Raw genomic sequence first — 144,179 nt, forward strand, 5'->3', positions numbered from 1 at the left:
AGTAACATCTTTGTCCCTTTTGTTCCATTTATTGACAATTGGCTTTAGAGCATCATCACTTCTTTTCATCTCATATGTTTATTATTTTTTCTAATTTCTCATATAATTTTGGCCAACCAATTTTAACAACCAAATATATGATTTCTTTCCTTAACCTATCCTCATATTGAATATCTCATTCTACATGTAATGCCCACAGTTTATTTTTTCTTCTTGAAAATCCTTTGTAGTATAATACTAAGGTCTTTGTGGTGTGTCTAGAATTTCAATTAGAGGAGTGGAATTAAAAAGCTCCACTAGTGAATGAGAATAAGTAATTTTGGGCCTACTAGACTGTCCTTGGTGCCCTATTAACTTATTCTCAAGTTCTATCCTCTTCTAGACTTCTTTATTATAAGTAGCCAAAACTTTTTCATATTTTTCTTGTAGTTCTAATTTTTCCTTCTACTCTCTCAAAGTAGTGGCTAGGGTGAGGTTGGTTGTTCCAACATTTATCTCTATGGCCTCTTCACTCAGAGTATACTCTATCCTTTTTACAATCAAATTTCCTATCAACTTAGTATCATCAGGCTTAGAGGAGCTAGCTCTAGATCCTTTTATCATAGACCAAATAACCAATGTAGCATGATCTTCACTAAATTTGGCACCTCTTAGCTCTTTTTTCACCTTTTCATTTGCATTAATTTCTTAGTAACAAAATTTTAAAACCATTGCATCGAAAATGTCCCAATTTGGTAGAAGCAAGACCCCATATGATTTTATCATTTTTCTTCCCTCTTCAGGATTTAGACTCTTAAACTCTTGCATCATCTCATCTTTTATTTGGTTTGTATGGAAGCCTCTTCCATCTTAGGATGTTCTACCTTTTTCTTATTGCATTTTCTTCAAATAATCCAATATTGGTCCTCCATGAAAATTTATAAAAAACTCTTGATTTAATAAAGTTGTCATCAAAAATAAATTCATGACTTGCTTATTTCACAACAAGGTCCAACTTCCTTCCTCTATAATCAAAAACAGTTAACTCAAGGCTTGGCATGGGAGATTCTTGAGGATTCCCCTCTTCTAATTTTGTAGTAGTAATAAAGACTCCCCCTTGGGATCTCAATTGCTCCATTTTCTCATTAATGAGTTGGTCATCTCCTATATGCAGTGGGGACTAAGTGGGTGAGTACTCTTCTATTTGGGGCATTTTTTTCTCTTCTATATTTTACCTCTTGGGCATGGGTTCATTAGGCCGCTCCTCCATAACAACACTAGTTTATCCAACTATCTATTTACCTTTATCATTTATAGACCTTTTATTTTGAATGATATTTTAGCTAGGTGTCCTCTGAATAACCAGTTTCCCTGATCCTACTATAGGGGGAAAGATAACCTTTTCATGACCTCTTGGGCCTTATCAGGATAAGAATTAATAAAGAATTTTTTCTTCTCATTCATAGCCTTTGTGATCTCTAGAAAAATGATCATTAATTTATTTATTTTATCTTCCTTTGTCTTGGCATCCTTTAAAGTCTTGTAATCTTTATCAAAACAATTAATGAATTCTAGCACCCTATAATAAACTCTCCACTTCTCCTTCTTGAGTTCATACTCCTGAAGAGGGAATTCATTTCTTATTATTTCTTCAAGGAAGTAGGGTTGATGATCCTTAGCACCATCCTAGCTATTGGGTCATAATTTAGGGTCATTATTGTAAGAAGGTCTGAATCCATGAAAACCCCAGGGACTACTAGCTTTCCTAAATCAATGTTCTAAATATTTCCATTGGGAGCAAACAATTTCCTTTCTAAGAACCATTTCTTGAACAATTCGAGCTCTACTTTAGAGGTTATGGCATCCCTAGTCCAATTCCCCTTATTATACAAACCATCTGCAATCTAGAGCCTAGGGTTTACAGGGACTATCTTTTTAATTTGGGCTGAGTTATTTGTGGATTCACTTAATTGTTCGAGAAAATCATCATAGATATTCCTAGTGGCACATTCTAATTTCCCTAATAAACCCTTCTTTGGAGGCATGTTTGGTATTAATACAGAAAAACTAGAATTCTTTGAACTATATTTGGACTGAGGTACTTACTTGGTTTTCCTATTTCTTCTTTCTAAATTCTCTAGTGAATCACTGATATAGAAATCTCTTCATAGTTCAACCAGGAAGGAAAATAGCTCTTTAAAAAGTTCTAACTCTCAAAAAATTAGAAATATGTTTGCATGAAGAAAATCTCAACTATCTACAATATATCCCTGGCTTTATGTCATACAAGGAGCTTTAACTCTCATAAATGGATCGCAGACAACAAAATGTCATCACCTTTCAACTTTGAAAACAAGTCGTCAATTTTTGGAAAATTTGACAATTTAGGAATAAAACATTTTATGACTCATCTTCAACCCTCCAAGTTGGTAGTTAATCCAATTGAATCATCCTACATAAGCCTCTTTGTTCATTTCTAGTGACTTACATTGGACCCAATTACTCCTCTAGACACATGTCATGTTCTCACTATGTCGCCATTGGTAAAAGTCAAGCAACTCCTGTTGGTGACATAGAAACCATTGTTGATTATCCTTGCATCAGATGGTAAAACTCATATGATAATTTTGTTATAAACAAAGTGGGCCCATAGTAGTTTCCCCGTGCTCGCTATGTTGCCAAGGTTAAAGTTCTTGCAACTCCCACTAGAGACAAAGAAACCATCATTGATCTCAGGAATATTTGATGGTGCTTATCAACATTCCACTTCCTTCAATGTGAATCCTTTGTGGCATCTAACATCTTAACAACCTGACATCTAGTTAATGGCATTTAAGTTACAATGCCATCTTAAAAGGTTGGTCTCTCCCTCTCTCTCTCCCTCTCCCTCTCTCTCCCTCTCTCTTTATCTCTCTCTCTCCCACCCTCTCTCTCTCTCTATCCCACCCTCTCTCATCCCCTACTCTCTCTCTCTCCCCCTGTCCCACCCTCTCCCATGCCCTACTCTCTCTCTCTCTCTCTCTCTCTCTCTCTCTCTCTCTCTCTCTCTCTCTCTCTCTCTCTCTCTCTCTCTCTCTCTCTCTCCTTCCTTCCCTCCCTCCCTCTCTGTCCCCTCCAATCCCACCCTTTCTCACTCTATCTATCCCACTCTCTCCTATCCCCTACTCCCTCTGTCTCTCCATTTCTCTAGCTAAGTCTCTCTCCCACTCCTCTCTTTTACTATATATTTCTCACACACATCTCTCTCTCCCTCTATCACACCCTCTCTCATCCCCTACTCTCCCTCTCTCTCAGTCTCTCCCTCTCCCATCCCCTACTCTCTCTCTCTCTCTCTCTCTCTCTCTCTCTCTCTCTCTCTCTCTCTCTCTCTCTCTCTCTCTCTCTCTCTCCCCTTATCCTACCTTCTCCCATCCCCTACTCTCTATCTCTCTATTTCTCCCTCCCTCTCTCCCTATCCCACCCTCTCCCATCTCCTACTCTCTCCATGTCCTCTACTCTCTCTCACTCTCTACCCTCTCTCCTTCCCTCTCTATTGAAATTTAGGCTTACATAGTGTATGGGCACTAAAGCATGTATGTGCTATGTAAGCCTAAATTTAAAAATGCTTTACATAGCATGCATGCTCTATAGCATGCACATTCTATGGAATGCATGCACTATTTAAAGCGTTGGATTCTACCAAGCCTAAGGCTTGGATTTTTCTTGGGGATCTAAACCAAAGGTTTGGAGTCTCTAAACTAGTCTGAGACATGTTTTGTAGCAAATTTTCTTGTGTGCTCTCCTTCAATTTTCCTCATGGTTGACCATCGATAAAATTAGGTTACATGTGTATATGTGTAAATGTGGCCTCTGCTTAACACAAACACTTCAACACAGTCCTTGTATGCGAATTCATCTTGGAATGAACATGAGATTTTTCACCCAAGAGGAGTCCTGCAAGACCTTGTTGCCTTCTATCTAGAAGGATTTGCCTACTTATGCTCTCAGATTTTAGTATGGGCAATCAGACCATTCTAGAATGAAGGGTTTTAGAGTGCAATAAAATCTAAATGATATGCAATTAGTCTATATGAAAGATGCAAGTAATCTAATAACACATAAAACAAATTAAACTATATGTACGCATATTAAATCTATATGATATTAAATCTGAATAATGAAAGCTTCTAAGAATAGTAAGCTAGTGAGTGTGAGATTTAGCAAAGATTCATTACAAAATCAATTTAACCTCTTTAATGAGGAATTAGGAGCCTCTTAAATAGAATCCATCAATAGTTGAGATCAACTCAGATTGACGGTCAAGATTGAAGCAAAGACTCAGTCAAAGTGGAAGATTCCTGATTTAGATGCAATTAACTACCTCAGATCCTAAGTGCCAGAAATAGTTAACTCAAGTTTACTTTTAGTCTGAGAGTGAGTGATTTTAGTCACTTCTAATTTGAGAAGTAGTTAACTAAGAACATCCATTTTGAATTGAGGAATAGGGTTTATTTAAATTAATAAGTGAGATATGAGCTCATCAATGCCTTTTTCATTTAATTTAATAATCACATTCAATTAATTAAAGTGGGCATAATTATTAAATTAAACATTTTAATTCCCTAGTACATTAGTCTTAGGATGTAATTTAATTTAATTAAAGTATAAATACTTCAAATTAAATTAAATCTTAATCAATAGGTTTAATGTGACTAATATGAGTCAATACTTTAGGAATTAAATAAATAGCACGATTACTGTAGATTAAGGTTTTCTACATTTGACACCTAGGTCAAGTAGCGAGTAGCAGAATAAGAATTGCCTAATGAGATAGGACTTTAGGGTTGATCAGAATAAACAAGAATTGGTGATCATGGCAATGAGCCAATTTTGGAGTATTACAACATGACATTGTAAATCTTTGTGTTAGTTATTTAACCATATAATTTATATTTCGAATTTTAACTATTTTAAGCCTTTCAACTATAATTTCTTTTGAATATATGTCCATTTTCTATCAAAAACCAACATGTACTAATTGGGTTGTAGATTTTAGCTCATTCATTGAATTTCTCAACAACTTAGTTTTTTAGAAACTAGACTCCATTCGACACACTTTGAAAAAAAAAAGTTTTGCTTTTAGATTAGTTTTCAATCATTTCTAGGGGGAGCACACAAATATTTTATGTTTTTGGGATGCATCCAATTGCAAAATTCATTAAAACAATACATAGTATAAAGTTACCTGAAAAATCTGGGATAAACTACACATTTTTAGGTAACTTTTGACCAAAGCGATTAAAGAATTTCAAAAAAAAGTTCAAATTTTAGGAGGGCCACACTTTGCACTATGTTATGTTTTTTTCTGAAAAAATAGTACCACTTTCTATGGTCCCATTTTTTGAGGACCTAAAACTAAACCATTTTGGAAAAAAAAAAAAAGATTAGTAATTTAGAAACTAGATTCAAAGGACTACTACTTTTGTTTTTGTCATGTCTTAAGATTTTGAGCATAACTATCTTTAAATTCTTTTTGAAGTTCAGAAATTGTTGATTTAAGAAAAAGAAAAAAAAAAAGTGGCCAATTATACCCCCCTTTTGGCACCAAAACTTGGTGTACTTACCCAAACAATAGAGCAAAACTTTTACACCAAAATACAAGTCATAGCAAGTGGTGTGAAAAAGTATATAGATTATAGTGAAAAAAGGTACATCAACAACACCAATAGAAAAAGTACCACTGAACAACACCAGTTTGAGGGGAAAATTTTAATATCTTTTAACTACTAGATTGAAATTTGTGTTACTAGATTTACTCCTTGGACCCTCAAATCAAGTTAGGGTGCAAACCAAGTTCAAATTTATGGATAGGTCCATGTTGGATTGAGCCAAGGTTTGTGTTTGGACTTATAAGTTTATCTAGAACCGCACCATCCAATCAGACCCATAGGTCCAAACATAGTCCCTGAGTGAATCCAACATGGACCTAAGGGGATCGCATGTAGACCCAAGGGAATCTCACATAGACTTGAGGGACCCACAACTGAAGGAGAAACAATTTACATTATTCTTCATTTCTTAATGTAGTAAATGGAGTATGGGAAAAAGTGCCCTGTTGAACAATCTATTAATACTTGTTGAGGAAAAGAGAATTTAACTAGAAAGATAGAAATTCTTCTTTCATTTTTTGTCATTATTTTTGGATGTTTCATCATATATATTGCTCTTATATATTTTAGAATACTCACATTTTTTCCTATTTAAATCATCAACATAATTTCCTTTTATGTATTTCAAGTTGAAGCACAAGCAAAATTGTTTTCTTCAAAATGCAATTTGAATAGTCTGTTAATACTTGTTCAAGAAAATAGAATTTAATGGGAAAGATAAAGATTCTTCTTCCATTTTTTTGTGAATATAAATGAATGTTTCATCACTCACACACACACGCACGCATGCACGCGTGCGCGCGCGCGCACATTGCTTTTATTTTGTTTAAGTTGAAGCACAAACATAATTTTTTGTCTTCAAATTGCAATTTGGACTATTTATTTTTTCCTTTTTCTAACCATTGATTTTCAAGATGTTGATATTGCTTTGAAATTTTGTTTGCACCTTCACTTAGTAAAAAAATAATCTATTTGATGATTGATCAATGATGAACACTTTCATGATTGGTGAACATTGTATAATGTTTCAAACTTAAATTAGATATATTTTAAAATTTTATTTTTCCATTCAATAATTCAATGTGTTGATTTTCTTTAGAATTATAAGCATAGATGAATGATTTAAATTTTTCATATTTATTTTTGAGTCTTGACATTTGGCATTGATCAAAGATCAAGCATCATAGATTCATTCTATAAAATAATTTACTTTAACAATTTTATATATATATATATATATATATATATATATATATATATATATATATATATATATATATATATATATATATATATATATATATATATATATATATATATATATATATATATATATATATATATATATATATATATATATATATATATATATATATATATATATATATATATATATATATATATATATATCTTAATTTTTGTATATATAATGCATACACACACAAACCCATATGAATCATAATGGGAAAAATTCACAAATCTACAAATTGGGTTCTTGTTTTCGAGTTCGTCCCCAAACCTAAACCAGAAGTCACATTGAAATATTTGAAAATAGAAAAATATGGGCAGAATAGAAATAAAACATTTGAAAGCAACTCTTACATTTTACATTTAGTGCACGAATAATTCCAATAAACAAAATTGATGCCAATTTACTATTAATGAACTACTTGAAAATTGAGGAATAGAATTAAAACACTCAAGGAACTCCTATTTCTACTACAAGAATAGTTCCAATAACCTTGTGGGCTTGGCTTCTCAATTTGTTTCTTCATCACAGTCCAAGTTGGAGAGCTTTCCAAAGGCTAGGGGAAAAGTTTACAAGAAAGTTAAGAAGCTTCCACATTTATTTTTTGTAGTGATATTAATATTGTTTATAAATCTAATTATATTTTTTAAGGAAAATCATTTTTTTAACTTGTTCTAATCAATAAGAAAGAAAAACATCAATATTTTAAAATTATTGAAAATTAAAATTATATCATCAACTTTAATGTTCTTGTTTGATAAAATTTAATTATTTATTTTGATTGGTTAAATGAATAGTCAATTTTTTTTTTTTTAAATGCACTCAATTGATACATAATAACCTCTTTTCATAGGTGAGAGCAAAAGATTAAGCCTCAAAAATCATTGACTTTTAACATTTGTAGTTCAATGAAGCATTTCTCCATGGCACTAATATTTTCCAAATTGCTCCAACTTCAAATGCACCAAAAATTAAAGAATTGTTTTATGTTAATTAAAATTGCAAATATAAAACAAGAGACGCATATTCCAATTGTTTTTTGAAGTGTGCATTAGTATTAGAATATTTGCATTGACCAACTTTGTTATTGTGTGCACATAGATTTTAAATGTAAAAATGATGAATGTGAAACTTAGTTGAAATTTGAAATAATAAATTAAAAAATTCAATTTAGAAAAGATCAACAAGAAAGTAATTTTTTGTTTTTAAAAGTTAGTTATGAAAGTTATTTTAAATTTATTTTTTAACACTTAATATATGATAAACAAATATATGTTTAGGAAGAATTCATTTTTTCGTAATCAAGTTGTAAGGGTAGAGTACTAGTAGGCAAGTGGTTCCAATTCTTCTACATGCAACCCTCAATCATCGTCATTGGTTGTAGATATGCCATAAACAATCAGTTGTAGATAGGATAAAAATTTATTGAGGAAAATTATAAAATATTAATGCAAAGTAATGAGCTCAAATCTACTACTTTTAAATTATGACGTTTTAAATTTATATGGACTTTAATTTTAGAATCTATAAGTTTTGAATGTATCTTGATTTTTAAACTTATAAGAAGGTTATTTTAAAACTAACATTTATAATTTAAAAGTTATTTAGAATTTAAAAAATCTTATCAACTTTATTAAATTAAATTCCAATTTTAAAGTTATCTTTTATAGAAGATTGCATCTTATTCTAAACAAGTACTTTAGTAAAGGGGGATAATTAAACATTGAATAGCTTAACGTCAAGCTAACAAGTGTATCGTTTAATAAACAAAGTTATAAAAATGCTTAAGTTAACAAAATGACTAGTTTTTAACATTAATATGATGTACGTAGATATGAGGAGTCAAATACATCTTTTCAATATTGTGATAAATATGCAACTAAACAATTCAATTCCCTTGGAAATGGAAATCACCATCCCATGAGGGAATTGGTAGAAAAATGTAACAAATTTGGGGCCAAAACTTTTCAAACCATCTAAAGCACTCTAGTAAACTCTAGGTGGGGTGTTTGTTTGCTAGTGCTCTTCCACCTAATGCAACTCTGATGCAAGAGCATCCTGGTGTAAGAGCAATCTTGCATCACCCAAAAAAAAAATTCATTTCAGTATTTTCTATTTTAATAAGGACTACTAGACAGGGTGGTTACTATTTACAGGAACTTACTATTTATAGTAAGTTTCTTGTACGAACTTTTAATGTTCTCATTTTTTATATGAAGGTTCATTATAGAGTTATAAGCCTACCATTGAAATCTCAGTGCTCCAACATAAGTATCAAAGAAGTTATTGCAGATTTTCAGTGGAAAAATTTGTAGAAAAATCTTCAAGCTCACTATTGGAGGCCTTAGAGTGCTCGGATTAGGTCCAAAAACTTAATGGAGGGACACTAGCACCATTTTGAGCCTCTAGATCAGGAGTTGGTGTTTCTAAAAAGTGGTTATTATAGCCATTCGGAGGAATGATTTGTGAGTTATGGCCTTTCAAAGTTGGGCTACCCGAAATTCCTAAAATAAATGTCAAAAATGTATTTGGCCAACTCTATATGTATTGTTAGGGTCTATTGGCCCTAGATTTTAAGTTTCAATATCTAGAACCTTCCCGAGATACATAAAATTGTCTATTTAAGAAAGGCCTGGAACATTGTCTAGGGGAGCTTTGGGTGATAGTTTACAGCACTATCTTGCAAATTACTATATGGGTTAGCATATTGTAATTGAGAATTCTATAATTCCTTATTTTCAGCGATAATAAAAAGTCCATATTTTATTTCTCACATTTGTTATTATTTCTTTGTTTTTGTTATGAGTTTATGGTATTAAGGGGAGTCCCCTGCATCAAGTGGTATCAGAGCTAGAGTTCTTGAGTGTGTGGATAGTTCACCAATTATGAGGTAGTTTGCACTAGGATCGTGGTTTGGGCTGAGCGTGTAGATAGATCACCAGTTGTGAGGTAGTTTGCACTAGGATTTTAGCGAAAGTACAAAAATGCCTCCATAAAGAGAGCATGACGAAAGAGTTTTCGGTGTTACACCTGAGGGTTTTCAAGCCCTCCAAAGCCAAATGCAAGCATTGGAAGAACAAATGCGAAGAGGAATAAATCTTCCTATAAGAGATGAAAGTGAGGATGAGGATGAAGTAGAAGAAAATGCCAAAGCAGAGGCAATTCTAAATCTAGAGGAAGAGAGAGTTTTTAGGGCCATCTCCAAGATTGGAAAAAGACCTAAGTTTGAGGTTCTCACATTTTTAGGAAATCTTAACCCAAAAGAGCTAATCAATTGGATCAATTAGCTAGAGGAGTACTTTGAGTATGAAGATATTAAGGATTTGATAGGGTCAAGTTTGCGAAGGAAAAAATGAAGGGACATGCAAAGATCTAGTGGCAAGAGGTTCAATTCGAGTGAAATAGAAAGGGAAAGGAGATAATCACCAGATGGGATCAGATGATAGCTAAAATGAACTGACAATTCATTCCTATGGATTATGAGCTTGATCTGTTAAAGAAGATGCAAGGAATGAAGTAAGTAGGAAAGTTTGTTTAAGAATATACTGAAGAGTTCTACTGAGTTCACATTAGAACTAACCATGTAGAAGTTAATAAGGAGAAAGTTCCCGTTATCTTAATGGGTTAAGCCCAAGCATTTAGGATGAGCTAAGTCTGGTTCAAATGAGCAATATTGAGGAGGCATACTAGTTTTCCCTAAGAGTTGAGGAGAAATTGAGCAAGAAGTTTGACAATAAGAATAGTGGAAGAGATCATGGTGGAAGATCTGGTAGACAATCTTATGGAGGCTATGATGATGATCAGAAGAACAAGGATGAGGTTGGAAGTGGCAACCAAAACCAAAGGGGAAACAATTCCAATCGTTTCCATGATCAGAACAATAGAGATCAGAGAGGAAGAGGCAAATGACAAGGATCTAGAAGAGGAGGCTTCCATGGAAAATGTTTTCACTACAGCAAAGAAGGGCATAGAGCATTTGAATGTACCCAGTGCCATGGAAGAATACATCAAAGAAAAAAAGGTCATGCGAGAGTTGCACATGTTGATGAAGATGTTAGATCCTCACATTTTGAAGATGCTAAAAGAGAAGTCCTAATTAATAGAAGAGTCCTACTAAGTGGTGAGAATGAACCTGATCAAAGAAGGAGTTTGTTTTGAACTAGGTGTAGATGTGAAGATAAGTGTTGTGATGTGATCATTGAGGGTGGAAGTACTGACAATCTGGTGTTAGAAATTATGGTCACCAAGTTTAAACTAAAGGGATAGAAACACCCACGTCCATACTATATTTCTTGGGTGCAAGATGACCACAAGGTTATGGTCAATGAGTAGTGGTCAATGAAGTTCAAAATTAGGAGCTACCAAGATGAGGTACTATGTGATATCATACCTATGGACATATGTCATATGTTTTTGGGTAGTTTGTGGTAGTTTGACAGGCATGTTGTACATGATGGGTGAGCAAATACCTACACTCTAACTAAGGATGGAGTGAAACATAAGTTGAAGTCATTGAAGGATAACGAAGAAAAGGTATGTAGTGCTACTAGAATATGTTTTGTTGAGGGAAAAGAGTTTCTTAAACGTATGAAACATGAGCGTATGTATTTTTCTATAATTCCTAAAGATAGTAAAGAAGAAGTAGAGGAGGTACTTGCAAAAGTTATAGATATGTTGGAAGAGTTTGATGATATTGTATCAGATAATGTACCTGATGGGTTGCCCCTAATGAGGAAGATCAGTCACCAGATGAATTTGGTTCCAAAAGCCAATTTTCCAAACAAGGCAGCACACAAAATGACACCAGTAGAAAGTGAAGAGTTGAATAGGAAAGTTCATGAGTTGTTGCAGAAGGGGTTGATTCGAGAGAGTCTGAGTCCATGTGTTGTACTAGTTGTGTTAGCACCAAAGAAGAATGGAGAATGGAGGATGTGCATAAATTCTCATGCTATCAACAAGATCACCATCAAGTATAGATTTCATTTGCCAAGGATGGATGATATTATGGACTATTTGAGTGGAGCTCAGTATTTCACAAAGATAGATCTAAAAGGTGGGTACCATCATATTTGTATCAAAGAAGGTGATGAGTGGAAGACTACTTTCAAGACAAGGGAAGGAGTGTATGAGTGGTTAGTCATGCCTTTTGGGCTAACCAATGCACCGAGCACTTTCATGAGGCTCATGAATGAGGTACTAAAGGAGTTTCTAGGTAAGTTTTTCATTGTTTACCTCGATGATATATTGATCTTTAGTAAGATATTGGAGGAGCATTTGATCCATATTTGCAAGGTGTTTGAAAAGTTGAGGGAAAAAAATTTGTTGATAAAGCTAAAGAAGTGAAATTTTGTAAAGGAGTTGTTGTACATGGGATTTGTAGTCTCAAGAGAAGGTTTGAAAATGAACCCAGAGAAAGTGAAGGCTATCCTTGAATGGCCTACTACAAGGAGTGTGACAAAGGTAAGATCTTTTCATGGACTGGCTACATTTTATAGCAAGTTCATCAGAAGTTTTAGCAGTATTTGTGGACCTTTGACTGAAACAATGAGAGGAGATAGGAAAGAGTTTAAGTGGACCATAGGAGCAGATAAAAGTATCAATCTATTGAAATAGAAAGTTACTGAGTAGCCTATTTTAGCTCTTCCCAATTTTAACAAGGTGTTTCAAGTAGACTATGATGCTAATGGTACTGTAATAGGAGTTGCTTTGAGCTAGGAAGGTAGACTAGTTTCTTATTTCAGTGAGAAGTTGAATGATGCAAAAAGAAAATCTTATGTTTATGATTAGGAATTTTATGCTATAGTTCAAGCATTGAAGAAGTGGAGATTTTATCTTCTTCCCAAGGATTTTGTTTTGTATATTGATCATCAAGGTTTGCAATCATTAAATAGTCAAGGAAAATTGAACCAAAGGCATTTAAAGTGGGTTATGTTTTTGTAAAGTTATACATTTGTCTTGAAACACAGAAGTGGGAAGTCTAACAAAGTTGCAGATGCTCTTAGTAGAAGACAACTTTTGCTAACAGAAATGCAAATAGAGGTGTTTGGGTTCAAGGAACTTGGTATATTGTATCCAGATGATCTTGATTTTGGTGAAGCATTGAAGGCTTGTACAGAACTTGTTACACTTGATAGGACAAAATGGTTGGATTTTATGATCCAAGATAATATGTTGTTCAAAGGAAGCTAGTTGTGCATTCCAAGAAGTTCAATGAGAGAGAACCTCATCAAGGAGAAGCATAGTGGAGGATTGGTTGGACATTTTGGTAGAGATAAAATTATAGCTTTGGTTGCTGAAAATTATTACTGGCCACAGTTATAGCAAGATGTGAAAAAGTTTGTACAAAGTTGTTGAGTATGTCAAATGGAAAAAGGAGTGAAGAAGAATACAGGGTTGTATCAGTCATTACCTATACCAGAGAAGTCGTGGGAGGATTTTAGCATGTGTTTTGTTCTTGGATTACTGAGGACACAACGTGGGCATGATTCTATTTTTGTGGTGGTTGATAGGTTTTCAAAGATGGCACATTTTATTCCTTGCAAGAAGACTAGTGATGATGTTCATGTAACAGAGTTGCTTTTCAAAGAAGTGGTGAGATTACATGGTCTGCCAAAGAGTGTAGTTTCATATTGAAATACAAAATTTGTTGGGTGTTTCTGATGTACATTGTGGAAGAAGTTGAAGATAGATTTGAAGTTTAGCTCATCACATCATCCATAGACTAATGGACAGACAAAAGGAGTGAATCACAGTTTGAAAAACTTGTTGAGATGCTTGGTTGGAGATAAATCAAAAGGATGGGATATGATTTTACCATAGGCAGAATTTGCATATAATAATTCTGTCAATAGGAGTACTGGTAAATCACCATTTCAGATTGTATATGGGAGTAGTCCCAAAAATGTTTCTGAATTGAGGAAGTTGGATAAGGGAGAGATAAGTAGTGTTGAAGTAGAAGATGAAAGAATTTCAAATATAAGGCTAAGGCAGATGTGAAAAAGAGATATAAGGAATTTCAGATTGAAGATGAAGTCATGGTTCATTTGAGAAAGGAATGTTTTCTAGTAGGTACATATAATAAGTTGAAGATGAAGAAGTTTGGACCATGCAAGATAGTGAAGAGGCATGATTCTATAAATGTATATGAAGTGGAGTTTCCTGTTGAATTGAATATTTCACTAGTATTTAATATTTTATATTTGACAAAGTATTATGAAGGAGGTGATGGAAATGAAGTTGTAGAAGTGCAGTAGAGCATTCCAGCAGCTATTTTGACTACCAAGGAGATTGAGGAGATACTAGATGGTCATATTGGAAAAAGTACCAGAAATAAAACTTATGAGGAATATCCGATCAAATGGAAAGGGAGACCAATTGAAGATTCATCATGGCTAGCAAAAAAAGAGGTCAACCATCTTGGTTTTCCTCTAAACACCTAAGACGTGACGAGGTGACTTCTCAAATTACCCCAAGTGTCTAATGCAAGAGCATCCTGGGTGTAAGAGCAATCTTGCATCACCCAAAAATATTTTTTTCATTTCAGTCTTTTCTATTTTAATAAGGACTAGTAGACAGGGTGGTTACTATTTATAGTAAGTTTGTCATACAAACTCAAAATGTTCTCATGTTTTATATGAAGGTTCATTATAGAGTTATAAGCCTACCATAAAAATCTTAGTGCTCTAGCATAAGTATCAGAGAAGTTATTACAGATTTTCGGTGGAAAATTTTGCAAAAAAATATTCATGCTCACCATTGGAGGCCTTAGAGTGCTTGGATGAGGTTTGAAAACTCAATGGAAGGGCGCTAGCACCATTCCAAGCCTATAGATTGGGAGTTGGCATTTCCAAAAAGTGGTTAGAATAGCCAATCGGAGCAACGGTTTGTGAGTTATGGCCTTTCAAATTTGGGCTACTTGAAATTCCTAAAATAAATGTCAAAAATGTATTTGGCCAACTCTATATGTATTGTTAGGGTCTGTCGGCCCTAGGTTTTAAGTTCCAATATCTAGAACCTTCCCAGGCAGCATAAAATTACCTATTTAAGAAAGGCCCAAAACATTGTCTAGGGAGCTCTAGGTGATAGTTCACAGCACTGTCTTGTAGATTACTATAATGAAGGCACCCATTTGGGCTAGCATATTGTAATTGAGAATTCAGTAATTTCACATTTGCAGCAATAATTAGAAGTCCATATTTTGTTTCTCGCATTTGATGTTGTTTCTTCGTTTTTGTTGTGAGTTTATGGTATTAAGGGGAGTCCTCTGCATCAAACTCAATTATCAAGATATATGAATAATTTATTTTACACAGTAAGACTTGGATCTTTTTGTGAACTACTTAAACATTATACATTAAGATTAAAATCCTAAACAAAAAGTGTTAAATAGTCAAATTAGAATATTCTAAAGCCTTCCATTCCACATTGAATGACAGAAGTAGTGAAAGATGAACGCAAATGAAGAGATGTAGAATGGTATAAACTATTGAAATTTTTGTGCAAAAAAATTGAAGAAATGATGGATTTAGACATGTAACTTTGCTATAAGGAGCCTCATGTTTTGTCTTTTTAGTTTGTTAGCACTACATTTCAATATGTCTCATTTATTTGTGCTCAATTCGTGTTTCTATATTTGATCCCATCTTACCTACTATTGATATCTAATTTGAGAAATCTCCAATTTGGTCCACCATTCTTCTGAATTCACTTAAAGGGAATTCACTCAAAATAGTGTTATTAAAAATTCTTTAGGGTCTGTTTGGTTGCTAGAATAGCAATAGAAAATTTGGAATACATTTTCTATTTTTTGTTTGGTTTGGCAATTGGAAAATGAAATAGGAATACATATTCCCATTTTGCCTCTAAAATGAGCTTATAATCATTCCAAAAAATAGTTGTTATTGGAATAGTCATTCTTATTCCCAATATTGCATTCCTATTCTCCATTCCAATGCCCAATAATTTTGCCCTTCGTTGGAGAAATTATGCTTTTGGGGTTTTCAAAGTATTAAGGACATAGAACTTGTCATAGGTTCCCTGGCTACTTCAGGTTCCTGCATTCCCATACAAGTGAAATTATACAATGTCTAAGGTTTTTGGTCATTGGGAGACTATAAGATAACTTATTTTTTAGAATATTCATCTTTAAAATCCAACATAGTGCTAAATTTGGCTTTCTTTGTAGGGTTTTAGAATCCCAATAGGACCAAAGTTCCAATGTTCCAAGCCTCTAAAAACACTTGAAACCCTCAACTATCAAGTCCCCTTGGGATCCTCAAACCACTAGTGCTTTTCAAGGCAGTTCCCTAGGTCCCAAGTTGCCTTGAACCCTCAAGCTCTATCATGTTTCAATGGTTCTCCTAGGCTTGGAGTCTTTCTAGTTGCTTGTTTGTCCAAAACTCCTGCCAAAGTTGAACATGCTCCTCTCACTTCCTCTTGCCTTTCTTGGACTCCATCAATGGTCTAGAATTGTTGTAGATCCTTTTTTCCTAATACACAAATTGTAGATGGTGTTTTTGTGAATTTTCTATTTTTAATCTTATAATTGTTCAAGAGTTGAAAGCATCATTTTTTTAGCATAAATATGCATGCATGCATGGAAATTGAATAAATTGATCATTTCAGTTGATAATATATTGTACATACAAGAAGATGACATTGTAATTTACCATATGCATAGCACTATGAGAGATCGGACACATAGTTCTATTGATCATAAACTATAAAATTTATATGCTATCAACCTTAAAATTTGATTAAGTAATGCAGCTATCCACTATCAATCATTTCTAAGAGTATAACTCACTTTCATAACAGAATCACACAAGGTATTTTTAATCCACTACATATAGGAAAGAACTATCAACTAAATTGATTTTACAAGGATAAGAAATCATAATTAAAATAGTGACTATATCCATTTCATATGAAAGAATAACCGATTTCTATAAATACCTTTTGAAATAAACTAATAATTAAATGATATATATAATTATACATTTCAAAGTAACATGTAAAGTATTTACAATCAAAAGATTAAGAATTCATAAATGTATCAAAATAATTGTTGATGTGTTGTGCAAGCCTCGGCATTTGGTGAAGAGGAGAAGCATTGACATAGGCTTAACCTCCCAACCATGGACCTTAACATATCCCCACACAATATCTTAAAAGAAAGGCCCTCCCTACCCCAAGTTTAGGCTTGGGGCACCCTACAACTTCCATCTGAGCATTCTGGTGTTAGAGTGTTAGCTAAGCAGCAAACAAGGCTAAGGAATTCCTCCATCAACCTCCCCTCTGTCAACTAGCACTTTAACCTCTAGTGATCAATTATGGCAAGCATGCCTCTAATCTACCTTGGTCAATGATTTAGATGGGCAAATGAACAATCCAATCACCATCACTCAACTTGACAACTAAATATACTTGGGACAACCATGAGCTGACTTGGACTAAGAATTTTTCTTTTTAGATGTTCATGTACTTTAGTTACTGATTATCAGTATATTCTTGCAAGGATACCTCTCCTCTTCACCCATTTATACTTGACCCTATTGATCTTGGGTGCATCTTGGGAGATTTGTTGGTATTTATGTCCTCTTTTATCGATCAAAATTTATTTTTACCAATCTGATTCATATCTCAATTGGTATATGGATAATACCACTATATAAGTTAAATGTATGCCTTTTAAAAAATGAAGAAACCATCCTTATGCAAAATGTTCAATATTATGCAATATACAAGTATTTGATCAACCGTCATAATGGAGTCACTTTGGGTCTGACTTTGCAAGTCTATACTAGCACCCAATATGCATGGATAAAAGAACTATTATTTATAATGGAAAATAGTGTTTGATGTTTTATTAGAACTCTTAATACTCTTAAGCCTTGGTTATGGCTAAGATACTTAACCAAGATCAGTTCATCTAAAAAGAATGTATCATAAAAGACATAGCATATAAAATATGAAATAAGACTTGCAAAATGATTTCATGACCTGAAATACAAACTTAGAATTGATTGTCGTGGTCTAACAACATAGCTCCAACATGAAAATATTGTCAAAATTATGGTTGATACTATAGTTGAGGTATTGTAATATGGTCCTAGAATAATGCTTGTCTCAGGAAAGAGTTATGGAAAGAGGAAGAGCTTCAACTTAGAGCAATCGCATGAGGAAGAAAAATAATTTACCATCAGCTTGTCCTTAGCTGTGAGGAGTGTAAATAATGCCTCTTGTGGCTTCATTAGTTACAAAAAAAAAGTCTCAATCAAGGCCAAACATTGGTTACAAGAAACTTCTCATATCTTTCAAAATTTAAAGGAATAATGTCGATATGAAGGTGGTAAATGCTCATCAATATGAAGCCAAAATATAGACATAAAGACTATACTTTCTCATCGTTTATATATCAAATATATTTATATATATTGTCATTGTGCTATCGAATTTTACCTATAATTGCATGTATACATACATATATGTAGATGTTTATGTGTATATATGTATACATATACATATATATTATATGTGTGTGTGTGTGTGTGTGTGTGTATGTATATGTATATGTATATGTATGTACATATATATGTAAATACATATATGTATATATATACACACACACATGCATATATATACAGACATATATGTGTGTGTGCATATGTGTGTTTGTGTGTGTGTGTGTGTGTGTGTGTGTGTGTGTGTGTGTGTGTGTGTGATTTTGAGAGCATGTATCATTTCTTTTATCATTATATTGCTCATGCACATATGCATATACATATATATACATCTTGGTGCAAATTATAGATGTTAGCAAAATAATATGGTGTCATTATATATACAATGACAATTGTTGGCCACTTCCACAATCTCAAAAATAAAATAAAAGTAATAGTTTCTCTTATGATATTAAATGTTTAATGTTTTCTCTTGTTTTAAGAATCAACCAAGTAGCCCATGATTGTCCAAGGTATACTATGTTGCCTAGTCATTAAATCCTTCACCAAGGTAGCTAGAACCCATACCTGATGGTCTAGCGATGGACTAAATTGGTGCCCATTCCTTAAATCTCATTTAGCAATGCTTCCCCCTTCATATGCTCCTGCAAGCAGAAATGCATTTTTCCACAATAATAACATGTCCCTCCATTTTAAATTGAAATATCAAGAAAACACAATAATTGATAATTGTCACAATGGCTAACCACCACTAACATTTATCTTAGAAAATAAGCTTTCATTTTTAGTCAAAATAACAAAAATCAACTAAGAAGTCATTTTCACAAGAACCAAATCTGTTAACCACATTCCATTTCACAAGATCATAATATCCGAGATTTTTTTAACTAATCATTACAACTGCTATAAGATTATTTTAAAAGATCATAAATTTGGGATGTAACATACCCTCCCCCTTGTGTTTCACCATCCCCAGTGAACTTTACCAAAAAAAAAAAAAAAAAATTTAAATGATATTCACAAAATTTTATATTCTGGTCTCAGAGGAGAGATGGGGAAATTTCTAGAAAATCTCATCATAATCTTCCCAAGTAGCTTTTTCCATAGTAGATTGGTCCTACTGGACCTTGCACTGGGTTATGTCTCAATTTCGTAAGCGGAGCTTATGCACCTCAAGTATTTTGAGCGGCTCTATTTCCACCACCCCTGGATCTCGTACCTGCAAAATATTCCGATCAATTACATGCTCATGATGAGTGATATACTTCTTAAGATATGATACATGGAATAGATCATGCATCCTGGTGTTGTCCTCAATTTTGACATTTTGACATCACAAAATTGAGGCAACTCTACGAAATTTTCTCATGGATTCGTAGGTGCATCCTCTTTGTTTCAATGCATTACTAAAACATCATGAAAATGATTCATTATCCCCGAATAGTTCTTTATGTATTATTATTTCTTTTCTTTTGAAATTTTTCCATTGAGATTACCCCTGATTGTTTGTAGGTAAGAGTTTTCCTTCTTGCACTACAAACGCTCAATCTTTGGTAAACTTTTACATTTTTTTTATTTTTTTCTTTGTCTTCTAAATAGTTTTTGTGTTTTTTCTTGGCTTAGGTGAATAGCCCTTGGAATTCCACTTGATTCGAGATAACTTAGATCAAAATCAGAGATGTCTAGCTCAAGTTACAAGGGAAACTATGGGGATTTTCAAGACAACTGCATATCTTTATAAAATAAACTCATAAAAGTTGGATTTTTATTGAAAATTACATGATATAAAATTATATTTGATATCTAATGTGAATTTTGTAGACCATTTTAAAATTTCAGCTCATTCTGAGCTGATTTGACCATAGTTTTTTATGTTTTATGAAAATAGTTTATTTCAAGACTATTTTTCATGTTACTTTATTAAAGATTATAGTTAGCTATTAAATTTAATTGCATAAGACACTTAAATGAACTTAAGTGGGGTTTCTATTACATATTGCATATATCCACATGCAAATGACTATGTAAAAACCCACTTCCAATAAACTATAAGAACCAACATTAATTTAAATAGACTTTTTATATGCAATGACACGTTTTAATGTGTTAAGTTGGTTTTTAATATGTAATTACATATTTTAAACTTATTTAATTAATGTAAGTTGGAAAATCTAACTCATTTACATATGTTGTTGCCTGTATAATTTTTTTTTAGATTATATTAATGCATTTAAACTGGGTTTTTCTAACCTATTACATATACATCTTTTAAAATTACTACTTAATGAACTTTTTAAGTTAAAACACATTTTTTAATAATATATAAATGCACTAGGTGGCAACTTTGGGCCAAATTGCATGTGCATGTAATATTTAAAAACTCATTTTACTTAGCCTAAGCTAAAGTGACATTTTTTGGCCCAACTACATGCACTTTAAAATGTGTTTTCATGTTTTAAACCCCACCAAGGCAAAGTGGTGATTTTTTTCCCAATTTCTTGTCTTTCAAAAACATGTAAATGGTCTCCAAAAGTATGTTTTGTACTAAGTTGTTCACTAAAAGCTCATGATGGCAATTTTCCAAGCGATTGCATGAGTTTTAAAATGTGTATTTGCTTTCCAAAAGTGTCTTTAAGTGACTTTTAAAACATTATAAGGAAAAATGGTAATTTTAGAGCACATTGCATGCATTATGATATATGCATTTGCACAAGGAAATCTCATTTTTAACTTGCAGCTTGCATTTGGAGGGTTTTGGGGCACATTTTTCACATGCAAATGCAACCAAAAAGTGTATTTTTACTTCATAACATGAGGTTTTTTTATTGAACACCTAAATGTGACAAATTTTAGCCTTAAAACACATGTTTTTTTACTCTCAAAACCTCACTTTTTTGGGTGCTTTTCTCTAAAAATAGATTTTACATCCTTCAAATGATCATATCTTGAGCATTTCTTGATCATTTTTTATGATCTAAGGGTCATTTTTTCCTAAAATTGCCCAAAGAACACATTGAGCTACTCAAAAATGGATTTTGTTGAGTTTTTTTATAGGGCACGCTTTTTCTCAAAAATACCCTAGTTTTGAGCAATTTGTACCATTAAAACAACAAGTGATTGAATCAAGGTAAGTTTGAAAGCATTTCCTATCCTTCCTAGCTTGTATTCAAGTCTTCTAAATTATTTGATATGCTTTGGATGCTATTTTTTAATGCATTTATATATGGCATTGATTTGGTCAAAGTTTGTTCCAAGTTTTGGGCATTCAATCTCTCTAATTATCTACACTTGTCCAAATTTGTACCATGTTGTTTGGATTTCAAAAATCTATTTAAGTCTTTGGCTTTAGAAAAATCTAAAATACTAAATATCTTGGATTTATTTCAGATTTTCTCAAGTTTTAGATAAAGACTTGTTTTTCTCATTCTTTGTGAAGTTGAGGTAAGTTTTCTTGGTTATTTTCCTTACTTAGACATTTGTATATATTTACTTTTTTTGTTCTTGAAAATCTTTGTCATTTCCATTTTCAAATTTGCATCTTTTTTTGTGTGCATGAAGTTGCTCCTTCTATCTATTGTCTTCTTCTCCAAGTTACATGTGCAAGGTTTCATTTACTTGCATATGTAGTTGGGTGTAAAATCTCGTTCTCAAAAGAAAAGCAAGCTCATTGTTTTCCTCACATGTGAATGCAAGACAAAACCCCACCAATATGCATTCCATGAACTTTCATATGGCTTCCCTATGGTTGAAGAAGAATTTCCAACATGCTTGCTAGATATATAGCATGACTTATACCTATTAAAGCATGTTATATTTTCATTGCATTGCACTTTACTCCACATTAGCACATTTTAAAGCTAGTTGTCCACATATGTAATCCACTCCAAAAAAAAAATGTTTTTTTGGCTATTTTAGGTATTTTTGAGTCATTATAAGTTTGACCTATTTTCTCATTCACTAACCTCAATCATTTCATCAATTCTCCCTATCCATACCTTGACTAAAATCTATGTTTTTATATAAATTTCTTGTCATGGACCGCTCACATGACAATGTATGTACACTATGGAACTTTCATGTGACAATTGTACATGCACACCATTCGACAATGTCAAGAGAAGTTACACCAGAAAAAGGGAAAGAGACTACTACTAGATTGAATTACATTCTCAAGTCACTCAATCATCAACTCGAGTTGATGGATGGAATCTTGGTGCTTGGAACAACATGATGGGGATTGATTTAGACATCTTGTGTAAGTACGAAGTCATCATGTCTATTGAGATGTACCATGAATGCACATGTGATGACTAACAAAGAGAAAGTTGTACAAGGACTTGTAAAAGATGCAAAGGAAATAGTAGCCAAAATAACTAACCAAAAAAGCATGATCAGAGAGTTATCCAAAGTGGTATCATGCGAAATCATCACTAAAGATAACAAACTCAAGATTCAAGAAGATGTTCATATAGAGTTCGCAGAGGCCATTCGCTTACAACTTGAAGTGGATGACTTCAACATCAATGTGTTGGATACATTTGCAAGCTGGAAGTATTCATTGAAGAATTTACAAAATCAAATAGAGATTTGAAACAAAGAGATATTTGGAGCAGCAAGCATACTTAGGAAGGTTACAATCATCTCACAACACACTGGTGAACTAGCTACTACAATTGTATGCCCTACAAAATTTTGGAGAGACGGTTGATACCATGTGAATACTTCAAACATATTTTTATATGCTTTAAGTAGAATGGTAGTAGAAAAGTTACATGTAAAGAGCATTTATGTTGTAAGTACAAGATAACATGCACCTATACAACCAACACATGTAGTTAAGTTGCAATTGCATTATGCATGCAACTTTGAATACAGTCAATGTAGTTAGTTAGAGATAAGTCAAGGTGGTTGAGGTTGTTCCACTTTTTTTCTCCAGCTTTCTCTCTCCTATTTTCCTATATAAAGGAGGGAAGTCATTATAAATAATCATCTTTTGACAAGGCAAGAAAATTATGTCAAATTATATTGTGTACTTTAAGACTTTGTGCTTGGATGTGAATCATATTGCTTCCAATAAATGAGGCAACTTGCTTTAAAACTTTGTGTTAATTCAAGTTTTTATGTGATGACATTTTTTGAATATTGATTGTGAGTTTTGGAGCTTTAATCAAGAGGTATTTGAATTTAATTGTGCAAACTTTGAGTTGCATATTGCATTCAGAGCCAATTTTAACTTTTGAAGACTTTGTGTTGCAAGAGAACAAATCATAAAAGATAGTAGTGGCTATAATCACTTAGAGTTGAAGACTTTGGGCTTTAATTGTAAGTGGTGTTATTGTATTTGAAGGTATTCAGTAAGAGACTTTGTGCCTTAATGATTTTTCTGCTTGAGTCTTCATTTGAGACAAGTGCAGGAGACTTTGGCTTCCTATTTATGTTTCACAAAATATAAAAGTAAATTGCTACCTCTGGCATTGTTCTTACATTTATTTCAAGGTCACTGGTATTATCGTAGCAATAAGGCACTTTTTGTTAATTTGGAAAGTTAGAATTGTATGCAAATAATTCCTGGAAAAAAAGGAATTGATCAAGGGAACCATCCTTTTGTAATTTTAGTTAAGTTCCTATCGAAGCCACCTACAGTAAGAAGGGAGCCTCTCTTATTGCTGACAGGAGAGAGAAATCACATGAAATGTTTCTTAAAGTGACAATTTTGTAAGTCGTAGTTAGTGGTGTACAAAAAATTCAGCCAACGCCTAGCAAGGGCTAGAGGTAGTGTGATCTTGTAGGCCATCGGGTTTACAACTTCTAACACCTCAAAGAGTCTCACGTATCATGGGGCCATTTTGGCATTCTTTTCAAAATTGATAGTACTCTTTTGTGGTTTAACCTTTAATAGAACATTTTCCCCAAACGAGAGCTCTCTAGGTATTCTTTCAGCATTTGCATAACTCTTATGTATGTCATTTGCCTCTTTCAGCCTCTGATAGATCCAAACTACATGTTCTTCCATCTCTAATAGCACTTCTGGCCAAACGATAATTTTGTCCTCAATTCGGTTCCAACTTACAAGAGTTCTACATTTATGACCATACATGGCCTCAAAGAGTGTCATCTTGATAGCAGACCGATAAGAGTTATTATAGGAAAATTCTACTAAGGTAAGATACATTTCCCACTTGTATTGTTGATCCATGTAATACACTCTTAGGAGATCTTCCAAAACCTAATTAACTCTCTATTTGACCATCGATTTCTAGATGGTAAGCAGAACTGATATTTAGATTGGTTCCCAAAGTTGAAAACAAAGTTTTCCAAAACCTGGATGTTATCTGCATCCCTATCGAAAATAATCTTTCCTAGAATTCCATGAAATCTAAAAATTTCTCAAACAAACTTGTAGCAATCTCAAGTGCTCCATCTATTAATTTACCTGGTATGAAGTGATCCACTTTGGTTAATATGTCTACCACTACTAAGATGGTGTTGTGTATTATTCAGGTCATGGGTAGCTCTTGAATGAAATCCATGGTAATTATTTACCACTTCCATTCAGGAACCTTGTTCAAGTATAGTAGACATGTTGAGTAACGGTGCTCTGCCTTGACTCTCTGACACTCGAGGCATCCTACTACGTAATTTTTTATTTCTCATTTCATTCCCTTCCAAAAATACAAGGGTTTTATATTTTTCATCATCTTGGTCACCCCACAAAGTCCAGGATATGGAGTTGTGTGGAATTCTTCTAAAATCATTCTTGCAACTTCCAGAACCTAGGTTATATACATCCTACCTCTTTATCTCAACAACCCATCCTCTTCTAAATGATAATCTTCATACCTAGGGTCTTGAGGGTCTTTGTGAAGTGCTTGGTTGACCTTACTATAGAAATAGCCTCTGGTTAGGTGTTGCAATACTTGCTCTCTAAGCTTGATATTTATGGCTACCATAGAAGATATATGCCTTCGTCGGCTTAAAACATGTGCTACCTCATTTTCCTTGCCCTTAATGTAGCTGATCTCAAACTCATAATTTGCTAGAAATTCTAGTCATCTTATTTGTTTAGCATTACGGTTAGGCTGAGTAAATATATATTTCAAGCCATGATGATCTAACCAAAGTTCAAAGGGTGTTCCTATAAAATAGTGCCTCTACATCTAGAGGGCATGAACAATGGCTAGTAATTCCAAATCATGTAGAGCATCATTTTGTTCATAATTTTTATCTTCCTAGATTCATAGACAATAACTTGAGATTCCTACATCAATACACCTCATAAACCTTCCTTGAATGCATTTATTATAATCGCAAATTGGCCTCGAGGATTAGGTACTCTAAGTATCAGGGCAGTAGTTAACTTCTCCTTCAAATATTTAAAATTTGATTGACACTTCTTGGTCCAAATGAACTTCTTCCCTTTTCTTTGACTTGAGGTGATGGGGTAAGCTATCCTAAAGAAATCTCTAACAAATTTTCTATAAAATCCTACTAGACCCATGAACTACCGACCTCTATCATGTTCCTAGGTTCGGGCCAATCTCTGATTGCCTTGATCTTAGTAGGGTCTACAACTATCCCTTGAGTTGATATAATGTGCCCCAAGTATTGGATCTCCTTTTGATAGAATGAACATTTGGATAATTTCTTGTATAGTTTATGTTCTCGTAACCTCTGTAAGACTATCTCTAAGTGCCTTTGATGTTCCTTCTCATTTTGAGAGTATGTGAGAATGTCATCAAGAAAAACCTACACAATTTTATCCATACAACCTTGAAAAATGTTATTCATAAGATTCACGAATGTTGTTGGAGCGTTGGTCAGTCTGAATGGTAACTTACAGTAAATTTGTAATGGCCACATCGAGTTCTGAAAGTAGTCTTTTGAATCTTTTCACCTTTGATATGAAGTTGATGATAACCAAAATCTTAGAAAATATAGTTGCACCTCTCATTTGATCAAATAAGTCATCAATTCTAGGAAGTGGATAGCTATTCTTAATGGTAACCTTGTTAAGCATTCTATAGTCTATACACAGCCTCATGGTCTCATCCTTCTTCTTGGAAAACAACATTGGAGCTACCCAAGGTGATACATTGGGTCGAATAAGTTTCTTATCTAATAAATCTTGCAACTGCACTTGTAACTCCATTAACTCGGTAGTGGTTATTCAATAAGGTGCTCTTGATATAGGCCTTGCCCCAGGTACCAAATCTATGGTGAAATAAAATACTCTAGATGAAGGTAATCCAGGGAGTTCTTCTGGAAACACATCCTAAAACTTCTTAAAATATGGATACCTCTTCTTGAAGGAATCCCTCAGTTTTTCTCTAATTTCTCCATCTTCGAAGATGTAATCATCTCCATAAGTAGTATCGACAGATTCTTCCAAGTCTTCAATATTTACTACGAAAATTTCACACCCCTTCCTTCTGCATCTTTTAAGTTACATGACCGATATCTAGCATGATTTGATCTCATGCATAATTCCTTCTATGGTCATAGGATTGCCTTGGTCATCTAAACATTCTAATATCTTGGAAAGGCAAATGACCTTAGCCTTATGTTCACTAAGCCAATTTATACCCATGATGATGGCATAGGACCCAAGAGGTGCTACATACAAATTTGACTCTGTAGAAAAATTTGGAAAGTCAACCCAGGCCTCAAATAGGCACTACTCTACCCTAGCCCTTAACTAGTTTGCATACTCAATAGTCCATGGGTTTGTCGTAAAATTAGTTCTAGGAAATTTACTCTAGCTTTGGGGATATAAAACATTTTGTTGCCCCTATATCAATTAATATAGAAATAGGGTTTTCGTAGATCTTACCCAAAGTTTCTATTGGACTCAGTTGTTGTTTTGCTTGTCGATTATCCAATGTTGCATGAACCCTTTGCTGGTAGACGGTTTTGTTGTGGTGGTAATGGGGTCAAGGTGGTTGATTGGTATTTGGTTTGTTAGGGCACTTGTTGGCATAATGATCCCCACCACAAGTAAAACATGCTAACAGTGGTCCCTTCTTTTCATTCCCTTTACTGTGCTCGCTTAAGTTGGAATTGCTCTTGAATTCTTTGCCACAATTTCCACTAGGTTCTGGTTTATTTGGGCTTGAAGTTCATAATTTCTTTTTGTGGGATCTTGAATATGATCTTTTTGTGTTCCAACTAGATTTCCTCTTGTCATCTTGGATATAGTCATCCCTTTTCACTTTGTGTTCCTAGTGGGCAGCTCTCTCAAGGGCTTCCTCCATAGTTCGAGGAGTGAGAACATCCATTGCTCCCCCGATCCTATTGTTCAATCTCATAATGAACTTCCTAACTTTCAGGTTCTTTTCTTGCTAATACAGGAGTACATACTTCAGCAACTGAATAAACTTCTCCCAGTACTTGTGTAGAGACATATCCCCCTGTTTTAAGGTTTTGAAAGTCTAACAATTTTTTATCGTAGAAAGTCTGGGGTATCCATCAGTTCTTAAAGATGGATACAAACTTGTCCCATGTAACCTTTGTTGTCTAAATGTTGAGTTATATCTTGGTGTTTCCCCACCAAGTAATTACTCCACCGAAAGGTGGTATATTCCCCATACTGCTTTGGAAGTTTTGGAAAATATCCTGATTTCAAAGTATTTTTCCATTTTAGTTAACCGGGCTTATGTATCATCTCCAAATTTGGAGCCCAAAATCCTAGGTGGTTTGATGTTTTTAATATCTGAGGACAAGTCGCTAACTATTTCTAGTTTCCTTTGTTTCTCAGTTTATGTGGGTGAGACTTAAGCACTCTTCTCGATATGGCTAGAATTTTCATGTTTAGTTCTAAGTGGAGGCGAGGATGGCATCTCCTCTTGACCTTGCCCTATTTGGGCTGCCAAATCATTCATTTTCTTCTCCATGCTTTCCAGATTTGTTTGTGTGTCTTGCAAAACCTGAAGCAACATATCTGAGGGAAATTGTGGGTTCACTTCATTGCCCACTTCATTATCTAAGGTGTTCCCATTGCTATTCATGTTTCCTATTTTAAAATCCCTGTAATATAAATAAATTTCTTAAATCAATATCATGTTCATACTTAGACATATATATACTTGTTCAATGAAAAGTACAAGGACAAATATGATATTTTCTAATTGCTCATTTAATTGGATTCATCAATTTGCTAGTTACATTGGTAACAAAAAAAATTATTTACAAAAATCTCCTCTTCTAAGGATACTACAAATGGGAATACTAATTTGAATCTTTAGAGGCTCTTTCCCAAGTATTTTGTTCAGCTTCAATCTTGTGCTTATCTCGCACTATCCAACTTTTACTAAAAATCATGAGAGGATCAGTTTGTCGAGCATTCCATGCCTTGATAAGTTTGTCCCTTAGTATTGTCTTCCTAGCGGGAATCCATCTGACCCTTTCCTTCTTCATTCATTGCACAACCTTGGTATGGAGCAATATGAATAATCATACTTTGGCGTGTTCTTTATCTGAAAAAGGAATATGGGATGTCAGGTTTCCTTGCGGGGAGTCTTCCAAATATACATCCCGCTACATTCAAATCTCTATTTTCCGTTTTTCTAATTTTGTTAAGTGATGAGCCCAAGGTTCAGAGTTGAACCCAACACTCTAATACCATGTGTAACATACCAATTTATGAAAAGATAGAGAATATATTGTAAGATTATTACTGGCTTTCATAACAAAATAACATAAGGTAGTTGTAATCCACTATATCATATAGAAAGAACTATCAACTGAATTCATTTCACAAGATAAGAATTCATAATTGAAACGACTATATCCATTTCATATGAAAGAAAACTAGTATAACTTCCATAACCAACTTCTACAATTACATTTTAAAAGAAACTAATAATTAAACTATATATATATATATGAATGATTATGCATTTCAAAGTAACATGTAAAGTATGTAGAAGCAGAAGATTAAGAACTCATACATGTAGATCGAAATAATTGTTGATGTGTTGTACAAGTCTTAGCATCTGGAAAAGAGGAGAAGCTTTAACATAAGCTTAACCTCCCAACTACAGACCTTAACATATCCCCACACAATCTCTTACAAGAAAAGACCTCCCTACCCCGAGTTTAGGCTTGGGGCACCCTAGTCCTATCATCCAAGCATTCCAGTGTTAGAGTGTCGACTAAGCAGTAAACAAGGTTGAGGAATTCCTCCATCAACCTCCGCCCTCTCAGCTAGCACTCTGACCTCTAGTGATCAATTGTGGCAAGCATGCCTCTAATCTACCTTGGCCAAGGATTTCGATGGGCAAATGAATAGCTCGATCACCATCACTAAACTTGACAACTGAATATACTTTGGACAACCATGAGTTGACTTGAACTAAGTGGTTTTCTTTTTAGATGTTCATGTACTTTAGTTACTAATTCTCAGTTTGTTCTTATAGGGATACCTCTCCTCTTCACCCATTTATACTCAACCCTACTGGTCTTGGGTGCATCTTGGCAGATTTGTTGGTATCTATGTACTCTTTTATCCATCAATTTTTATTTATACCAATTTGATTCTTATCTCAATTGGTATAGGATAATACCACTGTATAAGTCAAATATATGCCTCATGAAAAATGAAGGAACCATTCTTATGCAAAACGTTCAATATTATATAATATACAAGTATTTGATCAACAATCATAATGGAGTCACTTTGGGTCAGTCTCTGCAGATCTGTACTAGCACCTGACATACATGGATAAAAGAACTATCATGTATAATGTCAAATGGCAGTAATGTTTGATAAGAATTCTTAATACTCTTGAGCCTTGGTTATGGCTAAGATACTTGACCAAGATTGTGGATACGCATTATCATAATGTTCCTTCATTCTGTAGACGAATTCATCTAAAAAGAATGCATCGTAAAAGACATAGCATATGAAATATGAAATAAGACTTGTGAAAATGATTCCATGACCTAAAATGCAAATTTCGAATCTATTCTCATGGTCTGACAACAGAGCTCCAACATGGAAATACTGTCAAAAGCGTGGTCGATATTGCAATTGAGGTATTGTAATATGATCCCAAATAATGCTTGTCTTAAGAAAGAGTTATGAAAAGAGGAAGAGCTTTAGCTTAGAGCAATTGCATGAGAAAGAAAAATGATTTACCATTAGCTTGTCCTTAGCCGCAAGGAGTGTAAATAATGCCTCTCGTAGCTTCATCGGTTACAAGAAGGAAGTCTCGATCAAGGCCAAACATCGGTTACAAGAAACTTCTCATATATCTTTCAAATTTTAAAAGGAATAATGTTGATATGGTGGCAAATGCTCATCAACATGGAGCCAAAATTAAGACACACACACATACACACGAGTGTGTGTTACCATTAGCTTGTCCTTAGCCGTGAGGAGTGTAATTAATGCCTCCCACAGCTTCATCGATTACAAGAAGGAAGTCTCGATCAAGGCCAAACATCAGTTACAAGAAACTTCTCATATATCTTTTAAAATTCAAAAGGAATATTGTCGATATGAAGGTGGCAAACACAAATCGATATGGAGCCAAAATTAAGACATTTACACATGCACACACATACATATACATATGTATGTATGTATCGATGTGTGTTTGCTACCTTCATATCGACATTATTCCTTTTAAATTTTGAAAGATATATGAGAAGTTTTTTTGAAATCAATGTTTGGCATTGATCAATATGTGTGTGTGCGTGCATATATGTACTCAATATCTGTGTGTGTGTGCATATATGTACACACACACGCGTGTGTGTCTTACCATCAGCTTGTCCTTAGTCATGAGGAGCATAAATAATGCCTCCCGTAGCTTCATCGATTACAAGAAGGAAGTCTCGATCAAGGCCAAACATCAATTACAAGAAACTTCTCATATATCTTTTAAAATTCAGAAGGAATAATGTTGATATGAAGCTGGCAAACACACATCGATATGGAGCCAAAATTAAGACATTTACACACACACACACACACACACACACACACACACATATACATATGTATGTATGTATCGGTGTGCATTTGCCACCTTCATATCGACATTATTCCTTTTAAATTTTGAAAGATATATGAGAAGTTTCTTGTAATCAATGTTTGGCATTGATCGATATGTGTGTGTGTGTGTGCATGCGCGCATATATGTACACACACACATGCGTGTGTAATTTTGAGAGCACATATAGTTTCTTTTATCCTTATATTGCTCATGCACACACACATATATGTATATATACACGTAGGTGCAAATTATAGATGTTAGTAAATTAACATGTTGTCATTATATATATAAAGTTACAATTGTTGACCACTTCCACAGTCTCAAAAATAAAAGGTAATAGTTTCTATCATGATATTAAGTGTTTAATATTTTCTCTTATTTTAAGAAGCGACTGAGTAGCTCATGGCTGTCCAAGGTATACTCCATTGTTTAGCCATTAAATCCTTCACCAAGGTAGTTAGAACCCATACCTGATGGTCTAAAAATTGGATTAAATTGGTGCCCCATTCCTTAAATCTCGTTTAGCAATGCTTCCCCCGTTTGTCTGGCCTTGCAAACAAAAATGCATATTTCCACAATAATTTGTCCCTCCACTTCAAATTGAAATATCAAGAAAACAAAATAATTGCCAATTGTCACAAAGACTAGCCAGCACTAACATTTATCTTAAAACGTAAGCATTTTATTTTAGTCAAAATAACAATAATCAACTAACAAGGCATTTTCACAAGAATCAAATCGGTTAACCACAACTTCCATTTCACAAGATCATGACATTTGAGAGTTTTAGAACTAAGCATTACCACAACTGTAAGATTATATCGATATCAATGTGCGTTTGCCACTTTCATATCGATATTATTCCTTTTAAATTTTGAAAGATATATGAGAAGTTTCTTGTAACCAATGTTTCGCATTGATATAATGGTGGGGGGGCACATGAGCATTAGCCTTATATATCCAAGCAGCCCTGGTTGCAACCTCCCAATCAGCAACTATAGTTTTCAATTCTCGGTTGCAACTATAGCTATAATCCATTCGTGATACGGCCAACAAACCAACAGAAAGCGGGTTCGTTCAGCTATACATTGGAATCAAACCTATGTATGTATGTAGATACATATATATGTACATATATCTAGACACACGCACACACACTCACACACACATATATGCGTGTGTAATTGTGAGAGCACGTATAATTTCTTTTATCATTACATTGCTCATGCACACACATATATGTATATAAACATGTAGGTGCAAATTATAGATGTTAGCAAATTAACATGGTGTCATTATATATATAAAGTTACAATTGTTGACCACTTCCATAGTCTTTAAAAAAAAAAAAAAAAGTATAATTTCTCTCATGATATTAAATGTTTAATGTTTTCTCTTGTTTTATGAACCGACTGAGTAGCTCATAATTGTCCAAGGTATACTTTGTTGCCTACCCGTTAAATCCTTCACCAAGGTAGTTAGAACCCATACCTAATAGTCTAAAAATTGGACTAAATTGGTGCCCCATTCCTTAAATCTCATTTAGCAATGCTTTCCCACTTTGTCTTCTCTTGCAAACAAAAATGCATATTTCCACAATAATATGTCCCTCCATTTTAAATCGAAATATCAAGAAAACAAAATAATTGATAACTGTCACAACGACTAACCAGCACTAACATTTATCTTAAAACATAAGCATTTCATTTTAGTCGAAATAACAATAATCAGGTAACTAGACATTTTCACAAGAATCAAATCGGTTAACCACAACTTCCATTTCACAAGATCATGACATCCGAGAGTTTTAGAACTAAGCATTACAACGGCTGTAAGATTATTTTAAAAGATCAAAAATTTGGGATGTAACACTACTAGGGATCAAATTTTGCAGTTTTGTGGAGTGACATCATAAGAGATAAGATCGGAATCGTGCTTGAGCAAATTTGGTGAAAAGGATACCTCTTGGTGCTTGTCTCTTAACTGAAGAGGTTTAGCCTAGAGCTCTGCTCCCGCATCGGATAACTACACATTAATAGAGATGTATAAAACACTCCCAAAAAAAACAAAATTAAGCTCTCAAAGCAACAAATAGACACATTATTACAATGTACTGAGAATGAACTGTCCATAGCAATAGGAAAAGCATAATTCCATGCCGTTGGCAAATCTAAACTGTACATGACCAAACCCTGCTCTATTTGTGGATTTAGAAAGAAATCTGCCGAGACACTATCTTGACAATATGAAAAAATTATAATTGACCAGAAAATTTGATTATCTCTCAAACGCTTGGCAAGTAGTCTGACCTAAATCTATTCTCTAGTTATTTCTGTTCAAATTCAATATTCCATTCAAACAAATAAGGATGAAAGTACTTATTTAAGAAAATGTAACAGAAAAGCATAGAGCCGAGTCCTCTATCTACAGAAGCTGAGCTTGAACAAACCCTCGATCTATTTGCAGGTTTAAAATGCAATCTGTGTGATTATCTTAGTAATGGCACGTCACACTGAATCTTGAAAGACAATTCTTTATTTTCTAAAGCGTTTTAAGTTAGAAGCCCATCTTCGCTGCCTACAGAAATCTAACTCAGAATTAGTCCGCAAATATACCAGGTCAATGCAGAAGATTGAAAATCCTGATTAGATCTTTGATAGGAAAATAAGTTATTGACCTGCAACGCCTCAGGCCCATATATTCCCAATTATCTTAAGAATTTTCGTAATTATTGAACCCATTAATCCTTGTGTTTCCTCTAAAGCTATATACATATTTGAACTTTGATGAAATATTATTGTATCTTCAACTCCTCAGACCCATATATTCCCAATTATCTTAAGCCTTTTCTTAATTATTAAACCCGTTGATCCTTGTGTTTCCTCTAAAGTAATGCACATTTTTGAAATTTGATGGAAGATTGTTGTATCTTCTTAAATCACATTATGGTTTTCATTTCATGATTGTAAAATGAATCACCCTCATATGTTTTCCATTTTAAGTACATAGACAGGTCCCGCCATCAATTACATATGATACACCATTCAGCTGAAATAAGATAAACAGAAAATTAGAGCATACAAAACAAGCTTTCGTATACATTGAGCTACACTGCATGTATCGATGCCATTTGTTGCTGTCTCCATCTGCAGCACATTTCCCATTTACTGACCTAAGGAAGAAGAATAGTAAAACCATAAGAAGGTCATAATGCGAACTCTCTATACAGCGAGGTACACCATGTACTTGCCTAAAAGCCCAAAAATGTTGAAATACTTCTTTACTTGACATTTCATGTCCAAAAATTCTGGAACTAAACAATAGAAAATAGAATATCCATACTCTATGGAGGTAATGAACTTATGCTGGCGATTGCCAGCAACTGGAATGTTGTGCACCAACAATCACCTTGGCATCATTTAAAATCGAGATTCAAGTAAAAGTTTGGGAACTCTGGCACTGCAAAATACAAAAGCCTTGCAGACAACTCAACTCTTCAGCAACTGATAAGCCTCGATAAATGCTGCAGAGTCCTTAATCGTCTTTCTTGCACGCCAATAAACTGAACTGGCTGGATTAGAATGTCCACCCTACATAACAAACAAATCAAAACTAATTTAAAAGGATTTATGAACTAGTAATTAATTAGGTATTTGCATTTCCAGTCTCAAATCTTTTTTCTTGTCTTTATTTACAATTTAATTGAAAAGAAATCTGACCTTCAGCTCTTCAGAGCAGTAATCCAACCATAGTTCTATGTTCTGATCATAGATCTTCAAAACAGAATCGTACAGTTTACACATATTTTGGTGAGCTTCTTCACAACCAACTGCTGCAAGTTGTGACTCGAGTGCAATACATTGTTTGAAGAAGTCGATACTGGGACCTGGCAATGCCAATAGGCTACAAGGATGAGTCAGAGACATTTCAAGCCATATTCATGTAAAAAAAAATTAAGTTCATAAGAAAAGATTCATTAAAAATAATCCATTTCAAAAAACAACCAAATTTGAAAACATGACTACAGAAATTCTCTAACTCTAAACCAAAAACAATGTGTATCCAAAACAAAGGTGTTTCACCTTTTGCCAGTATTCATTATTTAAATAGTAGATTCTATATCAAAAAACACCAATCCAGCTCTAAATTAGTTTTATCTAAAGATCAAATGCAGGTAAAATGCATTTTAGGTTCAGAAGTAATTTTGAAGAAGTCGATACTAGGACTTGTCAATGCCAAGAGGCTACGGGGAAGAATCAAAGACAGTTCAAGCCATATTCATGCAAAAAAAAGATTTAAGTTCATAAGAAAAGATCCATTGAAAAAAATCAATTTCAAAAAAGAACCAAATTTGAAGACAAACTGCAGAAACTCTCCAACTCAAAACCAAAAACAATGTGTATTCAAAACAAAGGTGTTTTAACTTTGCCAGTATCAATTATTTAAATACTAAATTCTATATCAAAAAACACCAATCCAGCTCTAAAGCAGTTATATCTATGATGAAATGCAGGTAAAATGCACTTTAGGTTCCACAGTAATTACAGTTGACAAGCCAATCATGCTGTGTCAGGTTTCCAGGACAGTGGGAAACAGGTTTCTGGGACGGATTTTTTTCCTAGAGCAGGGAACAGCTTTGGGGACAGCAAGATAAAAAATAGGGAACATTTAAAATACATAAAGAAATTTTAAATATCCATATGAAAACATGGATAAAGCATGCTTATATACATTATAGAACCTTAACATTTAATGTTTGTGTTAAATAATTTAAATCTCACGTGACAGTGGAAGTCAAACAAATTATCAAAATTCAAATATTAGTTGTATGGGACAGCTAGGTGACAGTTACCAAAAGTTTCCAAGTTCCTGGAAGTCAAATTATGCCAGAAACGCATAACTGGGTAACACTGCAATTGTGTAAATGATTGGGAGCTTCTATTACTAAAATGCAACATTCTGTAAAATAATGCAGTGCAATGCAAAAGCATCTAGGTATACACGTGTAAACACCCAAAATGTCACTGTAAGATATGGCACAAGAATAACTCTTGAAACTTGTAAGGGCTGTGATATCATTTATGATTTTCATAGATGTCTATGTAATCACCAAAGAACTAGTCAGAAAAGTGGATTGCATGACAATAAAAGATGGAAGCTGCAAAATAATGGCTACTCCACTTCAATGAGGATGCAGAGGGGCAGTGGGGCAGGAATGTGCAAGAGATATACCAAAAAAAAAAGCCTAATATGCATACAAAATGAGTCTGGATGTACAGGCATCACTACAGGACATAAGCCAGTGCATGAGGGGTTGCATTTATACGTAATGCAACAAAGTGAAAAGAAAACTTACTCTGCAGATGACAATGAAAAGCCCCTGGCATACATAATGACACACATACTCAACCACCCTTATCAATGCAACTAAACATTTATTAATGCTCCAGAGTCCATCTAAATATAACTCTACCTATGTAAGCTTAACCTGTGGTGTAGTACATGCATGAGAAATGAATACTCGATACAAGACCTGCACAAATGCACCAACAATCACCAACAGAACATACAATCAGGATCCAAAATGGACCAAAAAAAATCTTGTACAGCCTTGAACATGAATGATCAAGGTAGTGAACCATCAATTAGTTGACTATGCTGTTGGTCTACGTGAGAGAACTAGGAAAAAATATCAACAGGTATACTACAAAACCAGAAATTTAGCACCAGTGGCGGAGAAAATTTGTTTCTTTACTGTTATATAAAAATATGACTATGGTGTACAGCCTGGAAAAAAGTTTGTATGGATGTTGTGACAATAAAATGATCGTTCATTTGAATGTAGAATGGCCACTGAATGGATATAAAGATCCATGTACTCCATCTCAGAGGAAAGATTTGTTGCATATGGAACATGAAATCCTCTAAACTTAAGGCTGAGATCACCACCAGGAAAGCCTGAGAGAAGATATCCAAGCTATGCGAATTAAGTTTTCTACATTCCACACCCTCATACAGAGCTAAAGCTAAAATACTGATTTTAATGATTTTTTCCCTTCAAAATTTTCTAGTTGGTTTTAATAATTTTTCCTTAAATTTATCTGTTGGATTTTAATAATTTTTCTTCCAAAATTATCCGTTGGTGTACAGCCTAGAAACAAGTTTTGATGGACATTGGGGCAATAAAATTATCGTCCACTTGAATGTAAAATGGCCACTGAATGGATATAAAGATCCATGTACTCCATCTCAGAGGAAAGATTTGTTGCATATGGAACACGAAATCCTCTAAACTGACTGAAGGCTGAGATCACCACCAGGGAAGCCCAAGAGATGATATCCAAGCTATGCAAATTTTGTTTTCTGAGAGCCACCCGCGGTACAGCGGTGAATTGGCATGGCTTCCTTTGGGGAGGTCATTAGTTCAACTTCAAACCTCGCATTGTCAATATAAAAAAAAAAATTTAAATTTTCTACATTCCACACCCTCAGACAGAGCTAAAGCTAAAAAACTCATTTTAATGATTTTTTCCATTAAAAAAATTCTAGTGGGTTTTAGAAATTTTTCCTTAAAATTTATCTGTTGGATTTTAATAATTTTTCCTCCAAAATTATCCGTTGGGTTTTAATAAGTTTTTCTTGAAAAATAATCTGTTGTGTTTTACCATTCTATTTCCTTTGATCCATGTCTCGGATTTTCTTTTCTAGTTTTTCCCGATTTTCACCTCAAAAATTCTGGCTTCTTACAGTCTGTATTGAATTGTAGTACTCCGACAATAGTTCTAGGTGTATCATCTTGCAGTCTGTTTTGGGGCATAGAACACGTCCAAAAGGGTTTGGCAATTTTCCTCAAATTTGTGGTTTCAAATTCATCCTGGTATCTCTGGCTTAGAGGGACTATAGTTTTGTTACCCAACATCAGATTGAGTGGCTTCTTGGTCATTAACATTTTGTAGATCCAGGGAGGGTCTCAACTGCAACAAAATGTTCTGAAAAATTTGTGACCAGAAGACAGCAGTGAGACAAGGACCCTTAAGAGAGGATATTAGAATATTGCAATGTTTCTTTAACGGTCATCTTAGATAGTCGTTAGTTTATCAACTAGTTTATACTTTCCTCTTTAGTTCACGATTTTTTTTTAGAAACATCACCTTTCTAAATCGTGATAAGGAGCTTTCATCTTCTTTGTTTAATACAACATTGATTTAACATAACAGTTTCAAGGTTCATAAGCTCACGACTGATTGGATGTCGATGCCATGCAAAAGTAGACATTGAATTTGCAGAAATATTACCAAGAGTATTTTTTAACACAACCAATTCAGGCTAAATACAGAATTGATATTCTGCAAGAATTCATATGCTAGGTAGAGAGTAACAGGGATACAAAAGATATGGTAAATGAATAACTGTGGAGCATGATATTATAGAGCTTGTTAAAATTGCATAATTGGGTCCTTTTGCTAGGAGAGACTTCCCAGACACTTGATCAAGTCTCAGTGAGAGAACTCCATAAGCCAAGAAAATGTAAAATTGCAGAGTATGTGCTGACTACTCAGTTGGCATTAATGCTGTAAGTTCAGTGGTAAGGTCTATTTCTGCACAGTAACAGAAACTTTTACTGTATAGAAAAATTAATGTTTGTATCTTTATAAGTGTTAAATAGCAAACCAATTGAAAAAACAAAATGGTGTGCCAAAACAGACCCCCAGCAAGGATATGAAACGTATATTTGTACTCTTTCTGTTACTCGCTTTTCAGCTGCAATCTCTCCAAACAGGTTTCCAATAACATTAAAGTTTTAAACGCAAATACTGGTGTACTGAATGGTACAGCCCATCTGGTGAAAAGGGATGAGTTGTTTTGACACTAATGTCATGCCAGCAAATGGACTGCAGAAATCAAATGAAAAAATGAAACAAAGTACATATTATCAACATAAAATAGTTGTTCAGTTTCTAGTATATCTAGGTAATAACAATTAAATGATTATTAGAAACCTTCATTGTCTACACCAAAGGATTAGTGTTACATCCTGCCAATCCACAAACGTGGTGAAACCAATGTCTGTGTTGCCCATTTTGACAACTTTTCCAATGTATTTGGCACCTTAATTTGTTGACGCATAAAGTGGAATTGTAATAAGAATGAGACCAACACCTAAGGTAGAATTTCTCCAACACCGTGTGCAAGAATACGTGCAAATTCCTAAGTGTCTCATATGCAAACAACCATGAAATGCATTATCCTAAGTAAGCTTAACTAAAGTGAAGTGCATTATCCCATGATTCGTAGTTACTCTCAGTAAAAGTTATTACAACAAGACTGCAATACCCAAGACTGCATCCATGATGCACTTCTCACATGACAAAATGAGATCAATAGATTCTTACAACCCCACAATGCACTCAACTAAATCCCCCCCACAACACAAAAAAAAAAAATTTGCTTTTAGTACTTTATATCTAAGATACCAATGCGCCTAGGGATTTGTCGGATGTTGGTGCGGATGCTTCCTAATGTGTCGATGTGTTTGGAGTTCGCACAAATGTTGGCATGAAGCGTTATCTCTGCCTACAGATGCGCAAGGGATGCTTCTAAGAGCATTCAGAGAGAATTTGGGCACATCTGGAGAGCATCCAAACTTTTTGAGCACCTAGTCACTTGAGTGACTTTATAAAACATGTATCAATTGATTTTTTATTATATTTTTGCTCCTTTTTGCCCCAAAACCCTAAAAGAAGCCACTCATTGCTCATTTTTCTCATTTTGTTTGAGGTTGGGCTCTCTTCTCATTTGATCGCCATTTTGGCATTTTGAAACCAAGGTCATTATTATTGAAGAGGATCATTTGTAGGGTGTCTAATAGCTTCTACAAAGGACGTCTAAGCATCTAAGATAAGCATTTGATCCATTTCATGGATTTTTTTGAGATGTTCATGAATTTTTCAAGTTTTTTTCTTTTTTTGGAAGAAAAGAAGGAACAAGTTCAGCTATCTTTTTTTAGTATTCTTTTATCATATATTTGCACTTGTATGTTTGATGCTCATAGTTTATTTAAATATTTCTAATTTAATTTATTATTTTCATATTAGATTCATAGTTTGTTTCGTGCAAGAATGGCCACTACTAGTAGTCAAAGTTCAGCAGCAGGGCAAGGTGAACAAAGTGATAACTTCAATATTGTTGTGGCATCTCCATTATGGAGACACACCACAAGATTATCACAAGTTCCAAGAGGTGGGTCATACATTTGGAAATGCCAATATATGTCATAGTAAACCATTCAACAGCTCATATTCTTGGCTCAAAGCTCATTTACGGGCCCTATTGATAAAGGAATAGCATTGTGCAAGAGAAGCAAAGATTGAAAAAGGATCAACTATGCACAATTAGCCGGATTTATAAAAGAACAAGAAGTTCTTGATCGTTTAGTGAGCAAATCAAAAACAAGTTTGTATTAACCTTCATCCACAAAGAGCAAAGTGAACATGCCACCGATCATGTTGCATCCTCCAAACATTCATTCTTGGAAGTGGGAGAGGAAGATGAAGAAATAGAAGTTATTACCTGCAAAAGAGGTCTGTTTAATCAAGCATTCAAAATGGAAGCAAGAGAGCTTGTTGATGAAGCAATTGTACATTGTCTTATGCCAATGGTCTTCCTTTCAATTTGGTAAGATCAGCATAAGGCAGCCATCCTTAAAGTGCCAGCTGATTACATTAGCCCTGGTTTGAAAAGGCGCGTATTACTCTTTTGCAAAAAGAAAAGATTTCTAAAGACAAAGCTCTTCAACCAATTAAGACATCTTGGAAAACTTCAAGTATAACTATTGTGTTTGATGGACGGAAAGACACAAGAAACCGACCATTGATTAATGTGCTTGCAATGTCCCCCAAAGGGGCAATATTTTTTAGGGTGATTGATTGTTAAGGATAATTTAAGGATTCACAATTCATTTCTAGCATTCTCATTGAGGCAATAGAGATGGTGTGCGATGAGAATGTGGTCCGGCTCGTCATCAACAATGCCAAGAATTGTAGGGGTATAGGTGCTTTGGTTGAGTCTCAATATGACCATATTTTTTAGACGCCATGCACCGTATGCTCTCTCAACTTGGTCATGCAACAAATTGGCACCCAAATAGATTGGGCAAAGAAAATATAACAAGAGGGAGAGGAGATACAAATGTTTGTGACAAACCACCACATGTCACAATACATATTCAAATCATTCTCCAAGTTGGAGTTGTTGAAGGTAAATTTAAAATTGTAATTAGTTAGTTTCATTTATTAATTTATTTTGAATAAGTTTTGTATTCATGTTCAATTATCAAATTATTACCTGTTTATAACTTTGCTTTATATTTGTTGTCATATAGTCAACTTTCTTAGGTTGTTGAGACTAGATTTGCATCTAATATTGTTGTTATGAGACAACTCCTCAAGGTGCGAACGACATTGAGCCAAATGGTTACTTGTAACCAATGGAGTGTATGGAAGGCTTCAAATTCAAAGAGAGCCTTGAAGGTCAAGGGTATGGTCTTGGATGAGCATTGGTGGACTCGTGTGCAATTTGTATTGGATTTCACTGAGCCTATCATGACTATGCTATGCTTTGCTGATACAGATGCACCTTGCTTGGGGGATGTGTGCAATGGCATGGACACCATGGTAGAATAAGTAAAGCTTTCCATACGAGCACATGAGACTAACCCCATAGAATGTGAAGCCTTGTGCAATAAAGTGGAGGCAATCATTCATCATCATTGGGAGAAGATGACTACCCCATTGCACCTCCTTGCATATGCCTTTTCTCCAAGGTACTATAACCAGGAAATATTTGCTATGCCGGATAGAGTTGCACCATATGCAAATGAAAAAGTTGCTACTGTGTGCTACACTGCATTTGCAAGACTTTTTCCAAATGATGAAATGCACAAAAAGGTAATGCTAGAATTTGGGCTATTTGCTTCAGGATCAAAACTTAATCCATATGCAATAAAGGACCGAAATGACATGGGATCTATCACATGGTGGTACATGTATGATCAACCATTCAAAAATCTACAACCTCTTGCAATCAAGATCCTCTCACAAGTAAGTTTTCATTTATTTTTTATTTAAAAATTGTATTCTACAATTTAGTGTTTAACATTCTTAAATTTGCTTTTCATTTTTATGTTTAATTTTATTAACACTATCCAGGTTGCAAGTTCTGCTGCTGCTGAATGGAATTGGAGTACAAACTCCTATATCCATTCAGTGAAGCGCAACAAGTTGTGCTCAAAGAAAGCTGAGGACTTGGTTTATATACATACCAACTTGCGTCTTTTGTCACGTAAGGAGGATGGATACAAGAAACGGTCAAACAAGCTTTGGGATGTAGCCCCTAAATGTGCATGCATGGATGCAACAATTCAAGATCTTACTGCGATGACAAATGATGAGGTTGATAAGATCATGGCACGTGCATCTAGCATAACTGGAACCATGTTTGGTCCAAATAAACTTGCAAGTCTTACAGCAAAAGGAGATGATGAGAAAGTGGATTCTTTTGAGAATCCTTATGATTCTAATTGACTGAATTTGATTTGTGAATCTTGACCCTTGACTCTTGATTGATCAACATTGAACTATGAACTATGTTTTGATTTTGTAATTCGAATTGCATTGGAATCTTGAACTTGAGTAATTTACTAATTAGACATTACTGTTATTTCAATTTGAACTATCAATGGTGAAGTATCATGCTATGGAATGGTTTATTTTTGCATATTTCTTGCATTTCTTTGTATACATAAATAATAGTATACATACATACATACATATATATGGACGCAGCCAAATGCATCCAAAATCCCAAAAATAAATCCATGCATCAACATCAGAATCAGCATCAGTAACTTCGCTTTATATTATAGTGCATGTACAATTGTCACTTGCCAAGCAAGAGCTAAGTGGTCTTCTGATTTTGATAATTAGTTCCTTATTCAGGCCAATCAGACTCAAAATAATATTTCGAAAGATCAAAATTGAAATCCTGGCAATATAACGATCATAAAGGGCCAAAATTGACCCAAAACTGAAAGTGATATTTTTGCCTAAACAATGTTGTAAATTGATAGCAGATTTGGAAAGAAGACAAAATATTATACATTTTTTAAATTTTTTAAAAAAAAATTAAAATATGTTTGTATGATCCTAAACTGCAATCCCTGAGGGGGTTGCCCAAAACCTTTATCCCACATTCGTCCTACAAGAAGATATTTTACTCTTTATATACACAATTGCATAATAACATTAACAAAGCATAGTCAAAACTTGCACATAAGCTACAAACCTATGTTTGATGTCGGTTGATGATAGTGCAAGTAGAGCACTAATTTGGCCGAGTTGACTGCTCCATTTGTCAAGTGGTTATTGGATGTACACTGTTGATGAGTAAATATATTGGCATCGTGTGTTAGGTTGTTATTTGCCCTTTGTGTGGTCTAGTCCAAGCCTCTCATGGAGCACCTTTTCCCTTGTTGCATCTTAGGACTAAATATCCCACATGCACAGGATATGTGTATTTATCATTGTTTATATGTGAATGCTTTGAATGTATAGAACAAACAACTGTGGCATGGCAGATCTGAACGTTTTTGTCAATAGAGTACTACAACGCTACGAGGAGCAAAAGGGTACATGCAAGTGTTGGTGATTTCGACTCATGATAAACTGGCCCAACTTTGAGTGGGTTTGCATCTCTTTGCCCACCTATATGTAAAGGCGCTCACATGTTAAGAATAGCCATTTTTTATGTCAAAGTCCCAGACTGTGAGTTGCCAGAGCTAAGACTCTGGTTTGTTATACGGTTTAGGAGCTCTGTCTCTATATATATGTGACATTCTGACAAACACAACCGGAAAGTCTGTGTACCCAAAACTTTTGAAACAATACAGAGACAGATAAAACACAGATTCAAAAATAAAAATTGTTTTTTGTTTATTTTTCAGAAAAAAATCATACCATCTATGCAGAATGAGTAATACAAACCAATTTGTGAAAAAAATTGCTTCTGATTTCACTTTTGCCTAATATAAGCAAATTTAGAGTCAATTTATTGAAACAACCTCCCAAATGCAATGGTGAGGTCAGCTCTTGCTCTAGACTCTCCCATAAATTGTTGCTCCTCAGATCTAAATACAAGACCTCCAACAAATGATCTCTCCAAATAGGCAGCGCAATGGCAGTTCAATGGCTATGATACCACATGAGAATTGTTTGATGCAGTGAAAGAATTTGCCTAAGGCAATAGACCAAGATCTAGAAGGTCAAAGAATAGCACAAGAGAAATAAAATGGTATAATTTACTGACTCAATAATAGTAAATGAGCTAACTAAACTCAACTGATATACAATATAGATGTGTTAACTTATATAGGCAAGGCATGACAACTAGAAGTAAGAGATAATTTATCACCCACACTAGGTGGAATCACATGTCCACGAAAGGTGGATCATCCTCCGTTGTACAATGAAGTATGTGCAAACATGTGGAGCAATGTGAGGTTGATAATGTTATAAGTGCACTAAAGGTGTATCTCACATATAAAGTGGAAATATGATAACAAATAGATCACCACCTAAAGTGGAATTTCTCCTACACCATGTGCAATAATAGGTGCAAATTCCTAAGTGTCTTGTGTGCAAAATACTATGAAATGCATAGATTCTCAAATGTTAGGCCATGATATTTTTGGACAGCTTCTCTTGTTACCCTCTCCTATTGGTTCAGCAAGATTTGCACTTACCCAAGCCCAAAAAGGTATGCAGGATCCAAATCTGAATCTCAAACATTATAATTCACATAACACTTAGAACTCAAAAATACCAAAACAAAAAACATAATACTGTTCAGTTGTAAAGGGAGAAAATATAACACTAAAAACAACTAACCTTGTCCAGGACAAGCAAGGACTAGTTATCAAGACAACAGATAAAAGGTGCGAAGTATAGTTTGATTAAAACACTGTACGCTTCAGTCACTTCAAAGTGCATTAAAACACTCCATTCTCCAATACAACTTACCATATAGCACACAGAATCTGTGTACACACATTGGCTGAATCAATATTGAAGTACAGCTGCGAACTTAGCACACCAATCTCATCATGCAACCTATGAATTCTTATTATGCCGTGTACACATGCTCATCATGTATATATTATATTTCAATATTATCAGATTTCCTCTGAGTTTCAATGGTAGCAAAACAAGGAGACACAATGATATGGTTTTAGTGACAATAAAAAAATACAAATGACAAATTACAGGATCCAAATCTGAATCTTAATGCTATAATTTACACAATATCTAGAGCTTAAAAATGCCAAATAAGTTACAAAAACAGCAAATATGAGATTAAAACAACATAGAACTTCTTTATACAAGACAAGCAAGAAATAGTTATCAAGATAAAAGATAAAATGTGAAGTATTGTTTGAACAAAAACCTGCATGCTTCAACCACTTGAAAGTGCAATATAACACTCTAATACAACTCACCGTAACACAGAATCTGCATACGCACATTGGCTCAATCAATATTGAAGTACAACAGCAAATTTAACACCCCATTCTCAACTTGATACCTATAAATTCACATCATGCCATGTACACATGCTTATCACGCATATATTATATTTCAATAATATCAAAATTTCTCTGAGTTTCAACGGTGGACAGTTGAGGGCACCCAAGGATTCGTTTCAGTCACAATAAAAAAAGTCTAGATTTCGGGAATGTCAACAGAATGCTATTAAAAAATTATATAAGAATTTTATATGATAAAGTAGTACCAAGAAATTTTGAAAAAAGCTGCAATATATCATTCACATCAATGATATGAGTAAAAGAACACTAAAATTATGCAGAGGATTGAACGAATTGAAATTTTGACGATAAATGATCCAATGAAAATATATATTAAGATCTCATTAAAACAATTTGATATATCAATGATCGTTCCTTACAATGTAAATATGTGCAGAGGTATTCGGTATTGATAACCGATAACTAATAACTGGCCAGCAGTTATGTATTACACCAACATCGCCCCCTCTCTTAAAGTTTACATAGAAAAAACATGCTGATTACATAGTTTGAATACATATTTTGCGAAAATGCTCTTTTGAAGTAACAAATCCTGAGCGTCGCAAGGCTCCATCAAGTTGTCGTGTGACCCTCAGAAAGGTGTAGCTTCAAGCTGTGTTCTTAAGCCACAAAGTCTTGAATTATTCAACAATGATTCCCAAGAGATATGATAGATCTCTATCATTGTCTAGTGACCACAAAAGGGTATAATTCTCAATCGTATACATTGAAGCTCACTTGACAACAATCCATATTGAACGCAATATCAAGTCCCAAACCTATCTCCAAAATGAAGCTTCACAAAACATGTATTCTTCGTATTTATCAGCATCAAAAAGTAAACCAAAATAGAAAATCAAAAACTTCAAAAACAATTCTCATGCAGAGCACCATCCCAAAGCGAGAAGTTGACTTGAGATGATGGAAGTTCCTCCATCCTTTGATGTCGCCAACCTTCGGATATGAAGGTTCAAAGCACAAAATAAGGATTGATAGGAGAATCAACAATTTCTCCATCATCTAATGTATTTGCATCTTCAATGCAAGCAACATTGCCATCTTCATCAGATTGCTTTTTAAATTTTCCTTTAAGAATATCACTAGCTCTAGTTTTGCAAATCCATGTTGTGTGGCCCTTTTTCTTGCAATAAAAACATTTATAGTCTCTTTTCTTCTTGTTTGACCATTTTTTTAGTACTTTGTGAGTATAATGCCTTGTCAATTAAATCATCTTCTTCTATAACTTCTTTTGTCCTCTTTTCTTCTACTATAAGGGCTGAATCATATCCTCTAAAGTTTGTGAAGTGATTTGTCTGGGTGTAAAAACAACATTACTATATTTGAAAGATAGGCTATTTAATAGGATAGCCATAGCATCATAGTCATCAACAAGAGCCTTAACATCTGCAACTTGCCTAATGGGAGATCTCAGGTTATTAATATGATTTGACATTGTGATACTATTCTCCATTCTAAAGCTAAACAATTGGAGTTTCAAAGAAAACTTTGCGTTGACAGCTTTTACCCCAAATATCAGCAGAAAATTTATCTAAATCTATATGATGAAGTTCAGAATCTGCAATAGCAAGACCAATAATAGCCTTGGCCTTATCATCTCTAGTATTCCACTCCAACAATGAAATGGACACCCCTGAATGTCCCAAAAAACTAAACCAAATTGCTGAAAGGAATTATGTCAAACAGTTTGCATTCAACCTCTTATTTCTCCGTTTAATGTTTTAAACCCCTTATAACTCCAGAAATCAAACGTTTATTTGTTTGTTGTGTTTTGTGCATGGAATTGGTATCATACAACATAAACAAGAAAGAAACTACAATAATATGCAAAGTGGAAATGAACTGCTGCCAATAAAATGTTATTTTCAAAATTCATAAAACCAAATACATGGCAGATTTATCAACTCACTAATTACTTCAGCATTATTGACATAATACTCCAGCCCATGCTTTCGAACTTACTGCTACAGTGCCACGTGAATAGTGCCGCATGAACAGTGCTGCTACAGTACTTTGTCCTTCAATCAGTCCACTACCTTCGTAATATCATTCCTTCAAAGCGGCATAAGCGTCGGACAAGTAGTGAAGAAGATATGAGCAAAATACCAAATCTGCCTGTAACTGGAAATGCAACTAAACTGCCTGATAATGAAGCCGATAACAAAGAATTCCAAAGGCCAAACCCCAAGGGAATGACGTCTAGAATGTTACAAGAGAGGATAAACGTACTCAAATGCCAAGAACGGGGCTGCAACTCACACACCAATTTCTTCTCATATTCAACCTGTCTAATGAAGCCACAAATGCTTCCTTTTATTCTATTTCCAAGGGTCCGCTCAACTCATATGGGCAATGTGGGATAAAAGATGTGTAATATATAAAACATATATTAAAATACCCCTTATGTCTCCCTTGGGTACACATCCCCATAAAATAAATATTGAAGTAACACTTTAATATTCTACAATTAAATTAGACGTTACTTTAATAAACCTTCAGGCATTAAAATGTATTAGCAATCGGACTTCGAATAATGCGAGTGATAGCTCATCGGAAAGCTGTAACCGAGGAGTATCAAATCCAATCACCAAAATTGACCTGCACTGTGTCCTGCCGACTTACTAAAAATAGTAAGTATGCTTGAAACTAAGTAAATCAACTTCGTTTTGGCCCAAACTGGAAATGACTAGACCAAAACACTCCAGGATCCCATTAAACCCTTCATTAGCCCTCGGGACCATGTAGAACAAGGCTAATGCACACACACTTGGTCAACTGCTAACATGGGGACATTACAAACAGTTTATTTGCATCTGTAGGTGGTTTTTCATCGCCACTCACTATTCCCCATAGATTTTTATGCATTAATTGCATTTGTATTTTCATTCTCCATGTATGAAAATTGAGACCTGAATATTTATCTAGTGCAATGTCTATTACAAACTTAGAAAAGCATCAAATGGTATAGTTTCTAACTGAACTCTTGTAAGGAAATAGACTGTTACATGTCCCTAAGAGCCCATATTCAGATCTGATTCATTCACAAGCCTATCTGATCCCTTCATGACTCTAACTTCATGGCTTTCTCAACACTCAACAACTTCATTTCAATTACAAATCTTTCTACATTTCAATAAGAATTTCAAATTCAAAGCAGGGCTATTTAATTTCATCGATAGTGAAATGTATACCTTCACAAAAGTTGCTGCAGACACTGATGAATAGTAGCGTGGCTATATGATTACAAATCTCTCAGCAAACTATTCTTCCATCTTCTCAAGACATCACAACAGCACAGAATGTCAAACCACAGGCCTTTTCCAAGAATTTACACAAGCTATTTGCTCTGCTCCTTAGCATTTTTATTGGTCTTGATTTGAAAGCACGACAGTTTCTGCTATTCCTCAGGTGGGCTGGGCAGGTTTCTTACCTCACACAGGCTCCCTTCTATAGTTTCCTATTTTCTCAACCAAACCATTGTTTCATCTGCAACACTAGCCTCGTTACAACACTCTGATACCAAATGAGAGCTCATTAATAACAATTCTAATGATTGTTCCATACAATATAAATAGTGTGCAGAGGTATTCGGTATTGATAACTGATAACTAATAACTGGCGAGCAGTTATGTGTATATATTGATAATATTCAACAAGGTCAAGAAACAAAGTACAAATTACAAAGTTCCACAAAAAGACAATGGCTAACCAGTATGCATTCAAGAAGGCATGAAAATGTATGCATCAATAACTGGTAAAACGGAGAAGTGGAGAAATGATCCATCAGCCCTTAAAAAGGGAAAATAAAGGGTGCCAATTGTTTCATTTGAACTTCAAGAGATTTCAGGTTATCCCTTGTGACAGCAACTAGATAACATATATTTATTAATGTCCAACAAAAAACCACAAAGGGTCAAAGGGACTACAAAGTACAACAAAGAGGAGGCATGTCTATAGCAGACACCAAATAGTGCCCTAAAAAAAAAGCAACGGAAGAAATAAAAGCAAAAACAACAGAGGGATCCAAAGGAAAAGAAACCCACCCAAACCAAATTAAGGGTTCTAGACAACTATGAAGAAATTCCAACCGAAGGATAGGAAATAGGACCACTAGGAGCCTTGGGTCGCCTCAAGTGATCCTAGAAGAAGTATTGTTGTAAAGAGGAGATCATCCTAGGCCTCATAGATCTAGAATAAGGGGCAAGACCAAGCTAGCGCTTTGTAAGACTTGTGAAGAAGGAAGTAATAAGTTGGCAGGGTGGAGGCATCGTGGACTGTTGGTACTAGAGTGCGTAATCTCGAAGCCTAAGGGCTTCCTAAAAGTATAGTGTGGAACCTCTAGTCTATATATCTAAAAAAGGTGGAGAGTGACTATGCCTCCCTAACGAGGCAGTAATACCTCCCTTTGATCTCGTGGTATAAAGGACAATGAAAAAGAAGTGCTCCTCAAACTCAACCTCACTAATACTGCAAAGAGAACAAATCTTTGCACTCTATCAATAAGATGTTCGGTCTCATGACAGAGCCAATGCCAACCTGCTCTGAAGGAGCCAAGGGGGAATCCGAAGGAAATGAGACCAGTGGTGGGATAAGTACAAAAGGCAGACAATGGGTATGTCCTTCAACTCCAAAAAGTTTTGTGTAAAAGGCCATCTTGGGTGAAGGCCTCTATAGGGGTTTACCAAAAAGAGTGTGAAAGAATTGCCTATAAATGTCATCTCTAATGCATCTATTCAGCTCCTAGCAAGGAGGAAGAAGATGGAGGTTGCATCAAGAGAGTATTAAAAGGGACGTAGGCAGTCCATCTCAATCCCAATAGACCCAAGAAGGGTCATATTCTTAACAAACCAACTGTGAGGTCAACCAGACGAAACAACTGAAGCAATAAGACTCTGAAGAACAATAATAAAGGTAAGGGTATTTGTGGAGCCTCTCACCCAAATTAGCAAAGCCTCAAAAGCGGTGAAGGTACCTAACTAGATCAAAGATGGCCTCAAGTGTAAAGGGGTGCACTCAAAACTCTGAGAGAATAATATTTTGTGGGATGGATTGCTTCCATCAAATAATGCACTGGAGGAGGAGAATCTGAACCCACTCAACAGAGACCAATCAAAATCCAACAAAGAGGGGTCCCGAACCACTGATCCATACAAAACAGTAAGCTTGATAAGTGTATCCATATGTGTCATCTTAGACAAAGTGTCTAGAAAATGGCGCTAGAAGCATTGTCTCTCTAGAAGGGCCAACAAACTAAGTCCCTTATTAATTTGCAACAGAAGGGTTGGTCTCATGGTAAAACAGGACCCAATGAACTTGACCCCCAGATGTGTGGATGAGGAGATCTCCACCTCCAAACCCCCAAAGAAGAAATGGAGGTGAGAGGTATTGAGAACAATGAAGACCATCACCCCGATCTTCCCCAAATTAACTGTTAGTTGTTGCAGCTTGCAAAAAGATGCAAGATTGTCTAGCTGTCTTTGCAACCCCTTCAAAGAGAAGGATTGAAGAATGATATCATCTGCAAAAAGAATAATAGAGATTGGAACCTGGTGAAGAAGGCAACTATCGCCTAGAAGAGTATGGTCCTGAAAATGTTGCTCCAACTTGTCAATGTACATACCAAAAAGGGTAGGTTTCAAGGGGCACTCCTGCTTAATGCCCCAACTATACTCCTAATGACATCTGAAAACCCAAAAGGGGTCTTGAGAAGTCCCAAAGCCATCTCGTAGTGTCTCATGATAGCCGCCAAAAGAGTATCTCAAATACCGATATCCCAAAGCCACTGAAAAAGGGTTGTCCCAAGCAAAATCAAAGGCCTTACAAAAATCCACAAAGCAACACTACACCTTCAAGGGCAATGACACCTCCTCAATAATGCCCTGAAGAGTCAAGATGCAATCCATAGTCTAATTATCCCGTTTGAAACTAGCTTACCCCTTGGCCACGATGTGACGATGATCCAACTCTCTCAACAGAAGAATATGAAGAGTCATTGCATACAAATTGGAGGTGTGCCCAACCATAATGGTCCTATAATTATTGGAGTCTGATGCAAGGATCGTCTTGTAAATTGGATGGATGATGTAGTGTGACCAAGAAGGTGGGAAACCCATGGAAACATGGTTGAAAAGATCAATCAAATAAGACCCTAAAACTATGAGGTACTGTTTAAAGAACTCGACCTAAAAGCCCTCCTTGTCGGTCACCCTAGTAGAGAACTAGGAGAAAAGAGAATTGTATCTAACCAAGTATACAATGTATATGTTTAATGGTTCCTAACCATGGAAAAGAGAACTATGCCCTTTCTCCAATGCCCACAACTTGTTCTATCACCCAAGAGATACCTATGTCAATATTTCTGAATAGAATGTCATGTATTCTTTTCCCAAAGTGGTTGAGACCAACCCATGCACTCTTTTCTAACAACTTTACATTACATTATTCAATTTAATTAAGTTTTAATTAATCCCCTATATTAAAAAGATCATTCTACAGTCTTTTTATATTGTTTACACTTCAGATTAAAGTTTCATAATAAAACTTTAGAGTTTAAAACATTCTAGTATGCTTTTTCATTTTTCATTTTTTTGTATTCACAGTCCATAGGGATGTTCTAATGTCCCTCACACAACCAAGGATGCCCAGGCATGCAATAAGCCATCTCAAGGACAATTAAGCGCATGTGCCAAACCATGGAAACACCCCTAATTTTTTAATTTTGTTTCTTCTATTCATAACCCACAAATATGCCCTAACACCCCAAGACAACAATGGATTGTTCAAGTCCCAAGTCATGTCGGTGACAATTGGGCACCCTTGAACATCCCCAAATTGGGAATAGTTCCCAGACACATCTACTGAGTTTTCTACTCAACAAGATGTCCCGATCCCACTGTCCTTGACATATTTGAGATGCAATGTTTGTTGACCCCTATATATTTGGGCAGCAAGGAGACATTTCACTCATCTCACGATCCCTAAGATGTCCAAGATATAGGGTCTAAAGTCAACAACACATCCCTATAAGCCCTAGTACATTATTTTTATACTTTCGCCTACAGGCCACTAAAATTCACATTAATTTACCAATTTAACTAAAATGTTTCCTATTATGTCCTGAGCCAAAAACAATTCCGACATTCTCCCCCTCAAAAAAAGGCATTTTTCTAACATATAATTCTCATATTACCAGCTAGAAATTAGGCATATACTAGGTTTTATTTTTACTACAGGCATTCTAAAGAATAAACCATAGATTATATACCTTCTCCTTGAATAAACTTGGAGTATGAGTTTTCAAAGCAAAAGAAAACAGAAAAAGGAATGCAATCAAACAGACAGAAATCTGTCTCACATTTGTCAAATTTCCAAAATGAAAAGAATGGCACATATATGCTTACTTCAAGGAATCCAATCAAACAGACAGAAATGTGTCTCGCATTTGTCAAATTTCCAAAATGAAAAGAATGGCACATATATGCTTACTTCTTGTACATTTCTCTAGCACAACTTAACCCCTTATTTTGAAGAACCCAATCCAAAGCAGTGGATGCAAGGGAAGCTCCTGCATATCCCCCACCACTACCAGAAAATACCTTTGCAAGGATGTTCAAAATCTGGTCAAAATAATCACTACGACTTGAAAAAAATTCCATTGCCTGCATCAGGATTAATTAACAATGTTATAAATATGTCCAAGACATGTGAAAAAAATTGTGCTCAACATTTTCATGATGGACTAGAACTAGATGAGAAGAGAACTAGAAATGTGCTTGAACACTAAGTGCAACATTTGCTTCACTTATCCTTTTGCCATTTAAATTCCCAAAGTACAGAATTCATAGGAAGCTCTACATTAAAATAAGAAAATAAAAAAATTGTTCACAGAAATCAATATGCAATTTTAGTTTTCTAAGTAGGTATCTTTATGCATAGAGATATATAACAGCATATACAATATAATAATATAAAAAATAGATGTTCCTTAAAGCATTTGCTCTTACATGGAAATAGGTTTTGGAATTTAAAAAGAATGATCCGCATGGATAGCATTAGCTGCAAAAACAAGAGTCAATACAACTGATATCCATTCAAATTAAACACGATTCATGTTAACTGCCAAATATTAAGTTTTCAGGGCTAAATGTTTGAAGCAAAGATAAAATTATCACAAGATATATACGGAATAAGTCAATTTATTGCAATAAAATTTGCTGGGAAAGAAGTAACATTGTTTTTGCGCCAAAACATATCAGAAAAACTTTTAAAATATCACAGATATTTTAGGAACTTATCAGTGATAAATCTCTGTTTTATCACAATAAGTTTGAAACTTATCACCCCAGCCTGCTAACACAGCAACAGCCTAGAAAAGCACAAAACATAAAAGTTTTTGATTGCCAAAACAGATGTGGAAAGCAGAGACAGGGTTAGGAGAGAGTTGGTCATTTGTAGTGTTCTCAAGCAATCTCTTGTAGATTTGAAGCATATTCGAAGAGATTTTCAAGCGAATTCAGATTCACAAATAAGTTTTCAAATCTCTTTTTCTATATTTTTTGTAATCATTTTGTCCTATATCAGTTGTATATGTATGTTTATACAAACTCTATAATACCATTTCCAATGTACTCTACTCATTTTAGAGCATAATGAACAAAATCTAACATCAGTTTTTAGCAATTTTTGCAAAAATTTGCATAATTTCTCAAGAATTTCATATTTTCTTAAAAATTTATAACCTGACACTTACTTTTCATTTTTCCCTTTCAAGTTTCAGCTCTCTTTAAACTTACTTAAAGATTTAAACTAATTTAGTTTGCTTCTAAATTTCTTTATTAAATTTATAAATTTGTGCCTCCAATTTATATGTGTAGGTTGATTCTTCATTAAAATGGCAAATAGGGATTCCTCTAGAACTGAGTCAATTACAGGGTCTGTCAGTGACCCAATAGATGCATGTCCATCTGGATATGCAGGCACGTGCCCTAAAGGGCCTAAAGTCAAGGCATGTAAATATGCTTTTGAAAGACCCAAATATAATACTCTGATATGCATAAAATGTGAAAAACTAATTAGTGGAGGCATAATTCGTTTGAAATACCATCTTGGAGGGATCACAAAGAATGATACAAGGGTTTGTCAGCTCACCACAGATGAAGTAAAGAGAGAGATAAATGCCTTACCACCCAAGAAGAGAAAAAGTTGCAAAGGGAAAGGGCAAAATTGGCCATGAGGGCAGCCATTTCTAAATCACAAGTATATCACATTGTCTCCTTTTCAAGAATAATTTATTATTTTCTAATCACCATTATTAGTTTGGAATTTGCTAAAACAATGATCATAACGAAATAATGTGGTTATGACAAGGCATCCCAGTCAGCCTTGAAGAAGAAGGAGAGGCAGTTGGGGGCATAATGGGCTCTCTCATGGCCGACAGATCCGTAAGTCTACCACCCCCTCAACCACCACTCTCACTGGTTCTAGTAGACCACCATCGTCTATGTCAAACACATCTTCTATAGATAGTTTTTTTGTGCACAAAAACACACCTGGAGCATACCATTACGAAAGGCTACTAGGTGGAACAACGATGTGCATTGACAAGTTGAAATTCAATCTATCGATTTCTACTATTTTAACATCCCCTTCAATGTTGCAAAAAAGTCCCTATTGGCTGAACTTTGTGATGCAAATGACTGTGGTAGGAAAGGGCTATAAGGCACCTACTCCTGCAGTTTTGAGTAGGAGGTTAGTTCACTTGTTTTAATTTTTAAATGTTAACAATTTTACGATTTACTTATTTTTGTTGGATGTTGTACTTAATGTTAATTTTACTCTGTGCTTGTCGGTCCCTCAAAGATGATGTTTCTAGAGTCAGAGATGTGGTAGAGGACCAAAAATTACAATGGAAAGAATTTGGCTGCACCATTCTAGATGGATGGATAGATGGAAGAATTTGTTCCATTGTCAATTTTTTGGTTTCTTACAAGGATCAAGTGGTCTTTATGAATCTTTGGATGCTTCCAACAAGGTAAAGACAATTAAAACTTTGGCCCTAATGTTAGAGCAAGTTGCCATGGAGGTGGGAATTAATAATGTAATAATGTGGTGCAAATCATAACCAACAATACAGTGGTATATGTGGCAGCACGTAGAATCCTCCAAGATAATTATACCACATTTTTGGTCTCCTTGTGCAACACATGTCCTTGAACTTATTTTGGTGGACATGGGAAATTGGATTGGGTGAGACCAGTTGTAGACAATGCAAGAAAGATAATAAAATATATCTACAATCATCTTTGGGTTCTCCGCCTGATGAGAGAACACTACTTTGACCTCTTTGAAGCAAATGTTAGTGAGCCAAGTATGGCTAGACTCATATTATTGAAAGAAGCCTAATAGAGAGTGTAGCATACATCATCTTTGACAACCAATTTATAAAAGTTGCTACAGAAATGTGAAGGTAACTTGGAAATTTCAAAAGTTGAATATTTAATTTTGTTGTATTCAAGAATTGTGTCTTTCATTATTACTTTGTAACTCTAGACTCTAATGATTAACGATAGCACTTAAATTAAAGTTCCCCACTTGGTAGACAGTGATCAAACCCCAGTAGGATACCTTTATGAGGCCATGGATAGTGCCAAAGAGGCTATCAAAACTTACTATAAGGGGGACAGCCTCCAATTTGACCCCATATGGGATATTATTGATGGAAGGTGGAACAATCAACTCCACCAACCCATTCATGCAACGAGTTACTTCCTCAACCCTCATTTCCGCTTCCTTCCATCCTACAAGGATCCCAACGGAGAGGCCGTGGAGGGCCTCATTGAATACATGCAAAGGATGGCACTGAGGTTGAGGTGAGAGACCTCAATGTGGCCAAGATAGAAGTATACCAGAATGCAACAAGCAAGTTATTCTCCTTAGATTTGGCAACGAGATGACGAAACACTAAAACTCCAGGTGCAATATTTGGGATTTTGGAGTCTTTAACGTGTGATAGGTAGATAAAAAATAAGTTAACTAAAATAAGTTTTCAACTTGCATTCTAACTCTTTTATATTTATCATGCAGATGTTGGTGGTGAAATTGGAAAGGAAATGTCCCAAATCTGCAAAAACATGCCCTTTGTGTCTTGTCTCAGTCATGTAGATCATCTAGTTATGTAATTAGAGCTTATTCAAGGCCATTCACATGAAGAAGAGAAACAAGTTTGCACAGGAACACCTCAATGCCCTTGTCTTTGTGCAATATAACCTTAAGTTATGCATATGAAAGGTAGAGCTAGCACCAGTTGATCCACTTAATTTAAATGACATAGATCCTCATTGTGATTGGACATTACAGGAGCAGTCTCCATTGTTGCCAAAGAAGGACATCTACGATTTTGGAGAGGTGGGTTCTGGAGGGTGGATTTGCAAAGGGATTGGATGAAATTCAAGAGGATGAGAGCACAAAGAGTGAGGAAGATACGGATGATAAGGAGCCACTGCCAGTGTCAACACCATCTAGATCCATGATAAAGGTTGAGTCGTAGCCAGTTATGCAGAGCGAGGAGGCACAACCACAGCCACAATGGACTTCTCGGCCAAGACCCCCTCCCACTCTCGTAGTTTTTACTAAGCAGTTGGAAAGGGGAAGAGGAAGATGTAGATAATTTAAATATTGTACTTTATTTGCTTATAGTTTGACAAAGACAATTTGCTATTTTTAGTTTGCTTCAGAGTTCAAACTATCAAATTGTGGCTGTCAGCCACCAGCATTCTACATGAGGATACAATTTCGTACCCTATTTGCATTTATATATCTGGATCAACTTGCTTGGTTTGTTTACTCATTTATTGACTCATTATATGCATTTCCTTATTGGATTTTGCAAAAAAAATATGCATTTCTAATTAAATTTAAGACATTTTTTAAGTTCTCGATATTTTCCCAAGAAGTTTCTGACTCATTTCCAATATTTCCCAATATCCTTATTTTTTTGCCCTTGGTGATAAGTTGCTGATAACAATATTTTGAACTGTGGTTTGGAGAATGCTCATCTAAGCCCTTGTTCAAATTTATTAGGAACACAATGTTGCAGCCATGAATGATAGTATTTAAATCAGTTCTATTAACAGGGTTCCTTTTCAGGTATGCTTTGCATTTACACCATACAAATTCTTTAAAACTCCATGAAGAGCACAAGAGAATGCATTTGAAAGTACAAATGAACAACCACGTTTATTAAAGCTTGATAAGCTCTCATTAAAAAGCACAGGAAATGACAACAAAGGCACATGCACATTCATAAAAAGTTAAGAAGTTTTAATAAAAGAGCTCAGAAAAATATCGAGAAATTCTGATATGAGCACAATCAATCCCCTCCTAAAAACAACAAAAGTGAAAATACAAGATCTATACTGGTTATAAATAATTTTAATGCTGGCACTCCTGCCCATATGATTTGAAGACCTAATTTCATTGATTTTTAGTCAAGAGTGGCCAAAGTGTATCCGCAGACATGCATTATGATATGGACTAGTGAAGAAGGCTAGGACATTATCTTGAAACTGGAGCCTCGTCAACTTAAAGTAAACAACAAGAAGCTTGAAAGTTGATGCATTCTAATTTATCATCAAGGAAATCCGGGCATAGTTGCAATGCAGAGTCAAAAATGTCAAAAAGAATCGCTCCTCAACCAGAAGGAAAAAATAAACTAAGGATTATCACATTATTTTCAAATTGCACATGGTAGTAGAAAACCTCTAAAGTTAAACTGAAAGGAAGCCCTAATGATGCACAATGGTCAAGAGAAATAATATAAAATATATTTATGACTATTTATTTGTAAAACATAATGCCATTGAGATCCATTTGACAATGCAACAACGACAGGGATCATAAATATTTGGATAAAGGCCTATGAATCCTCCTGTGAGTTTCTCTGAACTCCGCAATGATGGTAAATTTGTTGGAAGTCCTAACAAAGCAGGTACCAACAGGATTCGCCGGGGTAATGAGTGAGGAATGGTCTTTTTATTTGCACATGAGCTCAGTAGCTCCACAAATAATCCGGATGACATTGATGGACCCCTATTTTTAGGGGCTCCATTTCATGCACTATCCTTAATCTTTTTCAATCTATGATTAACATGGTTGTTTTATTTTGCATATAAAATTTTGCATGACTGGCAAATTGATCGACTATCTTGATATTATAGCCAATTCTCATTTCTTTCCCTATTCCATTATTATTATTATAGGTGCATATTCACAACAGATTTTTGGAATCAGGTAACACACAGAGTGCCATTTACAGGGTTGAAAGGTTTGATGTAAGCTGAAGATGTAAATAGTGGTTTGTCATTAAGTGAAAATGAAAAAATGTGAGATAAAAGGTACATGTAGTCACAATACTTCTGAATGAGAATAACCAGATAGACAAACAGACTACCAAACAGCAAGAAGTGCTACAGTACTCTCCAGCACATGAATAATGTTTTTCAACATGAGAAATATTTTAAGTTGAATCTGATATGAAGTGGGCATGAGCTCCCCTTTCTTGGAAAATTATCTGGGATATTGTCTGGACAAGAACACTGCCAGTTGTATATAGTTCTCAAGATTCAAAAACACAAGTGCTCAGCATGCAGATTATGCTTGATTGGTGAAGACTTCAAAGACAAGAACTTCAAAATATACTCTGCAAAGTATTTTATACCTGTTCTCTGATCCGCCAGTGGTTCTCTATAAAGAACCACAAGTCTGAAAGCATACTTGAAAAACAATTTTAGTATCCTCTTAATATGGGCAGAAAATATTGTATCATGATAATAATGAATAATGAAGTTGTTGAGGTGAATGGTTGGGCTATACAACCTGCAAGAAAAAATATTACGAGGAAATCCTATGAAGATCCTGCAGTAGCTGCAGCTTCTTGTGCTGATCTGCATCGAAAGGGTATTGAACAAATGAAGATCACAGTAACTACCTTCAGGATCTGCAGATATTTGGTAAGATAGCTCTTGTTCCAATTATCTATGTTGAGCAACATACAGTCCAATGCCAGAAATTGAGTAAGGCTAAAGAGGGCACTACTTTTGGCTTTACTGGTTCTCTTGAGCAAGGAGATTCTGTAACACCAACGAAATCAAAAGATAAATTGCCGCAAAAGTCAGCTGATCAGGAAGCAGGGAGAAGTTGACGTGTATTGAAAGTGGTGATGTTTGTACATGGTTTTCAGGGTCATCACCTGAAATTGCAGCTTGTGAGGAATCAGTAGCTTTTGATTGATCCAGGGGCACAGTGTCTTATGTTAGAGGCTAATGGAGATAGAACCACTCATGATTTCAGAGAGATGGGTCAAAGACTAGCAGAAGGAGTTCCTACCTCCTTGAAAAGCAAATTTATCTCAGGTTCAAGAAGTGCAACTTATGAATATTTCAGACTTAGTTTTGTTGGACATTCAATTGGGAATATCATTGTAAGATCTGCTTTAACAGATGCTACAATGAAACCATACCTGAATAATCTGTACACCTTCTTGTCCATTTCTGGACCTCATTTGGGATATTTATACAGTACAAATGCTCTGTTACAATTCTGGCTTATGGCTTTTCAAGAAGCTTAAAGGATCTCCTTGTATGCATCAGCTAACATTCACAGATGAAGCGGAGCTTCAGAACTCCTTTCTATACAAGCTAAGCGAGGAAAGGACTTTTGAGAATTTCCAAAACTTTATCTTAGTCTCTTTTCCACAGTATCGTTATGTGCCTTATCATTTGGGCCGTATTGAAATGTGTCATGCTGCAAGGAAAGGACCAGCTTATACAACCATACCAACACCGTCTCTAGGTGCATCTCAAACAAGCAATATGTCTACTTCTAGTAAGCCCATCAAATTCTCAACTAATCTAGAGACAATGACAACAAATAAAACACAGATGCTGATGAGAGTTCTCGTCCTATTGAGGTTTGAGAGATTTTAAAATACGATGACAAAGTTAGAAGATTAATTTTATGCATTGCAGTCAAATATGGCACAGTGGGGTCTCTCAAAATAAACATGCTGTCAGAAAAGCCTGTCCAGTCAGCAATGAGTGCTAGGTGTCTCAAGAGTTACGATAGACATATGTATGAGTTTAAAATTTCAATGGTGAGAGATGTTTAATCGAAGACGTTTTGCATCAAGAGAAGAGTCCTCATCTATGGCAGGAAATAGTGAGACATCAGACTTTCGAACTCACCTTCTGGCTACTCCATGGCAAGAAAAGAGGCATGTAGGAAGAGAGACATTGCCAAAGGTGTTATATATGCCTGAGTAATGGACTGTACACAGCATGAGCCTCTTGCATATACTTAAAATGTTTTTGCCAAAGAGTTTGGTGTTCCAAGCATTTCTGGGTTGTCTCTCATCCACGATGATGGAGAAATGAGTGGCTTTATATTACAGAATCGCCAGAGCCAGGGACGTTTTTAATCATTGATATCTAATGTTGTTATGTGTTATTGTTGTGAGGGATCTTGAGCTTAATTTGCATCAAGTCTTTTGACTTGGGATCTTTTAGCTTCCCTCCATTGAAGAGCAGTTTTGGTTTTTGGGCCTTTGCAAGTGCAAAGGGGGGTCCATGTTATCACTCGTGGGCGAGGTGTGTAGATTTTACATTTTTGCTGACAAAAAGGAGTCCGTCTTGTTCATTTCTTGAGTATATTTAACAAGGTTTAGGGATTAAAGGATGTGTTTAGTTGTCGGTCTATGGTAGGACTTGTACTAAATTTGGGTTAAACTCAATAGAGGTTCTTGAGTTATCATTGACATGGTTACAACATTCCACTCACACTTAATTGCTCTGAGTTCTTGATGTCTTGAAGTGAAATTGGACTTAGTAAAAATCATACACCTGCTTCAGCGCCACTGTGGTCTTCCAAACCCTCCGCAAGCTTCATTGCCTGCAAACCAAACAAAAGATTGAAAAGGAAAGAAAAGGAGAAAAATATCATGAGAAAAGAGAAAAAGCAGTATCAAAGTGAAAATAAAGATGAAATTTGGTTCAAGGGTGTGCAATCATCTCTACCGTTGCTATAAAAATAATCACTAAAGGTAGAACCACGATTGTGGTGCCACAGTGATAACTCCGTTGGGGCTATAGACGCTTGACTGGCAGCAGGGCTCTATCCAGGATGGATCTGAGAGAGTATCAAGTTCTTGTCGAGCGGGGAATAAATCATTTGCAAACACATGAGTAACTTATAGTCAGGATGCTTAAGTTCAACTTGAGAGTTCTTTCCCTTGTTGAGTGCTCGTCCTTAAGTAGGTTTTCGAGTGAGCCATCTTGAGATTTTTGTTCTAAGTTATTTTATTCTTGAAACGTTCAAGAACATTTCACCTATGGAGTCGCCAGATGTTGTGAGGTTCTCACACCATCGCCCCAAAACATTGGGGACCCCCCTTTTTTTTAGTCGCCTTGGCAAATTTTTGAGTTGTCCAAAAAAAAAAATTTATTTTATTTTTTGAAAAAAATTTAACTCTTGGACACCTTCAGGGCCAGAGGGGAGAGGGCTAGGTTTATTTTCACCCACTTTCAACTTGATTTTCTAGAACAACCAATTTTTATCCTTAGGCCGCACAAAATTTTCAAAGAGCAACAACACTTGGCAAGATAAAATTGTAAATTTTGTACTTAGACGATTTCTTTTGAAAATTTTGATATAACTGTGTATATTTGGATAATTTTCAAAAAGTGAAATTTTGTTAGATTTGAATTTTTTTTGAAAAATCTTAAATTTCTTTGGTGAAAAATTTTTCTTTTGTGAAGATGAAATCAAATTGCAAAATCAATTTTAGACTCTAGAAATGATTTTATTTTTTGTCAAAAACTAAATTGCTTAGCAAAATCGATTTGAATTGAATTGCAAAAAATTGGCTTTAATGGATTAAAATTGCCTTGAAAATTCTTAAGCCTTTAATGAAATTGGTAATTTAATATTGAAAAATGGCTTTTGGCTAGCCAAAATCCGATTTTAACGACATATTAATTGCTAAATTTTCATTAAATGGAAACATTTAGCATCCCCAAGGCATTATTTACTTTTTTTTTACAATTTTGGTCTAATTAGCAATTTTTAAAAGTAAATTTCCTCTTAGCAAAGTTAAATTTTAGCTTAGCATTTAATTGGGGGCCATGTCTTGTGCTCTAATTTATTTATTTTTGCTCCCAAGGTCCCAATCGGCCAGCTAAGGAGGGTGAGCAAGTTGGGTATAAGAGGAAACTCTTTCCTCTCATTTCCTCATTCCTCACTCCTCTTTGGTGCTTAGGCGATTTGGCTAAGAGCAGATTGTTTTCTCTTCTTTGGCATTTTTCCTAAGGCAGATTGGCATCCTTTGGGTGATTTTTCTTTCAGCTACAACAGATGGGCATTATGTTGGCAAGTTTTTAAAGATAATTTGGAGTTGCTCCCCTATGTTTGGCGATTTTTTAGAGGGCAGATCTGCACTTTTCCTTGGCAATTTCCAGTATCCAAAGGCAGCAAGATCCATCATACTTAGGCACCCTTCATTTTGGCGATTTTATTAGGGCGAAATTCTCGTGCATGGCATCTTCTCTAGGGCAGATTTGAAACTTTCCATTGCTAGGCAATTTTGCAAGGTCTGATTTTTTTTGCAAGGAGCTGCGATTTCTGCCCTAATTTGGGCGATTTTATTTGGAGGAGATGACTATGATCAAAGGTCTGATTTTTTGAGGCAAATGGTGGACAATTCCGAGAGCACTAAATTCTGATTTTTTCCCGCTAGAGCCTCAGGATTTGCAAGGGATTTGAAATTCTCAAGTCTGATCCTAAATTCCAAAAAGGAGATCCGGTTATTGGTAAAGATAACTTTAAATCATTTAAAGTTGAAAGGGGTCCTCAAGCTGATTTCCTTCTTTCGTTCTTGTCTAAATATTGTCTCCCTTGGTTCTTCTTGCATTCATTATCCACCACTGAACCATCCTATCATAAGTTGACGAGATGGTATATGTTAGTGCAAGCAAGAATCCTAAGGGAACAAACACTAAAAGAGACAAAGAGGATATGATGCCCAAAACAACTTTCTTCTTGAAAATGAGGCAAATAACCGATACCAATGTCAGTACAATAAACATGCTACAAGTAAAGGACAGACTAAAGGAAGGACAATCCCCCTTGGCAAAGAAGATATACAGAAGCGGAATTGTACACGCAGCAGCTTTTCCTCCTACATTGCCCTGTCCGGAATTGGTTATGGAATGCGCATCCAAGTTTGATCTGATCAATAAATTCATCATCTTTGACGACGGGAAGAGGGTGCTAGCCAATATTGGCAGACAAGTGACTGAAGAAACATTTAACATTCCCCAATCTAAGAGCATGACAGTAGTGATGATGGATCAGGCAGCCAAATCATTTCAGGATAACCAAGAAGCCTATTTCACACATCTAAAGCAGGATTGGCTACACGAAGGAAAGAAGGGCATAACTAAGTCATCAAAGCTTATAGTGGCGGACTTAAAATCAGAATACGGAGATCTCATTGTGCTTCTCAGCCGGATCATGGACCTAGCTCAAGCTACGCAATTTGAAAACTGGATGTACTTCTTCATTGATGAAATTAAAAAAGGAAAAAGAAGATTTGATTGGGCTAGGATCATAAGCGAGAACCTAAAGTTGCAACTTAGAACCGCACAAAACCAAAAGCAATTCTATATGGGATCCTATCTGTTTTACCTAATTACTAGATTGTATAAGAGTCTGGAACTTAAGGCCTTAGGAGAAGTTGGCAATGGGCCGGGGCAATATTTGGTGCATGAATGCTATCCACAACTTCATTTGCACAACAACAAGGATTACAAAATGTTTTGCAACGCCTTTGCCATGAAGACAATAAGGGTATTACAAGGGACACCTACTAAGAGACTCTCATTGAAAGCAGAAGCAAAGATAAAGAAGTTTTGGAGTTGGTTCATCCAATTTCCGCAATTCACTTACATTAGAGTAGTAGGGAGCATAGTTTGTCCCAAGAGGCTTCCAAGATACCCACCCGACAAGGTAGTTTTGATGGAATTGGCTAGGCAACTTGAGCACTATGATAGAATAATGAGAAATGAAGGTAAGAGAGGGATTACCTTCTCAATCGGAATTGGCAATGATAGTTGCCCCAACCAGGCCGCCTTTGCATCTGTGGAGAAGGAATTGGAGTGGTATCATTTAGGGTGGTACAGAGCAAGGCAAGGATTCGATCCTAATGGTCTTATCAAGGTATCTCATGGAAATGTATTTAAACATGTTCCCGCTATTGAAGACTTTTCGGCCAATGCCAAGGATGACTTTCATGTGAGAAAGCTAGCTTTCTCAAGATTGTCGGTGAACATGATGAGAGATATCAAATGGAGAGGCCTTGATATTCCCGATCAATTGGAAGATGATGGTAATGTGTTGATAGGGGATTAAGATACAGTAGAAGGAACAGAGTTGAATCCAGTAGATTGGGATGACCATTAGGATCCTTCCTTGGAAGCAGTCACAAGGGCAGTTGATTTGCATACCGAGTCATGGTATAATGAAAGATTAAGGAAGCTACAAAGTGAAAGGGTCTCCCTTACTTATGAGAAGATGAAGCCAAAGGAAGGTCCAACAAAATCAGTCCAACAAAAGGGTGAAGGAAGTAGCCGGCAATAGGAAACAGTTAGAGGCAAGAAAAGGGCTTTGGAGGTTGAGAAGAGCAAAGGACATCCGAAACCTCCAACTAAGAGACAGCATACAGTTCCATCAAGAGAGAGCATAATTGAGGCTAGAAGCCAAGAGGTCAATTCAAGTGATAAAGGGGCCGCGCTAGAAGTGAGCTCTGATTCAGAATCAAGTGGTTACAATGAGAGCACCGAGTACTCTCCTCTCTCAAAAAACCAACAAGGAGATGATATGGCAGTTACTAGTGAAGAAGCAGATGGGCCGATTGATATTGAGGCAATAGGTCAAGCACCCAAGACCATTGGTGATGCTTTGTTAATCGAACCAAATCCAAATTTGGGAGATGCACCGCACCACTATGGTTAAGGAAAATGCCCATGCCAAGAGGCGAGGCAGTAACTGCCTGAACAGTTGAAGACATCCAACGACTAATAGAAAAGGGTGATAGCGAGAACTAGAAACAAATGGCAAAGACAGTGGCAAAGGTAATCAAGAGCGACAATGATGGTCACTAAAAGGTTCAGATTGCTATACCAACCATAAATAAGGTAGTAGATGAGATTGTGGCCTAAGAATATGAGATAGTGGAACACAACTTGGGAAGGAACACAGATGATATGGAATGTGAAGAGGTCCAGGAGGGTATAGCTTCAATCAGAGAAAGGTTGAGAAAGGCAAATGAAAGGATCGTAAAGTTGGAGGCCAAGAACAAATATTGGAGAGATTGCCAGCCTATCCAGCAGTTGCACCAGGCAGCCCTTCCTCAAGATAGCGGGAGCAACCTAGAAGAGATATCAGCTCAGCTAAATGAAGTCAAGGGTTGGATCCATGACACAATCCAAGATGGACGAAATTTCTTGCCTTCATCTCGACATTCTGGTCTTTAGTGACTATTAGAAACAAGTTCAGATTATTTGAAGAAGAGTGGAAGGATTTCCTTCCCATCAAAGATTTAGCTATTCCCAGGCTATAGGCGTTCATTAGGCTACCAGAGGCATATTTGGAGAGGGCCAAGTTGGTTGATGAGACAGGGTTGGGTTCGATTGAGCCTTGGTTTGTTGCCTTGACTACCAAATTAAGAACACTTGAGGAGATACAGAATGCAGTTGCACAGCACAACCCAAGCGTCAACACTTCCATTTCAACCATGATGAGCGACATTGGGATGGCGCTTGATTTTGAAGATATCAGAGAAGAGGATATCAATGAGACAAGACTTGGATCAAGATTGGATGAGTTAGGAAAGGTTGCTATCAAGAAGAAACATCTGAACACCCTTTCCTCCTTAAATACTTTTATTGGATTCGCAAAAGAGTATGAGAAGGATCATGAGGAGACACTACAAGCAACAAACAGCGTGATGAAATTGGCGGAGCTCAAGATAAAGCACACACCTTGTCCTCCCATGGAAGAAGTCAACGAAAGGCTAGGTAGGTTCATTGCCTTAGCTAAAAGAATGAAAGGAAAAGGGAGAGTTATATTAGAGATCATTTAATGTAAGCCCAAGTGGCAATTTCTCTTTCTTCTAGGATAGGACAAGTGTCTAATTTTGATTGGCCACCATTTTGGTGCCTTCTCATTGGTTGCCACTTTTCCACTTTTTTCATTGGTCCATTGACAAGGTGGCATCTTCTGATTGGCCAATGGGGTGGCAACCCTGATTAGGGTTTCTAAGATTCAATTTGGATCGTCAATTTTGCCTCTTTATCTCTACCGTTGGTTGTATATTCTAGCCTCTATATAAGGCCTTTTGCTCTCATTTGTAATGATCGGAGAAAATTGTTGCAAAGATAATGCCAAAATTCACTATTTCTTTCTCATTGTTGTGACTTGCATGGTGATTAAGAGCCATTGGTATTATTGCATGGTTTCTATTTCCAAATAGTTAGAGTAAAATTTATTTTCAAGTTGTTAAAGTTGGTTTCATTTCAAGTTACTAAGTAGGAGTAAAATAGATGGATAGTTGCATGGTAGCATTAGTAGATGTTTGATAGGGATCAATACTAGACCACTAGCATCCTAGCGGCTTGTTGGGAAGCCTTGTGTGGCAAACTAGTTTATTTTTCATTTGAATCATTGCATCTATGGAGGTGGAGTTGCTAGTTAACTTCCATTAGATTCGATCCCAATCCATTTGCTAATCTTCCATCCATAGGAGTAGGATTAGGATAGCAAGAAGTTTAGGACTTAGAATTTAGAGGAAGAGAGCTAGAAAGATACCAATCATAAGAATCATTCACCCTCCACCACCATTACTTTCCCACCAACATCATCTAGCATTCACATCGAACCACCATCTCCATCATCCCACCAAAGTCCAAGTCATCCTCAACAATTAGCGTAAGGCCACATACGTGATTACCAGCAAATCACATCGATAAAACTGAGCGAGTATCCACAAGTGTAAGGAACATTGGAGTTATTCTCATATCCCATGAGCATTAACTTTTCAAGAGAGGAATTGTGTGTTTGATACTCCGTATCAAATATTCAATTACTAATATGTTATGTAGTGGTACAAAAACTCACATCAACAAGTCATCATGATTATAGTCCTCTGGCAGTTGAATTCCCATCTTAGTATGAGAGACTTCTAAATTAATAAAGTTTGCAAGATGATCATCTAAGAGCAGGGTGGTCAAAGATTACATTTATAACAAGATTTCAAATGAGGGCAATCTTGCTTGTTTGAAATGATAATTACAATTAGTCGAAAAGAACACATTCAAACTTCAATATAATATCAATTAAATTAATCTGATAGTGACAAGATGAAGACTATTCCAGATTACACAGGAAGTTAATTCTTTGTACTACACCACCTCATGAACAAACTTGATTTTCCTATTTTCAGAAAACATGCTTTATTTTAAAGATTGCCTCTAGATTACCTCATTTAATGCAAAGCAAAGCCATAATGTCCTTTCATCGAGAAGCTTGCCCATAAGAGGCGCTTACTGGCCAAATACTCGCCAAAGTTTTGAACCATGGATAGGAGGTTACCAACTTAAGAGAGAGGATGATTGGACTACATAGTCGTCAGATCACGTGTGGAAGACTCAAAGCAAGGTCACAGTTTGTAGATTATCGTAAGTATTGAGCGGGCCACACCACAGGTTACAAAACGGGGTGGTTGGGCGACATTGATAGGAAAGAAGGAAAGTTTTGAAGTTAAGGGGGCAAAGATAACGCAATTGACAACACATGCTACTGCAGCTCTCTTCTAGCTATTATGCTATGTTCATGGCTTGGATTGGTTGACTCCATTTTGTGTGCATTCTCCATTGTCTAGTGCTAGGGTTGGCTTATTCTTCCTTGAAAATCCATGGTTATTTTTAAGATCCTTTTGGTTGTCACAGGAATGTCAAGTACATGCAAGTATATCCTAGTACTAAAAATTATAAAGATAATATGTAATGTTTCTAATGGTCATCTTTAGAGAGTTAAGTATTATTAGTTAATTTCTATTTTCATATTCAATTAACAATTGTTTTGTTTAGAAACTTCGTCCTATAATTTTCTATATTAGGAGACCTGCCTCCATTCTTTAATAACAAAATATCAAGTTTTATAACATGGTCTCGAAGCGGGTCTAGGTCTAACTCCTTCAGAGGAGGCCTAGAGTTATGTGAATTGTATGTACTTGTATGTTCTTGCATGTTGCTTAAATGTGTTTTTTTTGTGTTGCATGTTGATTGCATGTGTTGTTTTCCATGCTAAGTGCTTTCTAATTTTACTGTGTGATAAAGTTTAGCCATTTTCTGGGGAATTTTACCATGTGAAGACTCGTCTTTTGCCATGTGAAGGTTTCTATAATAGGTTGTTTTATTTGATGCAATTGTGGCCTATTTTTTGCACTGTGAAGTTTGGCATGATTTATTCCTAAAAATTGTGGTGATGAGTTATCTAATTTTTCTCCTTGTAAAACTCGTGGGTAGATTTTTAAGAAATTTGTTCTTGAAAATTATATTGTGGGTTTTCATTATTTTTTCCTTAAAAAAATTTGGGAGGGTTTTATAATTTTAGTCCATAAAAATTTATTCCAAGTTTTGTAAAATTTTTTGCCTCAAAATTTGTTTTTGTGAAAGACTTTTACCATTTTCCCTCAAAAAAGAAGGTTTTTTATTTTATCCTCATAATTCATTTTTCGTAATCATGGTTGGTGTTGTTAGTCTTGGCTTTTTTTTCATCTGAAAAAACATCTTTAGAGGGTTTCTGGTTATTTTTTCCCTCAAAATTTGTGGTTTCTTGCAATGGTTCTAGATTGCACCTAGAGTTGCTAAGAAAACAATTTGCACAAGGGTTTGTCATTTTTCCTTCAAAATTGTGGCTCCACTACACAAAGTGATACCTTTGTTTCCCAACATCAAGTTGGATGGATTGTGTTTATCTTGGTCATCTCGAAAAGTTTTGAAGATTCGCGAAGGACCTCAGCGGTAGGCTCGTGTCACAAAGTGTTCATATGAGAAGGGGGCAGCCTTTTACGCATTTGTGATAAAAAGGCCTGCAGATTGTCTTTTGTAGCATAGTTAGTACTATAACCATTAAAGGAGGGTATTAAAATAATAATTTAATGTTTCTCATGGTCATCTTTAGGGAGTTTTCATATTTAGTTAGCAATTGTTTTGTTTAAGAAGATCATCTTGTACTTTTCTAATTAAGGAGATCTCCTATGTTTAAGACAATTGATGACATTATTTCAATATATTATTAAATTTAGCTATTGTTAGAGTTCCTTAGTTGTTTTATTAGTCGTCATCTTAAGTTTAAGTTATGCTATTTTAGTGTTGCTATTTTTAGCGATTTAGTCTTGTAGTCTTTATCGAAGGTCTTTGCCTTCTATCTAATACATCAGATGATATCAAAATATTTGAATAGGATATCAAGGCATGGGACGAGCCACTAAGTTTTTCAATGTGCCCTTCCACCTAAATATAATTTCCAGAATTTTTGTAAGAAATCTATTTCCTCTTTAAAATTTTGAAGGGTTTTCTAGCATTGGAGATCTATGAAAATTTGTGATAAAACTTATCGTGCTTTCTCCAAAACTCGTGCGTTGTTCTTTCGCAGAAGAAAGACCTGCTATTTTTTTTTTTGACACAATCTAACTTGTGAGGAGGTTTTTAGTGCCGATTTTGGGCAAGCTGCAAGTTTGGTGATTTCTGCATTTATTTTTATGGCATTTTTTCAGAAAATTTGTGTTTTTCTTCCAGCTTGTGTGACACAAGGGTCCCTTCCGTAGTTTTTTTTGTGCCTGCACATCTGCAGAGTTATGCAAGCGTTCTTTGAAACCAAGTTGAAAATATGATAGTATGTAATGATTTGTTTCCTTGTTACATCCAAATTTCTTCACCTAATTTAAAATGATCTCATAACAGTTGAGAATTCACGTGAAGTTAGTTGTTTAGTAAAGTTGTTAAAATATTGATCTTGTGAAATGGGATTTTGGTTGTTCGTTATTATTTCATATGACATGTTAGTTAATTCTTATACTTGAATTTCATATGACGTGTTAGATAATCGTTATACTTGATGTTCATATGACATGTTAGTTAATTGTTGTGCTTGAAACTGAAAATGGATATTATGGAAATTGAAAAATGATTATATGATATTTTGAAAATTATTTGATATTTTGGAAATCATGGAAATATGTCAGTACTCTGGAACTTTTCCTTTGCAGGGGCACGAAGAAGTGGGTGAGTATTGCAAAAATGGGAATTAGGAGTGGGATACCAAATCCATTGTCAAACCATCAAGTATAAAATCTAACTACCTTGACCAAGGATGAAACGGCTAGACAATCGAGAATGTACAATAGACTATCATGAGCTAACCTATTGAAATTATAACACTAAAAGATATAAAGAAAAGGATTACCTTCATAATGTGATTGATCTTTGAGCATCTTGCAATTCTATCATGTCTTAATATAATAATATTGTGGCTATACTCATACTTGTGTGGGTTTAAAATATGTACATATATAAACATACATACATACACATATAAGTGTATGTGTAATCTCTAGTAAAACATATATATATATGGCTACCCATACAAGCATAAGGGGCGATATCATTATATTAAGGCATGAGTATGAACATTATTATTGCTATCTTTATTATTGTGCACCTTGGCGATAGCTCTAATTATTTTTCCTTAAGCGACCACCTTTCATACTACTTTTCTTTATCGGCCTTATGAGTGGGGAATGATTCTTTTATTTTAATTTGAATCAATGACCTTTTAAAATGCCTTGCCACCTCAGATTTTCTTGCATAATTGTGCACGTTTTGGTGAGCCTTTTATTCTACACTCAAGATGGGATTCATACTTCTCCCTTTTTCCTTTTGTTGTTCCTCAACACTTCTTGCCGTAAAGACTCTAAATGTAGAGCTATTGTTTAATCAAAGTTGGAACTTAAACACTCCCATCAGCTGAATTAAGTGTGATCTAATGGCCATACTTCTAGCGTCCAATACCAAGATGGAGCTATCCTTGTTGCTCGGGATTGCTGGTATCATATCTAGCCTTGTTGTTTTCATATTTGTACTCGACGAGCCTTACTATTTTTCAAGTCATGTCTATATATGCCTTCTTATGCATTTTTTGAAATTGAGCATAGTTTAATCAGTTTTGGTCAATCAAATGAAGGAAATAATATTCTTATTAAATCCAGGAATCGGCATGAGTTACAGTCCTACAAATATCTTCCTTTATTTTTTTATCTATGTTATAAGGAAGTGTTTTTCTGCGAGTGCATGAGTAATTTTAAAGAGATGTCGACTTGTATAGATGTATTGTCAATATACCCTTGAGCTAAGTATGGCAACCATATGATAATGAATCTAGGAAAAAGTCTTGCAAATGCAGTGTAGCACCTAGTAGCAACTTCTTCATGCACATATGGTGCAATTCTATCCGGCATAGCAAGTATTTCCTAGCTATAGTACCTTGGAGATAAGGCATATGCAAGGAGGTGCAATAGGGTAGTCATCTTCTCCCGACAATGATGAATGATTTCCTCCACCTTTTTGCACAAGGCTTCACATTCTATGGGGTTAGTCTCATGTGCTTGTATGGAAAGCTTTACCTTTTCTACCATGTTGTCCATGTCATCATACACATCCTCCAAACAAGGTGTATCTGTATCGGCAAAGCATAGCATAGTCATGATAGGCTCGGTGAAATCCAATACAAATTGCACACAAGCCCACCAATGCTCATCCAAGATCATACCACTAACCTTCAAGGCTCTCTCTGAATTTGAAGCCTTTCATACATCCCATTGGTTACAAATAACCATTTTGCCCAATGTTGTTCACACCTTGAGTCGTCATTTCAGAACAAAAGGATGAGATGCAAATCTAGTCTCAACAACCTAAGCAAGTTGACAATATGACATCAAATATTAAACAAAGTTATAAACAAGAAATAATTTGATAATTGAACATGAATATAACACTTATTCAAAATAAATAAATAAATGAAACTAAGTGGTGGTTTGTCACAAACATTTGTATCTCCTCTCCCTCTTGGTATATTTTCTTCACCCAATCTATTTGGGTGCCAATTTGTTGCATGACCAAGTTGAGAGAGTGTACGGTGCATGGTGTCAAAAAAATATGCTCATATCGAGACTCAACCAAAGCACCTACACCCCTACAATTCGTGGTATTATCTGTGACCACCTGGACCACATTCTCACTACCCACCATCTCTATTGCCTCAATGAGAACTCTAGAAATGAATTATGAATCCTTAACTTGTCCTTCACAATCAATAGTCCTCAAAAACATTGCCCCTTTGGGGTACATTGCAATCACATTTATCAATGGTCAGTTTCTTGTGTCTTTCCATCCATTAGACACAATAGTTATGCCAGGAGTTTCCCAAGATGTCCTAATTGGTTGAAGAACTTTGTCTATAGAGATCTTTTCTTTTTTGGAAAAGAGTAGTGAATACCTTTTCAAACCCGAGGCTAATGTAATCAGCTAGCGCTCTAAGGATGGTTGCAACCATTTCCTTCCAATATAGTGATCTTACCAAATTGAAAGTAAGACCATTGGCATAAAGGCAACGTGCAATTGCTTCATCAACAATCTCTCTTGCCTCCATTTTGAATGCTTGATCTAATAGACCTCTTTTGCAGGTAATAACTTCTACTTCTTCATCTTCCTCTCCCATTTCCAAGAATGGATGTTTGGAGGATGCAACATGATCGGTAGTCGCATTCACTTTGCTCTTTGTATATGAAGGTTAGTGCAAACTTCTTTCTAATTTGCTCACTAAACAATCAGCAACCTCTTGTTCTTTTATAAATCCAACTAACTATGCATCACTCAACCTTTTTCCATCTTTGCTTACGTAACACAATGCTATTCCTTTACCAGTAGGGCCCATAAAATGAGCTTTGACCCAAGAATATGAGCTGTAAAATGGTTTACTATGACATACATTGCAATTCCAAATGTATGACCCACCTCCTGAATGGAGATAATCTTGTGGTGTGTCTCCATAATGGAGATGCCACATCAATTTTGAAGTTATCACTTCGTTCAACTTGCCCTGTTGCTGAACTTTGGCTACCAGTAGTAGCCATTCTTGCACAATACAAACAATGAATCTAATAAGAAAATAGAAAAAATTAACTTGGAAATGTTTAAAAAAACTATGAACATGAAACATACAAGTGCAAATATACAATACAGAAATACTAAAAAAAAATGGCTAAACTTGTTCCTTCATTTCTTTAAAAAAAATATAGACAAAAAATCTTCCTAAATTTGAAAAATTCATGAACATCTAAAAAAAATCACTAAAAAGACTCATGAAATGGATCAAATGCTTAATCATCCTTTGTGGAAGCTCAATAGACACCCTATGAATTATCCTCTTCAAAACTAATGACCTTGCTTTCAAAATGCCACAATGGAGACCAAGTGAGAAGAGAGCCCAACTGCAAACAAAATGGGAAGATTGGGCAATGAATGGCCTATTTTAGGGACATTTTAGGGTTGTGAGGCAAATAGGAGAAAAAATATAATTAAAAAAACCTATTACACACATGTTCTAATAGGTCACTTAAGTGACTAGGTGTTCAAAATGGTTGGATGCTCACGGGATGCACTGGATGCTCTCCCAAGCATCCCACGCGCATCCGAAGGAAGGAGGCAAGATTCCTGGCAGCATCCAAGACACATCCTAACGCCTTTGTGCATCAGAACACATCCGCACCAGCATTTGCCCTATTTCTAGACGCATCGGTAACTTAGATTATAATTGCCTTCTCTTGGCATAGATTGAGAAATGATCTTATGAGTTTATAGATCAGAGCAAGTAATGATCGAATATATTAATGTAGAGTCATTCTTTGGATCGAGCAATGATCTATCAAAGCACATGCAGATTGGCAACTTGCCATAAGTAATATTTGGCTAAGTATTAACAAATCCAATTAGGATAATATTAACTATTTGTTTATGTAGAAAGCCATGTCATGAGCAGACATGAGACATGTCCTCTCATGACATGTCTTTTGGTTACACGTCTTCTAAGGCAATATTAATACCCATTCGATCAACCAAGAGAAGCATCAAAATTAATAAATGCTCTCTCATTTGGTGTTCGGCTACTTACAGATTTGAAGAATAATCACGTACTCAGACTTATAGTTCTATTCCATTGCCATTCAAACACTTATTCCTTCAAGAAATAATCTCTGATCATAAGCTGCAAACATTTAGAAGAGGTTAGTAAATTAATATCTGCAATTTGCATGATACATATTTCAGTCTGATAATAAGTTTAATTAAATTTAGATAAACAGTTTATGCCTTCATTTGCATCAGTCAGTAAACCATAGGGACATGTCCCCCCCACCAACAACAACCAAAAATCCCCATGATTCCAAAACAAGGAAACCCGCGATGTTAAGTAACATGGATCAAATTCTGCAAATGTAATTATCATTGCCATTGTTATTGATGTGTTCCAATTGCAGATTTACATCTCATATAAACATGAGGAGCAGACATGTCTCATGAAGAGACATGTCTTTATATCATCATTGGTTAGTATATTTTAATATAATTAACCATATGTACAATATATATAATAATATGTATGTATAAAGAATATTTATCTAATGATGATTTACCATTTATAATGAATCTCATGATCATATCAATCTGACTGAACTACAGTTTAACACTCCCTCTTAGTTAGGAAGGATTGATATAGAACATACTATGTTCTTGAGCATAAGGAGATATCATCTCACTATGATATCCCTAGAATGACATATCAATATGAATTCATCAACACGCATGTAAATTAACATATAGAATTTACTTCAATTCACTATGAGGCTAGAATCCTCAACACTCCCTCTTTAGCAAAGGGGGAATTAAAGTAGATATAAAACACCACTTGAAATGTGGTCTAATAAGTTATGGTGTCCAACAAGATCTGGCCCGAAGAACCATAACAATTATTTTCATGGTGTCCAACAAAATCTAGCCCGAAGAACCATGAAGGTCATCAATGTGTTCGGCAAAATTCGGCCCAAAGAACAAGGATAACCCTTAACTTCAAACATTTATGTTCGAAGACAAATCAACTATAATAAAGTCGTCACTTTAAATAGGATCAGAACACAAGAAAGTTCGTCACCTTTCACAAGAAAAGCCGTCACTTTTCACAACACAAGCTTGCAAGCAATTTTATATTCATGAATATATTAGATAATAAATGCATTTACAAAAATGTCATACCAAGTTTACCTCTGAAGTACACAATTTTCAACATCGCAAGAGGCTTGGTAAAATATCATCATGTTGCTCATTTGTACTAATATAACTTAATTTGATAACATCACTGTCAACCATATCTCTTATATAGTGATAAGGAGTCTCGATATGCTTCACGTGCTCCCATGGAGACAGCTACATATTTAGCTTCAGCAGAACTCAAAACAACAACTGGTTGTTTTCTACTAAACCAAGATATCATAGCTGACCCAAGACTGAAGCAACAATAAACAAGAGTGCATTACAGAGAATTTCACTTAGAACTTCTTCTCAGAGAGGATATCATCCAAGAAGGATTGCATCTCAAAATTCAGGTCCTCTAGTTACTTCCACAAAAAATTTCTTCCCCCAAGGATGCTTGTTAAACTCTCTTTGAATTTGATAGTCTTCCATCTTGGTGGAAAGTCATTATTTTCTCATGATGTACGAAGAGGTAGGCCCATGAGGTAGTTACCCACATGTATTTCTAGACTCCCTCTAATTATTAAACTTCTAAGTTTATTTATCTTCAGAGCTCCAATGTTGCCTTTAGAAGAAGTGTCAACCTTCCTCTTAATGTAGAGAGATACTCATAATCTCAATCATCAAGGATGTTTTCTTCAAGAACCTCATTTTATCTAGCCTGATCATTAGAAGACTAATGAATTTTAGATCACAATTTCTTTGGAACTACTGTCATAAGATTGATTTTTACACAATATGCCTAGTGTACCATTCTTCTTTTCCAACAAGATCATCTTTAAATACAAAGGAAAAGATGAAAGAACAAATCTCTTTATAGTATGTATAGAAGTACAAATAAGAGTCTACAAAGAATTTATAAATGTAATACTCAAGGATGAATACTTGTCTGCACACAAACATCATTAACAAAAGTTGCTCCAGTGAGGGTCCATATGCAACAAATGAATACTTACCTTCTTAGTTTATTTGACAACGGAACATCTCCACTCTAAAGATGGTTCAAGTGGGAATGAAACATTGATTATTATTTCCCCCCACAATGTATAATTCCCACTCTTATATTAATTCGCAATACAATGTCCAAACTCCAATGGCTACGCAAGGACTTCATAAGTAAAGGTGACATACATGTCAATGAGGGTCAATGTCATGGTATGTAGAATAAGAGACTAGCCATATTGATAGTTTGATATGATGGTTCGACTCTTCGTAATAGGTTTTAATAATTCTAGTTAATCAAATGATCTTGAATTAGTCTCCTTTTGGGATATCTTTTTAGTAACTAGATTATAATCCCTTATTGGTGTAGTATTCTATTTTACATCACATACACTTTATTTCATGAAAATATTTACGCATGTCCTAGAGTAATCTCCAATCAATTCATCCTATCCCTCCACAACATTTCCTTAATCCAATTTGTCCAACAATTTGGGTATACTATTAGTACCCCCATATTATGTTGTGTCGGGTTACATTGGTCTTTTTTCAATTCACAGATTCTACACACACTCTTACACATTCATAGATTTCCACATCTTATATCTTTCCAAGATAGACAATCTTCTCAAGGAAATCTCTCTCTCTCTCTCTCTCTCTCTCTCTCTCTCTACAACCATTATAGCCTTTACTACCATTGCAACTTTTAGTAATTTGACTTTAACCTTATTCTGTTCATAGTCAAACTTTGCCAATAATATTATTTGGGGTAATTATAATAAGAGTCTACTATAATGTTATAATCTGCTTCTAATATAACCAATATATCTTCTTCTTGACTATAATTGTGGCCTCAAATATGTGGGATCTATTTATCTGTTTGGAATCATACTTCATTATAACGTCAATTCATATTGACATATTTGTGTTGCAATGGAGATAATCCTAATATATAAATAGAGGACCAAAAGAGGTTATGAATCTTCTGGAAGTTAAACCAATTCTTCAACTATTTTCTACCGTGGTGCTAGAACCACCACATGTGTCTAATAATATTGGTTCATTGACCATGCTTTCTGCATTTAATACCCATGGTCCTGTATGAATATTTGGGCCACCCTTAAACATCACACACTAAGGAAAGAATTAAGCTTAGTGTGTGATGTTTAAGCCATTCCAAATATTTTTTGACAAGCTTTCCCTTTATTGCTACTCGCCAAATTGACTTCTTACTCCATCATAGTTATTTCAACAATATTTTACCATCCATATCATGAACATCACTTGCCATCATTTCATATCATCACTCATCGCTGCACTTCCATTTCAGACACAATCGGTGCATACTCGTAGTCCCCACGTGATATACACATTATATCCATCGCTATGTGAGATTGTTTTGCTAATACTTGTATTTGTTCAATATCAGATTTCCTTTGCCATTTTTTCAGGCAACATTAGAATACCATTGGTGTACAAACTTTTGCTCATTATTTTAACCATGTTAATTTTTGCCATTTTTTCAGGCAACATTAGAATACCATTGGTGTACAAACTTTTGCTCATTATTTTAACCATGTTAATTTTTGTTATTATTTTAACCACTGAGGACCCCTATCATCTTGTTTTGTCGGTGCATATATATTTAAAGTTTATGATATTAAAACTTCCAAAGCCATCTGCATACTCTGGTTTAAGAGTTTAGTTATTTCATTGAGCACATTCAATACCTTTAATTATTAATTTTGAGAACACACTCCTGATGACAATTCCATTGCATCTATTCATCTTTGTTAGTATACCTCCTCAATAACAGGTTCACTAATATGGTGCGTTAATAAGTATAATTGTAATGATGCTCCTTTCTTTTGTATTCTCCATTGCCAAAACTAGCATGCATCCTTTTATGGTGACTTTGTCTAGTGAATTATATCTCTGAAATTTGTTTACTTATTGCTACTTCTGAGTGAGCAATACGTTGTGACTTAAATATCCCTCCTGTAAGAGTTTCAATCTAAATTATAATATAAAATACTCTCCTGAGTGTGTCATTCGACCCCACAAAAAAAAATTCTCTCATTATATTTTAATGTGTTGCATAACTTATATGCTTTATCTAGGAATCACTTTTATCAATATGTTAAGAACAAGGAGCAAGGTTGAATGATCTAGTTTTCGATAGACCAACAGCACAACATAAATTCTTGATGAATTCTATGATGGTCATCCATATGTACTCTGACGCTGATCCTTGTTTCTCATGAACTGGATTAATACAAACTATCTATACCTTGAATCTCTTGTCCTCTGCGTCTTCATGAATTTCTAGCAGGTTTTGATGCTACCCTACCTCCATTTCATACTCATTAGCACATCATTATAGTTGGATATCTACAGACCCACAATTTATATTTCTTGAGATGCCAACAATACTCCAATTGGCACTTGTAAATCCCAAGTAGTTATTCCTATAGCTGCATCATTGCCACTTATTGCTGGTGATATGATCAAGCGATCATATAAGTGGACACCTCTGTTATATCTATTGTTGGTTGTTGGTTGTTGTGTATGCTGGATTCTGTGCGCTTGTATCTCCTCTTTGACCGTAAATGTATGCGTCATTCCTCTGATATTTCTGATTGCTGTGTCTTATCTTCTTTTCTCCAGCGTATGCATTCAGTAATTGGGATTGCTTATTGTCTGACCATGCTATTGAATAGATTTCCTTCCTATAGAGCCATCCAAACTGTCCCTAAATGCTCTGAGTTGATCTGTCAGCTAATGTATTCCTCTCCTCCTGAGGTCTTTTCTCGGCACTCCATAATTGTCCATAATCATCCATTTCCACACGTGGGTGTGATGGATATATTCAGTGTCAGGGCCTCTTGCATTCCTATTGATGCTGACTAGCAAATGGTGTATGCAGACCTATGCGAAAATTTCCGTGATTCATATTTTCCACAGATATTTGTCTCTACATTAACTCATTCTTATTTGGATAAATTATTGAGATAGGTTTAATCTCATAAACTTCTTTACATCTGCAGTTTGGCTCTGATACCATGTTAAGTAACATGGATCGAATTCTACAAATGTAATTATCATTGCCATTGTTATTGATGTGTTCCAATTGCAGATTTACATCTCATATAAATATGACGAGGAGACATGTCTCTATATCATCATTGGTTAGTATATTTTAATATAACTAACATATATATATATAAAGAATATTTATTTAATGATGATTTACCACTTATAATAAATCTCGTGATCATATCAATCTGACTGAACTACAATTTAACACACGAGAGGTGAGGTCCGCAGGGAAACGTTCCCCCACTGCACCTCCAGCTCCAGTAGTCTTTGGGGATGTCAGGATGGCCAGGAAATCAGGATATCACCAAGATGGCTATAGAACTCCCGAGAGTTCCCAAACCATCGCGGAGATGCACAGACATCTCTCGCGGCTAGCAAGTCCAAAAAGTGCAATAAATAAAATTTGCACTTCACGAATGGCCAATGCACTTCACAAGTTCCTCCCAAACCATATAAAACACCCCATGATCTTCATTTTTACTCACAAATCCATTTCAACAGCAAGGTTAAAGAGCAGTAAAAGTATTGGTAAAGGAGTGAGAGTGTAGTGCTACAAGAGCAACAAGGGTGGGGAGCACAAAGAAGAGTTAGAGGAGGGATTCTGCACCATATTGGAAGGATTTTCCATTCTATGGCCTTTTCATTGTGTTTTAGCTTTTTATTAGTTTCATATTCATATTATAATTTCATTCATTATTTCATAGGCATGGCTGCCTGTGCATATTCATTGTTAAATGTTTACTATCAATATTGTCATCAAGATTCAACTTTGAAATTTGAAAATTAACAAACAATTCATACTTTTAGACATGGCTGCTCGATTTTTGAACTTTTTATATGTAAGTTCTGTTTAACAAATTAAAATTAGTAATTTATAAGTTCAAATTAATTATTGTATATGTTGTCAAACTAGGGCGAAACTTGTGTGTATCCTTTGCTTCTATGCTTTCTACAACCTAAATTAAGAAAAATAAAAGTAAGATCCTTGGTAGACAAATATTAAGAACAAATATTTTTATGCGTATCCTCTACTTTTACGCTTCTTTCAACCTATAAAGGAAGAAATTTTGCTCCTTTAATTCTAAATCTCCTCCATAACAATTCTCAACAAAATTACAAAGAAAGGCTATGACATCTTGATGCAATGCAAGGCCGGGTGTACCCCCCTTAGAAGTGACCAAGCACCCAGCAAATAATCACACGGTGGAAAATGAACAATTACACAAAGATTTAGATCCGATGCAACATATATTTCCATAATATAATCATATGATTTACATCGAACATGTCAGGTTGTAAGGACTCCTTGGTTACAGCCATGACAAACAAAGAACCAACTCAAACTTCATAGGCAAACTTCCATCTCCTAGCTATCACCCTACATGATAATCCTAGCTCTCCATCCTAACAATTGACTACTCTAGACAACACAAGACCCTCTACTTAGACCAAATCAAGCCACAAGTTGTCCTAGCAGATTACATTAAATAAACACTTAGGACAAGCCCCAAGTCTACAATCATAACTAACGCATAAGATAAAATAATACTACGCGACCTTAGACATAGGTCCACACACTAACCAACAATCCAAATCCAAGACCGCATAACCTAACTCCCATGGATCAAAGATTGCGAAAACAAACTCCGAAGTCCGCCCAACAAAGGAAGAACACACTACCAACAGCCACCAAAAGAGCTCTAACTCAAACACAATCCATCCAAAAGAGCTCTAACTCAAACGCTATGTGAACATAGGAAAAGTTCCAAAGAGATGCCCCAAACATAACCCTAAGCTCGCAAACATAGGGTCCACTCAAAATCATGCTCGATGCTCCTACATCAGACTCCCGACGTAAATAGAAAAGTGTGTCCCACACTTTGATGCCAAAAGAAATATCTCCACTCAACTTCATCTTCACCAAAGGTTTCCAATTCATCAAAGACAAAAGAAAACATGTGCAAATCAGCCATATCTACTTCATCCATTCAAATATCAAAATCGTATGAATCTTAGCAACACAATCAACATGCCTACTCACAGGAACCAACTGACCATCATAAGGCTTCACAAACAATCTCTCCAACTGATCACAACCAGCACTAGTAACATCACCAAACATGAAATCCATGTCAACAACATCATGAAAATCTAGAACCAGGTCAGCAACAACATGCAAACCTGAATCCACAACAATAGCAAAATGTAGATCCTTAACTATATCAGCAATATGTAAATTCAAATCCACAACCATATCCACATAAGCAACAACATGTAAATTATCAGCATAAATGAAACTCTCAGCAATCTCATTGTCCATAATAAGATGCTTAGCAATTTACATGTTAAATCCAGTCATCTGCTCATGAAAACCAGCATATACCTCACTAACCTCAATGAATTCACCCTTTACCTCTTCTTCATCAACAAACTATCTTCTTCTCTAAACAGTCCTAACCAGCCAAACAACTCTCTTTCTGATTGGTAGATGCCAACTCAAACAAGACTATCTTATCTCCTCAATCATGTCATTGAATTTATTCCAAAATTGATCCAACTTATCCATCAGGTTCCTCTCAAAGTGCAACTGCCTCACATCGGCGATCTAATTGCAAGACTCCAAATGCCTCACACTCAGCGATCTACTATCCATCTTCACAACCTACCTCAATTTGGCAATTTGTTCACCCAAGGAAAACTTCATCTCTCACATCAAAGTTTCAACACCGAAACAATCCATCTACGAGTCCTCTACAATTGCAAACCAGAACCACAAATTGCTACCTCACAACAACAAAAATCTAGGGCTCTGAAATCAATCAATCCACTACACAACCTTCACAAGATCGAAAATGGCTACAATACCATCTGATGTAGTACAATGCTGTTGTATCCCCAAAGGAGATGACCAAACTCCCAGCAAATACAACACAGCAGAAGTATAACAAGATATAATTGAAAACAACCTCTTTTATTAACAACAGATCTTCAATTACATCAAATGAACCACATATATGTTGAGTTGTAAGGCCTTCCTGGTTACGGTCAATACATTCCAAATTACAGACCAGCTCCAATACTTCAAGCCTAAGCTACCAACTTTTTCTCTCTATCTTCCTTCTTACTTCACAAGACTTCCTGGTTACAGTCAATACATTCCAAATTACAAACCAGCTCCAATACTTCAAGCCTAAGCTACCAACTTTTTCTCTCTATCTTCCTTCTTACTTCATAAGACTTGATTACATTACATATATAGTCACATCATTATTCTTCTCTATCCTTCTACAATTCTTTCCACCACAAGGCAACATGACCTTTCAACTTAGTTTGTGCTAACCTAACCCTTTGTGGATCTACAATATTCTCAAGCTCAAAATAATCTCAAGTTCATTAATCCAATCTATCAGTTCTTTAGGATCTAATGAACTAGAATAATTTGATACCTCCAATCTATGGCTCTTACCAACTTGTGCCATAGTTATCAACAATCTTTCTTCTTCAACAGGGATATATACTTCAAATACTTCAAGATCTTTAGCAGCTTCCACATATTCATCTTTTGCTTCAAGATTCCTTCTCAAGCCATTCAAGACATTTTGGATCTCATTCCTCATCTTTGCCTTGAATTCTTCAAACATATGTTCCAACCTCCTAGGATTCATCCTTTTAGGCAACATACTGAATCAAAACAAGGTGCAATTGCCTCAATCTTCAGCGATCTATCCACCAACAAGAAAGTCAACATGTTTGTAACAGGTTACCAACACAACTTGTGCAAGTCGTCTGCAATTGCAAGCTAGAAACATAATTTGCCACCTCACAACCAAGAAGTTCATGTCTTGACAAGTCCAACCTTAACCATATTCACATAAGTCACCAATCCAGATCAGCCTTTGTTCTAATACCATGTGATGCAGTTCAAGGCCAAGTGTAACCCCCTTAGAGGTGATCAATCCCCCAACAAATAATCACAGAGCGAAAAATGAACAATAACACAGAGATTTAGATCCGATGCAACACATATTCTCATAATATAATCATAAGATTTACATCCAACATGTCAAGTTGTAAGGCCTTCCAGGTTACGGCCATTACAAACAAAGAACCAACTCAATATTCATATGCAAACTTTCATCTCCTAGCTATCAACCCATAGGATGGTCCTAGCTCTCCATCCTAACAACTGATTACTCTAGACAGCACATAACAATCTACTTATACCAAATCAAGCCACAAGTCAGCCCAACAAAGGAAGAACACGCTACTAGTAGCCACCAAAAGAGCTCTAACTCAAACATGATCCATCCAAATCTTATGCGGACATAGGAAAAGGTCCAAAGAGATGCCCCAATCATAACCCTAAGCTCACAGACATAGGGTCCACTCAAAACCATGCTCGATGCTCCTGCATTGCATCTGGGATACAAGGTTGTGGAAGTATCATTTTTGTGGCTTTGAATATAAAGGCAGCATTACTAGAGTTGATGCTCACCACCTTGATATCCAAGGAAAGGGTGTGGAAGGATGTAAGTTTTGGAGTTAGATTGGCAAACCTGAACTCGAGGCTGAGATATGTGAGCTATGGGGTGTAAGTGGTGAAGACCAAGGAACTGCACTTGTATCTCTTGCCTCATAGGTCAATGGGTCATCAAAGCTAACCATATGGTTCTACTTCTACCCTACAAAAGCGAAGTAGCAAATTGACAAACTCTTACTCCAAGGGCCCATGTAGCAAAAACTAGGGGGAAATGTAATTTGGCAAGTGGTGCTCATAACCTACTAGCTGAATTATTCAATATGTAAATGAAGGATGATGCACACAAATTCTTCTTTATGATATTGTTATCAGGATTCAACTGTGTAGTCTTCGAGTCAAACTCATTGGCCCATTTTTCACAAGTCCACAAGAACCTGTCCTTCATGAGAAAGAATGGAACACTTAACAATCATTGCACTTCATTTCTTCTTTGCCAATGGCATTCCATTCCATGTAGCTTGATCTCCTTACTATAAGGAGGCAATGGTGATGGTACGAAGGGCAAGACCATCATATGAATCATAACAGGAGACATAATTGGGGACAACAATCTTGTATGAGAACTATTCCAAGATAAATATGTTAATGGAGAAAAATGAAAGTATGTTGGGTGGCAAGTTGGACAAAGTGTAGTCATGGAGAGGTGGATGAGCATTAGCGAGCATTCACTCATCAAAATTGTGGTTACATGTTCAAAGGACACATATTTCCATAAGGCAATTGATTCTTTAGGGCACTGCAAAGATGTCAATTTTCACTTTCAAAAAGTCGAGGATGCTATTGAAAAGGTTGTGTGGTCCAACTAGAGACAAATGCAGTGCATATGTGCAAAGTTGTAGGGAAACTAATTGAGGCAGCTCATAGACATATTTGGTGGACTCATTGTTGTGTGCATGGCATGAATTATGCACTCAAGGATGTGTAAAAGATTGATCGGATCAAAGCAGTGGCCAATGATGCTAAAGATGTGCAGATGTTTATCTGCAACAAAAATGCTTCACGTGCACTCCTTAAGACCTCTACGAAGCAATTCATGAAACTTGTCAAGACTAAATAAGTGTCATATTTCTTTCTTTTGGAGAGAATGTTTATGTTGCAAGGTAAATTTCAACTAATGGTTATGATAGCAGAATGGAATTGGTGGCTCAAGTCAGGATGAGGATGAAGGATATAGTGAAGAACGATATTTTTTGAAGTGATGCAAAACACAGTCTCTGTCATTACTCCAGTTTTCCAGCTCATTAAATATGGGGACCATAAATACATAGTCTCTGTAATTAGTCCAGTTTTCCAGCTCATTAAATATAAGGATCATACACCTAGCATTGGCAAGTTGTGTGAGGCCATTGATACAATGTTTGACCAAATCAGGGCTTTTGTGCAAAAGGACACTACATTCTGCCAGCTCAATACTCCCTTGCACATTACGCCCTATGTGGTACAAGCAAAGACTTGATAAAGATATGCCCATAAAATATGTTTAGTCAAGGTAGGATTCTTTAAGGCTAGGAAAGAGATTTGTGATCCTATAGTGACCTACATCATTCATAGTACATACTAGGTGGACAAAATTTGCCATTCTTAAAGTTTATTCTGAGGCAGACTTGAGTTGCACCAATAAAACATGAAGTGAAGGTAGTATTCTTTAAGGCTATCAAAAAGATGTATGATCTTATAGAGACCTACATCATTCATAGTACATAGTAGGTGGGCAAAATTTGTCATTCTTAGGGGTTATTCTGAGGCAGCCAAGATGGATATAGCAACTGTGGCACAGGAGGGCCCAATTTTCTGGCAGAATTGCCATTGATTGATTTCTTAGACTACCACACAAGCCATTCAATTGTTAACTCAAGATTATCGTTCTTCTACTTCTGAGAGGAACTGATCTACTTATAACTTCATCCACTCTCTAAAGGCATAGACTTACCTCTAGGAGAGCAAAGAAGCTTGAGGCTGTATATAGTGCTTTATTTCATCCACCACAAGAAACTTTTGTACAAAGAAAGCACAGCAGCATGGGGGGCTGTAGAGCCAGAGGAGCCAGTGTAGATTGATAAGGATGTGAAATTACATAAGACAGAGCTTGTTTTTATTAGTTTTGCAGAGATTGACAATGTGAACTGCAATTCCAGCAGTTCGAGTGATAACAAGATTGGGGATGCTTAGAGGCCTCACTTCACTCCAATTTTTTATTTTGACATCATTGTACTTGTTGTAATTGTCGATATTCTTATCTTGCCAAAGATTAATTCATGTGAACAAAATCATCATTTCATATAGGTTTTGTGGTTTATTAAAAATAAATGTCACTAGTAGAGGCTTGGGCACCAAAACTTCAAAAACGGGCCAAAAAAAAAAAAATTTATGTGTTCACCAAAATCTTGCACTTTTTTGGGGGCCCTAGCTCAGTTGGCTAAATCTTCCCTGTTGCAGGGGGTTGGTCCTGGGTTCTAGTCTCTCCCATCTTAGTGGTACCAGTGGGTGTGTCGCGCCAGCGCTAACGGTCACGTTAAAAAGTTTACCCGGTGCATTAAAAGAGTAAAAAAAAAAATCTTGCACTTTTTGTAGAAAGGGGAAAAGTTGAAGATTTGTTTGACAAGTTTTTAGGTTTTCTGCTTGGCCGACATGAAGTTGCCTTCATGCTTAACATAAAGAAAGCACCTTGCTGCTTTACTCTTTTCCCATGTTGCAAGGGTTAGTGAGAAGCTTCTGAGGTTTTATTGGGTAGGACTTTGTCCACATTGCAGGCCTGGAGAAAATATCCATAAGGAAAAGGGGCGCACCTAGCACTCAACAAGTATGCAAGTTATCCTAATAACCTTCGCTTTTTTAGCTTAAATGTTCATTCAGGGATAGGAGGATTCAATGTTTTACATCTTTGAGAATCGGTACATAATCCTCCAAAAGAGCATATTTCTTCTATAGCAAAGATGGGAAACAATGGTATCACAATATATAGGCTATCTGATAGAGAGCAGTGACAGTTCCTAAGGGAAGGGAAAAAGCAAATGTTGTACATGTGATTTTCAAAGGCCATGAAAGTTAACAGCAGTGAAAGTGAGGGTATTCTTGTTTTCCTTCAATGTATCATTCTTGGGTTTTACTGTCAAAGTTAAGGATAAAAGACATCAACTGTATTGGACCAAATGAAGATCATACCACGATAAGAAAACAGAGATGCTTGATAAAGAACAGAGGTAAAGCTTGATGATAAAACAGGGGCAGTGATCTTTCTGAAGCCTTTGAAACCCTTGTCAATTGTTTGCTAGTGTCAAGTTCAAAATGCCTTTATAAGCTTGTGTCTTGGCTTGTCAACCCTCTCTCTCTCTCTCTCTCTCTCTCTCTCTCTCTCTCTGTGTATTCACATACAAACACACACACACACACATACATATATGTGCCCGTGGAATTGAAAACATGACAGGACATTCTTTGGATGCTCAATCTTCAGAATGCAGACTACTAATGACAAAAGACAGTACAGGCAGAAGCACAGTGTTAGGTGACATGAACAAATAAAGAGTAGAGAATAATGACAGTATACCCCTGTGAGTGCTCAGTTCGCCACCAGTAATGAGATGAAAGAGATAGGGTAGTCAAGAATAAGGCACCGATCTTCAAGGAGTGTCATGATAGCAAGAAGATATGGAACGAAAGCAAATCAAATCAAAGCAGATTTCAGACATGATACTCCAAAAGCAAGTTATTGAGAAAGTGGGCTTAACCAGGAGCACCTTTTGGTTTGGATATGTTGCTTGCCGAGGAAGCAAAGATTGGGTTACTTAAATTTCTGAGTGGCGATTATAGGTGCTAAAGATATTGTATCTGTAAGCCGATGTGTGATGCAGTAGTATACTTCTAAGCCAACTCACCCAGATAGCTCAAAGTCTATGTACCTTCAGCAGGAGATGTTGCATAATCAAGTATATAATAATCTAAAGAAAAAGTGCAAAAGCAGGAATTATTGAATCTGCAGAATACATGGAATCTACTGGTGCCATTACAAAGGGTAATCCAGAGACACATTTACATGGTTGTGAGTGGATGAATGAAGGTTGAATTTCTAAAGTACTAAGCAGACTCACATTTCTGAAGTAATAGACAGGCACAAGCCTAAAGAATCGGAACTGGATTTGGAGGCATTAACAGGACCAGTACATGGCCATGAATTAACCACTCATTCTCCATCATTGAGCTAAAATTCCCTGTAAAAGTTGATTTCGGGCTCTCAAAAACAAAACGATGGAGACTTTCCTATTACTTGTCAGATTGAAGAAAAGGATGAGTACCGAGCCTTGCCAAAAGAAGGGAATGATCCAGCTTCTATCAATGCATGCAAGTCATCAATAAAAACTAATTTGTCTGATCACCACCGCAAAGTATACCCGTGAAAATGATCGATGAGTCCATGGACTGGAATGGATTGATAAAGTCAACATCAGAATGTGGGGTTGCAGGGGATTGTGACATGACAATTTGATAAATAAAAAATTTGCATTTGAGATTTCTGGAGCAAAATATTCTACTGGAAACCAAGAGGACACAGGAACCGTAATGACAATGAAACCTTCAAGATAAGACTGCTAGAGGGACAAGGATTTCTGAAGAATCAGATTCAAAGATCAATGTGAACATCACTTTAATTGGAACTGATGAGAAAAATTCTGAACTGTGTATGGAGACAGCTGCAGAAACTGGCATCCATTTTCTTAATGATGCTTTAGAAGTTGCCCGGCAAGTTGGAAAGGAGGCAGAGCAAGAGAAAAGAGAGCTCTTGTATGAGAAGCATGGTAGAGGCAACTGTGCATTCAGCCACAACTGTATCTGTCGGAGGGGAGCAGGATATCTTTCATGAACAAAATGATACAGACACTTCTTATAGTTCAAAGGAGTTAATCTGAAAGTGCAAAGCAGAAATAAAGATTTTCAGATTACGCAATTGCTGTTATTGTTTTCTAATAGTTGATTGTTTGCATTCTTCTCTAAAGTTGTAAGTATTCAAATATGATAGAATACTGAAAAAAATCTTAAGAAAGCTGTAAGAATCTAAGAATTACCAAAAACATAAATCACAATAGACAGAGAAAAAATTTACATCCATTTTTCGTAGTATGCTCAAAAAGAAAATAATTTGCTGTATCCAATGTTTTCAAACATGATCATTCATACACAAAAGCTACACGTGCTACTAGGCAGTAAGAACCAGAGAGTCAATTACTGAACTATGTTGCAATTGAATAAAAACCAAAACATGAAAGGCAAACCCAGTGCATAGATTGTATAGTACACTAAAAAACTTGGAATGGAAGAAAAGTATGAGGTATGGTACCGTGTTCCATAAGTGATGAGCCTCAGAAACAGGTATCGTCAATAAAGCATGCTTATAGAGTTCAAATAGAGATTGCAAATCTGGCTCACTCGCTGTTGTAGAGCGCATCATTGCTGATTTTATTTCCAATGACATTCTTAAATTCCATATTTTTGCTACCTTTGAAAAAGAACCTGTGCAAAACTTTTCTGCTAATTGTCTTGCTGCATCAACATCTCCCACCTTCAAGAGGAAACAAATATGTTCCTCTGCAAGATCTTCATCTATACATCCTAACTGTTCAGCCCTTTCATAAAGATTGAGTAAATTCATAGCAATTTCCTCTACATTGGACACAAAACTCCTGAAAAGAGCCAAACCTTCTGGAACTTCAGATTTATCACAGTCTACAAGGTTCAGCAAAAATTTAGTATAATACCCAAACATTTTAGATGATGTAACAGTGTTAAGGGCATCTTCATAAACCTGTAAACACATGCCACGAATTAACTATCATATTGCCAACCTCTTATCTATAAAACACAGGAGAGAAAACATAAAATTTATGACAGCTAAACTAGTGCGAGACAAGCGTAGTTTCATTCTAGAATAACAAGCATTTGACCCAATGAATTCTTCGAATTAGAAAACAATGCTTCCACTGAATAATTACACTGAAAGAGTGACATCTAGATTGTCTTCATAATTAGGCCATGTATTTCAACTTCAACAATAAAAAGAAAATTAATAGACCCAGAGGAAAAATCAAACTCTCCAAGTAATAATTTCACACCAAGACAAACAGTCAACATAAGAATTAAGAGAGGCCCTGGTTGATTTTAATTATCCTCCAAGAATTTCCAATAGGTCCAATTTAACTGTAAATGTTAATAATACCACAAACAGTGCTAATCAAACCCAAGAAATCAGCCTATCCTACAATTTCCTTCGGTGACCATCTCCTTGAGATAATTAACAAATATGTATATCTAGGCATTTATCTTGATCATTAATTAAACTGGAACCTTGGAATTCAAAAAAGAATTTTTGCGGAATAAAAAACCTATTACAAGTCGAATCCCTGTAAATTTGCTGAATTCTGGCATGGGTACAAAAAGAAAGCACAATTATCTAACCTTCTGACACGTGGACCTCTATGATTGTGAAGTTTGGAGTTAACATTTGAAACTATTGCTTTAGTTTCTTTCATACAAGCTGAAATTGAATAATGAATGAAATTGACTATTTGCAAGTGTTTAATACCATATATGTTCAGTTACAAAGCATGTGAATATAATGATGTTACACCCCAAATTTCGACCCAGTTTAAAATGTTCATATAGCCGTTGAGGTTCACATGAAGTCAGTTGACAGTTAAATTTGTTATAATCTTGTGAAATAGTAAGATGGGTAGTCATTATGATTTTATATGAAAATAACATGCTAGTTGATTATTTATCATGAATTATTATGATTTCATATGAAGATAACATGCTAGTTGATTATTTATAATTTTATCATGAATTCATGGAATTGAAAAGGCAATTAGTTGTTATGATTAATTATGATTAATAACTTATTTTGGTAATATGATTTAATTGCGGAGAATTTCCTTGTAGGGAGCACATCAAAGGGGTGGGAGCATTGTCAGAAAGAATTGGGCACAAGAGCATCACCATCACTGGGCAAATGGGTATGAACTGTGAATCATCATGGTTGAGGACCTAGCAACTACATAATAGGATAAACACATTAGACACGCATGAGCTATTAAATAAACATTTAAAATATTAATTATGTTTTAATTAAATATAATGCGTACCTCAAATGACTTTTGATTGACTTTTCCACTACATCATTATAATACATATTTATGTACATACACAAATATAAATTAAAGGTGACATCATAGTATTATTTTTATACAAGATTTTATCTATTTAATATGTCCATTTAAATGCACGTACACAGCGATAAAATAAATCTTCTAAAATGAAACATGTAGTTAGATATACATATTTAAAAGGTATGACCTTGGATAAACAATTACCATGTGTCATCTTATTCAGATATATTTACGTGCAAGTGAATAAATATGTTTATTATATTCTTTTCACTTATAACCTTCAAACTCTTTTCCTTATTTATTCAATTCTTTATTTGAAACTGAAATGCACACTTGGCATATTATATTGGCGTTCAAAAAGCCAAGTCATTTCTTTAAAGAGTTACGGCTTCTTGGATGCCATGGAGTTTATTGAATACCTCTTTAAATATTTGAAAGCCGAGAGAAATCAAATGCTTTTACATACATTTGGAAGCCGAGAGAAGTTGGATAGGTTTTTGCTCTCCACACAATATCCCTCTGCAATTTTCCTTAGGTTCTTTCCCCTGCATATTTTCTGCCACAATATTCCCATTTCATCTATACTTTTGCTGAAATATGTGATTGGTGATCACACTAAGACTGCATTGGGAGTTCTTTCTGTAAGGGAGCTGGTTGATAATGTCCAGCCAAGACTCCAACTACTTTCCGAATTTACCAGGTTATGAGGTTGCCTCCCCATATCCCAATGAGTATAATATGTTCTATCAGATATTACTGCATTTGTAATTACAGCAGTAAGATACAGTTCCAGAATATGTCATACATAATCCTTGTTTTAATAACATCTGTTAGTTCCTCTTTAGGACAAAACTTCTTATGATGAGTCAAGACCAAATATCCATGTCATGATATCATATCTTTATTCTACAGTTGAATGTTAGAATCAAATGGTATTCATTCTACAAGTCTTAAGATTATAATTCTCAGGTCACAGAAATGTGATATGCTGAAAAAACATGTAATATTCTTATATCAGTTGAGGATCAACAGAAAGAGTTGGTTGCTCTGAGATTCAAACACCTGGGACTCACCCGGCTGTATAGCCAAGGAAAAGGGTGAAGAGGTGAGAAAAAGAAATCTACATTAGCATGAAAACAGAATTCAGATGTGACATAATTATTTATTATTTTAAATGAAATCATTTGATAGCTCATGCATGTCCAATACATTCTCTGTTGTCAAGTCGAGTGATGTGATTAAGTACAAGGATGCTCAGTGACTAACAAGGTGTTCAATGTCTATTCCGAGTAGGGAGGGTCTTTCTAATTAAAGAAAATGTGGGGATAAGTTTGAGGTCCGTGGTTGGGAGGTTAAACCCCTGACAATGTTTCCCTTCTCCATGAGATGTTAGAACATGCATCGGATAAAGATAAGTTGAGCATGCAAACATTTATTGGTAACAGGTATTTTTACTTTTATGATATTTATACAAGTAGAAAATATGATGGATTAATTTATATCATTGAATTCAGTTATTTCCTTTGATTAATACAACCTTTCTCGTCAATGTAATTGGTAACCATTTAGACCGGTTGACCTTCCAACTGAATATGGAATATATCTATAGGATTGTTATTTCAGTCTTTCATTTATAAGAATAATGATGCTGAGCATATCTTCTAATCTTATGTTATTGCCACAATTAGCAATAGGAAGAAAATGAACGAAACAGAGGTATCTGACGCCCCAAATGATATAGTGGTATCTGATGCCCTAAATGATACTGTGGTATCTGATGCCCTAAAAGATATTGGTATCTGACACCCCAAATGATAAGGTGGTATCTAACGCCCCAAATGATACAGTGGTATCTGATGTCCTAAATGATACAATGGCATCTGATGTCCTAAATGACATTGGTATCCGACGCCCCAAATGATACAATGGTATCTGATGCCCTAAATTAGCCAATGGTAATTGATGCCCTAATTAACACAGTGGTATGTGATGCCCTAAATGATCCAATGATATTAAATGCCCTAATTGATATAGTGGTATGTGATGTCCTAAATAATCCAATGGTAATCAATGCCCTAATTGATAGAGTGGTATTTGCTGGTAACCATCATTTGATATTGATATAATGGTATTTGATAGTAATCATCATTTGATTTTGATATAAAGCTATTGGATGGTAATCGTCATTTTATCATAAATGGTATTTGTGGACTAACGTGGGTGTTTGCAGAAGCATCCCTAGATTGATTTCGGTTTCAAATTCCACAGTATGTAAATTTTAATTTCCATAGTAAATTCATTGATGGTGTTTTCAATTGTTAGTTATGAAATTTCGTTTAACTGATTATAACTGTTAATCGCATTCATATGAACGTAACTAATATAACTATCTTCCTTTGAAGATGAAGTAATGATTGTATTTCTTTGATATGTTAGTTATTAGTTAAGACCTGGAAAAAGTGTATATTACAAATGATGTGCCTATGATGCCAATAAGGTAAGACTGTAAGTAACAGACAACAGAAAATTGAAAATGAGATGTATTTAATTTAGTATAAACTACCTGAATTGCATTATTCAATGCAGCAACAACCTTGTCTTTATTAGTTTGTTTCTTCCGCTGGCATCTTGAAATATGTCGCCATGCTAACCAGTTCCAACAACTTTCATCATTTGCAAAATCTTTCTGCATGCTTCTGCACATCTCATCTTCTAAGACATTTGCTCTTTCAACATCAAGATGATCTAACATTTCAACAAATTGTTGACGAAATCTAAGACTGGATGGAATAGCATCAACTGCCTTATTAAAAATAACATAAGCCATCTTGAAACCCAACTCCCTAATTGCAAGTACGTCTACATTCAATTCTGACTCCTTAGTCTCTGTTTCCAAAGTTTCTCCATCATCGGGCTTTTCTTCGTTTAGGGACATGAAAAGGTCACTGTTTTCTTTTATCCACTCTTCCTTGTCTTCAGCATGACGCAAAGAAGAAACTTTATCAAGTCCAAGTGCTACTTTGCGGTCTCTCAATTTGTTAACAAAGATGAGTTCCATGCGAAAGTACTCCAACCAGAGAGTTTCTGACTTAGGGCATGCACGTATCCCACTCAGCATAAGAGCTCGTGCAGCCTTTACGTTCAGGTTCCGTTCAAACTCCCAAGCTGCAGCATATATCCAAAGTCCAGGAACATTTGGATGATAGTTAAGTGCCTTTCCAAGAACCTACAAGTATCAAGTGTCGATAAATGTTTATCCTTTACAATATGTTGATCCTTACAATCACTGGCATTAAAAGTCATAAGACATGAAGAACATTCTATTGAACAGTATTATAAAGAGAAAATAAAGATGCAAGACCTTTTTCATGTGGTTGCTTCTCTGTTCTTTGCAAAACTCCGCATACTCAAACCAGAGTCTCAAGTCCCCCTTGTTTCTTGTAAGAAGCCTGCGATAAATATCCAGAATCCTTCTTGCACTAGTCTTATCACAGAGAGAAAAGCGCCATTTTTTATTGTTTTCCTTCAAACCTCTTTTGACCTCCTTTTTCCTCAAACACCGTAAGGCTTCGAGCTGCTTTTCATATTCAATATAACGAAGATAGTCTTCCTTAAGAGGGCTCGGTCGCTTCAATAGATACTCAAAGTCTCTTCTTCTCCTCACAATTTCTTTAATCTCTGTCTTGTTGAACAGACCTTTTTTCTCTAAGTCATCCAGCTCTGGAATCATGCGCTCCAACTTATACTGAACAATGTCCGCCATCTTCTACAAAATCAAAGTAAACTTGAGCAATGTAATGGCGGAAACGAATACAACTTTATGAAATCCCTGTGCTGTAGAAAGAAACAGCCTTGAGGGCTTGCAGACCTAACACGAAGAAGATCGGTTTCGTAAACTCTAAAAATAGTGAATTGAAGAATGCTTCTGCGGATGGGCGCCCACTTTTCTACGCCTGCCGACAAACAGTAAACGAGAATTATTTTAGGGTCGAACTATGTAACCTAACCTATAGTAAGGTTTATCATACTAAGTTTATTTATGTATAAGAATGTAATTAAGCTTAAACAATTTTGTGGAACTTTTATTGCAAATATATGTTTATATTATGGACACGATTAGTGGATAGACTGTATATTTTCAAGGGAGTGGGGAATAATGGTAAGTATTAATATTTAAAAAGTTGTACAGAGAAAAATTGGATGATTATGGTTTTTGCCAATCTATTTTTTGCTATTAGTGTCGATACATTTATGTTAGGGTAAGGGATCTCCCCTCCTTGTGTTCCTACAAAAGACAACCACCCCTACTCCCAACCTCCAACTAACTCCAATAAGAAGGCGGTGGGGTCTCTAAAGCATCATTCCTTGGATGGATTTCCTAAGATTCCTTTAATTTCATTGAACTCTTCCATTTGAAGAAGTCTCTCACCCCCTTCGACAAATAATATGCAAACCCTAATTTTGAATAATGTAGATACATAAGGACTTTGGGATTATTGTGAATATAGTGATCTTTTTGTAAAATGGGGCAATCTAGGGGGTTCATTGAATTGTATAGGGCAGTGGATGAAGGATCCCTATGGTGATCAGATATGTATCTCTACTCTTGATCAAGATTTTCTATTTTTTTTATTGTAAATCAATAAACCTAATCTTTTGAATGGAAACCATGTTTTCTCTAAAGGTTATCATCTTAAACAATTGGAATTATCTCTTATTTTGGCCCTGTAAAATTTAATGATTTGAAAACTCTTGGATGGATTTTGATTCCTAATCTCCTTGTTGAGCTCCTCTATAGCCAAATTTTAAAAATGATTGGTAAGATTCTTGGGGTTCTTCAAGGCCTTGAGGAAAGCTTTGTCTCTTGAGCGAATATCAAAATCTTAGTATGGAACTTGGTATTAAGGAATTAAAACCTATTAGGCTTATCACTAATCAATCAATTTACTACTTATCTCTTGAATTTTATAAAGGATCCATTAATGGGAAGGTTATACTAGACTTCCCACTGAGATTTAATTGTTGTAAAGCTAAAGAGAAAAACCCTAGGAAAATGTAATCAAATTTATCTAATCCAATTGATGATGTCTCAATTCAACTCATCCAAAATGGAGATGGCTTCTCTATTTCTACATCCAAACCCTCCATTATGAATGATATCAATAACATATCCCTTGTTCAGGATTTACCCCAAATCTTGGAGGATGGAGAAATCAGAAAGCTTGAGGAGGAAGACAAACCTCAAATCCCCTTCCATCTAGGAAGTGATTTCATCCTCTAATATCAGGGTGGATGTGTCCATTCAAAAGAATGTGGTTGGTGTTTCTCCAAGTGAGGCAATTAACCCTAGCCATACTCTCAAAGAGGATTTACCTTCCTTAACCCTCTTGGAATCTTGTCACTCTATTGAACAACGACAACAACACGCCTCCCTGGAATCTTGTCACTCTGTTTACCTTCCTATTAAGTTGAGAAGTAACAATAGGCAAATGGCTTTTGATACTACAATCATTTTAGATAGGCTGTAATAAATCCTCATAGTAAGAAAGGGAGTCAATTGGAGGGTTGTCCTTAATAGTCTTGGAGATCAATTTGTGAATTATATGGATCACTTTCCAGCAAACCCAGATATCTTGACCATGTTCATAGCCTTGCACTCAATAAGACTTAGTCTGTGGTTTGCTCATTTGACGAAAATTCTATCTTGAACAACAACATTTACTTAAATATTTTTAAAAATAATAATACTTCAAACATAAAAATGACATTAATTAATATTTTATTTTAATTTTTTCCTATTTTATTTATATTATTAAACTAATAATTATAATATTATTAGAAGAAAATAAAATTTATAATAAAAAAATCATAAACTATAATAAATTTTGTATTTGTAATAAAAACTCCATCTCCATTTGATATCACATTAATTAACAAATAGTAAAAAAATAAATTACAAATAATTTAAAATTAAATTAAAATATATTTATCCTTTTTTTTAATTAGTAAACGACTTAGAAGCCTTTATATTATTTTCATCCTTAAAATGAATTTATACAAGTTTTATCCCCATTCATATGTGGGCACTAAAGGAAAGAGAATGAAGAAGAAAACCCCCAGTATTGCTCGAGACATATTTAGTCTTGTATACATAATTATATATGCCTTTGTCTTTATGCAAAGGTCTTTGAAGGGGCATACCCCTCCTTACATTCTTCCAATAATCATTTTACAATTAGTCCATAGAAGGTTTTTCTTTCTTTAAATACTTTATCCTTCTTAATTTTAGAAGATATTCTCTATTAAAATTAAAATTCCTTTTTCGCTTATGGCCATCCTTTTTTTGCTAATACTCTTTCATCCCTACATTATTTAGATTTCAAACACTTACATTTTAATGTTAGTGGTTAGCACAACAACAATCTTTACTTTCCAAAAATGACAATACTCTATAGCACTTATGACGCATCAATGTATTAATGTTTGTAATCTTAGAATTCTTAATTGGCTTATATTTAATTACGATGTATAAAGAATGCTATATGTATTTTTAGTCATTCTTTTAATTTGATTTTCTTATTATTGATTCAACTTTTGTCGAGGTTTATTGTATGTAGAAGGATAATTTGAAGAAAATTTCAGTTATGAAAGTGAAGTTACTGACCTGTGGGGATATATAAATTGTAAAACTCTACTTTTTAATACCTATTTACATATATCTTGATCTATTATTTATAGGTTGAAATACTGGATAATTATATTTCATTCCCATCTTAAATCATGTCTACTTGGGATAATATGTTTTTTAATTGAATTTAAGGATGGGTTTGATGTGATTAGCTATTTTGATCTCAAATTAGAGGCTAATTTTTATTTCAACTGATTATTATGTTAGTAAACAGATTGTCCTTTATAAATTAACTCTTTGAATGCCCAATATCTGTGAACAATGATTGATTACAACAATTGGGAAATAGCACTAAGCGACTAATTTCCCTCTAAATTTGAAGATACAGATCCCTTGAATTTGTGATTTGCAATGAATTTGTTTGTTCCTAATTCTAAAATCGGGTATGTTCTTGACTAGAGAATAGGAGAGGACAACCAAGTTAGGCCTAGACAAGAACTAACTCAGGCCATAATTTGGGTCTTAAAACCAACCAAATTTGTGGATCTGCACCTCTTATGAACCCACAAAATTTGTTGATGCAATAATAAATCCTATTTATATGAATTAGATACTCTAATTGAATGCCCTCAAGTCTATAATGCAATAAATAGTTTAAGAAATAACTATTGGAAAGAATATCTTTTAACCTCTAACAATACTATGATTATCTTTGGTTTGTTGCATTAAACAAGGGAACAAAACTTTGTTTGTTCATAAATTCAATTCAACTCAAAAAGATGCTTCTAACTAAGACAAGCAATGGACCAGTAAATAATTGATACAAAACACATTCAATTTGTCTCTGCAAGATGAAGTATCTCACACCGAAAATTAGTCGACCCTTCATTAATCTTTCAATTGAGTACATATAGGATTTTGAGATGAACCATTAGAAAAAGGAGCTAAATCGATTCATCTTCTCAAAAATGACAAATGGCAAGAAGCCAATTAATAGTTACAATTTCACATTAGAAAACAAAAAGAGCAGGAGAAATATCATTTCACTTTCTTCCCCTTCTTTGATTTTTCCTTATAGGCTTTGGCAACAACAATAATTGGAATGAGCTCCTTAGTCTGTGGACGTGGACATTGGTGTATCTAAGGAGCCACCTGGAGTGTTCTTTGGCTAAGTCCTTGATTGCACTCAACCACTCTTGCATTTCCTCCATTACCATGTGTATGCATCCACTGAGTCGTTGGAGGTCTGACACTCTGTCCCAATGGCTAGTAGATTTCTCGATAATTTGTCTAAGTAGCTAGAGAAAGTCTTTTGCATGAAAGCAACTCCCACTACTCCTTTCCCTTTCTAGTTGTTTGGGAGTCAGTGTGTAGGCCTTTTAGCAACTCATAATTCTTATCATGTTCTTCCTTAACTTTCCTTTTGTCTCCTTTAATCCTTCCTCTACTACTAAAATCATTTCAACTTTGAATTGCAAGCTTTGTTTCCATTCAAACAAAGGCTCGTCTCCTTTCTATAGAATCATTACTTCTACTATTTCTTTGGCCTTCATTTGTATGACCATATGCAAGAGATAGATGTAATCTTCACTCTTTGCCTTTTCTATTGGTAGAGTAGCTCGATTAGCTAGGATGTTATCTTTCTTTGTCTCAAGTCTCAGTATTGCATTGCCTAATTGTTTTATATCTATCATTCCACTTCCTACTGATTTGCCCAAAATGCTTATCCTCTCACAGTTGAGAGATGATTGCCTAAATATTTGTAGCTATACGATCACTGGTAGGTGGCATTCCTGAAATACTTACTAATGAGGCAACTAATTGCCTAATGAAATAGTTGAGCTCATAGATATCTACCTTCATCTTGACTTTGGCAAGCTTGAGGCCCTCAAGTTCCTCCTCTATTACTTCATTAGTTGATTTCCACAAACTCACCTTGGTGTCATGTCTGAACTCTCCTAGATCTAAAGACTGCAATGTGAAGTCAGTTGTAGTTAGATCTTCGATCCAACCATCCTTGGTGGGCTTGGAAATCTCCATAGTTAGGTGCCTTATGTCAGGGTCTCAACTGAGGATAGACAAAGTCTTTTGCTTCTTTACTTTGCTCAATGTTGATCCAAAGTGGATGGCAAGAGACAGAGTCTCTTTATTTGGGACCCCATCTTCTATCCTCTTTCTCTTCCTCTCTAAAGTATTATCGAGGCATGACTCGATGCCAATTACCTTGGACGCAGTCCCTAGCATATCCACACTAAACATTTTTCTCTTAACAAGAGTGAAGGCCTTTGATGATGAGGAGAAAGGATTTTTTGGAGTAGGGGAAATGAATTTTGGAGTTTTAGGCACCTTTTCTGCTTTAGATGTTTTCTTTATTGCCTTGTCTGACTCCGTGGATTCACTTCCATTGCTCCCACCATCTCCAAGATTAACCACTTGTATTTTGGGGCTACTTGGTAGGAGTAGTGTGTAGTTGTAGATGGAATTGGACTACTAGGGGATGATAGAGCCACTATGACTGTAGAGCCCTTGAGTTCTTCTACTTTATTCTTCTTGACTTTTGTCTCTATCCTGATCACTGGCATTGAACTGTCCTGATAGGTTTTATCTAGTGAGATATTCTTATCAGGAGGTTGATCACCTCCTCTAGTTGGTTGACTTGGTTCTTGAGTGAGAGGCAGAATTGTGCCTAAAGTGCCATTATGAGAAGATGAAGTAGCTGCTAAAATTTTGGAGAGGACTGAGTGGATGTACCTTTTCTTCTACTTTGTTGTGTCATCACTTCCTAGTCCTCTCGTAATTTCTTGCCATCATCAAGTCCAGGTCTTTTATGGCATCTTTGAATGGCTCAAAGCTTATAGGAGTATTCCTTAATTTGGTCAAATAAGTAGTGTTATACATATTTTGACCATCATCCTCAACTCTGTATACGTCTATATTTACCTTATATAGCTTGACTTGATCTACTATCAATCTTGTGAAAGCATGATTACGGCTTTCAAATTCATCTTTGTAATCAACCCAGTAGTCTTCAATGGTGCTGACGTGTTTTATGACACTTCCTATCTACTAGACATCCTTAGCATATCCATTGGGGTCGAACATAGGTATCAAGACCTCATACATGTCTATCTTGTACTTCTTTTCAAAAACCTTCATCATATTCTTGGCATTTGATCGAGTGTTACAACTGAAAGCTCCAACCTTCATGGGGAACTCGTATCCTTTCTTCTTCAAGCTTTCACTTAGGACATTCACCTATAGAGCTTATTGAATGATCTCTACCAAGACTATCATATCATCCAGATATCTTGGCATCTTCAGAGGAAATCCATTGTAAGATGCAAGACACGGGTGAGAAAAAGATGAGAATTAAATGAAATAACAACCAAATTGGCTGATGGCAGCCATGGCTTCGAGGGAGAATCTCCTTTATAGGCATCCTTGTAGTTCCCTACAAATTCTCATAGTAAACACGTCATTCACTTTTACATAATCTGCATAACTATTATGTAGCTAGAGACATGGTTGAAATCCATAAGATTTAACATCATCATGGAAATCGTCTAGGCATGGAAGACCAGGCCATAATCACAATGATGCCAACATATAGATCAAGAATGAAGACATATAAAAAGAATTGTAGAACTTGGTCACTCGAAGAGCATTGGACAGAATCTCACTTACCTCTTGCACCCAATCAATATACTGTGTATCTGAGCATATAACCTGAACCAAAAAGAAGTATTCCTCAACAAAATTTAGGGCTTCTACTTCACCTCTCAATCTATGCAGGAGAACTAAAATGTCGATTATCTTTGGTTTAAGGTTGGTTTCGAACAATGTTTTGGAGACTTTGCTCTTATCACTCTATGGCTTTTGAAACCATGTTCGCATGATCTCCTTCCTCCAAATCCTCTTCTTCACTAAGAATTTTGAAATGGCACCACCGATAGTTAGGCCAAAAAACTCCTCCTATTCCAATACTTAAAGGCAATTCACCACCATTTGTCTGTCAATTGAGATCGATACAATGTTATCAGGCAGAACTATCTGCTTGGTTTCTGGATTATAATGGTGAATACATTCATAAATGAGTTATGGAGCTTGAACTACAACCAAGAAACCAGTGGCTTTGACCAAACCACATCCTCAAAGCTTCTCAGTGATAGGATGAATGCATTCAAATTTTACCCTCCTTTGGAAATTTTCCATATAGAAATGGAGGGATGTATCTATGAAATTCTATAGTTGATACTTGATCCTAGTCAAACCATCAAAACCCGTGAACTTAGTGGCCATAGCTTATGAATGAGATTTTGATTCAAAAAATGGATAAGAAAAAATACACTACAATCACTGGCTTTCAAAAGCTATGTGTACTGGTAAAATGAGAAATTAAAGAAACAAGGTAACTCATTCAACTGCCTATGAACTTTTATACAAGGACCTCAATTCATCTGTTATACTTCAAAATTCATGCCACACGAGTGAAATTTAAGGAAATACCTATTAAAGAGTAAATGAAAAGGCTTACCTAACATTTGAAAGTCTTTTCACTATTTTGTTGGATATAACGGTAACTTTCCATAAATGCCTTATTTACATTTTCATTTTCCTTTAATTTCAGAAAGTTGCCTTTGAGGTACTCCGTTGGTGAAAATCTGCCAAGTGAGATCCTAACCATATCTTTCATTCACAACAGTTCATTGCATTCCAATATCATTCTGACATATACTAGATCCAATAGGGGGGCCAAATTTTACTTATTGACCTGATTTCTCTACATAGTCAAAAAGTTGTCTACATGGGTTGGAAAACAATCGAAGAAAGGGCAATTTCTATTTTTTTGCCAACACTTCCTTATTGGTTGAATCTTTGACAACTGCATTTCTAACTTTTAAAGATGTTTTGTTAAGGTGCATGGATCCATTTGGATGTCACTTAGCAAATTCTATTTCACTTTTATCCATTTTGCAGAAAATCGTCTTCATGGGTTGAAAACTCGTCGAAGAGAAGACAAAAAGAGGTTTTTCGTACGACTTAGTATTTAGATGATAATGAATCCAAATCATGTTTAGGAGTCTAATCCTAGGTTTAAACTTCTATTTTCCTTAAAATTTGTACCCTTTGAATCTTTTTAAGCTAGATACGTCGCCAAGTGAGCCCTCTTGGAAAATCGCCTTCATGGATTGGAAACCCGCTGTGGAGAAGGCAACATGGAAATTTTTGCCAATGTATTCAACCCTTGATATGAAATGAGCTAGTTTTGTGAAGGCATGTGAGTTTTAGAGAACCTTCAAGAGCATGCTTCATCTGCAATGAGTGAAAATTGATCTCTATCGGATTGGGTACTAAACTTACTCAACAAATTGCAAGATAAAAACAACTTGCCCGACTATGGAGGAAAAGAAGGTGTATTGGCAAAATCTGATAAAGATTTCCTAGCCTTTAGGAATGTAGACTTAGACTCAAACATTTTGGGAACAAGATTGACTTCATCTAAAAACACAGAACTCACTTTTGCCAATAGATTAGAAAACAAAAGTGGGGCAACATATTAATATACCAACTTTGCAAATTTTATAGAGGGATATTTATGCTAACGATATATGTCTAGACTAATCTTGGAAAAGAGTTTACTGGTTTTTAAGGGGGAGCTAGAAGATAATAAGTTATTTCCTTCTTAATTATTTTGTGCTTATTAATTTCCAAGATACATTGTTTTTGAGAATGGACAAACTATTTTGAATTGTAGAGTTGTTACATTATTCCCCATAAAATGTTATATTATTATTATTCTTTTGAGTCTTCTTTATCTAATAAAGGGATTTAATCTATCTTCATTGGTTTTGTTTTATAGATGATAAAGGAAAAATAATGCTATTGGATTAGCATTAGATATCATGAATACTTTGTACTATACCAAAATAATTTGAAGCGTGTATTGGACTTCCTATTGAAAAATTCAACTAATTTTGGATTTTATGAAATACTCAATCTCTTCTAAACCATCTTTATTTTATTGACCCTTTCAACTTTCTTTTACATTTCAACTTTGGAGATGAATTGTTAAAAGGTTGGCCATATTTAGAGGTGGAGAAGGTTCATTTTCCTCAACTCCTTCACGATTTGGTTTGGTATCTCAATCATACTAGCGTCTAAGGTAGAGTTATCATCCTAAACTTCAATCTCTTCTTCTGCAAGGTATAAGCCCATCCAATTTTTTAAATTAGTTGGTCGTATGTGGAAGAAAATAAATAAAAAGTTGAGATTTCTTTTAATAATTGGGAACTAGCTAATCATTCTATTGGAATCAAAGGATGACATAAGAGGATACAGAGGAATAAGTTTTCTCTGATCTATTGGAACATCATAATGACAGGGTTTGCAAGTGTAAATGTTATTTTTGATACATGCTACCACTTTATTAATATTGTCAATGTAGTCGTGTTTGAATAATTATTTGCACTAGTAGAATTTGGTAAAATAAATGACCACGTGACTAAAACTTTTAGTCACGTGACTAAAAATGATCAAATTATAACAATTTTTCACAATCCACAAGTAGAAACGACTAAATACATGATTGATTTGGTCATCAGGTAAAATCATAACTAAAAATATCGGTGACAAATCAAAATAACTAAATAAATGACTAATGAATGATTATTACTCCTTAGTTCATTTTTCTTTTGAATTTGCTTATAATATATTGAGAAAAAGTCCCCCTTATAGTCCAAAAGCAATAAATTACATCCTATAATCATAAATACCTTTAAGAAAGCCTGATTTGGGTCTATAATCATCTATATATTATGGACCCAACAATTTTGATTTTAAAAAATGAATCATCTTAAAGAGTCAAATAATCACCTTATGAAGATGTGAAATTTCTAAGAGATTGATTCTAGTGAATATTGCCACTAAATTGTAATTTTCTCATTTTTTAAAATTATTTGATTGATACTAGTTTTTAGTATGCAGCTTCCTTTCAACTGAGTATTTTCTAGAGCAGGTTTTTTGGTAATAATTTCTAGTTTCATGGAGTAATTGTTATATGTAAGTTCATCACTTGTACTTGGACCTCTTTTTCTACTCTCAAGATCCTATATATGCTCTACACAACCCTGTGGTTATGGGATATATTTTTGTATCTTATGTACTAAAATGAGGAAATGGGGTTTTCTTGCTAGTTCTTTCCCCATGGAGTTATCAAACTAGTTTTTAAATATCAATAAAAATTACATGGCTCTGTACACTTTTGCCAAAAATAAATACAAAAATTTATTGATACATACTATAGGATTTGAGTAATGAAAATCCATAAAACTCGAAGAACACCTACATGCAAGAACTTGTCACAAAGAAGAAAAGACAGAGAAAAGGCAAGGGTTTGGCTCTAAAAATATGAAAGAATATATTATCAAAAATAAGGAATGAATGAAATTTATAATTTATCAATCCTTATAGAAGGAGATCATAAAACTTAAAAGGGAAACCCTAAGAGGCAAATGACATTTAATAATTACTATTTAATAATTAAATGGAAATGCAAGTGCATAAGTGAAATCTTAAGAATGGAGTAAAGGTAGTTTAATAAATTAAATTAAATTAACCCTTTACTCTAACATCCCCCCTTAAGATGAGCAACAATGCATGAAAAAGCAAGAAAACTACAATGAGGAAAGGAAACATGAGTCCTGGAACAAGGCCTAATGAGGTACCCAATCACAACCAAATCTCTATGAAACAAAGAAATAGGGAAAATCACATGCAAAAAAGCCCTGCTCCAAAAAGAGATAGAATGTTGAATTTGTCATCTAAGAGGAGATGTGTGTCATCTAATATATCCTCAACAACTGCACTAGATGGCTCGATGACTGGAGCTGTAATGGTAGGCAATGCTGAAGAGTAATCATGTGCAATAGATGGAATCTAAATAGGAGGTGGAGGTGTAGAAGTCACAACATTGGTCTCAGGAACAAGACATAAGTTCAAGTGACCTAACTTCACCTTAGTAGTCTCTTGTGAAGAAGGAGAGTGAGTCTCTAATAGTGGAGATGGTGGACCAAAATGAGAGAAAGAGTTTAGGCGAGAAGAATGGTCAACATACCCTATAGTAACAATAATTTATGTCTCACTATCTTTGATGTGCATTGAATCTTGTGCAAACTCAATTGTCTTCCCTACCCTACTGGGTGTAATCTGATAAATAGAGAGAAGGTTAGAGGAAAAAGATGGAACACATAGCAGATCATGAAATGTACCATCATCAATATCAACAGAACCTTTCCCCCATACAGTCATAACAATATTGTTCCCCATCAAAATGTGTGGAGTAGGAGAAGCCTCAGAAGAAGAGAACAAATCCTGAGAAGATGCCATATCGTGTGAAGCACCTAAATCTAGTAACCATCTAGAATAATGTGAAGTAGTAGTTGCACATAGTGCATAACCTTTCTTATGTCTTTACCATCCCACTAAAATGGTGATGATGAATAAGATCTATGAGAAGTAAAAGGAATATCAATGTTGCTCTTCTGAAGGAGAGCTATCAAATTTGAAACCTATTTGGCATAGCCATCTAACCTCTTCTCATAACAATGTGACTCATCATGATTGGGCTTATTACAATAAGTACACTTCAGTCTATCTGGCTTTGATTTATCCCCCTCAGGAGGAGGTGGGCCTGATGAGATGTAAGGGCTAGGATCAATCCAATAGTTTGTAGGATGTGACTTCTATTTTTTCTCCTTCTTTCCAGAAGATGTCACAAGCTACCAATGCATGAGTCTACGAGTCTGTGAGAGAATCCGATTGAGACAGCTTAGCTTGCTCTCAAGTCAAATGATCAAAAAAAACCTCAAAGAATAACATGGTAAATCTAGTCCCCAAAGAATCCATGGTGAAATGGAAGGCAGAAGAAAAAATCTGAAATTTTGCATTAAGCTTAGAAAGAAACAAGTAAATGCATTCAGTGTTAGCCTTGGTTTTCTCACAACCATGCCATAAAGATCTATGTTGTTTGAATTTCATCAAGAAGTCCTCAATGGAAGGAAAAGAATCTGATACAAGATAGGTAAGCTCTACCCCATTGCCTCATCCATCTTGTTCCTGTGTTGTATGACCTCAAAAGGCCTCTATAAAACTAGTTACATTGCATCTAAACAAGACCACAACCCTTTTGACTAGAGAAGTCATGTCATTAGGGACTTCCATGTGTGATAATTATGAGGGGTTAGAAGTTCTAGACAATAAGAGGTCTCAACCATTTTTTTAGAAGGCGTTGGATTGTTTTTTGAATTTTTTTTGGTTTATTGATGTAAATAATAGAAACAATAATACAAAACACCCCCCACAATGCAAAAAATTGAACCCCAGTTGCTAGAAGGAATGTGTATACAAGAAAAGAGAAAAAGATTAAGTTTTAGAATCACATGTACCTTTGAAAAATACTAATGAAAATAACAGATAATCTATATACTACTTGAGAATAGCTTTTTGACGCTTCTTTCAGATCGAAAAAAGAAGAAGCTAAAACGAGCAAGTTATGCCCCCTAAAAGATAGAAAGCATTAGTTGACTTTGAGAAAAAAAAAAAAAAGGTATGAAAATGAAAAAACTTTCAAAAAATGTCTTTATAAATGCGTTTGTCTCAAAATCAGCTTTTCAATGATATAAGATTTGTCAAAAAGTACCTCTATATGCAAAAGATACAGTTGAAAAACCATCAATAGGTCTTTAGAACAAAACAAATCAAACACGTGACAACTTGAAGGCTGTCAAATTTCAGCCCAAAATTGTTGATGTCAACACCTCCGCCCTTCTATCATCAATGTATATGTAGATATGTCAGTGCCTGCATACTTGCTAATGTAGGCATACTTATTGTTGACATATCAGTCAAGTTTGTTATTAGTGACACACACTTATTCAGATTATGTATAGCTACCAAGCTTATTGAATAGTTTACAGTGTTTTCCATATAATTCAGTTGTTACCAAGTTCTACAGTTGCTACCAAGTCTTTTGGACAAATCCCAGTGGTCACCGAGTAGATTTAGTTAGTGTAAAGTCCAACAGTTTAAATAGTGTATGCAAAGTTTAGCAATGGTTACCGAGCAGTGCAATGCTTACCAAGTTCACAGTTCATGTAATGAGAAGCCAATGTTAATTGAGCTTAAGGTGATAGTGTTTACCAAGTTTTGTCATGGTAAATAAGTGATTCAATGTTTGCCAAGTTGCACAATATCTACCGAGTCACTAGTGCAAACCGAGTTCAAGACTACTTGAAAGTGATCAGTATGGACCAAGCTTCTACATCTACCAAGTGCATGACAATGCCAAGCATTGATAGTGGATGCCAAGTATCAGAACCTCACTGAGTCAATCTTCAGAACCTGAGTGTCTTCATGTGGGTTGACTTTGTATTACTTGTGTTAACTTGTATCATGGGTGACTTAGTAATTATGTGATTTGGATTGGTATATATATGCAATGTATTGTACCATATCAATGTAATGTGAAATGTGAATGTGGAATGCAAAAAAGATCCAAGTTATGAATGTAGCAGAAAAGAGCAAATTGTAAAGGCCATAATAGCATAAGGAGCAATAGAGACATATCTATCACAGAAAGGTGATCAGTACACAAAGAAATCTCTTTTAGCAAACCTAGTTGCAAATTAGAGATCTACTACTGCTTCATCCTAACAGGTGAACCAGTCAAATCCTTTAATGATGTAGACCTAACAATCTTTCATAAATCTCTTTACTGAGTGCATACTTCATTGTATGTTTGTAAATCCTCTCACAAGGTGAACCTAGCAGTCCTAGTTGCTCCTAATAGGGCAGATCTTCAGAAGTGATCAATGTAAGCCTTAATAGGCCAACTTTATGCTGTAGTACTAAAGTTTGTGGGTATCATCCCCACCCCAGTTTTACTTTCTATTTGGCAGGTTTTTAGGTCACAAAATCTTTGTGTCAAAGTGTTATGGATGCTTTCATGTTTTCAGTTTCTCATGCATGCAATTAGATTAGATGTGATGAATTAAGTGCTAATTGAATTATTAGATTAAGAATTGGAATTGTTAAAGTTTTAGAAGTTACTGATTCACCCCTCTTAGTAACTTAACATAGTCTTGAATATTTCTAGTTGTGTGGTTCTCAGGAGAAAGTTTAACGGCTTGAGAAAAGATCAAGGATATGGAGATATTCAAACTTGACAAAGCTATTGATAATGAAAAGTTGGATCTAGAAATGGCCATTGCCCAACTCAAGAAAGCTAGGGAGAAACTTTCCCAATCCCTAAAAAGAAGAAAGGAACTTGCAAATCAAATGAATGATCATCTCTACATTGAAGAAAGAATTGAAGACTTTCACCCTTCAAGCAGCTCAGATGAAGCAAATGATGCAATCAAAGAACTCCTAGAGAAGAATGGTTCCCTGCAAGAAGAAGTAAGAAAGCTAAGAAGAGAACAAGAAATTCAATTAGTAAGGTTATGTGAAGTCTTCGAACAAAGAAACAAGATAAAAGAAGAGATAGATGGAAGGAGCAATGAAATCCAGAATCAATCCCTTCAACAAGTAGACCTTATTGATTAGCTCTCCAATGCAAATGAGGAAATCATGAGCCTAAGATTTGAAAATGAAAGAATGAGGAATGATCTAAATTCTAAAAGGCAAATCAAGGAAAGAACAAAAAATGATCTGAAATCTGAAGGACAAATCAATGAAAGATTGAGGACTCATCTAAACTCTAAGAAGCAAATCAATGAGAGAATGATGAAATCTCAAGCAGACATGAATCAATTGAATAAGCAAAACCTCTATAGGCAAAAAGGAAAAGCAGGAATTGGATACAAAGAAGAAGGTGAATCCTCCAAACAAGGTGCTCAAAAGAATCAAATACCTACTTGCAATGGTAAGATAAGTCATACATCAAACAAATGTCGAAGCAATGGAAAAGCAAAATTCAATGGAAAATGTACAATTGCAATAAGCATGGTCATAGGGCTAATGAATGCAAAGAGAAACCAAGATTTGAAGGCAATTGTCATAAATGTAAGAAACATGGACAAAAGGCATCAGAATGCAAAACCAAGACATTAAATCTAGCAGAACAAATTGTAAAGGCAATATTTGGATGGGACTACAATACCTGGTATAGATGTCTTTACTATGGAGAATTTGGGTAGATTGGTATGAATTGTGTTAAACATCATATGAGGAAAAGAGATACTATCAAAAGATGTTTCATTTGTACAAAACTTGGTCATCTTGCCAAGAATTGTCGAATACTGGTAGAATTGAAGATGAGACGAAGACAACAGTTGATAGCATCTGAAAGAAAATGAGATAGAAATGGATTCCTAAGTTTATCAAGGATACTAGTTTGAGCAATGATGGTCAAGTCACTCTAGAATTGGGTGACTCTACCATTTCTAATTAAGTTCTCAATGAAGAACTGGAACCAAGCTATCAAAGAAGACATCCAAATCAATTCTAGTTGAAAGGTGACAAAGATCCAAATCTGTATACAAGATACAAAGGGATCACTAAGCAAGATCGATATCATTTATTATCGAGTTACCTTCTCTATCGAGTAAGATTGGGTCATAGACTCTACCGAGCAAGGTTAGGAGTAATAAAGACACCTATGGTTATCGAGTTGTAAAGATCTTGCTGAGTATTCAATGCCATGTAGTGGATGGTAGTCTATCAACATATCTACTTTTGTACCGAGCATTAATGGCAAAATTTTATTTAAAGGCATAGAATCAAATTCATTTATTACTATGAATTTTCAAGTGCTATTGCAAAGAGTGATTTTCAATGCAATTAAAATGATTTGAGGGAATTTCCAGCTAAATTTTTTCGAAGTTCTCTCAATCTACTAAGTGAAAATGCCATCCAACAGTAGCAAGGTCAAGCGAGGATCTAACATGTTGGTTCATGGACTTGAATGGAAGGCGCCATATTTCAAACTCACTCCCATGATTGTTGAAACCCTAGATCCAAGTGGAGCTCAATCCCAAATTCCTCCTAAGGTACTTCTTATCAATGATATTTGTACTCATTTCAAATGTGCTATTCAAGAAATTGGTACTCTAGAAATGGATGATGCCCTAAGTCAGTTATGTGTAAATGGAGCCTTAAAACTTGAGCATCAACATTTGGAAACCAAAGGAGTGACACATATCTCTCATATGCCCTGAGAATTTCAAATCAAGTGGATTAGGTTTATCCTCAACCGAGTACATAATAGGTAGCTGTGGTTAGAACAACCAATTCTAATAACAAAGAAGATGATTCATCAAATCACTGGCCTCCCTATGCTAGCCAAAGCCAAAACAACAAAAACCCTAGGTCGGGCAGAGTTGGAGAAGAAAACCCTAGCTGAATGGGATGGCAAAGGAATGAAAATCAACAATGTCACTAATGCAGAATCAAAATTTGGAATTGATGTTATTGCACACAAGATATACAGTTCAAGAAGACTAAACAATGTGTCATGTGAAGCTGTGGATTTGGCATACAAAGTGGTTAAGAACAACTTATCATATGACCTTGCCGACCTATTGTTGAAACAGTACAACAAAAACATGGAAAGCATAAGAACATCAAAGAACAACCCATGCAAGTTTGGTTCATTGTTAACCTACCTATTCTTTTATGTACCAAAGTTATTCCCTTCTTAAGGCATTGTAGTCTAGAGAAAAGATGTGCTATGCTCTACCAAATAAGCGAGTATATTGCAGAGATGGGTGAAAACTACAACAGCATCATGGACAACTACTTCGATGTATTCAAGGAGAAAATGAACAACAAGTTTAGAATCCCCAAGAAGCTAGTTGAGGACTACAAAGATGATGTATGCTTTATGGTGGATAGTGACAAGGTGTTTATCCAGGCAATTAAGCCTAGAATTATGTGGGTGAAACATCTTGGCTATGAGGTAAATATTGATGAAACAAAAGATATCATTGAAGCCCTTGTCAATGAACCAGTTGATCCTAAGGCCTCTTACTTTGGAACGTATGATGAAGCCAAGGTCAGGATTGAACTAGAAATAAAGCTCCCACAGGTGGTCAACAAAGGAAAGAGAAGGATAACAAAGCTAAAATCAAGTACACCCCTTTTGTTAACCGAAGGAAAAGGTGAGGATGAGCAAGGTGAAGAAGCAGAGGATGAAGAAGAATCTGAGGAAAAAGAACCTTTGAAGAAGAAAGGCAAGGTGATCATCACCAAGCTTGCAAAACCATCCATTGCAGTATTCACCAGGAGGTCAAGAAAGAAAACGAACAAAGAAGGAGGTGACATCATATTTAGAAAACCTCCACCCACCTTTCAAGAAAGATTAAAGCAATTGGAAGGAGTGGGCATAAAAAATTTTAAATCATTAAAATATGAGACTAGGACAACAGAAGAGCAGAAGCAAGTTGAAGACCTAGTGTTGAATAAAATGGGTAAGTGGAAATACTCACCAGATCAACTTACTTCTCAAGTTCCTAGTGAATTATTAGAAAAGATAAAGCCAAGAAGGGATTTTTCTATGCAAACTATCAAGGATATATACAGACAAACCCTAAGGCAGTTGTTATTGAGCATATCAGATGTTGAGGTGAAAGAGTCATTAAAGAAAAATCCACAAAAATTGACCCTAAAGTTTAATACTTGTCTAGTTTTGATTAAGGACATTGAGCATGTTGTTAGAAATGCAACAAACACTTGGAAGAATATCTATTTGTTACACAAACCAAGTGAATTTCCAGTTGAAGTAAAGGATGATGATGATGATGACGAAGACAAGAATGAAGAGGATGATGAAGGATCAACTCATTTTGTTATAGTTGATTATGAAGAATACAAGGAGCAAGAGGCTACCTCGAAAGAAAAGCAAGATGATGAGGAGATTGACCCAGTCAAGATAGTTGCAACAGTCATTGCCTCACTTCCTCACTCTCCAAGTAAGTTGGTGTCAACATCAAGTGTGGAGACAACTTCAACAAGTTTGATTGTGACTACTATTGATACATCAAATGTCCAATCACTCTTTGCCCCTACTCAGCTCAGCACATCATTGATAGAAGTAACTTCTACTTCATCTACCAAGCTACAGACTCCTTCTTTATCAACTGAGTTGGCATCATCAACTATGGATACATTGGCTACTTCAGTTTTGAGCACATTAGTGGTAAGAACACCAGTTTTGACTACTTCAATTTTGGATACTACAATTTTGACTTCATCAATTTTGGATTCTTCAAGTATTTCGGTAAGTATTCCCTTAGTTAGTACAATATTAGTTTTTTTTGCAACCCCAAGTATGTCTACAATTGTTTCCATTCCAGATACAAAAGTAATAAGTGTAAGGACAGTTAAACCCAAGGTTCAACCGAGCACAAAATTTTTGGCAAGAAGATAGAGGAAGACATTGATTTAGATGAGGAAATAGTAATCCCAAATTGGGATATTTACAAGCTTACTCCAGACCAAATGCAGACATTTGGTGAACTCCTCCAGAAGAAGGCTAAATAGCAAAGATTAAGAGAGGAGAGAGACAAAGAGTATAAGATAATTGAAGATGCCAATAAAATTTTGACCAAGGTAATAGGAATTGAGGTTGATTCTTCTCAACCTATTTTGTATCAACTAGCAGAAGCAGTCCAAAAATTCAATGAGGACACTAATGGACGAGATAAGCTAGTGGAAAAGGTTGAAAAGAAGTTTGACAATAAAGTGTTGGATCACATTGCTCAGCAGATTGTCATTCAACAAGTAGAACTTTCTACAATTTTTGGCAATTTAGAAATATCATGTTCAAATGTATCATCACTTTTTGGGAAGCTATGTGATGTTTCTAGTTTCACAAAGGAAATAAAGGACAAATTGTCCAAAATAGATGAAGATCTAAAGGCTAGTGCTCAACAGTTGCAACTTGACCCCAGTTCAAGCTCTGCACATTTCAATAAAATCAAATTTTTGTTAGACATGCAAGCTGAATTGCTAAGAGAGGAAGCAAGGATCAGATTAACATTAATTGACATACAAAATATGATCCTTCCAAACATGGATGCAATGCAAAAAAATATTGTATATTCAAAAACTTTGATCCATGATAATAACTTCTCTATTGTGGATCATATGATTGAACTATCAACAAAGGTACAACTTGCACTTCATACATGCAAGGTCCTGCAAGAAAGTTGGGATAAAACCTTGGCAATCATTCTCAAGGTACATTCTAAATTCTTATCCCATTTTGGTGTTTCTATGCAAAGAACTTAGAATAAATCTTTGGCATTACTGTCAAAAAGGGGGAGAGACACATAGTATGAGTAGAAAATAGTATGAGGGAGAAATATGCTATGGGAGAGAACTTGTAACAAGTGTGAAATGGTCAATAAGGCATGCTGTATATAGCAAAAGATGTATAGTATTCAATTTTGGCTAATAAGTGTTTTTGTCACTAATGCCAAAAGGGGAGATTGTTGACATTGTTGGGACGAAAAATTGCATGCTTCATTTTTAGTCCCATTTTCAAATTTTGAGAAATCAAGCCCCATAAATGCTTGTGTACCTGACTGTACCTATAAAGCCCCAGAGGTGTTCAATGTTTCTAACACCTTTCATTCAGCTTGTCTAAGTGTTCCATGAAGTTAAATTGACATTCCAAGTTGTTTCATGAAGTCTCATTTTGAGCAAATTTCAAATCTGCATTTTCACCTAATGTCAAACAGCGACAAGAGGCCTTATTTGTGATTGAATATCTTGCACCCAGAAAGGTTTTGTGACTTTTTGCTTTGATAATATCTAGTGTCCATACCTGAGAACCTATGTTTCAGATTTCAAGTCGTTTCAAGTCTGTTTGACTAGGTTTTGAATCCCTCAAAGTTGGTCAGTTACTATTTTCATGCTTTTGCAATTAATTATGAATTATGGGAAGCCCTGTTTGACGTGCTATAATTTTGACTCAGTTGACCCAACTGTTGAAATTCTTTTTGCATTGCATTGTAAATGTCATAGACTTTTTATGTTTCAAGTTTTAGCTTATGACGAATCCGTTTGATCAGTTTTCAAACGTGATTCCAAACGTAATTTTTATCCTTTTACTGGTGTCAGCATTTGCAGATTTGTTAGGACCCTTGTTCGTGGCGTTATAACTCCTAATCTGTGATTGATAAGGTCAAAAGGATTGTACCATTGTGTTGTACTCCAAAAATTCTCAGAGTGTGTCAGTTTTTAGGTCTTGATGAATCCATTTGCACACTTTTCCAGGTCAATTCCATTTGCAAAAATCGTTATCTTGTCATTGTTTCCTATCTGCAAATCCAAGTAGCCTACTTTGACTGCTTGCCAAATGCATCCTGTTATTTTTCATGAGCCCAAATTACAAATTCATAATGTCCTCATGGCAAAGAACCAATGCCCCAGTTTTCATTTCCCCATGTGCTCATTTGCCTAGTTTTCAAAGCCTAAACTGAACCCAGTTTGTTGTTTTCTAACGTGTTTAGTTGCAGGTAATTCTAAGAAGGCAACTTTAACAACGAATATCTTTTGACTGGGAATTCATCATGAGACGAGATTCAATAGGGTGCAAGAGTGCAGAACAAAGAATCAGTGTGTTTGATTTCAGAGCCCGATTAGGTGTTTGGGTCAGTTTTTAAGGCCAGTCAACAGACCTCTTGGCACAAAAGTGACAATTTGCAGATTAGTGGTAAAATGGTTTTCAATTGATTAATCAGTGATCAAATACATTTCTTATCAGTATGATAGGTTCGATGGATTAGTCCAGCATTTCAGTTGTTTGGAAATGAATTTTTTTTTAGCCGGCTCCACTTTGGGGCCCGACTAAAATTCATCAAATTTGATCATTGATAGGGATCACATGAATCTTTTAAAATGAAATCAATATGGCTTCATGATGATTGATTATATTGCCTTAACCACCGATATATCTATTGATTTGGTTCATGGATAAGGAACTACGTGGAAAAGGTTGTATTGGTGATATGTATAGTTTTCCTCGCCAAACCCCAAACTTACATAGACTTGAGCAGAGAATCAATTGGTTTGTTTGTAGATTGGCCACTTTGCACATAAGCCACTTATTCTGTTCCTTATTTCATGCAAAGTTAGAGACTACTGAAGGAGATCGGGATGAGGATAGTTCACATGGCAAATGTTTCCTGATGAGTATGAGGAATATCTGCAGTGCGAAAAAGAGAACTTATCTAAGGAAACAAAGAGCACTACATTCTGGTGAAAGGGGAGCATCACGTGACACATTAAAGACAATGTAAAAAGAGTGCCCATGCTGGAAGTGTGACATGTTTAACAAAGCACTCCACGCATTTTTTTAAAGAGAAGAATTTGTGTGAGCCAAAGGAGTAGGCGGTAGATATTAACAGGAATCCACGTTTTCAAAGGGAGCATTGCCTTCGGCACATAAAGACAAAGATTCATACCATGCAAAGGAAGAAGTTACATGCAGTAGGAGGTTATGCAAGGGGTTCCATGTGAAAGCATGGTGTCAATAGAGACTTTGCAAGAAGAAGCTCCACGCCAATATTGAAGCTCCAAGCCAACAAAATTGCCGTTAGTAGAAGTCAGTGAAAAGGTAAAGAGGCCCACGTATAAACAACCAAGCTGCCGGTTGAAAAGGCAGCAGTAAAAGGCAATGGCATTTGAAGAAGTTTCTTGCCGTGAAGAGCTCTGCCCACTCATGCACATAAAAGCAGAGCAGCTCATGCGTTGAACAGGGAGAGAAGAACTCAAAGCACCGAAGGAACCCGTAGTTCTTTAAAAGAAGACCATGCTAATAGGGTAGTTAACGCCAAGGGAGCTCGCATCAAAGCACAAAGACTCATGCAGGGAATTGCAGTAGATAAATCCCACATTCGAGCCACAAAAGAGTTGTATAGTCTTTAAATTATAAACCACACACAATGACGAATGACTTAAAGAGATGGGCTTTTTAGAAGCCGCAGCTCACAAGGTGGTGCCCCCCTTGCACGCCAGATGTGGATGGCCAGCTGGCGAGGAAACAAAGACAAAAATTTGAACAAACACATAGTCAAAGAGGATGACATCAGCAAGAAAGGCGTCGAAAAAGGAAAAATCCGGCTAGTCGCTATGGTGCTAGCCAGAAAATCTAAGAAATTATGGCTAGCGACATAGCGACTAGCCGAAAAATTCAAAAAACTGGCAAGAATTAAATAAGCGACGTGAATCCCACTCCCATTACATTTCAGTGAATTAGAAATGGACAAGTGGCACTATGGCAGGTAAATTTCAAGCACGCACCATATTATGCCACGTGGCACATCTGGTGGTCCTCGCTAACTCACCAAGCAGAAGATGCACAAGATTTAGCATAGCGAGTTAGCGAGAAGACAACACATGGCAACTAATCCAGGAGATGGTGACGTAGCGAGCAAGTTTCTAAGATGCGTGAGATTGTGACACATGGCAGATCGTGTGGTAGTCGTTAACTTGCTATGGAAGAGTTGCAAGGAAGTTATTATAGTGACTTGGCGATGATGACATGGCAAAATGAGGTGGCACTGACGTGGACAAATGGGCAGAGTTTGATTGTGGGTCTCGCCAAAAAAAGGAGCTAATCTTAGAGTGACACATGGCGGATGGTCAAACCAAGTTTGACCCAGATGGAAGAGTAAAAGAAATTTCAAAAGTTATAAAATTAATTTTTATCCTCTATATGCACGTACTGATCTTTTTAAATAAAGTTTGATTCAAACATAGTTCAAACTTTATAATATTTCAAATTTTTGAAATATTCAAGTGCTTTGAAAGCCATGGAACAGAGGTCTGATTTTCAAACAGACATAACTAGAGAAATTTTCAACCAAAACATGCGCTTCAAAATATTGTCGAAATCGGGAAGAGCTGAATTTTCTATTTTTGGAGTCAGATTATGCACAGGTCTTCAACAATTTGAGCTATAAGTCATTTTGTGAAATTTGGGGTATTGGCAGTAGAATGGGCAAAACTCATCATTGATCATTAAGAGTGGTTAAAAGGCAGATGCGAAAGCTTGTTGAATCTTGGGTATGGAGAAAAACTAATCCAAAAAGTTTATTTTGCCTTTGAGGTCTTATAACTGATTTTCACCTTTCACTTTGAGTTCAATTTCGACATCAGAAGTTAGTTATTTCTCCAAATAAAAATATTTGAGATTCCTTATGCTTTGTAAAGGCCAAATGATGAAACCAAATTAGATATTTAGTTAGGGAGAGAGGATAGAGAGAGGTTTTTTCATCTTCTTGGGAAGGATTTCTGGGTGGACACTTGCCATTTCTTGATCAGATCCAGGATTTTCTTCTTCCTTTATCTATCTCTTTCTTTGTCATTGTAAGGGTTCTAGTTCTTTGGAGAAAAGGGCACATTACTATGATACCAAGGTTTTGGATCCAGTTCTTGATGCATTCCCATGACTGTGACCACATTCTTCAGCAAATTCTTCTTGTATGAACAACAGTAGGAAGATAAATACAGATAGTTCAGATCTGTTAGGTTGTTTCATGTCTTTCATTTCATGCATATGACTATGTTTTAGGATCTCTAAAAAAAGAGCTTAGGTCATAGTTGTAGTCCCTTAAGACTGTATGTTGTTTCATTATTGCTGATAATTCAAGGAATTGTGTAAATGCTTCATAGAAATCAACAGGATTGCAGATTTATTGAGGAGGATATTAGGTAAGAATGAGATTTAAACTGAACATAGATGTCTATTTACAAGTTAAATAGATAGATCTATATCTGTAGATGCACATATGTCTCAGATATTCATATGTATGTTTGTGATCTATGAATTTGCCCAATGGACTAGGCACTGATCAGCTACATGGTCACTTAGTTTTTGTTGTTGCATATCTGAGGGTTTGTTGAAATCAACATTATCAATTAAACGTTCTTTCCATTTTATGTTGAAGGACCTAAATAGAATGCCCTCACTCAACTTGTGAATATTCTAGATTTGCATTTAGCTACTGCAGATCTGTGTCATTTCATGAGTTACTAGGAGAAATAAGGGCTTGTATCTGCTTAATAGATTCAGGGATATGTTTTTTGCACTGGTACGGTATCATTTGAATCTGAAGTCCACTCGCCTAGGTCTTGTAGAGCCTGAAGTAGAAGAAGGGTCGTGCCTTATAGTTAGCCTATTATCAGAAATGGCATGTTGAAAATGGGAGTTAGCTGCCCCTAGACATGTCAATTTTTCAGTGGGATAATTGAAAACCCTCCAGCATTTTCAAACACCAACAGACATATTAGTCAAATTTTCTATTAGTGACACACACTTATTCAGATTGTGTATAGCTACCAAGCTTATTGAATAGTTTAAAGTGTTCATCATAGAACTTAGTTGTTACCATGTTCTACAATTGCTACTGAGTCCTTTGGACAAATCCTAGTGGTCACCAAGCAGATTCAGTCAGCGTAAAGTCCAACAGGTTAAACCATGTATGTTGAGTTTATCAATGGTTACCGAGCAATGCAATGCTTACTGAGTTCGTAGTTCATGTGATGCGAAGCCAGTGTCAACCGAGCTTAAGGTGATAGTGTTTATCGAGTTTTGTCATGGTAAACAAGTGAGTTAGTGTTTGCCAAGTTGCACAATATCTACCGAGTCACCAGTGCAGGCAGAGTTCAAGACTACTTGAAAGTGATCAGTATGGACTGAGCTTTTATGTCTACTGAGTGCATGAAAATGTCAAGCATTAATAGTGGATGTTAAGTATCAGGACCTCACCGAGTCAATCTTCAGAACCCAAGTGTTTTCATGTGGGCCGACTTTGTAATATTTGTGTTAACTTGTATCATGGCCGACTTTGTAATTATGTGATTTGGATTGGTATATATATGTAATGTATTGTACCATATCAATGCAATGTGAAATGTGAATGTGGAATGCAAAAAAGATGCAAGTTATGAATGCAGTAGAAAAGAGCAAATTGTAAAGGCCATAACAACATAAGGAGCAGCAGAGACATATCTATCACAAAAAAGTGATCAGTACACAAAGAAATATCTTTCAACAAACCTAGTTGCAAATCAGAGATCTACTACTGCTTCATCCTAATAGGTGAACTAGTCAAATCCTTTAACAAGGTAGACCTAATAGTCTTTCATAAATCTCTTTACCGAGTGCATACCTCAATGTATGTTTGTAAATCCTCTCACAAGGTGGACCTAGTGGTCCTAATTGCTCCTAACAAGACAGATCATTAGAAGTGATCAATGTAAGCCTTAATAGGCCAACTTTATGCTACAGTACTAAAGTTTGTGGGTATCATCCCCACCCCAGTTTTACTTTCTATTTGACAGGTTCCTGGGTCACCAAATCTTTGTGTCAAAATATTATGGATGCTTTTATGTTTTCAATTTCTCATGCATGCAATTAGATTAGATGTGATGAATTAAATGCTAATTGAATTATTGGATTAAGAACTGAAATTGTTAAAGTTTTAGAAGTTATTGATCCAACAACTTTTGCACGCAAACTTTTTAAATTTGTAAACTTTTGCATGCACCTTTTTAAATTTGCGAACTTTTGCATGCACCTTCTTAAATTTGCAAACTAATGCATTTTTCAACACCACTTTTTTTTAAAGGGGTTTTCAAAAAAAAATTGCATTGGGATGTCTGCTAGGATTGTACGACCCTGGTATGCAAAAAAAAATTGCTTCCCTAGTCAACGTTGTCCAAAATCAATCAATTCTATAAGAAAATAGGGGTTTTGATGTCTTATGAATCCAACTATGATGTTTGTTTGGACTCCAAGAGCTTCAATTTTTAGAGACCCCCCTATTTGCACAAAAAATACCAAAAAAAAGCCTAATCTAATCTAACAAATCCTCATTCTCGCTCTTTTCAAAAATTGAACAAGCTACAATATATCTAACTCTAATACCATATAGGATTTGAGCAATACAAATCCACAAAACCCAAAGAACACCTGCATGCAAGAACCTATCATAGAGAAGAAAAGACAAAGAGAAGGCAAGGGTTTGGCTCTAAAAATATGAAAGAATATATTATCAGACTGAAGGAATGAATGAAATTTACAATTGATCAATCCTTATAGAAGGAGATTGTAAAACCTAAAAGAGAAATCCTAAGAGGCAAATGACATTTAACAATTACTATTTAATTATTGTATGGAAATGCAAGTGCATAAAGTGAAATCTTAAGAAGGGAGTTGTTAGTTTGTGGTGACTGATTAGGGAAGTATTGTACATACTTCACAATTCTTTGGGTTTTGGGGCCCTATTTTATTAGGAATTTTGGGCCGACATATTGTAATTAATTATAACCCTAAAGCGGAAAAAATGCTTGTATAAAAGAGCTTAGGGTTAGAGGTTAGGGATTTTCATAATGTGTGGTGTGATAATTGTTTCTTGCGACGGTATTGAGTTGTAAGGCATTATGGATTGTAATCAGGTTGTAATAATATTGGACTTGTTGTTTGGTGGACATAGCCCAAGGATTGGGTGAACCACATTAAATCCTTGTGTCTTGTGTTCTCTTTTGTGTGATTCAATATTTTTTTGATATTATTTACATTTGCATGTAATTATTATTTCTGTCTGTGGTTTAATCCTAATAAGAGTAAAGGTAATTTAATAAATTAAATTAAATTAACCCTTTACTCTAACACATACAAATATTTTAATAATAGACATTTAAATTAAAAATATGACATTATTCTATTGAAAAAATATAATATTATTATCTTATTATTATAGTATTGTGTTACTAATTCTCATAGTTCAAAATTTTATATATATATATATATATATATATATATATATATATATATATATTGCAATAAGACAAATTATTTTAAATATTTGATTACAAAAGATATATGCTCAAAAAAATTGAATATTACAAAGATGATAATATTAGAACATGAGAGTGAAGTTTTTTTGAATGGAGATTTTGGGCGGGAATGTGGTTGCAAATATTCATAACAAAGATTCAACTTGCAATTTGGAAGGAATCTGGGAGGAAGAGGGTGAGGAGAAGGATGACAATTTAGCGGAGTGATCCCAAGAGCTGTAGGAAGGTGTTGATATTTGTATCTTCATTCTTCCTATTTCTTACCATGGGTCTATTGCAGTCCAACTTGGGCAGTCTAGAGGAGAGGGACCTTCACATGTAAAAAATTAGGACTTCGAGGCTCCACATGATTCTAGTCAAAAGGAACATGCTGGGGGCAGGGTTTGGTCTTCACTTTTTTTTTAAAGGTTTGCAGGTAAGTCCTCCCCCCCTATTGTCTCAAAATATTGGTGGGAGAAAGGGGAGTTTCAAATGTTTGTGTTAGACCCTATTGTAGATCATTCTATATCTTCTATGGATCTTATCCTTCTTTGGTTTTTTTATTTTTTTTGGGGTGGGGGGGTGCGGGTGGTGGTGACCGGATATTGATTCTTTAAGGAATATGGTGAAGAGAAAATAGGCCTTGCAAGGTCAGGTTGATATTGCAGCTATACATAAAGGTTTATTTTCCTTTATCTTCACTTCAACGAGGAATTGAACATGGTGCTATGTGGGGGTTCATGGTATTTTGGGAAAATCTCCCTCGTATTTAAGAAATGGGAACCAAACATGGACTTGTTTTATGCTTTCTTCCTTGATACGATTATTTGGGTGAGGTTATCAGGACTCCCTCTGGAGTTTTGGCATGAATATATCATTAAAGGGATTGTTGGGTCCTTTGGAGATCTCATGGCCATTGATAATATGATAGCTGCTAGATCAAGACTTCTATATATTAGGATTTGTGTGAAAGTGTCTTAGCTTAAGGATTTACCCCAAAAAGTGAAATTTTTTTCTAAACTGGGGAAATGGACATAGGAGGTTGACTTTGAAGATCTTTTGAATCCCTATTTTTACTATAATAAATTGGGTCATTGGGCAACAAAATGTCTTAAGAAATCAAAAAATGAGCAAAAAATTGGTGTCAAAAAAGAAGAAATATCAAAAATTGGTGTAGAAACCTAAGGTTCCACAGGGAGAAGCTACTACCCATGACAAGGTTAGTCAAGGTAATATTAGTAAAAAGGGGGAGTGAATGAAGGTGAATACAATTCTACCAGTAGGAAGGAGGACAATCCTCCCCCCCCCCCCCCCCCCCCCCCCCCAAAGAACTGCGAGGAAGAAGGGAATGATCAGGATCAACTAGACCGACTTTCCCAATTATAGGATGAGAGGCAGGAAGATACGAAGGGTGACTTTGAGGAAGGGGAAATATAGGAGGTGGATACTAGTCTATATATGATATTGGAAAATTGGGTGGAGGATTCTTTGGAAGGGGGCAATCTACCTTTGTTGGAACCTCTCCTCGATGAAACTCTTTTAGTTGTGTACTTTGAGGGAAAAAATGGAGTTGATCTCTCCTATAGTGAAGGCAGATGTAGGATCTCCATGAAAAGTGGGAAGAAAGAGTCTTAAAAACAAAAGGGAACTAAAGAGTTTGTAGAATATAGGCAATGGGCAGCAAGCCACTATTATGGAGTTCACACCTAAGAAGAAATGAAGATAATATCATGGAATATAAGAGGGCTTAATAGCCTCCATAAGATGGATGTGGTTAGGAATGTAGTTTGTGATCATAAACATTATATCCTGGTGACACGGGAAACCAAAATGGAAAGAAAAAGTGAAAATTTTTAAGTCTTTTAAAATTTGTGGTGGGTTGGCTAGCAACTTTGAAGGTGCCCCAAGAGGTACTTTGATAAAGTGGAACGAATTTGTTTTATCTGGTCATCTTATTGATGCTAATAAGAAATTTTTAGCTATTATACTCCAATACTTAAAAATGGGAACTAGCTGGAATTATGTTAATATTTATGCCCCTAACAATAAGAGAGAGAGAGGAAAAAGTTATGGGATAGATTATCTAATCTTAAAAGTAAAGATTACAATGATAGTTGGATTATGATGGGGGATTTCAATGTTCCTCTTTATGAGCATGAAAAAATGGGAGGTAACCCCAGTCAGTTGGAAGGAAGACTAGATCTGATGGACTTTATCAATAGGGAAGGTTTGATGGGTTTGGATCTCCATGACATCAGTTTCACTTGGAGCAACAAGGGAGTAGAGGAAAATTGCATACAATCTAGGTTGGATAGGGTCCTAATTTCCCCTAATTGGGTTCAAGATTTCATTTTCTCTTTATCCTTTATTCCCAAGGTTTCCTCTAACCACTATTTTTTGGTGTTTGTGGCTCATTCAATTAATGCTAAAAATAACCACCCCTTTAGATTTGAGAAAATGTGGGTTCAATAGATCTGAATTTTTGTCGGGTGTTTAAAGAATGGTGGAATATTAAGATGCAAGGGATGACTCTCTTCTAAGTAGCCAAAAAACTAAGGTATGTCAAATATGTGAAAGAATGGAATAATAATACATTTGGGGATATTTTTGGTGAAAACTCCAAACTAAAAATGGGGTTAAAAGGCATTCAAGATATAATACAATTGGATGGCTACTCAAAGGAACTATTAGTGGAAGAAAATGAAAAATTGGTCAATTACCATGATATTGTATCTAAGAAAGAAACTTTCTAGAGGCAAAGGTCTAGGGCTATTTGGATGAAGGAAGGAGACACAAACTCAAATATTTCCACTTAACTACTACGAAGCATATAGTTGTTAATTGCATCTCTAGGTTAAAGGTGGGGCTGAAAGATATCACATATGAAATTGAGTCTTTTTCTACTCTCTTCTTTCATTAGATCAAAATATTGATATGGATAGGCATGGGGAGTTGCTTGAGTTTATTCCCCAGATTATCTCTACAGATAAGAATAGAATGATGGCTGTCATTCCTTCTGAGGATGAAATCCTTAAAGTGGTTCAATCTTTTAAAGGGGACAAATCCCCTAGCCCCGATGGTTTTCTCATTTATTTTTTCTAGTTTCTCCAGAATGTGGTTGGCAGATATGTTTGTAATGCAATGAAGGATTTTTTGGGGACTAGAAGAATGCTTAAGGAGATTGACTCTACCTTTTTATGCCTCATTCCTAAGGTGGGTGCAGATTCTTTGGAGCACTTTAAACTGACTAGTCTTTGTAATTCAATATATAAAATTATATCTAAAGTTTTGACTTTAAGAATTCTGAAGATTCTCCCTAATGTGATCTTAGAGCAACATAACGGTTTTGTTCCAGGGAGGAATTTTGAATTCCAATATTGTGGTGCACAAAAGCATTCATTCTATGACCTCCTCTAACTCTCAGGGCTTTATGATGAAGGTGGACATTGAGAAAGCTTATGATAGAGTGGAATGGATTTTTCTCTTGAAAGTGTTGAAGGCCTTTGGCTTTTGTGAAAGATGTTTACAACTTATTGTCCAATTGGTCACTACAAATTCCTTGGTTGTGTTGGCTAATAGGGCCTCATCTAGTTATTTTAAACCATCTAGAGGGTTAAGACAAGGTCATCCCATTTCTCCAATTTTGTTTACTCTTATGGCTGAATGTTTGGGGAGGTACATTGGAGGTCTTATGGAAAAAGGGGATATTCATGGCATATTGCCCTCTTCTTAGCCTCTCTTTTGTTCCCATGAACAATTTGTGGATGATACTATTTTTTTGGGCATGGCATTTGTTAGGGAGGTTAGGAGATTTAAAAGGGCTCTTAATATGTATTATAATGCTTCGGGTCAACTAGTTAATTGGGAGGAGAGCTCTATCTTTTTCCTTAATACCCCCATCCCGAGACAAAGGAAGATAGCTAATATCATGGGTTGTTCTATTGGTGCCTTGTTAAGGATCTAGCTTGGTCTCCCCTTGGGTCTCAAACCCCCTGAGTCCTTTTGGGAGGGTATGGTGGAGAAGCTAAACAAGAAAATGGCTAGTTGGAAAGGAAATATGCTTAGTCAAGCTAGGAAAGTGACTCTTCTAAAGTCCTCCCCTCGAAGCCTTCCAACCTATGCTCTAAGCCTTTTCAAAATTCTAGTCAAATATGTGAAGGAAATTAAAAATATTCGAAGGAATTTTTTATGGACCAGTACTGAAGAAAGGAAAAGGATAGCTCTTATTGCTTGGGAAAATATTTGTAAGCCAAAAATTGAAGGACCATTGGAAGTATGAATAAGGATCTTCTTGCTAAGTAGGGGTGGAGAGTGTACCATGATAACAAGGAATGGAGCTCTATATGGAAGCTTAAATACCTTCATCGTGCTCCCTCTGTGTTAGATTTCTTGAACTACCTAGTGATTGCCAATTCTTTGGCCATCTTGTGTACAGTTCAAGGGGCTAAAAACATTCTTCAAAGAGGTTGTAGATGGAAAGTGGGTGATGGTAGAAAGGTGAGATTATGGGAGGATGATTGGATTATGGATTATCCTTTGCTAAATATATATAATGATGTTTCATCCATTGAAAGATGCAAGTAGACCTTTGGCTATTTTGGTTTTGACTATTGGAGAAATGGTGGTTAGGTGAATCTTGTTGAGGTCAACCCTAATCTTAAAAGTATCCAAATTTCTCTCAATTATTTTTGTCTTAACTTGGATTGGGAGGACTCTATGGTATGGGGAATTGGCTCGAGTAGAAACTATTAGGTGGCCTCAATTTTTGGGGCTCATTTGAATGAGAATTAGCCCCCCTGGACCAAAGCATGGATGAAGGGGATTGTGCCTAAGATTGAAATTTTATTCTAGATTGCTCTTCAAAATAAAATCTTGACTATTGACAATCTTCATAAAAGGGGATTTTGCATTGTTAACAGATGCATTTTGTGTAAAAGGTATAACACCTCGCTCGGGAACCCAAGAGAAATAAACCCAACATTTTACAATGTTTACTGAACTTTTTTTAAAAAAAAGGTTTAAACAACATCAAAGTAATAATGTGGAAGTAATATACACATACACAACATTTACACAAATGCAATTACAATACAGATTTCATTCCTGAAGGGTTCCTTCACATTGAGTCACGTTTGAGAAAGTTTTACTAATACATTTAAGTCTCAATTAAAATGTCCATAACCATAAAATAAATAAACACATACATAATATCATATACACATACATAGAATATATGATATGATATAGTACATTTAGATAACATCATCCACTATTCATGTCACAAGGTATGCAATAATAAATACAAGCACATCAATCTACAATACAATATCTCATAAGATCTCAAAGCACATGATACATAGATACATCAAATGAATAGAAGTCTCCAAGATAAGAATACGAATGATAATGGTATAACTATATCAATGAACATCCAACATCTTGCAATCTAAGGGGGGGGGGGGGGAGAAAATGGTAATAAGGCACTACCTTCCGACCCTATGGTCACCTAATTGGGCTCCTACTCCCATCGTGCAAAAGAGATCATGTATGATCCACACATAGATAATCAAATCATAAAACAATCCTAGGTAAGGAATCTGATAGCCAAATCTACCTCAAGGGTAGCAAAAACTAATGATAAAGAAAAATAATAACCAAAGTAAAAAAGGCACTCATCCAAACCAACATCAGATACCAAAATCAACAATAGATACCAAGTACAAACCAAATATCAAAACTAAAAAGATACAACCACCTCCAAATTAATGTCAAGTGTTACAAGCATAATAACCAATAGATAACAATTGTCATCAATAAAAGTAAACCACCAATCACTAGCTCCAACAATAAAAACACCACCAATGAATTATTGACATTCATTATAAAAGTTAACTGTCAACGATAATTGTCATCCAATCAATAAGTAATAACCTGTAATAATTACACCATCAAAAGTAACATCCAACAAGTACACCACCAATAAATACACCACCAGAGTAATATCCAACAAGTACACCACCAATAAATACACCACTAAAGGCAAATATAAAGAAAGCATGAAGGAAACTTAGGCTACATACTATGGAGTGTCATCACATGAGCCAACTCTAAGGTTACCCTAGCAGTCTCTCAGGACCTCGACCCCCTAGTGAATTTATGCAAAACTAGGATACCCTCTCGTGAAGATGACGAAACTAGTCATACCTATCAAGGTATCATCTCATTCTCATCCTGAGCCTATACAAGCACTCAAGGCATGAATGAGGAAAAATCTCTAACTCGTCTTTTTAATCTATCTCAAGACATTGGGGAGGAAAGTATTTTAATTACTATGTTATCACTTGTTACACAACTTACAGCAAGTTACCTTAGCAACCACTTTAGGCCTCCTACCCCCATTGCAAGCCACTCTCATAGACATGCACCTAGACTACCTTCCCAAAACTCACAAACCACAATTGTGTACCATACTACAAAAGTAATATTGATCGAATTTGGTTCCTTAATAGACAACCCAAAAATAATATTGGTTCTCAAAACACAAGTTCTCATAAATGATCATCAAAAGATATCTCATAAAATAAATTTTAATTTAAATCATAAAGTACATCATAACATTTAGTCAAATAATCATAAAAGAAATCTCAAAAATACCTTTGGTGCACATCCTAACTTGGCCAACTAAACAATCCACAAAGAAAAATCATCACGAAAATAAACATCACAAGTCTATAAATAGAATATTTAAGAAATCACATAGTTTTCAACCATATGATTTAATTCCATCATTTTCTCTTGTTTAGTTTGAGCCGTAATGATGTTTTAAAAAATAAAGTATGAATATACATGTTAATATAAATTGTTGTGCTAATATACTTATTTAAATCAATAAGTATTCAAATGTCAAATCTCTTTGTGGATATAAAATATCATGCAATATTATCATGTTATTAATTTAAATAATCTTAAATTATGAATGATTTAATTAATAACATAAATGCACATTCTTAGATTAAATATTAATATCATTTTCATTTCTAAAATATTAATTTGACTTCTATTTAGGTCCAATATTAGTATTTACTTTTCCTTTAATTCATTATGCAACTAGAAATAACTCAAATTAAAATTTTAATTTTAATTAAGTTATTTATAGTTTCTCTCATAACATTAAATATTCATAACTAGATGATTATATAGTAAATTCCACTATAACTTTTCTTACAATATAACTAAATCACAATTATATATTTATTAATTTGTAACTCTAGTTACATTAATAAATATATAATAAGTTATATCCCACTAAGAGTTTTAAAAATAATTTATATTAAAAACTCACTTATAAAAAAATTAATATTATTTATTTATTTAATTTTCAAAATAAATAACTAATATTTTTTTATTTAATTTTTTTTTTGAAATTAATAATTAATCATAATAATAATAAAATATTTTTAATAAATAAATTTGAAAATTATATTACATTGTTTATAAAATTAAAATAAACATGCAATTAGTATTTTACATGCTTTTGATCTCTCAAATCATGCAACCATACTATACTTTGTTTTTTATCTTTAGTATATTTGTTTTCACATGCATGCATAAGTTTAGTTACAACATGCTTTCCTCTCAATTAATCTTTCATTTTTTCCAATAAATTTTGTAACCAAATTATTTTAGATATAAGAAGAATATTTATCTTTATTTAGAAAATTCATGATAATCACATGGTTTTAATGACAAATTTAAAGTTGAAACCTTAATTATTCAATTTGTTGTTTTCTTCCAATTTTCTACAATCAAATTTTCCTTATATTACAATCATAATAATTTTCTAGATGTTGTGATGGTTAAGTTGTTGTGTTGTTATCCTTGCCATCAAGGTTCAAATCTCATGGGGATGAGGTCCCCCGTTTGTGGCCTCACTGGTTCATAGCTCCAGGTCAAAGCGTTTACCCCCTCTTTAAAATAATAATAATTTTCTAGATATTTTTACAATTTTCCTCAATCAAGTTCTCTTGATTTATTAGTTTTACCTTTTCAAAATCTACAACATAATTCTTTATCCAAAAATCAATGCAATAAATTTATAAGCATTATGCAAGCACTTAGGAAGACACGAAGTAGACAAACTTTTCAATAAAATTCTATGATGGGTTTTCAAACCCTACCTCAAAACAACAGTTAAAATCTAAAACCATGTGTGAACACATACAAATCCAAACCCTCTGAAACTTTCAACAATTTTTTTGATCTAATTCTAAATTTTGTTCTCCAAAACCTATGTATAGAAAATGAGCTCGAATCTCTTAATAAAGAGTTTAACTCTACCTAGGATTTCTGATTTTTCGAACATGGAAAGACCTCTCCTTAAAATATTTTTTTTCTTTTTTATCCTTTCATGCACAGTTAAAGAACTTTTAAATTAAAATATTTTTTTTTCTTCTTTTCCTCCACTTTATTAATTAGTGCAAGCACCATTTAAAGCGTAGTTTATTATTTAAATTAATAATAATAATTAAAGCTCATTATTTAAATGCAACTCTAATTTAATTTAATTTAATTATTTAAAAAAAAAATTGACCAGTAAATAGTTGAAGCCCTTATATTAAATTTATATGTTAAAAAGACAGTTACAATGTTCTCCATTCAAACAGGCACTGGTAGGAAAGAACAGAGTAAGAAAACCTCTAGTCTTGCCCAAGACCGAGGTCCTAAATTATACATAGTTTAAAAGGGGCATTCACCATTATATTCCTAATTAATGAGATCTTACAGTGTCCAATTATTAGATCTAATATTGATGGTAATAATTTTCTTTGCATTATTCAGCTTGTCTTCCAAATTCAGACTTATGATGCTATTCATGACTGTTTATACCTCTTGAGATAATCTTTCTACTAACCTACATATCAAGGATGCATTTCTTTCCACAAGTATTAGTAGTATTAGACCAACAAGAATAATTGAAGAGATTCAACAACATTGGATTGAACCTTTTCTATAACAAATTTAACACTTTTCTCCTTAGCTATATGTAGTTTATTATGAGTTGGTATACTACCATCTAATCTACCGATTTTTTAATGTTTGTGTCCTTTTAATGTTTATACGCGCTTGTAGTGTCCAAATTAGTGAATAATCCATGCATGTTATAATGTACTATATTGGGAAAGATTAGGAGTGATAGACATTTTCCATTAAATTATTTAATTGCCTTTTTCTATTGCTTATTATAGATGGTTGATTTATTTCTTTATATGTTTCTATCACATTTTGAACTTAATTAATATTTGAATGTTCCTGCATGAATTGCAGTGTGTGGAATGTAAGCTTGCAGATTGATATTACCAATTTCTGAAGTTACTACCAAGATTTTTACATTATTCATACATTTATAATAAGACCGAGTTGCAGAGCCTAAAATCATCAAACAAATATTGCAAAAACTAAAAGAATGGATTTTCAAGAATTAGATCTAGGTATAAGGGAACTTGTAGGATTCAAAAATATGTTCTGTTATAGCCTTACTGAATTCCTTTCATATTTGAAAGTACTATTGTCTTAACTCTTTTAATTTTAAATTCAAAAAACTCTATTATTATTATTTTTAAAAATTATATTTTAAATCTGTCAAAGTCTTGATTCATCCCTAAAAAATTCATCCATCTACCCCCTTTGTTTGCTATGAGAAGCCAATGCTTTCAAGTTTATACATTTCAATATACCTATATATATAGCTTTTTATGTATTTATATACATATATAGGAATGTATGCACATATATTTAAAATTATGAAGATATTATATTTGTTTGTATCCTTATTATCTAAATTATCCATCAGGGCTAATTTAGCTAATAAGATTAAGAGTTACATTATCCAATTTTGATTAAGATGACTATTCAATTTCCCATTAATTTACTTATAATTATAGATTAAGATATTTTCACCATTAGAACCCTTATTTGCTAACTGATCTACCTCTTTGTTACCTTCCCAGAAAATATGTAGAATCTGAATATCTTTGACGAGGTCCAAGAGATTTAGAACTTCTTCCAATTTAGAATTTAAAACTCAATTCAGTGTCTCCCTTTTCCTAATGGCATTTAGGACATTATGTGAATCTCCTTCAATAATAAGTTTAGATATACTTAGATCTCGACAAATTTGGATACCTTCTTGAAGGGCTTCTAATGCAGCGAGGTTGTTAGTGTTTGACCCTATAGATTTAGCCCTTTTAGCGATCCAATTGCCATAATAGTTGTCAATGATGCATCCTATTCCGACAGTACCAAGATTGCCTCTCGAGGCTCCATCAAAATTTAATTTGGTCCATCCACTCGGGGGTGGAATCCAACTACATTTGTTCCTCTCTTTATTCTTTTTTTTATACATAAGCAGGGCGGGGGTGGGGTTAATTAGGTTTTTTCAACTTTTTTTCATTAGACCACCCCATTCTAAAAATGATCCTTCCTCTTTCAGTATTTTCCTAAGGAGAGAGTTTAAGGTCAACAATACATGCCTCAATTTTATTAGTAATCTCACATACTGCCATATCTTGATCATGAAATATTCTTCTATTCCTTTCTTTCCATACTTCCCAAACAAGGATAGATGGACAAATATTCCAAAGTTTACCATAGATACATCTACTATTATTAGTTGACCAACACCTAAGTAGATTGTCCAAAGATTCTAGCAAGGTTGCGATCCAATCCAACATATGTCAGAGTCATTTCCAACAATATTGTGTATATAAACACTTATATAATAGATGATCAATATCTTCACTATCATTCTTACATAGCACACATCTTGAAGGTCCCTCAATGCCCATCTTTCTCAATCTATCAGCAGTTAGAATCCTATTCTGAGAGGCAGTCCACAAAAAGAAGACTGCTTTTGGTAGGCAAGAGGAATATCAACAAAGTTTTAGAGGAGTATTAACTTCTTCCCATCTTTGGGAATGAGTGATTACTCTATATCCATTTTTTACATTATACCTTCCATCTTTTGATGCTATCCATATGATTTTTCATTTCTTACTAATTGCTTTATTTTCCTCTTATGAATAATATTTTCATACACCTTTTTTACTACTAGTTCCACACTAATATTATCCAAGGTTTTCCATACCCAACTTATACTGCTATTAATATCTTTTTTGATTTATAATTGTTGGGTTTACACCCCTAGAGTTTGACTAATTGGTTTGTAAGACTAGCTGGGATACCCATTTTATCTAATGGGGGGAGACCATCCCACGAGTCCTCCTAGAATAGAGCTTCATCACCATTACCAAAATCCCAAGTGAGATATTTACTAATTAGGGCTTTGCTATGAACTATAAATTCCAGCTTTCGAACCCTTTAGGAAGGATCCTCATTCTAAACAAGAAGTAAGGATCGACTGCATTTAGGTATTTGTTATACAGAATTTTTGCCCATTTTTTATTTCTTTCTATGAATATTCTCCACGTCAATTTGGCCTCTAATGCTTCATTTTGCCAACTTAAGTTTTTGATACCAAGACTTGCTAATTCCTTTGGTTTACATAATTTCTCCCATTTTATAAGAGCCAATTTTTTCTAATCTTTAGTGTCATTCCAAAAGAAGCTTCTAAGTTTTGCCCCAATCTTCTTATTAAGACTTTTAGATAGAGGTAAACAAGAAAGGTGGTAGGTCGAAAGGGCTTATAAGATTGCTTTGATTTTCATCACTTTACCGGATTTTGTTAGCCATTTATCTTTCCAACCTCCTATCTTCTTATCCATTCTATCAAGTATATTATGCCATCCCTTGTTAGTTTTACTACCTTTTTCTAACTCTATTCCCAAGTATTTACATGAGAATGTTCCTCTTTTATATCCCAAAATATTGCAAATCTAATTTTCTCTTTCAGGTTTAGTGTTAATAAATTTTTTTTTGATTTTTCAACACTCACTCTCTGCCCTAAAGCTTCCATATACTTTTGAATGATTGACTTGAAGTTTAGGGCCTCCTTTATTGAACTTTCTCCTAACAAAATGGTATTATCTACATATTGTTGATGTGTTATATTAGGAACATTCTCGGTTACTGTAATTCTTACTGTCAGAGTGGGCTTTGGAAATTGCTCTACCAAAGGTTTCTGCCATGATGATGTCTAGGAATGGAGATAGGAGGTCTCCTTGTCTTATACCTCTTGATGTGTCAAAGAAGCCTTTGGGAGTTCCATTAATAAGAACTAAAATTTTATTTGTTGAGATGCATTGGTATATAAAATTAATCCATTGGTATGAGAAGCCGAAGGCTTCTAATGTTTTGCATAGAAACCTCCAATCAACCATGTCATATGCTTTCTGAATATTCAGTTTCATGAACATGCTTGCCATTTTATTTTTATTGGTTGTGTGTAATGTTTCTTGTATAATGAGTAGCCCATCTAGAATTGATCTTCCTAGTACAAAACTAGTTTGTTCTTTTGATATAATCTTATGGAGAATCAATTTTATTCGATTTGCTAATTTTTTTGGATATGATTTTATAAGTGGTGTTACAGAGAGCTATAGGTCTAAAATCTTTGGGATTTTAGGATCATCTTTTTTGGGTATCAAGGTGAGAAAGGTATTATTGATTTCTGAAAGTAATGATCCACAATTTCTTAATGCTTCAATGGTTTTCCAGAGATCAATTTCAATAATATCCCAGCATTTTTGGAAAAAGAAAGCCTAGAATATGTCTGGACTTGGGGAACTATCAGGATTCATGTTGAATAGCATAAATTTGACTTCTTCCAACAATATGGGTGAATTTAATGCTTTATTTTCTTCTATAGACACCACTTTTGGTATGTTTTCAAGCATTTTTTTCTTGTGCTATCATATTCAAACTATCAAAATTATTTAATAGTTTATTGAATAATCTACAAAAATCTTTGCTATATTCTCAGGATTTTCAGTGATAGAGCCTGATACGTCTTTAATTTTTATAATTTTGCTTCTAGCTCTATTTTACATAGTGCTACTATGCAAATATTTTGTATTACGGTCTCCTTCTTCTAGCCATGTTTCTCTTGATTTTTGCTTCCAAAAGGCTTCTTCCTTTCCTAGAATATTTTTTTGCCTGGCAAGTAGTTATTTTTCTATAAAAAAAGTTTCGTTATTCATACCTTTTTTAATTACTTCTGCATTTAATTTTTTTAGGCTTTCTTCGATATCTATTTTTTCTTTAAATATGTTCTTGAATTGTTCTTTATTCCACTTAAGTATATTTTCTTTAATCATTTTCATCTTAGATACAAATATGCACATTTTGGAGCCTTTAAACTTGCCTTGATTCCACCATTCTCTTATGAGTTCCATAAAAATTTTGTCTAAAAACCACATTTTTTCACATTTAAAAGGATTTCTGAAAGGTTTAGTAGGTTCAATAAATTCAATTTTAACAAGATAGTGATCAGATCCTGCTATAGGTAAAATTGAGGCTTGTAAATCTAAATCTAATTCACTTAGTTCTCCTTTGAACAAGAATTTGTCTAGTTTCTTAGCTATAAATAAAAAGTCTCTCCTTCTATTATTCCAAGTGTATTTATCGTTGTTAATAGGAACATCAATTAGATTGTTAAGATCTATCCATTTTTTAAATTCCATAGATGCTTGGGGACTTTGCTGGATGCCTCCAAATTTTTCATCTATAATCATGATAGTATTAAAATCTCCACCTATAAGAATGCATTCATTATTATGGTTTTTTATAAATAAATTTATTTCTTCCCATAGAAATTTTTTATCTATGTTATGGGTTGGTCCTTATATGTTTATTAAAATTAGCTGTAAGTTAGTCTTTATACTTTTAATTCTGCTACTCATCCGTGAATTATTTGAATTTAGTCCATTTAGAATTATTTTCCTAGGATTCCAAATCATTCATAATCCCCTTGAGGCTCTTCTCGATTCATGTAAGTTAATGTTCCAACTACCTAGTATCTTTTCTAGCTTAATTCCTTCTTCCTTATTCAGTTTTATTTCTCGTAACATTATAATTTCATAATCAAATTGTTTAAATTATGTTATAGTAATCGTTTCTTGGTAGGCGCATTTAAGCCCCCAGCATTCCAAGTAGTGATCTTCATGCTACCTTGGGAAGGTTCTTCCCCTTCCCTGTGTTAAGTAATTGACTAATCTTTTGTTGTTCTTTTGCTTGCCCATCTACTTCTCTAAGTTCATTAAGTGACTTCCTTCCTTTTTTAGCTTTCAATCTACCATATTTAGGAGTATTCATTCATTACCTAATTGCTCTATGTTCTCCTGTGCATTTAAAGCACTCTCATATTGTTTTCCTTCTTTCTCACATTTTTCTTCATTTTTTAATTCTTTCATTATATGTTCTGCAAGTCTTATTTGATTGTTTGTATGTGCATCATCTTCTAAGTCTAGTCTACTCCATGTTCTACCTAAATCATTACCATCTCCTTGAGATGTTATTTTTCTAGATTTTTTTGTCTGTAAATCTTTATTTCTCTTATCTTCATCCACAATGAGTAACATATCTCTTCTTAAATCTTCAAAGGTGTAATTATCTCTGTCTGTTTTCAGTACTCGTTGTATTAAATCCTATTTCTGTAAGTCACTACTTTTATCAATATTGTCAAAGTTAAAAAATTAGATCAATTCATCAGTTAATAGTTCCAGGTTCTCTTTCTCTGTCTCATCTGGAATTATCATTTTCATATCTTCATTCTTTGATGAATCATTATTTAGGAAGTCATGAAAATCTTGTATTACAATTCCTTTTGTCTTAATTTGATCCTTCTCCCTTGCATTGTGCTCACTCATCTTATAAATAGGTGATTCTTGTGTTGTGGTTGGTGTCTGCCAAAATTTGGGGCATCAATTTATTGCCTCTTTTTTGTCATCTATGTTCTTTTTTATTGGCTCTTTCATCTTTTGCAATGTAGTTTTGATTATTTCTTTTATGCAATTAGCATTTCTTCGCTCTAAAGACTCATTAGAGAAAAGACATTTATTTTCTATTTCTTTAAGAGTCTTATTGTTATTCACCAAGATCTTTTTATCCTACAATCTGAATTCCTTTTCTAACAATTTTTCTTTTCCACTTATTGCTCTTATATTCTTAGTTTTTTGTATTTTCTTTTGTTTTTTGTTTAGTCTTTTGCTACTGTTGATTGTCCTTAACTTCTTTATATTAGAAATATTATATTTTTTTATTCCTTCTTTTCTCATGTTGATTTCTTTATAGTTTTGATCTTCACACGTAAGATAGAAAGTCATCTATAGAGTAGTGTCTTTATAGTCTTTCAAATCTAAAAATGGAATAATTTCTTTATTGTTTTATGGATTTAAAACCTTTTCCTTTTCTTTGCTTTTGGATTCTTTTTCTTTTGAATATTGTAGTGTTCCCATTTCTTTCTCCTAATATTCCTTGGTGTTAGGTATGAAACTGTTTACCATCCCTGTATTTGTAGTTGTAGATGTTGTTTTTTTCTAATCTGATTTCACCGTCCTTTAATTCTGTAGCTAATTTTCTTGTTGTAACCTTACTAGGCTCCATAAGAGCTATCTCATTTATGATCTTCCCCTAGTTTTCTTTTTTATTTCTAATGTTCATCATAGGAAAGGTATCCTTGAGATTCGATGTAAGTTGAATAGTTTTAAATGAGATCTTTCTCTCATTATCTAATATGATTATTTCTAAGATTTTGGCTTCAAATCTATAATATTTCAATTTATATATAGAGTTGTTTGAAATTAACTTAATATTATTGAGTGCTAGATTTCTATTCTTATTATCAATCGAAAATTTAACATTATTGCAATAATTGTAAGAAACATCTATTCCTATCAAATTACCAATTAACAGTCCAATTTTCCTAAGAATCTCTAAATGCATAAGTTCAGGAGGGAGGTATTGAATGGAAATCCATGTTGGCATAGGGAAGTTTAACTATTCTTCCTCACAATCTGGAATCCACTTAAAGAAGTTAACAACATAACCTTTATAATAACAATCAGAGACAAAGAGGAAATCTTTTTTCACATATTCATTACTACAGTGTATATATCAATCTATCAAAATGGTGAGATATACTTACCTGATTTTTACACAATTCCTTTAATCAACTAATGAGATTGGTCATTTCTTGTCTTGGCCCATTCCAAAACACAAATACACCAACATAATAATATTATTGCCAGTGATCTTCGCTGACCTGATTGCTAATAATCAGGATCTGTTTTTCAATTTTATTATTAAAGGTTTGAGGAAACATGAGGGTTTGATTAGGGGAATAAAAAGGAGACTTGAGAGAACCATTCTTGCGATGTGGGGGGATATATGTAGGGTTAAAAAGTCATTTAAGCTTTGAATTTTCTATCTTTTAGAGATTGGCTTCATGAATGTTGATTGGACTTGTAATGGGTTTAGATAGAAATCCCATCTGTTGGGAATATAGGCGTAATCTATTTTGGGCTACATATTTAGTATGATTAAAAAAGAAAATTTGTTTGTCTAGGCTTGAAGTGGAGCAAGTGATACAAGGGAAATAGCTTGCCTTCTTATGATCTAATGAGAGTTGGAGTGTATTGGTCTATTTCATTTCCAATATGGGTCTCTCTCTATTGTTCTTATTGAATTTTAACACTAGCCGAAACCCTAATCTTTCTATAGATTTCGCTGATAACTCTTGACTAGTAGCACCTGCATTTTTATAACTAATCTAATGATTGCAAATTTCCTACAGTGTAAAATTTTGGTCAAGATCATCATGCCCAATTAAGGCTATAAATGGATTCAACGTCTTCATCGCAAATCAAAAATTTGTTTCAACAACCTTTTTAGAAAAAGTTTAGTGAAGCTTGACCTTTTTCATCATTTCCAATCCTAGTAGTCGTGGTAGGAGGACGTATTAAGAATCTATGTTTGTAACCACCTTATCTAAATTTCCCTCACTCAATGCATATATTTCTTTAAAACTTTGGTGTCATTGACATTAGGGTTTCATAGTAGAGCAAAAATAGGATGCATTTTGAGTCAAAATTTTGTGCTAGAAATTAGTGTTATCTCTAATGGTGTATCTTTGAAGTCACATCCCTATGATCAGATCAGAGTGTTGATGCCTTAGAATTTTAAAATTTTAAAAATAACCACATTGAAAGCATTTGTCGCATCACAAACTATTTTGAGTGGTAGCAAATACAATCTCAATGGGAAGATCTGATAAAGTAAATTGTGGAAACGCTAAACCTAAAACATTTAGCTGCCCTTTATTTATTTTCCTCTTCTTTGTAGATTAGATAGAAATTTTCTGCGTTGAGGAGCGAAGAAGGTTAGATTTCAAAGGTAAAAGCCCCTTCTTTTTTCTCTAATCTTTTGTGATTTTGAATCTTGAATTATCCATGCACAATTAAGCCGATACATTGGAATGCTTAGGTGATGAGAATGACATGGTTATGTGTACAAAGAGTAAATGGGGTTACTGCTTGCTTGCTTTGATAGCCTTTTAAAGGCTTCTAATATCGTCGGCCTGGATTAAACCCTACAATAGACTAATTTCACTTATCTTTGCTTCTTCATCTGGCCGCTCCTATTTTTTTACTTTATTATTCTATATGATTAAAACTATAATAATCTTAAATTAGACTTTTTAATTAAATATTTTAAACTAAAGCATACATTTAATTAATTAAAAAAATTCATGATTTATCGTGAATTTTAATTTATCTTTATTTAGAAAATTCATGATAATCACATGGTTTTAATGACAAATTTAAAGTTGAAACCTTAGTTGTTCAATTTGTTGTTTTCTTCCAATTTTCTATAATCAAATTTTCCTTATATTACAATCATAATAATTTTATGGATATTTCTACAATTTTTCTTAGTCAAGTTTTCTTAGTTAATTACTTTTACTTTTTCAAAATACAACATAATTCTTTATCCAAAAATCAATACAATAAATTAATAGGCATTATGCAAGCACCTAGGAAGACACGAAGTAGACAAAGCTTTCAATAAAAGTTTATAATTGGTTTTCAAACCCTACCTCAAAATCACAGTTAAAATCTAAGACTATGTGTGAATGCACACAAATCCAAACACTCTAAAACTTTCAACAATTCTTTTGATCTAATTCCAAATTTTGCTCCCCAAAACCTATGTGTAGAAAACGAGCTTGAATCTCTTAATAAGAGTTTAACTCTACCTAGGATTTCTGATTTTTGGAACATGCAAAGACCTCTCCTTAAAATAAACTCTTATTATTTAATCCTTTCGTGCACACTTAAAGAACTTTTAAATTAAAATATAAATTTCCTTTCTTTTTCTCCACTTTATTAATTAGTGCAAGCACCATTTAAAGCATAGTTTATTATTTAAATTAATAATAATAATTAAAGCTCACTATTTTAATGCAACTCTAATTTAATTAATATTAATTAAATATCTTAATAAAGCAATATTAAATTTTTAATATTTTAATATTTTAATTCTCTTTTTATCCAACTTCTTAAATTAAATCTTTTAAACTAAAGTACATATTAAATTAGTTTTTAATTAATTAAATATTCTCATATTTTAACATTTTATTTTTAATCAAATAATATTTAATAATTCTCAATATTATATGATTAATCCAAATACTATAATTAAATCATTCAAATAAATCACATAGCGAAATCCACACAAAAATAACATTACCAAAATTGACTAAAACTCAAAAGTAAACAACACAGACAAAGATAAACTCATGGGTTTAAAAAGGGTGGAAAATCAAATACATGTCCTCCTTCTCAGGACAAGTAATTAGGTTATGGTTGGGATTGGACCTTAACATTATCTCCTCATTCTTACCATTGAGTTATTACAATAGGGCACGCCCATCCTAAAAAAATGGGAAAGTCAATGTCTTGTACTTGCAAATCTGTATAAAATATGAGCATGTACATGTGCATATATATGTAAGCTAAACAAATAATGGCGGGAAGTGGTACATCATGTAAATCCCACCTAGCAGGTGATTACGACTTCCTCAACCATATCAGGCACGTCAAACATAAATGTAAAATAGACACACACACACCATACACATGCAAGTATGGGGTAAGTATAATAGTAAATCCTAAATATAAATAATATCATATTCTAATATGAATATCTCATCATTGCGAGGACATACTAAACATCTTTCTAAGGAACGCCATATGAAATCATCATAAAAGTAATTTCATTAACTAATTAAGAGAAATTAAAGCATCATTAATACCAGTAGGAAATTGTTACAACCTGACATAATCAATTACTCAACATATCAAAGTATTGCATTTCAAATATCAAATAAGGGCTAACTCATCTATAGAAGAGTCATATAAAACTTTAACAATTAAGTCTACAATGATAACAAAGGAGGGGTATTATAAGAGGGATGTTGAAGATAGTAATAATCTCTTTATTCATTGCAACTACAACCATGAAGTCTAGAACATCATCCTTGCGTACTAGAAAATTCATTGGGTTCAGCCTAAGAACCTTATAGAGTGTTTTCAAGGCTAGAAATGTCTTGTTAGTTGCCCTAGTACTCATTCTTTATGGAATTTAACTCTCCCCCATCTCTGTTGGGATCTTTGGAAAGAAAGAAATAATAGGATATTTAGAGATAAAGAGTGTCCTGCTTGGGTGGTAGGCCACAAAGTTCTTAGGGTCATAACAAAGATTTTTTATTATCTCAAAATGGAAATAAGAGGGATTTTAACATCTCTGATCCTATTACAAATAAAGTTATTAAGGAAAATACCAGTAGAGAGAGTTATCTGGAAATCTCCTCTAGTGGGATGGCTTAAAGCTAATTTTGATGGTTCTGCTAACAAGAACCCAGGGAGAGTTGGTTGTGGCGGTGTTCTAAGGGATCATAATTGTAGGGTGGTAGATGTTGTGGTTATTCCTATTAGATTATCTACTAGTCATAGGGATGAGGTGTCTGTGACTTTGTTTGTTGTTAGAAAGGTAATGGAAACTAGTTACCAGAAGTTATGGCTGGCAGGGGATTCTTTAAACACTATTAACATGTTGAATAATAATTATTTAATGACTTGGAATATTGAAGTGATAATTGGAGAAATTAAGAATCTCCTTAATAATTTTGATAATTTTCTTATTTCTCATAATTATCATGAAAGCAATAGGGTTGTTAAATGGATTGCCAACAAAGTTATTGGTAGAGATATGTTGTTGGCATGGGTGGATGACCTTTGCAATGAAGTTGATTTAAAGGCACTTATTCATTTTGATGTGACAAATGCAATGGAAGAGAGGATTCATTAATTATTTTGTTTTAAACAAAGGTTGTTGTGGCATTAATAATGGGTTTATTAGTTTTGCAAGGGAGTAGTTTCTCATAATCAACCTCTTTTCTTGGCACATATTCTAGGTGTTTTTGGAAAGAGTTTTTTGTCACGAATTGTTGTATTTTCATAGAGGTCCCTTTCTTCATTTGCAAAATAAGATGGGTGGCGAGTGAAGGAAGTAGGAGCCTACGAACTATTAACACTGGAAGGAGAAGGCTGCAGTATGGGAAATTCTTCAAAAGGGTAAGGTTATTGTTTACCTTGAGAAATAGCATGGTTTTAAACCTCATACCACTAAGGATTTCTTTAAGAATTGGTTGGGGGAGAAAGTGTCTTTGCATGGGGTTACTATGTCTATATCTGAGGAGTTCATAGCTAAAATAACTTTGCTTCCAATTGGGGAATTAAATTTAGAAAAGAGATGAAAATTTTGAATGTTGCTCTTAAGAAATTACTGAAAACCCCTGAAGAAGAAAAGAAATTGGTGAAGGATGGGGACTTCTTTGATCTTGACCAGACTAAGGGAACTTGGCAAGATGTGTTATTATGCATTTGTGAATACTTCATTATGGATGGGCGGTCAAAATGCGTGCATTATTTCTACTCCATTTGTTTGAATCATTTAAGATACGAGGATATAGTTTATTTTCCCTTTTATCTAAAGCATTCCATGTTAAACAACCTTAGGGCTCATAGGAAAAAAGAGAGTAGGCTCATTCATCATGAAGGTCTAATTATGTTAATTGAAAAATATTGTAAAGAGAATGTTCTGAAGTCATCTCCTTCGGTGGGGAAAAGAAAGAAAACTTTAGGGAAGGGCACTATAGATAAAGCTAGTGCAAAAAAAATAAAGACTCGTAATGTGAAGATTAAGGAGATAAGTGGAGAGGGAATGGAAACAAAGTCAAATAGAAACTTAGAAGGTGATGAGGATTATGTGAAGAAGAAGAAAAATAAGAAGAGTAAGAAGGAAGGTAGAGTTAAGATAAGCAAGATGGACGTCAGACCTGAAGAAGCCTTAGAGGGTGAAAAAGGTACTTTGGAGAAGGAGAAGGAAGAGGAAGAGGAGAGGGAGATGGAAAGTGGGGATTATAGTTCAAATAATGAAGGGTGTTCTAGTAATTAGGGTGATTCCTCAGTTAAATCTAGTGGCACG

The 144,179-nt window shown here is 34.8% G+C and overlaps 1 protein-coding gene across 2 annotated transcripts; it reads right to left on the minus strand.

Moving 5' to 3' along the window:
- Positions 1-34,259: 34,259 nt before the first annotated feature.
- Positions 34,260-96,214, minus strand: LOC149538453 (U3 small nucleolar RNA-associated-like protein). Of its 2 annotated transcripts, none has more exons than XR_016356060.1 (6): positions 95,565-96,195; positions 94,767-95,429; positions 90,379-90,843; positions 53,481-53,653; positions 35,059-35,225; positions 34,260-34,929 (listed from the first exon to the last, which is right to left on the minus strand). XR_016356060.1 is itself a non-coding variant. In XM_089799779.1 (6 exons), exons 1-6 carry the CDS (start codon positions 95,964-95,966, stop codon positions 34,828-34,830), a joined length of 1,989 nt encoding a protein of 662 aa, XP_089655905.1. In that variant the 5' UTR covers positions 95,967-96,214; the 3' UTR covers positions 34,260-34,827. The 2 variants fall into 2 exon arrangements, 1 of the variants encoding a protein (XP_089655905.1); XM_089799779.1 differs by having other exon boundaries at positions 35,059-35,242; positions 95,565-96,214.
- Between the last annotated feature and the right edge of the window lie 47,965 nt (positions 96,215-144,179).

Source organism: Cupressus sempervirens, chromosome 9, assembly GCF_028749045.1.
Source record: "Cupressus sempervirens isolate cs-2001-9-10 chromosome 9, ASM2874904v1, whole genome shotgun sequence".
In the NCBI taxonomy this organism is placed as follows: Eukaryota; Viridiplantae; Streptophyta; class Pinopsida; order Cupressales; family Cupressaceae; genus Cupressus; species Cupressus sempervirens.

What these genes read in the sequence shown, in the direction of transcription:
- LOC149538453 (XM_089799779.1), bottom strand. Translation starts at nt 95,966, where the DNA reads ATGGCGGACATTGTTCAGTATAAGTTGGAGCGCATGATTCCAGAGCTG. An exon ending in CTCATCACTTATGGAACACG is followed by an intron (nt 53,654 to 90,378) that starts GTACCATACCTC and finishes ATCCTGATGCAG; the next exon opens with GCAATGGAATTTTTTTCAAG. An exon ending in GCTAGAGAAATGTACAAGAA is followed by an intron (nt 35,243 to 53,480) that starts GTAAGCATATAT and finishes TCATCCTTGTAG; the next exon opens with CCTATTGGCATTGCCAGGTC.